At 36.8% G+C, this 121,896-nt stretch overlaps 1 protein-coding gene across 1 annotated transcript; it reads right to left on the minus strand.

The window, feature by feature from the left end:
* Nucleotides 1-48,867: 48,867 nt before the first annotated feature.
* GRB14 (growth factor receptor bound protein 14) lies at nucleotides 48,868-111,298 on the minus strand (the record flags this gene model as incomplete). The annotated part of the gene is made up of 17 exons (XM_079539177.1): nucleotides 48,868-49,014; nucleotides 52,191-52,284; nucleotides 55,297-55,384; nucleotides 55,473-55,530; nucleotides 55,630-55,746; nucleotides 57,344-57,424; nucleotides 57,934-58,029; nucleotides 58,224-58,334; nucleotides 59,431-59,568; nucleotides 66,092-66,166; nucleotides 68,021-68,142; nucleotides 74,106-74,262; nucleotides 91,167-91,255; nucleotides 91,445-91,516; nucleotides 94,797-94,854; nucleotides 110,512-110,644; nucleotides 111,150-111,298. The coding sequence occupies 17 exons, from the start codon at nucleotides 111,296-111,298 to the stop codon at nucleotides 48,868-48,870; spliced, it is 1,785 nt and encodes a 594-aa protein (XP_079395303.1).
* Nucleotides 111,299-121,896: the final 10,598 nt, after the last annotated feature.

The following is a 121,896-nucleotide window of genomic DNA, read 5'->3' on the forward strand; positions in this document are numbered from 1 at the left end:
TTTTCAAGCATGATCTTGACCTTGGTTTTGGTTTTGGTTTTTTTTTGTTTGTTTGTTTGCTTTTGGTTTTTTTTTTTTTTTTTTTTTTTTTTTTTTTTTTTTTTTTTTTAATAGCTGCCTTCAGAACACATTTACTTAGTCTGCTTTACAATAGTCATTGGCTTATTTCTCCATCAGTGTAGTAACAAGGCAAAATTTTTAGTCTCAACCACTCTTGACAGCTGCCCATACAAGCACCTCATTTAAGTATGTGCCATATAAGTAATGGCACATAAGTACCTCATTTTCAAGGGTCATTGCTATGCAGCACACCAAAAGTCAGGTATCCCTGTTTTAGCTCTTTCCTACCATCCACTGATTCAAGACACACGTACAAAGATATGAAAATATCAATAGTCTTGTGTGTACACTAAAACACACTACTCTCTTTGTTCTCTTAAAAAGGAATTTCACCCTAAACACTTTGTCCATAACAGCAGTAAAACCACTACAAAGCAACAACAAAATCCATACCTATAGTCTACATTTCATCTGACTGTACTGGTACACAAGCTTCAAACCATTAGCAGTAACTGAGTTCACCGGTTTTTTTCTCTTAACAAAAAAAAGCGCCTTTTTTCCCCCTCTAAAATGAATGTATTAATTCTAAAATCATCTCCTTCTTTCACTTGTTCTAATAAATATTGTTTTCTTTACCCCTATATTCTTCTCCTATACTGTTGTATAAGGGGCAGTTGCTTTTTTTTTTTTTTTTTTTTTTTAATAAATAAATGCATGACATCTAACAAAATTTTAATTAATAAATGAGATTGACAGATACACAACATATACTACAGGTACAGACAACTATCGATCCACAAAACAATCTGTTGGTAATAGTAATATTTAATGCCATTAAGTATGAGAAGAAGAAATCTAAATAAGCATTTTATTTAAGCATATTTAAGATGGCTAAACCTCATTTAGCTAAACAACCATCTGTCTTCCACGACATGAGTAGCTTTAAAAAACCATTGTTTAGGACTTCAGCCCCCCAACCCAGTGCACAAGTCAGGATGAATTTTGCTGAATCAGGGTCTTAGATCTAAATGATACCAATTTTTCTTTTCACACTTCAGATTTCCTCTCTTTAAGAAGAAGAACAACAAAAAAATCCTCTATTTGTTTACCTGTTCGCAATCTCTGAACTAGTAACAGAATTCCTGCCAGTGAATACAACAGGGATTAAAATCAAGCTTTATCAGAAATTTCCGCTGGAGCTGCTTTGCTTAAGAGTCTCTATTAGCCCACTGTCTTAAAGATAAAAAGGAAACAATTTCCATTGCAAAGACTGCCACCTATTTCTTAGATAGTACCATATGTATATTTATTTCCATATGCAAGAAAATATTTACAGCATCATACTGTCAGTTTTCACCGATAGGATAACAGAAAATTATCTGAGAGAAGGCAAAAATTCATTTATATCACTTTTCACACTGTAGAAAAGTACATTAGAGTAACCACATCAAACAGCTACGATTTTCTATAATGAAAAATATCATTTTGAAATACGCTAGGACACAGAAACTGACAAAGTATGGCAACTTTAAATCATCTTTATTTTCTTAATAAATCCTACAGTAGTGTTGGTATTTGTCTTTCCCAATTTATATAAGAATACTTTTTTATCATGTTTAAAAGTAGTATTTCGCAAAACAAAACAACAGTGATGGTATCGGTACATTTCATAAACTGCTAACTTTATGCAGTATGCATTATTACTAAGGAAATTTATTGCCACTTAAGTAAATTATTGCTCCCATTTCCTTTTAGTTAACGTTACGGTGACATTAGAAAGCCAGGTTATGTGTATTAATGTGTCACTGGTGATACAGGTAGCTCCTCCTGCAAGGTATACATACACTTTCACATATGCACTGTATTCCAGCTACAGCTAAACATAAATACATTCGTATTCTATTCTTTTATCCTTTCCATCCTCATTTTCCTCAGTAGTCCAAACAATTGAGAATTGCACATTTCATCTGTTGCCAGTGCTTCAATAATTATGATGGAGATGTAAAGGAAATGATACACTCTGCAGATGATTAAATCAGCCTAAACATTCTCCTCATGATTCATTGTGGCATGAATGAAGACACCATATTTTTAGCCTTATATCTGTCCTGCTAATTTTCCTTAGCTTCATTATTTTTTTTTTTGTCTGGTATCTTTGACCCTTCTTTTGCTTCCCCCCATCATCTGTCTCTCTCTTTTTTCTTCTAATTAGGTCACTTTTTTTTTTTTTCCTTCTTGCTCCAGGTATACTTCTGTCCCTGCTCTCACCTCTTTTCCACATTATCTCTTTCTAAGCACAATACCAATGCCACATTTTTTTCCCCTTTCTGATTTGTGAAAGTCTTTCTTTCCTCTGTCCCTGCCCAGGCTTCCTACCCCCTGCCTAAGCTTTTCCTTTCTCCTCTATTATGAGGTATGGTCTCTTATATTTCTAGCTCTAAAGTTCACTGAGCTTTTGGGAAGAGAAAACTACAGCAGTGGTGAAACAACATAGGTTTGTCCAAAACTACTGCTGGCAATTCAGTTCAGTTATCATCGGCTTTGTTCTCAAGTAATAGTATAATCACCCTAATTACAGGAAGTGTAAAAACAAAACAAAATATAGTAAAGTAAAAAATGCCAAGACAAATCTCTTGGGGAAAATACACTTGCAGAAATTCTTTTCCCAGGAGTTTCACAGACTGCCTATGCTGTGTGGTTGCTTTTTAGAGGATTATAACACAGAAAAGCTTGACAGAAATTGCTGGATTTAAGTGGAGAGATTGAAGCATCTCTACAGGCAACAAAACTGCACTAACTAAATCCAGATGAGAAACTAGTTAAGGTTTTTTTTTAATTGTTATAACTCTCATATCTAATATACAGTGGATCCTATGCACCTCTTCAGTTCTGCACTTGTGCAGCCAAATGATTCAAATCAAAGAGAGTTTTGTTGTGTTATTTATTTATTTTTTTTTGCAGCACTACCTAAAAGGTAGAAAGACTGAGGAAAGCAATGATCATTTGGCAATCATTATCAGAGAGGAACTCAGATAAAGGCACACCTGGGATGATGGTATATTCACACTCATACTTCATCTCTCGAAGTACACTGAATTAAAGCTACTTAATATAACATTATTAATACTTATATTCTTATATTGTTTTGTAAACCTAAGATCTGCACCTGTGCAATGCTCCTGTCAAAACAGCCTCTTTTTCAAGATGATTCCTGAAAACAACTGGAGGCATTTCTATAAATCTCTCCCAAACTGCATCCTACATTTTAATTTTCTCATACCCTTCTCATTTATAAAGAGATTCATTCTACTGCACCTGTATTGAAAATATTCTTCTGAATCTATACCATCCAATTTTTTCCCCCCTTTGCTACAACATCATGCACTGCTTTATATTTTGCAACAAAACAAAAGGGTAGGGAGTTTATTCTGGCAAATCAAATAACTGTAAATTAATTTTGGATTTATGGATTGCTTTTAAATGTCGCCTTTAACTTTGACTTCAAAAATAAGTTAGAAATCTATAAAGTCAAACAGAGTTTTGTTGGATTAACAAAACTTTACAGTGTAGTATCTTTGCCTTCTTTTCTCTCTTAAAAACACATTTCTGGGCAATGTTTCCAGAACTAGGCAGAATTGGCTGATTCTTAGGACTATTAAAAACTGAAGGAAATCTAAGTGACCACAAGGCACAATTTGAAAAGATGCCATCAGTCAGTAAAGTACAAAAGCTTTGTTTGGTTATCTAATTTTAGGCATCCAGTATGAGAAGTCTTGAATTGCATAACTTCAGGGGAAGTTTACACAGAACAAAAACCTGTGCTGAAATATATGAAATGCTGTCCAGAAAATGTTGCAGTCAGTTTCTGTTTTTATTTTACAGTCTGTCATTGCTCACATTCAGAAGAGATGTACTTGAATATAATTCATAAGAGCTAAACTGAGACATGTGATGAACTGTGAAGAATCGAGACTATATTGGAAAAAAAAAAAAAAAAAAAAAAGGCAGAGAACAGCTAACAAAGAAACTTCTAACATTAACTCTGAAACTCAGATTTCTAAAATCTGAGAAGCAAATAGATGGCTTCTTAGTTTGTGAATGCTACTCATTGGAAAAAATTTTGTATTCACCCATAAGTTATAAGGAGAATTTGTAATCTTACATTGCAGTAGTGTAGTTGAGGCAGTTTTGCCATCCCCCTTTGGAAAAAACTGTTAGCATAAGCTCAAAAAAAAAAAAAAGTTATATTCCATTCACTGCCCCTGTATATTTTACAGAGTCACTTCAAGATAAATAGTGCTGCGATAAGAGGAAAAAAAGCATTAGCTCTTGCATTTCAGCAAAACTGTTTTATCCTGAAAAGTTCTGCAGAAATTACACGATGCAAGTGATATTTAATTGTAACATAAAAATTAAACACCATTTACTTGATGTAAAATTGGGATAGTATGTAAATTAAGTAAGTTTCAATTCATGTCTTCTTAGTCACATCTGTTGGCAGTTTAAATAGTTTTAGTGTCATTAATTGTTATAAAAGTGCAAGATTTGCTGTATGCTTGCCACTTAGGACCAAAGGCACAAAAGTCTAATTGAACTAAGTAATTAGTAATTTGTCATTTCCTATTGTCAGCAATTACTTTCCATTAGAAATCCTCACTGAAAATTCTAATTTGAAGTGAGGTTTGCATTTTATTGCTGTCCATCCAAATTAGTTTAAAACTGACAGCTACATTTTAATTTAAAAATTTAAAGATATTAAATATGCTTGAAGACACTGAGGCATATTTTACCCCGTGAGTAGTTGTGATAATTTATCTGGACTCATAATCTGGAAGCATAATCCAAAATATTTCTTTCTTCAATTACAAAGTATGCATCAGCGTTACATAGCAGGCCACATCACACTCTTGCTCATACAAGTAGCCCCTTTAATTGGCAATTTATATGAGTAATACAAACAGAGTATGACACACAAAAATATAACGAGATTTCTGTGATTTCTTATTTATTCCTATGCAGAGAACCAGAAATACATATTGAAAGCAGAGGTGTAACGAGAAGGAAACTGTGTACTTCCGTAGCACATCCTAGAGGATTTCCTTGTGGTTTTGCTTCAAGAACAATTTTTCTTTTGTTATTTTTCAGACTTGTTAAAGCAATCAGAAGTAACTAGCTGCAAATGCGGCACGTGCAGTGCAAAGCAGCACTTGGGAGGGCAAGAGTGCTGCAGGTTTGCCAGAAATGCACAGGAATGATTGGCCATAAGAAGGCAGCGATTTACAGTTAAGATGTGTCAAACTGATAGTTATCATTTCAGGGCTCACAATACAGAACAGCCAAGAAAGTGGCAACTTGGTGCCTGGTGATACACTTCTGCTCTCCAGTATGATCCAATCCTGAAAGCAGAAGAGAGATGGATGTCCCAAGGGGCCAAGAAGCCCACTTTACTTGGTTGTCAGCAAGGACAGTATAGAAAGGCTGTAAGTCTACCACAATTCTAGAGCTCTTTTGCAAGCAACTTGTGTGAAAGCAACATGTGGGGTTTTTTTTGTTTTAAAAATGCTCAGTCTGAAACAGGATCATGCTCTGTGTTTACTTTGCAACAGAGTTTAACAAACGCTCATATTAAATGTGCTCAGAAGGTACCAGATGGATATCAATTGCTATCCACTTGCAAGCAAGACTCATAAAAATACAAAAGATAAAAGGCATGTGATAAAGTTTTTCACCATAATAAAATGAGGAGAGCAAACTGATGTATAAAGACTTGGCCAAGTGCATAGTGATATTTCAATGTTTTAATCTTCAAAATTGCTAATCTATTAAGGTCAGAAGACAGAATTGCACAGTTATGCATCTAGTAATGGAACTGCTACAGGTAGTATCAAGCATATTCTTCAACTGCAGCTCTGTAGTACACTGGTGTCTTTCTTTTTTCTTAATTTATGTGATATGATAATTAACCTTTAAATCTAGCAACAGTGATGAATTTCTCTTAAATAGTTATTATACATTCATATTTCCTGAAAGTACACATCTTTCAGTGAAACTCTCTCTGATATCTAGTTAATCTGTACAGAAATCACTAGCACCCTATATTAAGAGGCTATTAATTAATACTACTTTAGAACTTAATTCCTATAAAGAAGCATACTATATCCACATGCTTACAGAAGGCTCATCACAATTAAGGCTACAAAAAAAAAAAAAAAAAAAAAAAAAAAAACAAACAAACCAAAACAAAAAAAAAAAACCTATCAAAAAAACAAAGAATCCTACTGATCCACTAACAAATAACAGACGTTTACCATATTACTTTCATTCCTGGAGAGAGAACCTCTCAGACAGAGAATATCATAGGACTCCTTCCTTAAAATGATTTAAGCACCACTTTTTCAGTTGCAAGTTTTATTCCTTCTTCAGTGAAAAAATAAAAAGAAACAAAAATAGAGCTAAAATAAAAGAAGAAAAACATCAACAGAACTTTCAGCACAAGTCTACTGGACTGGCAACAACCTTACCTGCAGCCCCTATTCCATCACCTTCCACTGCAACCAGTTTTACTTTGTAGTGTGCTGGTAGAAGATTACAATCATTGGATGTTTGATAAGTGTTAAAGGACAGTCTGATCTCCACATGTGTAGAACGCTTCCTAATTACGCACTTCCTAATTCCACGTAGCCCTCATAGCTAATGTTTGGATGCGTTTTTCAGAATAATAGAGATAGTAAATGCATCACAAATGGTTATTCTGCCATTTCTGCAGCTATGTTTAATTGCCAGTAAGGCACTGAACAAAGCAGAGAATTAAATTAAAAGTTCAATAAACACTGATCAATATTCTTGTAAATACCAAGTCTATAAAATGATCTTCTCTTTAAATGTAGTTATACTACAGGTACCGCATAGACAAGCTGCATTTGAATTTCATACATTGCTTGAAAGCCCCGTTACATTTCTTCCCAGCAAAATTATTTTGAAACTAGGAACTTTGTTTCTTTGTTTTGTTTTGTTTTTTTTTTTAATAAATTATAAATCTGCTTTTATTCTTAAACTGATGCTGTCTTCTGATTTTGCATTAGCTCATGATCAGCTGAATAAAGAAGTCATCTTCTGTCTAACATGTAAATAAATCATCAGCTTCAGTTACTTTACCACTAGCTGTTTGTCATTCAGGAAAATAATGGTTAATCAATGACTAATCAATGAAGATGTGTAACGTATTAGTTTGCAGTCCTTCATCATCCTATTTTCCTCAATTGCCAGGGGGTTTGTGTTCAGTACTTACAGAATCGATTACAATTGTGAGTGATCATTCAGCTCATGTTGAGAGCTGTCAGCTGTGCTTTCTGCTAGGAGTTTTTACCCTCCTGTTTAATACAAGATGCTAATATTTAGCTGCATCTGACAAGCTTTCTACTACATACAAGTAGTAGAAAATTTTATAAGGAGTGCTTAAGTAACTAATTGCAACACTACATGTCACTTGATGAAACTAAACTTTTCCTGACTTCACAATAATCATAAGCATTACTGGCTTGCTGTGGAAAATTAAAGGAAAATAGCTGTCTGCTTGAGTCTGATCATGCCTGCAGGGAAGGTCTAAGAAAGGCAACTGACAATGATGCCTTTGTGCATAACTGCAGGGGGAAAACAGATAATTCTTCAATTTTCATATAAACTGACATTCTTCACCATATGACATTCATGTGTGTGCTCAATTCCTTACCAGAGCCACGAGAAAAGTTGGACCCACAGACTTTTGATACAGAACAACATAAACGAGTAACAAAGGTGTTTTATAATGAAAGTTACATTTCACTGCTTGACAAGACTGTTTTCTTTAAAGCAGATTTAAGCTTGTCGCCAACAAGGAGAAAAGATTGGCTGCTGTTCTCACACACACGCCAAGTATATTACCACCAATGTATAGGCTTATTCACGTTAATTATTGTTTTCATACCTCTCTTGGAAAATGTATGTCAGTGGTAGTCATAGGGTGTGATGGTGGAAACTAATAATTGTTAATGTATTTCATTAAATATTTAGAACGGAGCAGTATTGATCAAAACGGCGATGTGTAAGCGCCCATTTCTGTAGTTTTAGCTCCAACAGCTCCCTCTTGTGATTGAAGAGGCAAAGCTCACTCGCCAGAGCCCAGCTAATTTGTATGTCAAGCTAAACTTGCCGACATTCTACACAGCCCATACAACAAGAAAAAAGGGATAAAGTAGTTGACTTACCAGAAAATCAGGCTAACGTATCTTTTTTACTTTAAACATGTAGTCATGTAGTTCAAAATAATCAAGGTATGTAAGTAATGTAGAAATTTGATTTCCTAAAGATTCATTTGAAAATTACCATTGGTAGAGAGACATTTCTCCATCTATTTAGGAAATTTAACTATTTGAAGTGTTACCTGAATATTTTAGGCTCTGTTCTGTTGCCATATTCTGAGCTGATGTGATAAATAGGAAAAATAGCAACAGATTACAGGAAACAAACATTTTCCTGCCATAGAGACGTAAGGCTGCACGAATGACCACAGCACTGAAAATAATCTGAGCCCGCTTTTCACATAAACAGCTGAAACCTCCCCTAATTCAAAACAATAAGTGCCCCATTAAAAACAGCTACAAAGCAAAATTATTTACTTGCTATAGAGAACATTTTCAGTTTAAATCCTTTTTTTTTTTTTATTTTTTTAAAATCCACCATCTATACTGGAATCCAAACAACCATTTGTAACACATAGTTACAGAAAACTTTTTGTTTAGAGACAGACTGACATAAACCACTTATTTGTAAAGCTATCAGAGTAACTACTGGCATACATAGCATTGCTGCACAGAACAAAACCAAAAGTGATTAACAATTGGTTATGAGACAAGTACTACACAAAAACATAACGCCTAAAAATGGCCATGATCTTCCTACAATCAAACAAGAAACAAATATCGTAAAGAAGCAAAGCTTCACATAGCTATGTAGTCATGTCACCCACCACAAGCATCTTTTTATTTGGCCTCCATTTTGGAAGAGCCCAGTGTTTTAATCTGCTTAGGACTGCTTGGCTAAGCTGCCTCTGAGGATACGAATAAAATTCCTACTCAGAGCTTCGTTATTTCTCCCCATAAAGATTTTTATTTACAGAAACGTTTAGCCAATAGCAAACTCTTCAAAACATCATGAACATCAACCCCAGCTCCAAGCCCTTCAAAATGACAACGCAAATAATTCCTCTGAAATCACAAAGTAAAGGAAACAACACTTTAAATCACATATGCCATTTTTGGTATTAACTCCTATTATTTCTCATTTCTCAAATTCATGCCAAACGCTCAAGGCACACGAACAGGCCAAACAGATCCATTCTTTCTTAACATTTGGTGTTCACAGAGCATGCATGTACAGCTAAGACAAGAACAAAATGTGTCTGCTTATATTAAGTTCAAACTCCGAATTTCTTTACTTTGCCACTTGACACCTTTTTTTTGGTCTTGAAGCTCCCAACAATACTGATGCTATTAACAATAACAGTCAGAAAGTACGGTGTCTCTGACAAAAACCTTCTCATTTATACCTTTACAAGCCAGAATATATTCTCACATGTCATGAAGGTACATTTTCTAGCCTACTTTCCTTGGGTGAAATTGCTAATCTTTCTGTTTAAAAAAAAAAGTACTTATTTACATCAAAACGTCTAAGCAATGATATTACATGAGAAAGACAAGAGTGCTAATTTCATCAAGGCAACTGATAAGCCTTATGAACTATGATATGATTCCTGATGCAGAGAACATTTTTCTTTTTTTTTTTTTCCCCTAAGATATAATCATCAAAACAATGACAAATGAAAGACTCAGAAAAGGTTATGACTTGACAAAGTAACATTTTTAAAACTTGGACACCAATCAAATTGATGTAAGTATCAGTGATGCAACACTTTCTGACACTAAAGTCTTTACCACTGTCTAAAATATATAGAATAGCCTATTGTGATTGCTTAATGTCAACTTTTGTTCATAAGCTCTTTCATAAAAGTGAAACAGGGAAAAATGATTTAAAGCAGTTCAATTTGTCTATTTACCTTAATCTTTAACTATTCCCATATGTCTTAGCTACATGATGTATGACTCGCCATAAACCAATTTTTCAAAGATATACAAGACAGAAAAAAAGTCAGGCTCCTAACCTTTTATGCACTGAACTTCCATAGACAGCTGGCAAAACAAAACACTTCTAAGCATCAGAAAAAGCTGAAAGGTTATTCTGCTTCCTTGCTTTTAGGAAGCATTTGCATCTGCTAAATAGAATACAGTTGAAATGTTTCATTATAACAAAAAAAAAAAGAGGAAAATTAAAGAATAAAGGCCTATGCTAGTATTCGAATCAAACCAATAAATTTATGTTAGCTATTGTAATAAAACAATTGGACTTTCCCCATGACAAGCAAAATCTGAAGTTGTGCACTCTTTTCAGAAAACCAGCAACACCATACAAATCTTTCCATAAAAAAAATTGCACGATCTTTTTTATCGCAAAATGTTTATCGGCAATTTAGAAAACAAGAATCATGCTCAAAAGAAAAATATCTGACTTACTTAGAGCATCCGGCAGGTTGGGGCAAAGCAGACATTAGTCAGCAGGAAGTTCTTGTTTTGTCCAAGAAGTCACAGCATTGGATGTACTTGGGCATTGGCAGTAAGTAGGTTATCAGGCAGGATTATTCAGAACTGCCTATCCTAAAAACAAAAATAAAACAATAACATAAATAAAAACAACAGAATAAAAATATGCATAGATGGAAACAGCTTTAGTTTTCTGGTACAAAATAGACAACATCTTAAATTCTGTGTACTCTAGTAAACTGGTGAAGAAGTATAACATAATTTCAATTTATCTTTTAAAACTGCATTCAGATATTTATTTAAATATTTTGAATTGAAGCAAGCTTCTACATTATTAATGGACAGAATTGTGAAGCTGATATTTTAAGACACCTTTTCATATCAAAAGGAGCAAAAGCTTTTCAGCAAGTCTAGCAATATCTGTATTGCCTGTAATTTGGCATCACTATGCATTTCAAAAAACATTTAGTGTCAGAGACAGACAAGATAGAGATATCTGACAATGTGTAGGGGGGAATAAATGTTCTGAGAGTGTATTTTCAGAAACATGTCATAATATCTGCTTGTGGTAAAATAAAACAATAGGAAGGTGCATGCATAGAAAGGAAAAAAAATCTCTTAAATTTACGATTAAAAAAAAGAAAAATAGTTTTAATTCAGAATACATTTTTTTAATATATTTTGAACGACAGAATTAAAATGGCTGTCTTTTAAACTTCAAGTAAGCTTGAGAAACTGACTGCAGATCATGTATACAATGTAGGGTCAATGCTGTATTGAATTTCTAGACCATTTTCAGACTACCTTCTGGCAATGGAAGCATTTTGACCACTGACACTCCCTATGGGTATATCTGACTATCCTGGTACAATGCACCATTCCCTATTATTGAATCTACAACAAACTGCTGTAGGTTATTCATTGATTGAGTGTTTAAGTGTATTCTTCGGGAGCAAATGGAGAACGAAATCTGTAAACAATCACACACACAAAATCAGCAGAATTCTTCGCTCTGAGATGGTTCTCAGTTTCAACACTTAATTATCTATATGCTTTGATAATAATTCTGTCAGTTTAAATAAAGATGCACAGGAATTTTCCTTTTGCTTTTAAAAGATGCACCAAGCTACAGCGTGGAGCTGCACATTTTATCTTGAGGAAAAATTAAGTCATCATTGGCCAACACAACTACATAGGGACATAAGGTTTAAGCACATCTGCCATACTTTATGCTAACATCTTTATCTAGATCAATTACAGTATGCACTATCACTGTTAAATAACCAATATAGATGCAGACTGCAGCTCTATAATATTCCTAATGGAGGTTAGAACAGATATTAAGAGCTACATTTTCATAAGCTTAAGCAGTAATTTTATGTGCTTATATGTCTGCGCATATATTCAATCAAGCTGTATTTTGATATCACAGGAAAATGTTCCTTTTTTCCATTTTAACCAGTGAAAAAATCTCTTTCCTTCTCATTTATATAGCTTTGAGCTAATTTGTACTGTTTATCTGCCACTATGTATTTATAGCTATTGCCTGAGTGAGTGGTTCATATAGTATTAGGAAGCTTAAAAACAAAGACAGTTGTATCATGTTTTATCATAATTCCTCCTTGAATCTAACAAATAAATAATAAATAATAAATAAACAAACAAATGGAAGAGGTCATCCTCAGAATATATATGAATTGTATGATTTCAGTTTATATGATTTCATCTTGAGAAAACTGTTTTTGTGAATGTCACTACAATGCAAAACCATAATAAAACATTTACATTTCTTAGAATTAAATTTTTAAAGTTATGTTTACCATAAATCTATAATACAGGTCCCCCGATACTCACTGCAAATGAAAATACAATATTATCTCATTCAATATCAAAACAGCATCCAAATGCCAGGACCATAGGAGTGCTCATCATGTGAAGTCCTTTCTAGACATGCAGCAGAGAATTGACTGTGCTCCAAAGAGCTCAAAGATGAGCTGTTTTGGAGCAAAGCACACCACAACAACACAATGTTGAAAATAACTTTTTGCTCTATGAACTGAACTTCAGACTACTTTACAGTTCTCTTACACTAAGGTATTGAAGAAGGAGAACCTTCATTCTCTGTGCAGACACACACTGCAGCATAAACTAAGCATGGATCACATTAGAAAGCCGAGTGGCCAATTTGTGTATAACCCACATAGATAAAACAATATTACAGTGTACACGAAACCAAAGCTGGGGCATTTAACTGCACACACAATGCAGGACAACACTCCACACATTTGCTGACACCTAGGGGCACGTCGGCATAGTCAGAATGCAGGTTGGATCGAGGTCTTCAGCAGGGTTCGCTAAAGGATGTTCCCTCAGACAAAAACTTATGTTCACAGTTAATTCAGAAAGACCTGAGTTTAGACAACCAGTGAGGAAGACTGCAAGTTGCACCACAGTGAGCATCTGTAGTGCAGCACAGACTCTCCCAGTGGGCGCTGCTGAGGGGATGCTGAAGTGCGCTATTAACTTGAGGGAAGGTATTGAGTTCCTCTGCTGTCTGATGAGGTTCAAATCCATACACCTTCAACTTCCCCAGAGAGCAGCTCAGCCATCTGCCAGAAACCCCAGCCATGCTTTCCTTTTCACTAATGTCAAATCATGTAGAAAAGAAAAAAAGCTCTATAAGCTTCTGTGGAATTGGGTATATCATCTAATTGCTTACCTAATAACACAAGTGTCCAAAACTGTGCGCAGGAATGGAATTCATCTGTATCATATACTTCTATAGCAATCCTGAGCATTTTGTCAGGACTTCAGCTGCCACTTCAGAAAGAGGCAGGCTTCCCCAAATACATCTTATGATCACAAGAATATGTAAAGATACCACTGAATACTTTAGACTGTCTAAAGCAGCATGAAGTATATAATTTTTGACACAGCCTACAACTAAACCAGTAGCCTGTAAGGTTCCCCAGGCATCTCAGATACCAGAAACAACTAACATTTGCTTTCTTTAGAAGCAATGAATAGCACAGGGAAGTCATAACGCTAACATACTTTCTGTATTTTTGTCTCTAGTTCAGATATTTTTTCATAACAGTCTCCAGTCTAAGGAGACTTGCTCACCTGTTCAGGTTCTAAATAAGCTCAGAAGCATCTTACTCTTGATCACTCAACAACTCTGTATTCATGTGTCCCTTTGGGAAGCTGTTTTTATGAATTAGATTCCATGCAGTTTGTATAAGAGTTAATTGAGAAGGTGCCTAAATAATCACTGGATCAGAAAGCACAGCGGGGATTTTCCGTTCCTAGTTGAGTGGCCATATCAGGAGTCCTGGCTTGTTGCCTCCAGGCTAACACATCTTTACTGCAACAGAGGAAGAAGAGAAGAGAAACATAGGTACTCTACAGGATAGCAAGACCTCTCCCTGGGAAAGCAGTACAGATCTGAACCTGATACAAATTTGGGTCTCCACCAATCTGACTGATGCTCCTTCTGCTGAACCCTCGATATCAGTCAAAAAATTCCTTTCAGGAAAACAATACCTTCTCTTTTGGTGTTATTTTACAGGGTTTTTTGTTGTTGTTGTTGTTGTTGTTGTTCATTTTTGCAAAGAAACAGCCCTCAGGATCAAATACCAAGAGATAACTTAGGATTATAAATATGGAGGTTGACGCTCTGAAAAATTAATGCAGGTTTCATATATTGATCATAATCATGATTTCCTATTGGCTATTTTGTATGGTTGCCTAATCAGTGTATTTGCATAAAACAGATCAGCAAATCTGATCATTACTGTTATCAGTATATCTCTCTCAATCAGAGAAGCCTAAGTAAAGGTTGCATCCTGCACATGAGGCACCAAAATATCAAGTATTGATACATACTCGCATAACAGTGACATCACTGTTGTATTGTGACCTTTAGGAGCATGTGCATGTCCAGGTCCAAATACAAAACTAACTATAAGCTTTACAGAAGGTTTGGAAGTATTTTAAACATTTCCTTGAATCTCCTGCAAACAACCAACTTCATGTTAATTCTGTAATGCTATAGGGCTTCCTTTAGGAACCTTTGGAAGTGAGGTTTTATATCATGGGAATTTTCAGCATTCTTCAAAGCAAGCCAATAACAAAAAACAGACAGAGCAACAAGAAAAGCAGGTTGTTTTTTTTATAATCAGTAAAATTCTATAGCACTTGCAGTACACTTTCCCTGTAAGCTCATCTTGTAAGATTGTGCAAAACTAGTAAGAGCAGTATTTAAACAATCACCACCACACCACATTCCAGTTTTCTTGTATTCTAACTGATAGGTGAAGGAGAGAAACAAAATTCTTCCTCTGCATACTGAGTAAGTACAATAAAGCAAACTCTGTCTTCATAAAGAGCTTTTCCTTAGGGACAGTTTTCTCTGCACATACCCATTTTTATATTAACATTGAAAGCGCAGGGCATAGAGTACCTTTTTACACACAGATCTACTACATTGAATTTCTCACCCTTAGAAAGACATCACAACTGCATGTTGTCATCTTGTCACTGATCCAGTTTAAGTGAATCCAGAACTTGTGCTTTAAACTATGAAAAGTGAAACTTAGTCATTTTGCAGAGATATTTCACTCTCCAAGTCAAATCTGTTAATTTGTCTGAAGAAATTGGCTCTGCAGCAATATTCATTTTGAAGTTGATTTATTTTAAACATCTTATGCATGATTACACAAAAAAGAATGCTGAACTTGTTTAGTTGAACAAGCTGCAATTACTAGATTTTCTGGGTAAAACGTATTATCTTAATAAACTAAGACTCTTTTCAATGAGAAAAATGTGTTGGTCTTGCAGTTTGACAGATTCAAAGGGCCTGAAGTAGAAGCAATACAAGCATGTCTTTATATATGTACTATACAGTACTAAAGGAGTAAGTAATTTATGAAGCTAGAATGCAAAAACCAAACACAGTAACATGACTTTTATAGATAGATGCTACATTTGGCTTGCATAGAGCATAAGAAGGTGAGTGAATATATCTTTTTTTTACATTTCAGCTCAAAAAATAACTGTTGATCTAGACCAGCTGGAAAAAATCTGTAATTGACACATCAGTTTAAAAAAGGCTTAATACAGAAGGACAATGAAAGGGTTGCATGTTTAACATTAGCATAACAGAGCGACACTTACTGCAAATTTAATCACCTAATATACATATTTCAGAGTTGTCTGAAAATATTCACTGATGAATTACTGCAGTTATTGAAAAATTAGCAGCTCCAATTGCTATGGATGTTTGAGGCTGGCAGAGGCAAACTCTGCTGCTGTTAGAATGGAAAGAGAAGCCAGATGGAAAACTTTGAAGGAAGAATTACCAGTGTGTCAGGTCCAGACAATTGGTAAATCATAGAAAGACTTAAGTTGGAAGCGACCATAAAGATTGCCTAGCTCCAACTCCCCTGCCATGGGTAGGGCTGCCATTCACTAAGTCATGCTGCCCAGGGCTCCATCCAACTGGTCTTGAACACTTCCAGGAAGAATGGGGCATCCACAGCATCTCTGAGTAATCTGCTCAGTGCCTCACCAGTCTGAGCAAAAAAATTCTGCCTAATAACTAACCTAAATCTCCCATCTTTTATTTAAAGGCCTTCCACCTTACCTATCACTATCAAACTATAAAAGTCAGTCTCCCTCCTGCTTATAAGCTCCCTTCGAGTACTGGAAGGCTGCAATGAGATCTCTCTGAAGCCTTTTGTTCTCCAAAGAAACAAGCCCAGTTCCCTCAACCTTTCCTCATAAGAGAGGTGTTCCAGCCCTCTGATCATCCATGGCCCTTCTGTGGACCCACTCCAACAGTGCCACATCCACATGAGGCCTGTATTTCCCCTGATCTTTATTTTTCCCTTTCTTGTAAGTGATAGTGACCTTTCTCTTTTTCCAGTCACCAGGGACTTCATCTGACAGTCATGACTTTTCCAATAAGTTGGAGAGTAGCTTTTCTAGTCAGTTCCTTCAGGACCCTGGAACTCATGTTGTCTTGACCCATAGATTTATGCACATGCAGCCTCACGGGGCAGAATCAGACTTCCTCCTCTCTTACAATAGGAGGGACTTTCCTCCCCTGACTTCCATCTAGAAGTTCAGGGACACAAGAGATGTGGGAAGCCTAACTGAAAGCCAAGACCAAGGTAAAGAACTCATTGAGTACCACAGCTTTCTCCACCACTGTTGAATCCAGTTCTCCCTTCTCATTTATCAGAGGGGAACACCACCCTCCTTTGCCTCTCTCTTCTGACTAATATCCCATCTTGTTATTTTTCACATCTCTCTCCAAGTTTACCAACATTTGCACCTTGGCTTTCCTGATCCTGATTTCCTGTTCTAAAGGGGGATAAAGCCTACAAATATTATTTGGTGGACCATGAATTTTCTTTTCTTCTTTCTCCTAATACTTCTGCTGCCTCCAAGTTAAAAAGAAAAAGCCAAGCACATATAACACGGTGGAGAATCCAGGCAAAAAATACAAGGCTAATTGCTGGTCGCAAACCAGCCCAACATTACCACTATAAAAGAGTAAAGATATGAAGAGACTATACTGAACAAGCAAAGTTTGCCTTACATCATTCTAAGAGAAACTAAACAGAATAAACACGTTGTCAGTATCCAGCTGAAAGTACCAGGTGAGCAAGGATATCCAAGACTGATGAAGTGCAACACCTGGAAGAACTGGAGCAGACTAACCCGTTAATACAAATATGAAGAGGGGATGAGGGAAAGGGGGGGAGGGGGGTATAGAAAGCTTCCCCAAAGAATGAGATCTGTGTAATTTTTTACCCCCTTCCTTCTCATGATAAATAGCTCTGTGTTGTCACAGAGGTACCTGCCACACAGGGAGCACCAGCCACCAAAATAGCTTGGGCAAGAACAAAGAGTAACATAAATCTCAGCAAGAGCTATTTTAGACTATCCTCGAAATACTGAGCACTTCTGCATCAATGTCAGCTAAAAATCACTGAAAGTTAAACATAAATATGAAATTATGTACCTGCTAAAAATAAAATTTAATTATGTTTAGCTGCTTGATTCAAATATTACTTCCTGACATCAGGTAATCCAATTCAGAGATTGAGAAGTTTAAATTGTGAAACTACTATTCTATTTAAGTAATTACAAAGATCTCACTTCTAGTGAGATTTCATTTAAACAATTCTATCATTCAAATGAAAAAGTAATTGCTGTAATAGTAATTCATTCTTTACTCGTGCTTTCCGTTACCTAGATCTTCAAATGCCAAGCTATAAGATGCCTGCAGTCATGCATCAGAATTGTTTCACTTTCTGTTCTTAGTAGGATATGTATTTACCCATGTTAGGATTGCAGAAGTGAACAAGGATTGCCTGGTAGTCCTACCTTGCCTTAATTTTTCCAATTGTTGCACAGATTAATAAAGTCATATCCTCTCTAACATGGAGAATGGAGATAGAGAAGTGCCATTCAGCAGTTTCCCTTAAATTCAGGAAATTTAAGTAGAGCCTTTCCCATACCAGTGTTCTCCTGCAGTAGGGATCTCAGAAGAGAAGAATAACGGTAAATTTGCAAAACAGATTAAAAGTATGTTTAATTTCTTAATACTCTAAGCTAAGGAGAAAAAAAATCCTTGAGTGATCTGTTGCACAACAGAACTGGGGTTGAGGTTACTTGCTACCTGCTCCCTGACAGCTATTAATCCATTCTCCACTCAGCAAGTCTCAGAGCATAAAGAAATGCTGTCCAGAGCGTTTGCTGTTGAAATTTAACTTCTTTTAGCAGAACAGACATCAAGTACACAGATTGCTCTTTAAAGTATAGTGAGTTTCTGAACAACGAAGATTGTTTTTTCTTCATATAGGAAGAATTGCAAAGGGAGCATTTGTTTGAAAGTAAAACTTGCACTGGGGAGATCGATGTGTTGTTAAACTCAGCCATTTAAGCCAGAACCAGCAAAATAGAACTCTGATGACTCTGAAGTTCTTTAAGATTAACACAGGAGGAAATTACCTTGCCTAGTCATGCTACTTTTATTAGTACCCAGCAGTTGTGTTTCATTTTGGATGCAGCAAAAGTATGATTTGAAAGTCAAGAAGGAAACCCCTTGGCATTTTGCATTTAATTATTGAACAGAATACTATGCTAAAATTGCATTTCCAGAGTTGTGGCGGTATGTTTTGCAAGTTTTACAGTAACAGTACTGCAGTCACGTAAACGAGAAGTTATATCTTCCCATGACTGTGCTGAAAACTGGCAGGTACATCCAATAATCACAATACCAGCAACGCAGAATTCAAAAAGATTTTGGTGTTTCTGTTGTTCCTGTCCTGTTTAAATTAGATTATTTATTTATTCATATGGTGAAATTGATGCAGTCATCAAACATTTCAGCAGATTCCAGTGATTCTACGCATGAGGTACAAACTCTGAGATTATTCCTGGTGTATTACTTCCAATTGTCAGTGTAGTGATTAGAAGCAAAGAGCTAGTTTCAGTTCATGGTGTAGCTGGTTTTATTTATAAGGCTACAGCGTACAGGGAATTCATTAGCAAAGCGGCAAAACAAACTAGACCAACCAGGTTAGAGAAGTTCTGAAACATTTATCAAGCTCTTCAGATGAACTGCACTTCCCCTGGTATGTCACAGAACACCATGTGGACTCTCCCACCTCTCTACTCAAGAGAGCTACATAGATATATTTCGTACAATCGTTTCAGTGCCTAATATTAGCATCATAGGCCAAAACAGATTCAATGTATAAATTAAGCTTCCTTTTGTTTAGGTAGCCCTGACTACAAATGCAAAACTGAAACAAATGGAGCAATTCACTTTATGCTTTCCTTAAAAAACACCTAACAAAAATACCTGTATATTAAATAGCAGCAGGGTGGTAGAAGGAAATTCAGTGGTGAGAAGCACTTAAAAACAACGATTTCTATTCCATCATTGATAAATTCAACAGCAAAGCAAGAATGACATTTGATGTGATTACATTTGATGGTTGCTTATGCAGCCAAGGAGTGGAAGATGCATACCAAGTAACAGTGTTAGATTACTCTTACTCCTTTTCTGGCCATCACAAAAAGGAAGAGATAGAAAGGAGACTAGACCAATAGTAAAAGCCCACACAGCTTCTACCAAGAGGAAAGCACTTCACATCTATTGTAACATGATGGAAAGCACAGCAACAACAGCAGAGAAGCATGATCCCAGGTTTCAGTGAGTGAGAATTTGCTCAAATACAACAGCCACAGAAATAAAGGAAAGAATCTGCCTCTGGTAGGTAGGGATCTCCAGCAAGATACCCTTACCTCCACTGCCAACCCTTAAATGAGGTCTGGAAAGGGGTGGATCCTGGCTCCTCCCCCTCCAGTCATTCAGGTGCATTGTATGCAACTGAGCTAGTTTGGCCCTACCCTTCCATCAGGTGCTCAATCTCTATTTTAAGCCCTGACTTAGCATTTCCACTACACTAATACATGAAATTCAAATTTCTGCTGTAAGTTACCTAGAATTCCTTTCAGCTATTTGTGTGTGTGTGCATGCACAAGCGTTCAGCACAAGAGGGTGCACAGGTCACCAGGAAGTCAAGGAACCAGTGAGTAGCCAGGTCTGTGCTGGCACCAGCCCAGACAATGCTTGAAGGTCTGAACAGCACTCAGGACTGCCAGGAAGAGGTTTTGGAATCTGAAAACAGCAAAGAGATTTTTAAGAAGGCAGGATGTAATTACTGAAGCTGGAATTTGGCCAGTCATTAGTATTAACATTCCTCCTCTCACTAAAAGGATACCATGAAGGTTTTAATGACAATAGGCAGTCATGACCTTGAACATGCAATTTGTCTGAACGACCTGAAGTGCATTACACAAACACGCACAGAAAAAGTATTGAGCTACCAAAAGGGTAATTCTAGTCAAATTTCATTCTAAGACTTAAAAACCCAACATCTAAACTAACAAGCAATGCTCATTAGGACAAAAAGAATAAACTTCTGCAGTTTGTTTCTGTTTTACTCTGACATCCTAGGAATTTTATATGCCTTCATGGCACACTGGAAAGGAAGCAAGGAACAAATCTATTAAAAACAGAATCTTTGTGGAGAGTAGGGGGCGTTCAAGGACAGAGGGAGCAAAACAGAGAATGCTGCAACACTTAAGCAAATACTGTGGTGGTAGAAGAGGATGACAGTTGATAGTACTGGTAGTAATTTATTTTGAATTGTCAGAGCCATTCAGTTGGGTGCAGAGGAAGGGAGAAGCTGTGGAATTTTTCAAGCCTTTATTTAAGAAATTGAATGCATAACTGAGCAGACACACTGTTGCACTGAGACCAGTAAGGCCACTACAGCTGTGCAGACCAGCAGCTAGGGACTTATGCCAGAACTGCCCAAAGCATTGGAGCTATGATGCAGTTTGCCACCACAATCAGCTCTCATCTTCTTTACACCAAAGATGACAACATCATCATTTCCAAGTCATTCCAAAAGTCACAGCCACTTGCTCACACCAAGAGAGGTGAGTAAAGAGGCAGCTGTCATGCACCAAAGTGCTTGGTATCCCCCTTAACTCCAGTAGCAGTTAGAAAATGTATAGGTTCTTGAAAATGGATCTACCTTCTGAAGAAATTTAGTCATATATTTAATCTACAATTGTCAGGTTTATTACACCAAATATAATCCCCATCTCTCCAAACACAGTAGGAAAAGCTGAATAGAAAAGTTTATTTCTTCATACTTTCTCATCACAGCTAAATTAAAAAAGTGCTCCTGTTTTGCTGATAGGAACAAGTTAAACTGTTGCATCTACAACTTTTTTCTCGTGCATTTCCTCTCTAATGCATTTAGCTACAATTAAACTGAATATTCACTGCTTACTTATGGCCTGAGAGAAAACCCACTTTAATGTATATCATGTGCAGTCTTGGGCAGCTAATTAGCTTGGACAAAACAGACACTGACAAACAATCACCGAATCATTCCCTGCTGCAGGCAGTCAGAATGCAGCCTGCACAACCAATCTGAAAGGAAATGTTGAGATTGTACTGCTGAGGGTTGGGCAACACCTAGTGATGTACAACTGCACTAAAATTCAAAAAAAGGAAGAAGGGAAGAAAGTCTGTTTCTGCTCATCTGCATACTAAATAGGTATTTCTTGTGTTCCTGCCATTGCAACATGTAAGCTTACCTCAAAAGAAAACTTATTCATAACTTTATGTTCTGCTTTTAGCCTTTGAACCATTTAAGTCTAAATCAAAATCCATCACTGAAAGTAAATCCCTAACACTCTACATTCTTTCTGAAATGGAAGCAGACTAATCACCAGTTAAGATGGAAGCTGGCAATTCTTTGCTATGACTTGAATATAAAATATTTTGTGCCTCATATAAAGCTATTTGTGGTTGCAGCTATCTAGTTCCCAACAACTGCTGTGAACTAGAGTGTGAACAAGGAACTGATGAAAAGGACAAATTATTACTACAGAGTATTTTTCAAAATATTTTTCATCTAACGTCACAACCCTGACAGTAAGGAGTAGCTGAGAAATAAGGGACAAGACATGAATTACCATTCATAGTTACGCAGTGACAGCTGCAGAGACAATGTAGCAATGATTTTGTGGCATGGATGGGTTTACTCACCAAACTTCTATCCCCAAACGTTGCCTTAATATTCCACAAATGATAATTATCTGTGTCTTCCTCTCTGCCACAAAGGTTATTGAGCTTGTCACCCCTCTCCTTGCTAATACTTCCCCTTTGCTCCACAGGTCCAATCACCTTTTCTTTCAAATTGCCTAATTAATTAACACAATCAAGTTAAGCTGAGAGCAATTGTTCTTAACCTGTATTTAACTTTTTAGGGTGGGTTGTTTGTTTGGGGTTTTTTTTTTTTTGTATTTATGACAATTTTTTTTTTTTTTTTTCAGTTTTCTACATATCTTAACAGAGTTTGAAGATATTTTACTCCTTACCAAAACCTGAAAAACATACTGTTATTGTCTTATTTAAGCTTTCAAATTTGAGGAAACTTCACTAAAGAATCAATTTGTATCTGTAATATGAACTTCTGTAAAATTGTAGAGTACCAGGCAGTTTTCTGCCATTGTTTCCAGATCAAGAATAATGCAAGACTAGTGCAAGATATATTCAATAACTTCATTCTAATTCCCCCATGTCCTGTATTAAGACAATTCTTTCTCTCAATCTGAAGATCAGGCTTCACAGTTCTATGCAGAACACTGAATTCTCCACATATCAGTGGTAAATAAAGAAAAATCTTAAGCTTTCTTCCATCTTATTTCCAACAAATCTTTGGCTCCTAAGATACCTCAGCTCACTAAATAGTGCAGTGACACTTTCCACTGATGTCATGAAATTCCACTTCCCTGAATGCAGCGAACAAATGCCAGCTCATGTTAAGAGTTCTTCAGCTGCACTTGGTTCTACTCTTGGGCCATTAGGCACAATGGGACAGGATAACTCAGTGATGGGTTCCAACGAGTCATACTGGATTATGCAAGTGCTAATATGCACTGTGATGTGCTGGACAGATTTGTGCTCTATAGTAGCAGTGGCTCATAGGTAACAAAAACAACTAGGAATAATTAATTTCAAAATGATTCTTATAGCTTATAACTCTAAAGATTTATTTTCATTTAAAGTTATGCAGCTACTATGTTTTATAGTTGCGTATCTTCAGAATATATATTTTTAAACTTAGTCTAATACCACTACCAAACCAATTCAAATCACTTACGTGGCTTTCAATTTTAAATACCTTGGAAAGAAAAAAAAAAAAAAAAAAAAAAAAGCTATTTTGTACCCAAGGCAAGCCTAATATTTTTCTTTCTTCTCCCTCAAATATTCAGGGTTATTTTATTTCTGCTGGAAGCAACCATCAATTTACACATGCCAACTTGCTTGTCAATGAGAGGCATCTGCACACCAACCTTTCTCAGAACTGTAGCATTCCTGCTTTCCAATTCTCAGCATGCTTTATAGTTGAAGCTGCCAACTGTACTGAATTTTTTGGTGGTTTCCAATGGCATTTATACTGCCAAGAGAGAAACCACCAAACTCTATTCAGCACCTGTGCTATCAATAAAATCTGAACTTGGGTCTCGTGAGGTGAAAGGAGAGTGTATCAAACCCAATGTGCCACCCAGCCCTCAGAGTATTAGGATATTAATTAGTCACTTTCCTTATTATTCAGTCAAAATAAGCTGGATTGAAACAAATTAGATTCTTAGCACATATTTTACACATTGGATCAAGTCTTGCAAGGGTTTTCTTTTATTATTTATAAGATCATGTGCTGTCTTCCTGCTGAAAATGAGATGGTCTGCATGAGGAAAAAGGTAAAAGAAAAGCAGTGAAATGAAAATCAGATATTCCCTAATGATATTTAAAAATAGAAATTTTGCTACTGTTACATACAGCATGTTCCATCTTTTGAGATTTAATGGCTCTCTTGTGGTTTAATGGAGAATTACTTTCAGTAATTGATTATTAAAATTTAAAATTGCTAACCATCTTCATTATTAGATGAGCGAACATGTTATCCTTGTAATTAAAAAAGCTTGAGATTCACTTTCATCCTGTTGACAGAACGGGCAGATAGTCTCAGCACTCCAGCATGATGGTTTCAGGGTTCTTGTTTGACAAAAATAGCCAGCAAGTTATTTGATGATGAAAATACAGAACATCCACAGAGACTGAGCAAAAAATAATGAACAAAGATAAAATAATAATAAAAAGTCCTACAAACCAATTAAAGTTCTCAGTCGAAGCTCTCAGAGGCAGAACACACAAAGTATCTTTCTATGAATTCAGTTTAGGATAACAAAAATAAACACATTTTTTGTTAGAAATGCCACACATAGGAAACTTTGTTTTCCTGGATTTAGAGCTATTTTCAGCTTTTGGAATTCAGTTCTCCTTGCAGTAATACAGATTCTTTTGGGATGAATCTGAAGACTACCACCTCCCTTCTTAAAACACCTTCCAGCTGACTGAAAGGAAATAGGCAGGCCTGATAACTTCAGTCATCCCAGAAGGTAGGGTAAGAGCACCAATTTTAATATAAACTCCCAATTACAATCTGAAGGACTGAAGGTTTGCACAAGAAATCTAATTTATTGGCCTTTCTGTTGACGCTAACACTTCGCACCTAACTTCAATACCATAAGCAGAACATAAGAAAAAACTGGAAAAAGTACTTAAAGGTTTTTTTTTTTTTCTTTTCAGTAAGAAAGTAACACAAAGCCATCAGAATTTCAATACTGCTACACAATAGTAATGTTTCAATCAGCTTGAATCTTTTAATTGTATACATTTAATTGCACTTTCTTTGCCAGAGACGTCACTTGCAAGAATCTCTTGGTACATTTTCTCTGGTTTCCACCAAGATGAGAAAATTAATACCCACATCACTTATCCTGAAAAGCACAGAGAAGTTTCCACAAGATATTGCAAATTACTTTCAAAAGCAATTTTCCTATTGCACTAAAAGAGTATTTTCTACTCTAATTACAATTACACTGTGTGATCTCTCTTACCACTCATATCAGCATCAAGCCTCTGTAGGTTACATCTGCAGTAAAGTATTTACAACACATTCTCCTACTGATTCTTGCTCAGGACATTTTTCATCTCATTCCAAAGCCTAGAAGACCTACTTAGTGTATTGACACAGGTGGCACCATTTCAGCACAAAGCAATCATAGGTTGAGAATAACAAACTGCAGGCATAAAGGCACTGATACATCATTTCCCTGTAACACCCTGGGATGTAATATCAGTAATACTTCCAATATATGCCATACTGGGGATTCCCAGGTCCTCAGAAGAATATGCTCCAGTACATACCAAATATTGGTTTTAATCCATATAACTAGAACACTAATTATATTAACTGTAAATTAAATACAATTTTACTTTCCAGTGTTAAATGTGTGTTCATTTTCATTACTATATCCTGGAGTGGCTTACCTACAAGTAGTCTTTATGAGCATTACTACTGACTCAACATCAGTTCTTAAAGAGGCACTATACCACATTCCCACTAAAACTCCACAAGAATTGTGCTACAAGGGCATTACTACAGTTTGAACTATCGAGGAGGATCAAATAAGCAGATGTCTTGGTGAGAGAGCCTCAAAACCCAAATATTCATGATCTACAGTCACACCAAAGAAGTGCAAACATCCATACTATCATAAGATGATGGACACCACATGTAAAAGCAAATGCTTGTGCTTTCCCTTCCCTAAGTAACTCATTAGATTTTCCTGTATCAAAACCTGAAATCTCTCCAACTTCAAAGGAAGCATCTCCATATAATACTTATTAAAACATGAGTTGCTCTAATTCAATATGTCATTAGCTAATGTTGGATTACAAACCTATTGTCACTCTTTCATGCGATGCTCTGGATATTATTTGGATATTTGGCACTGTGCCTAGTTGCAGCATTGGAGAACCGAATCTTCAAAGCTGGCCTCGCGTCCTTCTTCCCTCCTGAGAGCATTTCTCCTTGTCCTTACATGGCACTTTTGTGCTCTCATTATTAGCAACAGAATACTTAAAAACCTAGTGCAAAGACAAACATCTATTAGCAAGACAACAGAAATGAAATAATCATGCAATCTATCTTTCTCAGAAGCCTGTTAATAATCTTCCTGCACTTAAATTATGCTACGTAAGCATATTGCTTATGCATTTAGGAAACTTCTTTTCCACTCCTTGTTTTGACAGCTGCTCAGTGCTGGGTCCAAGACACATCATCCTGCCCTTGCTGCTTTCCATTCCACTAGTATTCTAAATTAACTAGCTTAAGGATTTTTGGATTTTATAGATTTACATATAGTGCAAGAGTGAAGAGAACTGATTTCCTTTCAATGAAACAGCTGTAATTATTTATAATTAAATATGGAAATTTCTTTAATCAACATGCAACTAAAACCAACAATAATCAGATCCTTAGACTAGCTTAGAAGCAGTGCCAGGAGCCTAGCTGCATTGACTACAAATAGATGTTTACATGTTTTAAAGAAGCCCAATTTTGGAACAACACAGAAGTATTTACAATGGAAAATTCTTTGTAATTCTATGTCTATTTCTATGTTAGAAATGTATAAAATGAGCGAATTTACTTTCAATTCTAATTAGAATCTCTAATCTAATTAATCTAATTTGAATTGAGAGAATATAAAAATAAAGAGAAAACACAAAACCCTGTACAGCTTCTTTTTTCTTTTTCTGGATATAGATGAAATCTGGGGCTGATGAAACTTTACTATTATGTACTATTAAAGATTACCATCATAATTTCTCATTCATATCTACATTAACTCAGGTAATGAAAGAATCTATCAGATAATGATTAATACTCGCAGAAGGATTCACAAGTCCTTGGATTCTACATTTGAAAGAGGTGAATTTAAGAGGAGTATGTTTTCCATTGGCTTACCTATCTTCTAAGGCCTACCAGATTTACACCTTTACAACCGCAGCACCAGTCTGAATATCAGCCGAAAGGAGAAAGTTGGAGCACCTTCAAGAGTTTTGTCAGACAGTGCCAGAAACATAACCAGATATGATGCAAACTTGTTCTACTGACACCTCACAAATAAGCCCAGAAAATAATCTTCCAACTAAATATACACATTTGTTTAGAGCTCATAACTTCAGCTGATAGTTAGAATAAGCTACCACAGAATTTCTCCACTTTATGCCATAGTCTATGTATTCTTTAACTTTAGAAGGCTATACGACAACCTGTGCAAGTACAGTAATGCAGAGTACCACCAACTGAAAATAAGAATTCTTTGTTATAATACTAAAGCATAATATTTAAACTATTAGGTGATTGAGAGTTTACACTGTTATCTTCACCAAGATGGTTTCCGTTAGGATTTTCATTCTATTCTTGTAACCATGACAATTGCTAACTATAATATAGCTATCCACTTAAAAATATCTTCATTAACATAAACTGTATCAAATTCAGTCAGTTTTGATCTTGCTGCAGGGAGTACAACCTTCAAAGTCTGATAACTATCTCACCTAACTATTTTTATGCCATTGCAAACCTAGCAATTGGTTTACTGATGCATTCAGCAAACAGGATTTGTGAAATTCCCTCAGTCATGTTTTTCCATCTCTTTAAATCTATACCTGGTCGACTTGCAGAGTTTTCTTTAGTTTGCTAAATTCCTGCAAATCCAATTCTATTACAGTACCAGAGGAATTTGTATGTGGTTTCGTTTTAGAAAACAGAGGCTGAATAGAAGCAATGTTTGACACCTCTGAGAAAGCGACCCAGTCTGGCACGCCGATGGCTGAGAGGCAGAAGTGGGCAGATTTGCCGACAGACACGGGAGCCTCCTGGGGTACATGCAGCTGCTGGCAGCTGCCCCACCACCTCCAGGCACTTGAAGCTTTGCACAGGTCCCTCAGCACACATATGCCGTAGGGCAGGGGACAATTCAAGCTTCTAAATCCAGAATTTTGCTCTGAAAGCTCCCGGCATCTGCTGGCTCCCTGTTTTCTTGTTCCTGCTGCACAAGTAGCTGAGCTTGACCTCCCCAGGAGACATCAGGTCCTCTTCCAAATGAATGCTGAGCTGCAAAAAGGAGTCTCTGGGGTCTTGGATCCAAAACCATACATGTTCTGTACCCTAAATACACCCCCCCTTTTTTACCTCCTTTCCCAGTGGTGGAGAATAGTCAGTGGTTCTTAGCAGCAGATTGACAGTCAGTCTCTCTTTAAGTTATTCATGAGTTAGAAAAATAATATACCTGAACTCTGTGAAACTACAGTAAAGGGCCTCAAAATGGCCAATTTTGGTTTTACAGTGAGTTCTTCTATCAGAGGTTAGAGGAAAATAATTCCACCAACTTCACACTATTAACGAAGTCTTACAGCCCAGATGATACAAACAAAAAACTATTATGTTATAGTATGTACAACAGAATTAACAGTTCTTATTTACCCTCTCTTCTGAAAATATTTTTTCCCTCTTTGCAATGCTTTTTGAATCTTGTACTATGTCCATTTGCACACAGGATTGATGAATGACAGTTTTTTGGGGGGCAGAGCAATCATACACACACTAGCTCACTACTTCAGTGGCCAAACAACGTGCTCAGGCTAACAGAATAAGTGCACGGCAGTCCTCATTCAGAGCCAGAGGAAAGAGTATATGGAATCATAGAATGGCTTTGGCTAGAGGAGACCTTAATGATCATTTAGTTCCAACCCCCTCCCCATGGGCAGGATTGCCAATCACTGAAGTAGTTAGATTAGTTTTATATTAACTGAGAACACAGCACACTGAAACCAATTCCTTCTCTGTACCTTTCTCAATTCATTTTTTTTCCATTCCATACATTTTCATGGATACCGTAATCCAAACTGTTACATATAGTTTAGCACTCAAAGCTTGTAATTCAAGGAAAATGATAAATCACAAATAGCACACACGGAACACTGAAAATTATATCAACCATCACTATAAAAATCAAGCTACAAAAGTATACTCATCACATGGATAGCTCACTCAACAAGTCTTTTGCCATTGCTTTATAACACAAAAGATAGCTTAGGTTAAAAACGTTTGGTTTCCCAGTTCCACCTTTTACAAGAAGAGTGCTGAAAGCCTAGAGCCAGTCTCAGACTGCAGACCAGCAGCAGAGTATGTTACAGTTCCCTGCTGTGCTCAACCCACTGATGTGAGAAGTGTGAGAGAACAAGGACAAAGCTTTGCCTCTCCAGCTCTACCAGTTCTGGAGTGTCCTGTGTAGCAACTGAAGCAGCCATGCTTTTATTTAGCTAGACCAGCCTAGAACCTAGAGTGCCAACTGGCCAAACAAAGGACAGCAACCGAAAAAAATGTTATCATGTTGTGCTTGGAGTCAAACCAATACAGAATAGCAACACTTTTCTGCTGGGAAAATAAAAATAATAATGAGCACACCTTACAAAACTGATTAAGTAACAAACTGCAATTTTAACAGTTGTCTTTTAAGGTAAAGAAGATAGACTTTTTTTAGCAATATAACCATCTTTCCACAAATACTTACTGAAAGCTGCAACTCAAACAGGATGTTTTACCCTTTACTAAGGATTTTAATAGAGCTACTATTTTGATTAAGACCCAGGGAAAATCTGAAGTCACAGAGCAGAGAGAACAGCTCCTGCTTAGAACAGTGAAAAACAAATATCCTGTTGTTCATAACTGCTCTGATCAGAGGCCACATTAGCTTTTGTGGTATTAGGCAACAGCTGCTTAAAAACTGCCTTCCTGCAGTCCAGGGGACAAAAACACAGTGTTGTAGATCATTGCTTTTCTGATAAAACTAAAAAAACCTAGGGTGCATTTTAGCTGTTAATAAAGCCTGCAAAAGCCACTTTCTCACACTCCACATACTCTTCTGCTGTGTCTTCAAGGCACGTTATTTCTTTTTAATCGTACATTACCTGTTAGCAGCTCTTTGTCAGGAGATTTCCAGACCCTCTGCCTTTGCTGTGTAGGAGGTAGTTGTCACCCACACTTTTAACTGCCTCCCTCAAATGCTGCAGAAAAATCTCACCCTCCACTCACAATTGTCCCTCTCTGCTCAGGAACCATCACCACTTATCTTCTGTCACCTGGGTGCTCAGTTTATTTGTTTTTATCCTAAAGTACTGCTGAGCAGCCTTTTACAACTGCCTGCCTAGTGCATGCAGACACTTTTCAACCAACCTGAAGGCATCCTGGACCTCTTCTGCTCCACAAAAAGCAAGTCGCTACAACACGCCTGCTTGAATATTACCAAAGCTCATGATCCTTTGGATCTTCACATCTCTTTTACAGATTTTCATCTGCAAACCAAGTACAGATCTGTGACCTTCCTCCAGTCGCTCTTGCAAAGGAATTTTGAGAGCAATAATTGCCACATTTTGTTTCAATAGGATTTTTACTGCTATTAAATTTAAACCAAGTATGAGTTGCAAATTGCTTCTAGCCTAGGGCAGACACATCTTACTCCAGGGCTTAATACTTTATTTGACCCTAGTTTGACTTCATATCACGATCTACAAGACTAATCAGATAGGTGGCTTCAAAGAGGCTTCGGGCATTAGCTTTTTAGGCCCCTTTCTCAGAAATTGTTCCTCTCAGAACAATCACAAAATAAATAGCAGACAGCATAGAAACAACATTGCAACTGTTTCCAGAGGCTTTTTTTTTTTTTTTTTTTTAACCTCCAAACATGAGTGCACCATATAAGGACTTGCAAATCCTTTATACACAGCAGTGACCTTCCCTAAGAAATGTTAGGCATAACGCAGTAACACAGGTGCTACCAGGTATAAAACCAACGTGGATGAGCAACTTAGATGGGTGCAACACTCGTATCTCCCTTTCAGAAATTCTGACTTCTCACAGAATTGAAAACAAACGTCTATAAAATATAAGCCTACACAAGCAAAAGTCATATTTTGCATTTACGGCAACTTTGAGAAATACAAATGCACAAGGGTCTGAAAGCCTCAGGTCTTCCTGATCAATAATGATAGTTAGCATCTGGGAGGGCTATAGGAAGCCTCCCTACTACGTTTCTGACCCATTTGCCAACATTCACGCTCTTAAGTATCTCATGGATGGTGATAGATGAAGCTGCTTTTCCATCCCCGCTTGTGTGCTATCCCTAAAACTCATGAGGTTATTAACTTCTGTTTTTCAGCAATAGATGTCACCAGAATAAAACAGTCTTAATAAACACATCCTTGAACATTTCATTTGGAAATGAGGTACCATATGTAAAAAGGAAAAATAATGATAAGTGATAAACGGGATAAAGATTTTAAGGATATTTTATTGTATTTAATTAATGTACCATTTTTACTAAGTTGCTTTCAAGTGAAATGGCTTTTTACCAACTCCTTTTGAAAAGGTTAGAAGGGTATTCCCTGAGCTACAATCATTAGCATATAGATGTCTCTAAGTGTTAATTTCTGTTTTCAGTGAATGAATGTAATTTAAAATGAGGTCCTTTCAAATCAGTTAAATTTGGACATTCTGAGAAAGATAAGAAAAACAGACTCAAGCATGAACCCCAGCAAAACCTGCTTCTTAAGAATAAATATTTCACAGTTTAAGAATGTCCATTGCCACATGCTGCAAATGATAGATTTCAGGAGAATTACAGGAAAGGGTAGAAGATGGGATTAGAGTCCTACCAGCAGGTGATAGAATCCATTAATAGGGTTAACAGTAACAAAACAAAAAAGGGCTTATTTTTATATTTCTGTTTTTAGAAGAGAGTTGAAAACCAACCTAGAAATTGGAGTTGTGGCAACTAGTTTTATACCTAAAGTGAACTTGTCTTGTTTCTTCTTTTTCGGTTTTATGCAACTAAGGAAAAATAATTTAGAAATGGATGCAGGTCACAGTGAAATGAGTGACATACCAGCCATCGCCTCCAGTTGGATCAGGCTCGGGAGTAATTTCAAAGTTTTCATTTTAAAATACCGTAATACAGATCCAGTACAGTGTACAACAAATGTGACACAGTTGTCCATCTGGGCATGCCATTTTCCCTAATAAGAGGGTCTCCAGCATGCACACGCTCCCTAACATAGTTAATACAGACAAGGAACGTTCATAATTAAACATCTCACTCTCCATCTTAAAACCATATTCCCACCAGATCACAAAATCGCTGAAATTATATTTTTCCAGAGTGATCAATTCCAGTTTGGATATCTTGTGAATCGGGGGGACTGGAGGGAGGAAGGAAACACTTTCATCTTTGGCATGTTTTCTCTTGATAAAAGTCTTCAATTATGTTATCAGAGTGCTCCAGTCCTTCTATACTTTGGAAAACAGCTGTGTGGTGCTGAGCTGCTGCAGGGTTAAACCACAACAATTTCTCCAAACAGAAGTCAATATTATTCCTTCAGTACAAGATTCCTATATCCCCCTATTTTATATTCAAAACCAAGCAATTGTACTGAAATAGCATTTAGGTTGCAGAGTCAACATTCAACAGACAGGAAACGCTACATTAAACAAGCACTAGCAACTAAATTTGTACCCAACATACTGTTTTGATTTCAAGTTGTCTTCCTGGAAAAGTTCATACCATCACAAGCTTCCCTCTCTAAATACACTGGTTAATGTGCCTCAGCCTCTCTCAAGATCTGTTCTCTTGCCTTCCCCCTCCCCTACAACAGCCAAAAGGCAGCTGATGTCAGCTGCAGTATGGATACAAGTCTATTTGGATTTGGACAAAGACCAGCAACATGATATATGGAATAAATTGAGCAGATGGAAAGAACACACAGCTTTGATACTCCTTTTTACCCCAGTTACTTTTCTGCATAAGACTTGCTTGAAATATGCTGATTATGCAAACCCTGAAAATTAGCTTTACATTCTTCAAATAAAAAAACCCACATACATTATCTGATCTAGTATTAGTAACATATAAGCAGAACAGCACCTAGATGGCATTGCTATGAATCACTGCTAATAAGTTCAGCTTGAGTCCATCAGTCATGCAGGGCACTGCAGGTACCCTCAGCCTCCATACCCAAATTGGCCACAGAAGGAAGGAGGAAGGGAGAGAGGCAATACAAAGAGGGGAGTGAGTAGAAGAGCAAGATCGGCCACATAAAGACACCTTCATAAGGTTTTCCAAACTTACATTATGTGTAAACATTTTCTGAACGGTCTATTGGATTCAACAGTGCACTTAAAAACATTTACTTGTAAAATTTTGAGTGGAAGTTCGTAAGTAATCCTCCACTGTTACAAGGAAGTCTATGTCCTCCTTTTTCAAGCACTTTCAATGAATTCTGATTTATAATTCTATTTTGCAATTCCTCTTGAAAGATATTCAGGAAAAGGATGGTGTACTTTTTTCCCCCCTTACTAAGATCCTTAAAGTTCTGTTATATTGGGTTTTCTTTCCTGCATATACACGCAGCACAGTTTAAATTTAAACATAAATTTAAAAAATATCAAGCTATATTTCCTCACATTAACACTCCCACACCAAAAATGTAAGAGTGTTCTTAGCAAAGTTGCAAATAAAAAAAAAGGCATTTTTTATTTTTTTGCAAACCCTTCATGTAAGCAGAACCCTTGACTGCTCTTAGTGTGTATGAAATGTGCACAGTCTTTAGAAATGCAGATAATCAAAAAAAGAGCCACTAGGGACACAAAGTAATAACATTAGCTAATGCCACACAGTAATGTTTATTTAACAAATCTGTGTTGCATGCCTGACATTTCCCCTGGCATCAATTTATTTTGTTTTGCTTTTCTCTGATAGCAGCACAAATGCATTTAAAATGTAAACTTATTTTACACCTACCAAAGTGTATACACAATATAATAAAAACATATACATCTTTTTTAATATCTTATGGGAATACATACTTGAGATGTGCAGAAAACCCGACAGCCAAAGTAAACGATCTAGATTATGGAAAATGTTCATTTTTAGCTTTCCCAATTGCTACTAAAACTGCAATTGTCAATGCACTGTACATCACTGCATTATGTTATTTATAAAGTGCCACAATGTGACAAAATGATGCTATCCATCAGGATCTAATCTTAACTGAAAGTGGCAGGGAAAGCAGAGCAGACAGAAAAATATCTTAGCCATCCATTCAAACCAGCAGTTTAGAATGGTTAGAAGAAGCCATTTTTAAAAGTTTAATTTACCAATTATGCGTAAAAGTGTACACAAATGATTGATGAACCAGATTAGGATGAGATGTTTCCACTTCATACTTCTCAGTAGCTGAGCTATCTCACACTCCACTTCCATCCCACCACCTACCACATGGCTTCATTCAGGCCACACTTCCTTCTTGAAGGCCTAGATTTATCATCCTTCCACCTCAGGATCACTATCTTTTTTCCATTTGGAAAGCCCACAGAAAACTGGCAGCTCAGCACTCAGCAGAGGTCAGAACAGCAAATGGAGGAGCATTATGAATTATAAAGAGAGAAAATGAGAACAACAACAAAACAATCATAATATTTGGATTTGTAAATCCAAATTTACTCAGATATTCCACTCCAAGCACAGCTCTGATACCCTCATTATAGGAAAGCAAAGCTCAGAAATGCTCAAGAATAATCAGGAGTATAGAAAACTTACAAAAGGAAGAGAGCTCAACCTGTTCGCTTGTCTCTCTCCCAAGGGAGGAGAGTTACACCAATGTCTGGAAAGTAACAAACAAAGAGGAAAAAGTGACCACAAATCACCTTCTCTCTGCTTCTTCCTCACAACATCTACAGACTGAAACTATGAAACATGTCAGGCAGCACTTTTTTAAAAAACAAACAACAAAAACAAACCAACACTTCTTCCACATAACAAGAAACAAAACTTTTCCTGAGAGGTGGTGAAAACCAAGTGTATTAACAGGTCCAAACTAAGCTGACAACAATTAATGGTCCAGTAACTAATTAAGAGCTGATCAGCTACAGCCTCCCATAAGGAAGCTCTCCAGTGACAGACTAATGACACAGGGGAGGGTACCTCTATGCAACTCCTGTTTCCCATTCCTTTTATTTAGCATTAGCAATTAACACTGGCAGAAAGAAAATACGGAGTGAATTTCACTTGATAGAATTTTGAGACTCTACCAGAAGTAGGTAATAATGACCAACTCAAAGTTATTTCCACACTGCCCAATATTTTGCAGATGAAGGGAAGATCCTCCCTCTCTCATGGTAGCTGTTGCTATAGGCAAAGGACTATTTGTCTGTTCAATTTTATTTAATTTCTCTGATGCCCTACTTTGCTTTCTACATCACTCATACAGAGTGAGTCAGTCTGTGTTTCTACCTCCTGCAAGCATTAGAAAACTTTCAGGTGCAGGAGCTTGGGGCAGAAGGTTGCACATGAGAGAGGATACAAGAAAATCATTCTTTGAACCCCAAGGAAATTCTGACCTTCAAATAACCAAAACGGGCTCATACCTCCTGTTACAGGCCAGAGTATTTAAGAATGGAAGAATTAAATTACAGTGACAGGAGGAGGTTTAATAAGGAACAGTATTCACATGGATGATTTGGACTGTAATGTGAAATTAATACTGTGGGGTTTTGTTTTGCAATTTAGACTGTTGTTAGGAAAAAGACCTGGATATAGAAGCTATTTTATAACATGGGATTCTTACTGCTTTTGCTGCTACATCAGAATCTGGAAGAACACACTAGGACATGCTGCCATATGGTCGTATTTGCTCAGTTGCCCAGCTCCATCTATTTTCTTCCCCAGCATGAGTGCATCTTACATCGTGCAAAAACAACATTAAAGAAAAAGGTATTCTTCTGGGTATAATGTATCATTTAAAAGCCTGTTATCCCAGATATAAATAACACTGTTCACTTATTTGACTGATAACTCCTTTGCATAGCACAGAAACAGAACTTGGATGCTTATCCAAAGACATAAGGTTTTTTTGCATTACAAAAACACTCTGTAGGTAGGAATTGTTGCAATGAAATACCAAGGGTTTTTTTTTTTAAAAAAAAGATACTGATTTTTTGGTACACTGGTAAACACTGTTGGTATGTATGCTGTACATAGGTTACACTTCAGAAATTTCCATAGTTTTCCATGCTGGTCACCAGTAATCTATCTAACACTTGTTCAAGTTTTGTGCAATTCTTACAAGTTCACCATCTTAGAATCAGTTTAGCTGATGTTCAGCATGAAGCAAACAAGTCAAAATAGACCTCCTTACTTGATCCTTGTGTGTCTCACACACACACACTTCTTTTCCTTCTGGAGATCAATAGCAAATAAATTGGCAGAAGATACTTCCACAAACCATATACACAGATTTTTGGTCCTTCCTCACACAGATTTACATGCTCTTAGCTCTTGCTCATGACTACCTCTGAAGAAAACTAACACCAGTCAGTTAGCAGAGGAAATTTTACGTGCTATATTTTTTCCATATTTGTGACGTGTGAGCTCTTATCTCTCATTCTCCTTCTCCCTTCTCCTGAAGATGTTTTCCAACAAATATATACAAGTGCTTATGTCAGAGTAAGGTAGTTAAAGACTGTAGTCTGTGCTGTTCTCATTCCCTTCTTCAACACCCACATTGTTTATCCTTATAGCACCACTCCGGTCCTTTCCCTGCCACAACCATTTCTCCTAACCTGCCAGATGCCCTTTTCTGCATCTGTTGTTGGCTCTAGTTCAAGTTCAAAAACCTTGAAAAGATACAGGCAAGATTCCTATTGAAAATCCATGATGCAGGTCATTATTTTGGATTTTGGAAGTTTCAGCTGTAGAGAAAGTGCCAAACCCACTACTTCTCTAAGTCTCACATTTTTCTACTATATATGAAGCATCTCAGAGGCATATAAGAATCCTTTGGATTGTATGCACATGTTGTTTTTAATATTGTTATCTTAAAAAAAAAAAAAAATTATTTTTATGCACTTCTATTGCAGATTGTTTCCATGCCCCTTCTTAAAGGGAAGATACAGAGCAGAATGTGGTACAAAATGTGAAACTGAAACAGGAGTCTAATTCCAAAGCATTCATGTCTTCCCATGTTTTGGACTGACAGAAGTGCTGCTGACTAACGCATTTGATTTAGATAAGGAATTTATTCTTGCTCCTCTTCCCACAGATAACATATATATTTATTATCAGAGATGAAAATCTGTTTGAGAACACTAATTAGAAATAAAGTAGTGCTTTGCACAAACAGATTCTCCTTTACCAGATGGTTCCACTAATACTCACTAATAAAAAGCCCATTTAAGGAGCTTACGTCCTGTTAGATTGAAAGAGGCCAGAAACAGCACAATTATGTCAGCAATTAATCTCATTAGAAAGATTCTGTGTCAGTTTTGTCTGGGAACTCCGTACCTTTTACAACTTTGCTCTGTACAGATTTCATTTCTGCAGTGCAACGTGCCTGACAGCCCTTCAGAAGCAAAGCTGTATATCTGGCTGTTAAGACAAGGTCTTAACTGGAATCTCATCAATATTTGAGCATGCATGTATTAATGCGAATCCTTGAGGATTTACCTTACAGTTCTACCTCAGTCTTCCATTTATTATCAAAGTAAACATACTGCCTACCGATCAAAAATTTTGAACTGCTATATGATGACAGAGTTCGGTCCACATATCAAAATCTTTATCCTAAGTACTGCTTCTATTGGCGAGTTACTGATCTATTTCAAATGACAAAGCTCCATCGTCTTTGTCTATTCCTACTACAACATCACTCAGACAGGAAGTCAGAGGAATATTTTTTTCTATGTGAAATATTTTAATTCAAGGTTATCTTCACATTGTTTCATGCAGTAGTGAAAACAACACATTAGCAATTGTGAGAAGAAGGTAACACACACGTGTAAGCTGAAACACAATACCTTCTCAAGTAAACACAAAATAGGACCACAGAACACTTACTAGCTACCTGCTAAATATGACAAAAATTAGTAATCAGATCATATAAAAAACAAAAAACAAACAAACAAAAAAAAAACCAAACAGATATGAGCAGTAAGAAAAAAATTCTACTCAAATTTGGAAAAATGAAAAGTCATATTTTATGTTTCTTTCCAAGAACTATTCCAACTCCAAGTCTAGTCCTTGCTCAGTTCCTTTCAGTCAGCTAAAGAGTTTTTGTTATCTTCCCATACTCTTTGAGGTGGGATTTCTCATTACCAATCTTCATTTAAAATTCTTCTAGCTTCTGAATATCATCTTCTTTCCACCTACACAGAGTGGACCAAAAGAACCTTCCCTCCTCCTTCCTCCCACACTGATGAGAAAACAGGCCTAAGGTCACAACTGGCTGCACCTTATTCCTCAGTGAAGTCTGTGTCCATAGGCAAAATGCTTTGTCTTCCTGTGCCAGCTACACTTTCTCCAAGCTGGGATAATGCAAGTCTCTATTTTCCTGAAACCAACTCAAAAATGCCCACACCATGGATGTGCCTTGACACACAGGTAATGAAAGAAGTGCCTCATGCTCATGGTGAACATTTCGTGTGTTCAGACACAGCATTAATAGAACAAGAGAACCTATTCCCCAAGACAAATGCTGCAGTCAAGATATTTAAACTAACATTCCTGCTCCTGGGAAACAGAGACTCCTTGTAAGAGGTACAGCCTAAGGACAGTTCATTTTATTTCTTTAGAAAAGAATGGTGTTATTGAGCTTATTTAACACTTCAAATGTACATGCTTTTAAAAATAATCATCTGCATTATGAAGCTTGTGACATCATGAAAGATTCTGCAAAGTATTTTTTAAACTGTCCCAGTTATATATGTGAAGAGAAACTATAAAGATCAGAATGAAAGAACAATTCTTAAATTAGTACAAGGGCAGAGCAACAGCTTTTTTCAAAAATGGCTTTTATGCTGAACATGTTTGCAGTTTTCAAATTTATGGGTGTAGCTGTCAACATGTATATTCACTTTTAGAATATCGTCCTGGCTTAATGAGGTCTCCTGGAATGATTTCTTTTTAATAAAATCAACACACTTACGTATGGTTTCCACCTTTCTACTTTTTTAATTTTAAACATCCGTACTACTCTTTTGTGGAGAGATCACAGTGAAGTTTAGTTTAAAACTTTACAGTATTTAACTGCTTCAACACTTCCGAGTCACTCAACTCTCAGTGAAACTTTCAAGTAATGATTGTTGCCATAAATTCTTCCTCAACACAAGAAATAACCCAGAAGAAGTCACAAAACAACATTTTAGTTACAACTGCATACCATCACCAAATGGTGACATGTTGCAAAACAAATAAGATTTCTCACTAGTCACTCCACCCAATCCTCATAGTTCTCACACATACCATGCCTCCACCCCACTTCTTCCTGGCTCACCCTTTCTGCACATCTCTGGTTTATGCTGACATTTGTTAAGCAAGGCAGAACATGAGAGTCAAACACACGCTCCTCAGAACAAAAAGTTTCCCTGCAGCATCTATCTGCTGAGTGATGCGTCCAGAGTTGTTCCACTAAACCACTGATGTTTCATGAGCTCAAAACTGCTCCACAAGTGACTGACAGTGACAATTCTTAAATTCATACACAACCCTGCAAGCATGCCTCCTAATCGTGGGTCAAACAGATTAAGACTTTTTCCCCCTCATAAGCAGCTGAAGTTCTTCTCTCACCTCTATTTCACTTTCTCATCCAGTCTTCTAGTTTTTAGGGTTTTTCAGAGTTGAAACTGCCACAGCCTGATTGACTAAGCCACTCTAGTTCGCTATGCTTTCTGTTAGGGCTCCTTTTCTGAAGTCTCTTCAGGAGCTCTCTCTGTTTGTTTCATTTTTCTTCTCTTGAACTACCCACACATAGTCTGATACCCGATAAAGGCAACTCACCCCTCTGTAAAGGTGCTCAGTTACCTCAATCCCAGCTTCTTGGGATTCTGAGCAGTACATGTTCATTAATCCACTCCGTAGCATGTTTTTGCATTAATTAACTGCATATACAGAACCCATGCTTCTTCCAGATGACATAAAAAGTTTGCTAAAAACTACAAACCAACAACACTTTTAATGGAACAGTGAAGGCATTTTTGTCTCTTCTGTGCTATAAGTTATAGGGAAGGTACACAACTGACCAAAGGAATATTTCAAAGTGAAAAAGATGAATTTATGCATAGAGACTATGAAATAAATACAGAGGGAAGGAGATGAAAATCTAGTAGAAAGTTCTTGAAATTCCTTGAATCAATGTGATGGTGAAAGCATGCTCATTCCTCCTTGTGTTTCTAAAGTCATCTGAGCAACATTACTTCTAAATGGAAGGAAGAACTGAAGCAGAACACATTTTCCACAGATTAAGGATTATTTCACTTCATCATATAACAACAACATCTAGAATTTATTTATTTACTGCACCTTAGCAGTAAATTACTCCTAAGCAAAGGGGTAATGCAATTCAGCTGTACATCTTTGCCATGGGGCAATGGCCATGTGTACTTCCGGTGCTGTTTGAAGTTTTCTGCTAGTTTTATTTCTAGCAGAGACAAAGAGACAATCAGATCACTCCCACAATGCCTTTCAGTTCCTAACTCTACAGTGCTGAGGAATGAAGAACTTCTTATTCAGAAGTATCATACATATTATATTTTCACAAGGCCAAGGGCATTTCAAATATAGATTCCTACTGCAAATCTGTTCCTGTAAAGACTTTGGTGCTGTTTCCTTCTCTCCCCAACCCCTCCCTCTACCATGCAAGTTGGGTTTTGTTGTTGGTGGTGGCTTTTTTTTTTACTATTCTCTTGGAAGAGGGATGGTTTGTTCTTTAAAATGTTGGGAAGGTGACTGGTTTGTGTGTGTGCACGCGCATTTTTTTCCCCTCTTAATCACACAATACAGGATAATAGGTGCAAATCGTAATATCAGTGTACAAGTACAGAAGAGGAAAAGCACCCCTAACTTTTAGTTCAACTCTTCATTTTAGTTCAACAATTCTCTTCATTTACCACGAAATATTGGTATTATTCAGTCATAGTGAACCTGGTGACCACAGTCCATCATTAAATGTAATATCAGCTACAATTTCTACTTCAGAACCAAGTGAAGCATCACCTTATTACACTTCCTGAATTTCCTGAAGCCCTCCAAGTTCTTTTTGACATCTTTGACTCTGATCCTGACAACACTTACACATTATCTTGAGCATACTGAAATCCTTTACATTATATACAGCACACAAACAAGCACATGCATCCTTTCAGGAGTAAAGACTTCATTAATTGTTCAGCACACAAGTGAACCCCTTTGTATGTTACATGCACAGATTAGGGAAAAAGAAAAAAAAAAAATCACTCTGATGACGTATATCTTGTTCCAAATGTTAATATCTCTTAAAATTAACTTACTCTTCCACTCTCCTACACACATCACCTCCTTTACATTTTCCTTAAATGCCTAAAAATAGCTAATTGTGCATATGGTCTGAGCACCGCAGCCCTATATCATGTAACTGAGGAGAGAGTATTTTAGTTTGAATAGCTGACCTCACATCCATCATCAGAAGATATGTTTCCATGATTTCTCTCATAACATAAATATATAGCATACACTGCAGATATTGTGGCAATTGCAGAATTCTCTAAAATTTAACAAATACATTTTTTCAGGAAATAAATAAAGTCTGAAATCTTTGTGTATGTTCTCCCAACTGCATCCTATAGCGTGGTAAGAGCCATTTGAAATAATTAGTTCCTTTTCTTCATTTTAAGATTTTTTTCCACATCAGAAATTTCCTATTAGCACTAAAAACAACAACAAAAAAAAACAGTCCGAACCCCTGATCCTATTTGGGAGCACTTCAACCTACCCCATATTCAGGAAAGTCACAATAAGGACTCATTCACATACTCAGCTTCAGCAAAAAAAAAAAAAAAGAGAGAAGGAAGAATAGGAAGAATCTCATTCACTGTCCTCTCAGTTTTTTTCTACCAACTTGCTTACTCTAAAGAATGTTGTTTGCTGTGCCCTTTCTCTTTCCCCAACTAGGTAGCTGGCATAAAAGGGAAGGCTGAACAAAATTTGTGTAAAGTGGCACTTCAACTTAGCTCAGAGCAAGAAAAAAGCAAAAAAAAGAAAGCTGTATATCTGACTTGACACATCTTCTCTAGGACTAGAGAAATGCCTCCAGGACTGTGATCTGATAAGGAAGTTCCTAGGTCACAGTCTAGTTTCAAGCCACCAAAAGGCACGACATTTGGATAAAAAAATTAGTGTTTTTACTTGGACATATTCTCTGCTGCAAGATCCTAGCTATACAAATTCAATGGTGACAGCAATACAAATATCTGCCTTGAGTCCCTCCTACAAAAGGCCCTGCTCCAGTTCTGCTGCCTACTTCAGTCAGGTCTGGGAACATTAGTTGCCATAATGGAAGCCTAAATCACACTAACCATAGCTTAATACTTGAAAATAAAGACACTATAATTTATAAACAGAACAAGGGAAAAAAAAAAAAAAGCATGGCACAGAAGGTGTGTTATCATCCTCTCTTCATAATTTCCACAAACACACCCTAAAGCCAACCAACCTTTGTGAGAGAAAAAAAAAAAAAAAAAAAAAAAAAAAAAAAAAAAAAAAAAAAAAAAAAAAAAAAAAAACCATCACTTACTGTTTATGCTGCTCCAGTTGACACACACCACCTTCACATCTCCTTTCCACCCCAATCAGAGACCCCTATTAGAGGCAGACTTTCCAGTTCTGCTAGCCTCCAGCACCTGCAGCTCATCAATGCCAGCTGATGGGTCACTCCATGATTTCCAGGAGAAAACAGGTGCCACTAGCAGCTCCTAGGCTTTTCAGAGCCCCTTTTCCTCAAGGCCCACCAAAAGAGGGATCCCCAGAAAATGCTGGAGACAAAGCCTTACCTTAGATCACACCTCATCCACAGCAGCATCCCTCAGACACACTCTTCAGTAGGGCTGTGCTAGTCAGTGAATAAGCAGAGCTGAAAGGAAAGAGGGAGAAAAACATGAGGCTACCAGCAGTTTCAGCGCTCCCTCCCCCTAGCCAAGAGCCCCACTTGCTCCCCTAGGAATGGGACTAAGGGCCCACAGGGCTGCTCTTACCTATCGCACATGTAGCAGTCCACAAGGGCCACAGCTCACAGCCCTGGCCTGTAGAGAGGTCTTGTCACATTCCATCCTGTCTCACAAGGTTATCATAATCCAATATATTGCATGTGACCACAGACTAGCACGTGCTGGCAGGCCTCACAAAGCCAGCAGCACTGTCTGGCTCCCGCCATGAGGCTCCCTCAAAGCCCACAGCTGGGCAAATCCACCACAGCTGCTGTGCTACTGGGGCTCTTTTCCCTCAGGAAAGAAAAAAACAGTCCCCGAGGGCCACCACCTCACTTCTCTAGTTACTCCCTTAATGGGAAATAAAGTGATTGATTTTATTTTCACCACAAGAGGGGATTAAACGTGTCCTCCACCACTAGTCTAGCCAGCCTGTTGGCCACATCTCCCTCACACAGGCTCCGGAAGGACCCTCCTGCTACCCACCCCAAATGTGCCTAACGTGCAAAATGTTCCTAACATGCAAAATGTGCCCTGAGCACAGCTGTAACAGCCTCTTCTCACAGCCCTCTCTGGCTAACTTTGCCTCATGCTGCTGCCCATCAGCTTGCTGCTTCTGTGCCCTGAGCTCCCACACCTTAGGCCTCACCTGAGCACCTGAGCGGTTCCCATGGCAACTCCAGTGCCACACACATGCCTAAATTGAGCATATGCCTAAATGCACTGGAAGCTCCATTTGGGTACAGAAACTGCATTTTTTAACTCTAAAGCATAGAGGAATGGTGATTATTATCAGTGTTAGTCACAAAATTCTGTTTTGAAAATACAGCTCATTAGTGGATCGAATTTTCCCAAAATGCTTGAAAGATTAATAAAATAATCAACTTAGCAGAGGGGGAAAAAAGCACAAACTATCCCTGTAAGGAAATCACTTTATTGCCTATACGTGTGAATGAGCTGTTTTAATACCCAGGTTCACTGCCTCCTCTGCGTTTAATCTCTTTCCTTTTATGTCCTAAAAGACTTTCAGGCTTTTTTAAAATTAATTATACAAATCATTAGTATTAAAAAGGTAATGGTTTCAAGAACAAGCTTCACAGACTATCTGCATATTTAATCATCTCTGCTAATAAATTTTTAATCACTCATTGAGTTCAGGTTCTTGTCTTGGAGCTTAACTTGATAACAAACCTAGCAACTGGTAGAACTAATTGGTACAGAGAAAGTGAATAATTTATAAGAGGAAAAAGCACTGGGTGTTCTGGAGGTGTGCAGAGACCACAAGTCACAGATATTTCTGGGAGGCAGCAGGAAAACAGTGGCTGATGACAGGAATTTTGTGATACACTGCTGACATCCAGAGGCCAACAGTCAACAATGTTCATGTGTGTGAATGGGGCTGTAAAGCACAGTGTAAAGTCAGATTCATTAAGTTTTAAATATTCATGCACTTCATTAAAGTTAACATTAATTGCACTATCATACACATTGATTATGCATAGACCATAAGTGTTAAGCCTCTGAAAGCTTGCAAGTATGCTCAAGTAATCGGGCATATCCCATATTTGAGGATTTCAGTGAAATCTACAGCTACAAAATTGAAATTGGAAGCAAAATGCACTACTGTGGTAAAGAACAGCAGTTTCAAATATCAGTCATAAAATATTATTTTATTAACCAAGAAAAAATATATGTGAATTATATGCTGCTTTTATTCTTCTAAAATAAAGCGATATGTGAGATTTCTTAGTGACAAATGGTATACTGATTCGCAAGCTATGTGTATGAAACAGCTCTAAACAGTTAAGCGTTAAGGATTGGCTTTTATTTAGATGAAGACAACTAACCTTAAAAAACAACATAGCAAAATAAAATAAAAAAAAGTTTATTCATTTAAAATAACCTGATTTGTGCATTAAAATTAAGATGCTCCAAGCCCACATACACTGCAGAGAAATTCTACCCCCAGGGAAACACAAAAAACTACAATTCCGTAACCAGGATGTAACAGACAACATTTGACAGAAATTCAATTATCCTTGAAAGGCCCCACTTGTAGTTAGTTACATATGTAATCCTCTTTTATTTAACGGGTTAAAGCTCTCTTTCAAAACGTTTGGTTTGATGAACTGAAGGCTTGTTATACGTCTAAAAAGTCATTAAGTGACTTAATAAGATTGTTAAGTAAAAACATTCAGAAGTTAAAAAATGTCATTTAATGCAGCCCATGGAACCTTAATTCTGGCTGTATGTGTATATACATTATGAAACACCAGTGAATTAACTTTTAATCTCCTTCAAGCCAAAAAGATTTTAAGATTGGAAGCTAAAGCACAAAGGGCATGCCAACAAATACAACGCCGTGCTTTAGAGCAATCTCTGAACTAGCTCACATCTTCCAGAACGCACCGCTGCAGGGCTAATTACCCCACACAGAAAGATGTGCAGGCAGTTACACTGTTTCTGGTACTTCTGCATGGCAGCCGCTACCCTCCTGACACTGCTCTACACAGATACACGCAGAAGTCTAAATTTTGAAATCTGAAGAAATTATGAAGTGTTTTTTCAAATATGATGCTTCAAACCTAGTTTGACATTGATTTTTCTCTAATTAGTTTAAGCCTGTAGACTTTGACCTCCCCAGAGTAAAGACAAAAACATATATCTTTCTTGTATATTAAAATAAAACTTTCCAAACAATATCAATTGCAATTATATATATATATATATATATATATATATATATATATATATATATATATATATATATATATTTTTTTTTTTAAAGGTCTTTAAATCCTTTGGGAGGTAGACATAAAATTGCCCATACTTACAGAGAAGTTAGCTGGTGGAGACAGACAGACCAGTCTGCCCAAAATAGTACTGATTTCACCCTGCTGTTAACAACTCCTGATTAGCCAATTTTCTTTGTGAAGGTGGGCACCAAAGAAGTGTGTACTCTTCCTAATTAGAAGCCACAGTACCACACTGAAATTCTATTTCAACAGCGTTGCCCACACCCTCAAAGAACTTTATGGTCAAACATATACTGAGTGATATAATAAAAAACTTGCCATTTTTCTGACAAGAAAATAGTGCTTGCTAGCAAAGATCTTGTAAGTCATACATCAACCACCTGTACCATTTAGCACGTTTTCAAGTACTGCAGGATATCAGTGTGGGTTTTTTTTTGTTTGTTGCTTTTTCAATAAGACTACTTCTTCCATGCTGCTTTCACCAGTAATACTGAAACGTAGAGGTAACCTGTTAACTCATTTATACACCAACCTAGATTTCATTAGTTTTACTATTTCAGTATAGTCATAAACAACCACACATTTCAGAAAATGTATGCGGATTTTTTTTTGGTGAAAAAAAAAAAAAAAGATTTTATATTATTCTTAGCAAGATTTCAGTTTAGACTTTAATTAAAAGACCTGCCAGAATGCAGGAGGCAACACTTTATAGGATAACAGTGCTTTGAATATTTGCCAGCTAAAAACTCTTTCAAATGTCCAAAACCCATGCTCATTAAGCAATACTGCATTTTAAGTGTTGACTTGTCTTGTTTTTTTTCACTCATGAAAACAGAAGAAAGCAGACAAGGATTCTTGATGGTTGATGTCTCTCAATAGTCCTCACATTCACTTTTCTAAAGGTGAAAAGATACATACTTACTGAGTGGTTAACTTCTCTACCAGTTGTACAGGCAAATACGAAAATACAAATGGAAATGATGGCAAAGCTTTCACGTGTCCAGACAGACCACAGAACACATTTCATTTGTCAGATGATAAGAAAAATGGGAATGCAACAATTCTCTTTATTCTATGCCAATTTCTGAAAGAATACAAGGCCTCAGAAGAAATCCCATTGCTAAAATAAATCTGAAAAGGTTTTAATTATAACTACATTTTTGTAATTACAATTTGAAATTATATTCAAGGTTTAAGAGTTAAATTTATTAGTCTGTGAAGAGTTTTACAAGGCATTTCTAATGTAATGAGCTCAGACACCACATATGTTGCATCTTTGGTACACATTATGAAGAGTTGCTTTTTTAATGAGCTTTAAAAACTCTATTTGCATATCAGAGGAAAAGGTCAGTGATGTGTGGATCAAGTCAGTAAATTAAGTATCACAGCATTATGTTATTATGATTGCCTTCCACAGGCACACAGTAACTAAACCATAGACTGTAGCTATCATATTCTAATGCAACCATTTACACAACCCTACCAGCTGATGTGCACTGGCACTGCTGTATCTTGTGTCCATCTGCTCTGTCCCTCGGCCAGGCCTCCTTCACTTTCCCTCCCCACTAACTCCTTCAGCAGAATACCTGGCGTGCCTGACGATAGGAGAACAAAAGCAGGAATGGGCACAGGGCCAGGATTCAGCATGATGGTCCACCTCTAAGCACTACTTTCCATTACAGGCTTTACTTCAGGGCCACGTCTTGGACCCTCATAATGAGATCAAACCTATAGGATAACAAAGCATCAGGACAGGGAAACATCTTTCAATTCAAGCTCCACTCCACTTAAGCCTTTGTGCAAGGATGCAGAAGTATGGCATCTTTTTCAAAATACAGATACCAAAAATATTTTTACTGCTATGGTTCAAAATTTCACTCCACCTTAACAGATCTTTATAACTGGAACACCTGGCAAGATTGGTTGACTTGTAGCTATACTGAAATGTGTAATTTCGTGATGAATAATAAATAAGCAAGGAACCAACTGCAAATACATTCTTGACAGTTTTTCAGCAAAAAGAAAAAAAAAGTATTCACCTTTATTTGTTCATTTTAAGGGCCAGTGAAGTCGATTCCCTTCTCAGCTCTGAAACAAGCCACAGTAATTAACAGGGGTATATGTGTTAGAGACTGTAGGTGTACCTCTTTATGTATATTTATACACGTCACCACCAAGGAAAAAAATGCTCCATCTTTGTATAAAGGTGTCAATCTAGTCATTAGGTTGGACAAAAATAATTTTTAAATAATAGCACAATTGAATACAGCCAACCAGTTATAAGTAATTTTAATGATTTTTTTTGCTTTTTGAATGATAATCCTCAAAGTAGAATTCAAAAATATAATGCAAAATATTTACTCATTTTATTTACAAGTAAAATGTGCAGTTCAGCTTATCCTTACCACAGTAAATTTTCTTTTTCTATGTGATGAATAGAAACTATAAGAAACATTTGAAAAGACAAAAAAAAACCCTAAGAACAAAGAACTTCTCTTCAGTTATATTTCGGTAGAAGGTACACAATATAATTTTAAAAAAAAAAGAAAGAACAAAAAAAACAAAAAAAAACTTTTACATTGGGAAAAAAGAAAAAAGTCCGAGAAAACACTAAAGAATTACATAGGAAATAATATATTTTAAAACCGTGGAGTTATTTTGCTTTGACAATCACAAAGTTCTTATCTATATTGAATGTACTTTACACTTTTTGGTAGCTAAAACTTTGAATCTTTAAATGTAACATTTTTACCCTTCTGACTACACAAACTGCCTTGAGGAGAAAAAGTATTCTGGTATCTTCCCTTTCCTTTGATGAAGCAACAGATGCTTTGGTTAAAGAGGAATTCGCGCACAATAGTGTTTTAACTTGCAAGGTAGCACTCCTTTATTAAGTTGGTAGAATTCCACTAGCTGGATGAGATCTGTAAATCTGGTATGACCATCATCAAGGGTATAGAACAGCTTCCCATCATCTTCCAACTGTAAAAATGGAAAAACAAAATGGAATCAAATCCTCTTTTGATATGGTATTTCTTCATGATTAAAGTACTTGTTTGAGAAGTCTTCTTGTAGACCAATTCATAATTTTACAGCTATGGAAAGAAGGAAAAATGAAAGAGATCACTGACAAAAAGATCAAGAGCAACAAAAATAATGTATTCTTTAACTTTTCTTCTAAGATAGAGCCACGCCTAAAAGCAAAGAATAGTTTAATAAGCATCAGAATACTCGCTTTGAATTGATAATATTATTTTATGCCTTTGCTTTGGAGTGATAGAATTAATATACATACAGTTTTCACAACAAACCAAGTTTCAACTTCCTAATACTTTTCAACCTTATCCCCATTCAGGAAGAATACTATTGACATTCAAAATCTTCAACGTTTAAAATCTGTATTTCCCTATACCAGCTAACTGAACGTTAGCTCTCGCAAAATTTGCATTGCACTGCTGAATGTATAAATATAAATATAATTGTGGAGGTTGGTGGTCCTGCCTGTGGGGGGAGGGTTGGAGATTCATGATCCTTGAGGTCCCTTCCAACCCTGGCCATTCTGTGATTCTGTGATATATTTTCTCAATGTTTCCTCATAAGCTGATATATCCAATATCAAGAAGCTTCAGTGTGATAGTGACTAATTAGCATTAACGTAAATAAGGAAGAGAGTAAAGAAGATTTTTAAAAGGGAAAGTAATATTTTACAAGATTGAGAGAGTAATGGAAAGAGCTTTCTGAACTACAGCTAGTGCAGAGCAATATTTGCCGTACTATAGAAAGATGCAACTATCCTACTTGAGAACAGTGGGAGAAAACTTACTTATCTCTTACCTGCAACTAAGATTTCTCATTTGAAGCAGCTGTTGAGCTGTTTTGCGATTCCTGATTATTCTACTCCTTTCTACCAAATCTGGAAGTAGTTTGCAATTTCTCTATTCTCAAACTTTGATCAATTTAGTTCAGACTCTGCTAGTTAAGAAATTATGACTGTGCGCATATATATAAATTCCTGTGTTCCAGGCAAAACCATAAAATGGATTATCATACACTGAACTTCCCTTATCGTGGTATTTTTCTGCCAACACACTGAAGACAAGGAAGAGTTGACATTTCAGATATGTGTTGTCCAGGACGTCATTTTTAGGCTTTTTTTCCCTCCTCCAAATTATACCCCAAACCTAAAGTTAATTTCTACATCTCTGAAGAAAGCAATCAGCATTTTTTCAAAATAAAAGCTCATACTGAATTTATATTGCCCAGGAACCTAACATTTTCTGCAAGCTAGGAAGGCTGCAATGAGAGAGTATTTATTAGAAAAGGACACTCCTGGAAATAGATACAAATCTTCCTCAACATGGACTACAGAATAGCTCATTTCAGGTTAAACTAAACTGAAATGAATTTCTATCATCTTGGAGTATTAGGACTGAGGAATACATTGAACATATCAAATACTCTAATTTTCACAGTATTCGATTCCAAACATTTCCCCAAAAAATTCATTTTGAACTATTTACAATCAATTCCCTGCCACCCTCCTGCAATACTTGTTGCACATTACTAATGTTAATATGATGTAGATGTTAATGTAGGGAAAACCTGAACTCATGGGATATACGTCCTATCCAGGATAATTTTAGTCTTAATTAAGCTAAAATCTAAGAAAAAAAATACATTTAGAGACTGCTGTTTGTGGTAGCTTCCTGCCACATCTGCTCTTCGAGAAAAGAATATCTGTTTCCTGATAAGAAAAAGTGGTATCTTGAACTTGAGAGTTAAATGACATCTCAATGTAGTAGTGTCATACAGTATTTGTACAGAGTTCAGAAGGGTTTTTAAACCACACAACAGTTATCCTAAAGTAAATACTAGAAGCAATCATAGTCAATAGAAACAGAGACCTTAAACCTAGGATTCTGATCACTGAGTATATGCTGATGCTCACACAGGAACCAGGATATAGATATCATCTTTGGAGGAAGGGTTCTTGCACTATTTGTAGTTAACACAACAAAAATCCCAATCAACTACATTTTACCAGATACTGATTCCCTCCTTTTCTCTTTCAAATAATGCTTCAGTCTTATTTTACAGGATTTCTTTTTTTTGGGGGGAGGAGGTGGATATCAGGTACAATCCCTAGGTAAGGCATACAGAAATTTTCTGAATGATCATATTTGATCACCAGATCAGGAGAAAAAAAAAAAAAAACAAACAACAATACAACTCAAAACACTACACCGATTTCCACTGAGAAAAAGCAGAATCTTCCAGAAATTAGTTTAGTTTAGAAGGAGGAAATGTGTAAGCTAGAATATTATTTGGTCTGGAAGAAAGGCTCTTGCCAAGATAGAAGAAAAGCTGCAAGTATTCTCAATTATGTCAAGCATCTGTGGCTAAAATAGATAATGTTAAAAGGCTTCTCATCCTAACAGACACAGTCTGAAAAAAAAAAAAAAAAAAGGAAAAAAAAAAAAAGAAACCTCCATTATAAACCTCCTCAAGATGAAGTGGGATGAAGTGGAAAGGATGGGGAAGACTGTCCATTCAGACAGAATTGGATATCCTCAGTGAAAACTGATGGAAATATGACTTTAACTGAAGAAATTTCAGGTTACCTGTAAGTAATTGGACTAAGTAAGCAACATTTTTGTTAAAATTGTCCTACCTAAGAGTACATGGATGTAATTATACTACAATAACATGAATCATGAAAAGAGGAGATTAGAAAAATTTTTTTCGTAATAATCAAATATTTAGACAGATGAGGCAGCAATACACATATAGGCCAAAGGAATCTACCTAAATGAATGACCGAGAAGAAAAGTCATTATGATCTTTATTAAAATACAGTCTTCATGCAATCACAGTTGCTTCTAATACAGCTCAAATAGATTTGTGCATTTTTCTAAGATATTTATTAGGTAAACCAAAATGTAGGATTACATAATAATAGTCATGATTTATAACAAATCAACTGCAAAGGCCATAAATTTTCAACTCTAGAATATTTATGATTCAGGTGATACAGCTGTTATGTTTAGAATATTCAATATCTACTTTAAAGCAGCAAAATGGAGGAAAAAAAAAAAGTAGCACAATTATTTGATTGCATTGGTTTATAATTGTAAATAGAAACTGAAAATTTTACTTACTGGTACAATTTGAAAATGCTTTATTTTTAATCCATGACTCAGTGACAGTACAAACGTTCTGGGATTACTTTGGCTATCACGTACCAAGAACACCCTAAAAAAGATTGAAAATTTTCAGATTAAGATTACTCTGAAGCTTTGTTAAACATCCTCTAAAATTGTTGTAGTTTTGAAACAGCAAACACCGTGAGAAGCAGAAATAATCTTAATTACAAAAATGCTTTTAATCAGTATTCCTTTGAAAAAGTGTCACTGAAAATACTTTTTTCTTAAATTCTTTTTCACCTTGAATATTATGTGCATGAATAATATGCATGAATGACACTGCAGGCATTTGTTTTTACACTGCATAGAATTACGGTGCAACTCTGCAGACAGAAAAACACCCTCAAAGTTAGTGCTTTGAACAAAATTTTTCCTTGGACCGTGACAGTTACCTAAATCTCAAACTTTAAAAGGAAAATGTGAAAGGTTACTATTCAACAGGAAGTCTATGGAAAAGGTAATGCAAGACTTACTAAAATGATTTTCACCTTACCCATACTCATAAATGCACACTCATATCTGTACACTGTCAAAATTCCCAATTCACAGTCTATTTTATAGCACCGCTGTTGAAATCACAACACTCTCAATGGCCAACAGTGTCACTGCAACTAGTTATTTGATTTCAGACAGATTGTATACATAGTTTTGTCATAACCTTGTAGAGTAATCTGGTGCAGATAAAGGATGAATATAATCTCACTGGACTGAAGAGTTTGCACTACCAGTAGAGACAAACAGTTTGGTGGGCAGAGGGAAATACCTGGGTTCACAGCTTTGTAGCAAAGAGTTTGAACTGCCTGTATTATGCAGGTCTGGAGTGAATATTAGCTAACAAATGTACCAAAGAAGAGAAATGAAGAGACAGTCACAGGAGCAAGCATTCTCATTTTTCAGGAGGCAAAAGAAACAGGCAATGTAGACCTGCAGATGTCAAACAAGTGAGAGCTAGCCACCCACTTTTTCCCAACCATGTATCAGAAAGGGGAACATAACTGTATGAAAAGAAGAGATTTCAGAAGAAAAAAGCAGACAGCAAAAACTTTCAGTAGACTTTCACAGGATAACAACTTGTATCCAAATTTCTGAGTACTACTATTTTAATTCTAAATATTTTATGACTTCTGTTTTTACAACAAAGGTAAGAAAATACATGAAATTAAGAAATTTTGAGTTCATAATGATTAACATTTCTATCAAATTCAGACTAATTCAGAACGCAGATACTAATTCAGTTATGAAAAAGAGATAATTGCCAACCCACCATACAAAGGTAAGATAACGATTAATATTTCTCAATACTTTCAGGCTCTCCTAATAAGCTCTTTCTCACCATCTAGTGGCTTTTCACCCCTTTCCAGGACATCAATTTTATTTACTTAGTTATTTTTACAAAGCATAATTTCAATCTTCCACGTGTTTGTCACTAATAATTGGCTTTGTTTTTAATTCAGAAAAAAAAAATAATGATAAGCATGTGCCATTTTCCGAATATCCAAATTGAGTTCTCTATATTAAAATACCATGATTCACATCAAACGCTATCCAAAGTAATCGCGAAACGTATGAAAAAATGCAGGTGGATTAGGATTTTTGCTGTCATTTTGTTTGTTGGAATAGGAAAGATGTGCAACATTTTTCCCCTTCACATAAAAAGGTCTTTACTCTTTCCTAACTCTACAAAAACTAACCTATTTTAATTGAAGAAACTTTTAATAAGATCACTTTATTATGAAGAAAGGGCTGCAGTTCACATAAGCTTAAAAATACTGGTTGGAGTTTTTGAAATGTGCTGGATGACTCCAAAAACATTCTCAAAAATATAAAAGGAATTTTCTGAATGACCAATTGCATTTTGTCATGGGCCTTTTGGAAATGCTATTATCCCACTCATCTATTGAGGGCTGATCAGTTTGCAATCCTGTCAACCACTTATCACTGAAAAGACTTTAAATGTAAAGGGGTAAAGTTCAAAATCTGCAATGCTGCTAAATAAATGCCTTAAGGAATGTTTCTTCTACATCTGAAGAGTAGGTCCAAAAGAATTCAGGTGGGCTATAAAGGAATATGATTTTTGCAGTCTGTAACTGTCATTTATTTATTTCAAATACTGAAATCTTTATTCCTTTCTATAATAGTCCTTTCACCTTCTCTTAGCCACATAAACAGTCTATTTGTTGGTATATATGGTATATGTCACATACATAGGAGATCCCTGCTTGGAATCAGTTTCATCTTCTAAGCACCTTAAAAGGTTCAACTTGAATACTTTTTTCCAGCATACACTGCAGCGCATTTATGTCTTCACTGTAGTTCATGAGTCTGTACGCCAGGTTAGGACCGCTCACACCACTATGTTATAATCAGTTCTAAACAGACCACTCAGGAATATCACTCTCACCAAAATCACAGGGCTTATCTGCAAATAGCTCCAAGAATGTTTCATTCACTCACTGAATGAATAAGGCCCGATTTTACACGGGAGTGCAAAATGTACACAGGAGTAGGAATAAAAATACAGAAATGAAAAATATCAGGATTTAATAATGAAATATATATTCTGTCATTTTTCTCTGAATGAATATTTAAATGAGAGAAAAATAGAAGTGATTAGCCCTACCCTAATATTTATTATTTACTATTAAGAGATAGCAGGATCTTTACTCAATGGCTATCCCTACATAGTTCATTTTGGAATAACGTTAGGCAGTTTTCTGAGTTTCCTTCACTCTTTCATCACTAATAAGAGATACGAAAGACACCAGTGCCAAAGTTGATAGGTCACATAGAATATTGTGTAAATACACAGCTCAGATGCTTGGCTCTGAGAGAACACAAGTAATCTGTCAGTGACAGAACTGAAGTGTTAGATCACCACTTTAATGCTTCCAAAAGACATAAAATAGAAACCAACTGATCCCCAGATAGCCCTATATAAAAGAATTTTTATTTCTATTAGGTAAGTGCAAAATCTTTCTTCCTCCATCTCCCTCCTACAATAAAAAGTAGAATTGTTGGCTAGAAATATGTCTCAGAAGAGTTATTTAAAGAATTAGCTTACCCATCTACAAGCCCATGCTGTAAAATAAGTCTCTGAGCTTCATCTCTAGAGATTTTGTGATGAAACCATGACTGAGATCTGTGAATAGCTGTAGAAATAAAGATATTTTTAAAATATATGTTGCCTTTATTGAAACAACTGCTGCATTTTTTTCTGTAATGAAATAATTCACATACCCATGTTAGACATGGCAATAGGACTACAATGTGAGTTCAGTCGTAGGCACCCTCTTCTCTGTGTGAGAGAGAATTAAAAATGATTTCAATATCTTCTTGTTAAAAAAATAAATTAAAATCAGAAACAGTATTCTGATTAAAACAAAGATGTTTATACCCGCCAGGCTAATCCTTCTTCAACTGCAACTGAAAGTGCTTCTGTTGGATTTTCTATAATTCTGCTTCTGTGTCCTGAGAAATCCATTGCAACTAAAGAATTTTCAGAAATACTTCTCTGCAAAAGAGAAAAATAGATTTAGTTTGTTTCCCTATTTTATTATTTTAATTAATGATCCATGTTTTAAGACAGCTTCTGAATAAGTGTTGTGTTTTATAAACAGCGTTTCAAGTATCTGCAATGTTTCCCACAACAGCAGAACTCATTATACTCCAGGTACACCCCTGTACGCTGCCACAAAACTAGATTTCACAGTCTGGCAGGACAAACCATCTTATTTGCAGTACTGGGATAAATGATGAATACATACTTTTAACATAAATTCTACTTACACGTGTTAAGTAACTATTATTAAGTTGTCAAAAACACGCAAGGAACTCAGCAAAAGTAAAATAACAGGGCAAAATAACAGAGTGCCTGACTGTGGGAGAGAAAAGGGAACTTCTTGCTGCTGGCATGGGTACAAATTAATGAGGACTGTGAAACCTGAAAATACTTTCTTTATGAAATATGTCCATCAGCTTGATCACTTAATTCTTGAGTTTATCAAATTTTCTCTTTAATTCACAAATTATAGTCAAGTATAAAAATTGTACCATGCTTGCTCCCGTTTATATATTTGGTTTTAAAATCTACATGAGCTATATTGCATGTGGCTGTGCAAGAGGAGACCAATCAGTAATGGCTTCCAGACCCATTATGAAAGCAGTAGCTGGCTATCATTAGCTTTTTGTAACAGACAGTATAAATACAGTCAGTATACTAAGTGTAATTTTGAAGCCATGCTTATCAGCAGTATTAGAAAACAGTATTTTTGTGAATCCCCATAAAGGCAAATATACATCTTAGGTGTTTTAACACCAAGAACTACGTTAAAAGCTTCAAAAACAAACAAACAAAAAAACCACACCAACAAAATTGTCATAATGGACCCTGGCAACAAGCAATTTTTACACAATTTAAGCAATAAAAAGCACAAAGTGCCACACATCGCTCAAAAATAAATAAATAAATAAATAAATAAATAAATGAAGTGACTGGGATAAGTAAGACAAGGTTTTAAAAGGACAATCCAATCCCAAATTATCTGGCTGGGGAGACAGACAGATCACCAGCCTACAGACTACTATTCCTCCAAAATCCAGTTTTGCCATATTATGGTACTCCTCTGAGCTCCAGGCAGTATTACATCAGTTTAAATCCAATTTAAATAAATAACCACTTGGGGAAAAAAAAAAGAAAAAAAAAAGACAGAAGTATTACCACATACTGAAAAAGTTTCTAAAGCTTTCTTATTCATCGTTTACAGTATGTGTAACCTTAAACACTTTATTCATTTTTAATGCATTTACAGTTCTGCTACTTTTTTAAAATCCTCTTCGACAGTGATAATAAGCCAATAAACTCCCCAAATACTGAATATTCTACAAAAGAGAAAAGCCTGCTAACTGATCTGAACTGTCCAACTTGTATGAAATAAGTAAATTAATTAATTAGCTCTCTCATCTACCCTGATGCCCCTAAAGATTTCACACACTCAAAACACATTTAAAATTTGCAGGATCAGGTCACTAGTACAACTGACAACAGTCACTTGAAAATAGCATGATTACAGAAACAATGTATTTACTCATGGAGCTACTGTGGGACATACCATAGGTGTCATACTCAAAGGGCTGCAGCCACTTCTACCCTGATATGGTTGTGTGTAATTCTGATACAGCTGCATCCCATACTAAAAACAGAAAACGATATGGTTAGCATTTTAAACCATAAACTGTGTAAACTTTCTTCCAGACGTAAAAGGCAATGCTATGATTCCATGATTTTTTATCATTATAAAATAGGCACAAATGCTGTTAAGATAACGAAAAACACAACACTGTTTTTGCTTTAGTTTTTCTAAATGCACATTCTACATGAAATTCTGCTTATTTAATACACCAATTGACCTGTGCCTATTTTTCCCACAACAAACACATTTTAAAAACATCTCATGTATTCTTCTGGCTTTGTCTGCCATTACCAACAGTGTCTTTAAATTCAGCCAGGTTACAAGCGATATCATTCCCTCCCTTCAGTGATTCCAGTAATTTTGTCTGTCTGTTGAAAGTTCAGCTTTTGTTGTACAAAATTGATACTGCTATTGCATAGGAACCTATAATTGTTATTTCTCTACTTCACAGTATCAAAGTTTCACATAGTAAACTTAAGTAAGAAGTTAACTCCACACAGAAAAGTTACCTTAAACAACCTTATTGCTGTCATCCAGCAGGTCCTACTTTGTTCATCATCCGCACAGAGTTGTTTCAGGTCTCTGGTTCCTCCTGATTTGTTAGGCTAGAAGGCCACAGCACATTTTTTTTTTTAGCATTAATGCATATCTTGAAGATAATACCTGTTGAAATAAAAGCCACTAATTCTCCTATTTTATAATAGACAGCTGAACATTGTTTTCAAAAGCCTTAAAGAAACTTAAGCTTACCGAAAAACTGTGGCTTGCTTTAATATGTATCAGAATGATAAGCTTGTACCTTAAAGCAGAATCCATAGCTTGTTGGTGCTCCAGAAATCTTTTTGCCTGTCAAAGACATGTATATATCACTATTGCTGAATTCACAGAAAAACTGCAGATGCCTTGGTTCCTATAAAGAAGAGCAATGTAATACAGTTAGACTATTTTCATCTAACCTCTCCAGGTAAGAAACTCAGAATAGTATAGTAGTTATCTTGTTCCAAAATAAGGACTTATATCTCAGTTTTAACGTGACACTGTCTCATGAAATCTAGAAAGACGCAACTCAAAATTCACTTCCTAATGCAGAGAACAAATACCTTAAACTAATCAAAAAGTTCATTCTTCCAGAGAGAAAGAAAGCACAAAGTGTAAAAGTTACTAGATATCTGGGAAAACATCTACTAGATTCAAGTCTAAGAGTAGAAGTTGGAAATTTTGAGAACAGCATTCATTTCAAGCACCAAAATAAAACCTACTTTCAGAATTTGAAATAACAGCACACTGTAGTAATTACCATTCAGTATTAGTTGTAGCTATTACCTCCATCATCCAAGATAAGTGTAATTAAGTCAAGCAAAAAAAAAAAAAAAAAACCAAAAAAAAAAAAAACCAAAAAAAGAATGAAAAAGACATTGTTGAGGGATGCAAAAGTAGCTGAATTAATACTCTCTGGTGGATAACAGAAAATTCAGAACGGTGAAAAGCATGTGCTTTAAGTGGTCTGCACTAAAAGTGTCCCTCATCCTGTTTGACATAATCAGGCTTAATTTCTGCCATCAAAAGTTTGAACTAGCAAATGAAAACTGAACAATGATAAAAAAATTTCACAACTCTAAAAATCTTCCCTTAAAATCCTTCTAAACATAGGTTTTTGTTTAATTTACACATTGAAGTATTGTGCTCAGCTTTCAGAGCATCTCTACTTACAGTCCAGAATTTTAACTATTATAAAACGATTTCACTGATTGGAAAAATGTTACCAGAACAAAATAAATTTAATAGAAAAAAAAAAAACAACTACGTTTTCCTGATACAAAGCTTTTCCAATTCTGTATCTCAATCTCTCTTTCAAATTACAACAGATAAAATATAAAATGATTTCCTTTTTAATCACATTAAGTTAAAATTTAAATTTGAATAAATACTGCATTAAATGACAAATATATATAGATGTGCTCTAAATTGAGAGTTCTTCCCTCTGTTGTTTTTTTTCCTTGCCTTACCTTAGATGTACCTTTAGTGGAAAAATAAAGGCCAGATCTTCTCAAAACAAAGTATAATTTTTTCCATGATTTTTTTCCCTGCTCTTTTGCATGTAAATAGCCGTGAATCTCAGGATATGTGCTGGAGCTTAAGAACATCTGAAAGAAAATATCAGGCATGCATTTCTCTTTTTATCTGAAGTCTTCTTGCTATTTCATTAACATATTCAGGCAAGACTAAGAGGAATATATCACTGAAGCCACTATTACACCATGGTAATTCAGTTATTGGATCTAACCTCATTAAGTGTACCTCTCATTTAAGACATACAGGCTGTTACATAATTCCAAGGTATGAAAGGCAAGCTACATATTTATATGGAACATATGGTTTGAAATGAGAACATTAGTTACACAATATGTTAACTTCAGCAGCAAAACTAGTGTAAGAAGTTCTGATCCCATATCTCAGACCCTATTTTTATAAAACTGCAAATCAATGCTACCAACAGAAGGAAAAAATATGACAGCTCTCCTCACCCTCCCCTGCCTGTTACAGACCAGAAAAGGGAACTGATGTAAATTAGAATTAATTCAGCAAACAAAATATCTATATCACAAATCCACACATGTTGGGAGGATACTACTGTTTTCAAAAGAGGAGGAAACATAAAGTCTCTGGAACATGTGTGATGCTGAAGTGGGTGCTTTAGTTGTACCAAGAGCCATACCAGGTATTTACTGCATTCAAGGCCATGTGGTGGAGAGTTTTTGGCTGAAAAAATCTGCATCAGGAACAAGATAGGAAGGGTTTAAAGTCTCAGGGGGATCAGCCCTTTTGCCTCCGAAACCACAGGTTTGCACCCTCACACATCCTTGGAAAGTCAGAATGATATGGATAGACAGGAGTTAACTGATTCACCGAGAGCAGCTAATTCATGCACTGTCTCTGCTCAAGACATTCACTGACTTCTGCTTAGCCATTTTAGCCAGACACTGTCAGAGAGCAATACAGGTGTCACATTGTGAAGACCAAGCATAGAATTCTATTCAATCTGCAAAAACACTTACTAAATTTGTCAACAGTGTTAACTGTATTCTAATTCCATTTAACATATTCAATTCTGTTCCTCTTTAGTCATTAAAACTAACCAAAATTATGACTCACACCCAAACATACTAACCTAGAACTTTTCAAATTCTATGTATGCAAAGGAATTCATATTATTACTACTCTCTTCAAGGAATTTTGACCCAAGCTGGCCTGTAGTAACATAAACAATATCTAGGTTTCAAGGACAAGGGGCTTTCCTGCTGATATCTGCAGCTTTCCTTGTTGTGAGCTCCTCCTATCTGCTGCCACCTCCAGAAAATCTAAGCTGATGACACGAAGCAACAGATTTCCAGGCAAGAGCCTGGCTGGCACCAAACTGCAGCAAAATTATGAAGCAAATGTGATTTTGGAAGTACACCAAGTTTTTCACCACTGAATAATGGCATCCAAATCAAATAAACAAAGCTACTTTCATTTTTATTGTTTTCCTACCTTGCAGTAGATGCATGTCAGTACAACATGTACAACATCCCAAACTGATTAAATTCAGCTGTTATGAATGCAGTAATAAGGGCAGGTTGCATGTGACCGGGGAGAACCCAGAATATCTAGCCCACAACTGAGAATGCATTATGAGAGTTTCACCACTATTTGTATGAATAGTAAATTACAAGACTAGGTACATCCATCTACATGTGCTGCTGTCACATAGCCATCTACAAATATAGTTTAAGCTATTTCATCCATACTGACAAGTAGGTCCTTCTCAGTGCTCCAACCTGTTAGTTTTCCCAATTTCCCCATTTGCCATGTATTAACAAATTCAATAATTGTGAATACAAAACACTTTTTCAGAACAGCCTTTAACTCCATAACAAAATTCAAACTGAAATTTTAGGATATTCTAAGATGGTCAATATATATAACATCAAAAGAGCATCTCTTTAGGTTGTAGTATCTTTGCAGAAGAGAAAATGAGTGCTTTGCTCTCAGTCTGCATGAGCATCTTCCCCACAATTCCGGTCATAAGAGCTTCCAAACAGAAGCACCATCAGGAAAAACACATTTCTTATGCAGCAGGCCAAGAGTGCAGGAATAATACAAATCTCAGCTTCAACATTCACTTCTGTACCTGTGCTATCAGTGCTATCAAAGGTAGCAATATCGCTAGGAAAAAGGCAATTCTATATCCATCTTTCTTTCTAAGACAGTTGAAAACTGAGACAGAAAATGCCATTAACTGTAACAAGAAATGAGCGGAAAATTTATTTCAGAGTGAGAACTGAATATATTTGATAAATACGTAAAACTAAACACAGTAGAAATCAAAGTCTTTTGATTTTTTTAATGGAAGCACATACAAGATTAAAGCCTATTATGAGAGAAATAGATTGCTGTTTATGCAGAAAAAAGAAAATCAAAATAGGCCAAAAATCTGGGAAGTCTTTCATGTAGGTAGAAGTTGTTAGGAGAGTTAAATGATGTTATGTTGCAGGCAAGTATTACTGGTTACACAACACGCTGAAATAAGTTTGTGCCCGGACTCTCATGCAGTGAAATATATAGTGTGATATGTGGGGTGTGTCAAATGTCGCCATGTCTTTCAGATACTAATATATGATAGCACCAAGGATTGGATTATTATTTGATTTGCTCTACGACCAACAAACTTAAAACCAACCTGAATAACAAACAAAACAAAATAAAGAAAAAAGAAAGCAAAAAGAACAAAAACTAGTGGAACAGGAAAAACATTCCACTATCTTAAACAAATGCAGTAGCAAAAAATGCAAAAAATACTAGATGTCACTTGAATAGAATAAAGATCAAAAGCTGCATTCTTAATGACACAGCCTGTTTGTCTGCTTTCGGACACTGAATAATAATGCCTTCAACTTTGTCAATGGAAGAATGGCTGCACTGGGGGAAGAGAACAATATTTACAGAAGTCTATGCTTCTCAAGCAGATACACACAATTTTGAGAGTTAAACAGAGAAGCTGTTATTTTCCTAAGGCTCTGTGAATTGTGATTTAATTTGATGACTGATTTCTTCAAAAATGCAATGACTGTTGTCCATGACCTAGTCCAAGGCTATTGGGAAGGCACAGGATTTTCCTCTGAGCATGCTAATAAATGTGAGGGTCGCTAAGTAAGGAACTGATACTGATGTGCATTATTGCCTCCTTTAAACTTCAGTCATTCTGAGGGGTTTAGACTGGGAGAAAGGCCAGCAAAGCATAGTGTGGAAGATGGCGAAAGGGAATGTGCAGATTAGAATATGTCTGGAAACTGATAAAAGACTGTAATTCATTGCAGAGGTCTTCCAGTGTGAAAAATGTACCAGAGTCAGAAAAAAAATGATCAGGAAAAGAGGGACATGCTGCAGGAAAGGGCTTAAAAAAAAAAAAAATGCTTGGATCTTAAACCCATGAAGACAAAGAAACAACTAAGAATATGGAGAATGAGATGGAAATAGAGAAAGAATAAGAGGAAAGGGCAAAAGGGGAAGACCGGATTGGTAATTCTAACTTTCGCGAAATTCTGAGCATTTGCTTTTGTAATTCTGTTCTGTGTTTAATTTAATTTTTCCATATGTAACATTCATGTTTTACATTTGTTCAGGAAACATATATGCTACTTTCTCTAATATATTCTACACCATGTGAAAGTTTTTTTTTTTCATTGCCCTGGAAGATGGCTTGGACAGCTGCTATCTACAATAACTCTCTAATGTACTTACATTATGCACAAAAAGCTATTAGAAAGAAGTAATGAAATTGGTCAATATGAGTCTTGAACTCCGAACTTCAAGTCTAACTACAGAACTTGAATAACAATCACACGTATTCAACAACCAAGAAGGAAGGAATAGGTCTATTCTTAAAGTAAAAGTAGAAGAAAAGCCACAAATGCCCCAGTAACTACAACCTTCCATAATGAAGTTGTGTCATCACTGCATTTAAATGCGACTGACATCCTGCATGGCGAAAAAAATGGTAAAAATTGAAGATATTTAAAAGTACAAAATTGGAGAAATTTTACTCTCAAAAGAAATGTATAATTTTGGTCCCATAAAATAATTTCAGGAGAAATTTATTTACTTCAGTGAGGTTAGAATTTCAGCTAAGAATGAAGAACTCAGTTCTGTCAACACTATCTATGTTCTGTTGTCTATTCATTAGGAATTCTGTCTTGAATAAGAATCCGAAAGGATCTAATGTATATCTCAATGCACATCCAAGAGCTGCTCCAAGAAGCAGACCACATTTTAAACAAGCCACAAGTCCTATTTAAAATTACATGCAACAAGTTTCACATCTAATTAAACCAAGTGAATGAATTTATTGCCCACTTACGAGAGTTACTAATTCTCACACAAAACAAAAAAATCTCAACACATAAAAATAACAGAATATTCCATTGTCAGTGAAGCCTCCGATTAACATCTACATATTGCTCTGATTTTTATTTTAAGGCATCCTACTTGCAAAAATAACTTAATATGTATTCCAAAGAACCCAAAGCGACTACAACTAGACACATGCATATGGAACGGTCACACACTAAGCAATATAATCACATACTTCTTTTCTTTTTAAGGCTAAAGATCTTTATAGCCAAGATTAAAACCTCGCCTTGTTTCACATAGATATTTGGCATACTTCGGAACTAGTGATCTTATTTAGCACATGCTAAATAGAGAGGAGGCAGGTAGACATTTGGCTTTTTTTTTTTTTAATGCCATTTAGATATTCTGATTTAAAGTCATGAGACAAAAATACTTCCACTTTTGCTTTCAACGAAAGTCAAGAAAATCATACTTGAAAAACATTTTACTTGCTTACAGGTCAATCCACAAAAAGCTATAAAAGTATCAGAAGTGATTTTTTAATCATTTGTAAGCATTGATTTGTTAAGATTAATGTCTCTCTTGATACCTGACCAAGCACATCACAAATAATAATGCAGGACCATTAACTTGTCTTAATGAAAGTTTCCAAGGAAATAGCAACCCACTGTAAACTATCAACTGAAGAGCTCTGCTTAAACCAGCATGGCAGCTACAAATCTGAGTATTTATGTCTACTAAGTTTTGTTAGCCCAAATGCAATTAAACACGCAATACAACATAAAATAGCAACAGATAATGGATCACAAGAAATTTGTCAAACTTAACAAAATTGGATATATGTATTCAGAACAATTCTCAATCTGATCCACAAGCCTTGCACATTTTCCATGTATCACATATGTTGTGTGCTGAGGGCTGAAAGAGGTTCTGTGCAAGGGTATAAATGGCAAACAGTTTCATCTTAAAATACTCAAATATGAGGTTGTTTGCAAGCAAAAAAAATAAAAATAAAAATTCTCACAATAAAGGGGACAAGATTTGATGACTAAATTAAATACTTGCCTTACACTACATCATCCATTTGCTGTGTAAACAGTAAAAGTGAATCGGTTTTTATCAGATAAGCAGCATCTTTTGATGTTATAAAATTTGTATTTAAGTTCATAAAAATGATTTATGTAACAGTATGCATCAATTACATTTTATGTGGAACTCTTTAAACTACATTTGGGTATCTATTTGTTAGCATTCTCTTTTTATATATTAGTATATATAACATATATATAAATACAAAATATTTTGTACTAAATACATACATGCATACATTAATACATAAATAAGAGAATGCTAGCAAATAGATATATCTTAACAAACATATATATAAGGATATAACTACTTAGTATAGAAGAATGCCTTGAAATTTAGTTCTTTAATGCTTTTCATTTACTGGTAGAATGTATTGTATAGATGCACAAAAATATCTATTTCCATATTACTTTTAGTTCTACCTTAAAATATCTCTTCTTATGTTGCCTTTCCAATCATTCTTTATCCCCAAAACTCACACACAGGGTTGTTGTCTTAAGACCAGTGAAAGTTCTTCTATTAATTAAATTTCCTAGTGACAAGCAAACAAGAGTGATGTGTATGTTTCCACCTTTATTACTCATTTTTCCCCTCTTTCAGAAGTAAGATGATGATCCCTGATATGGTCATTCTGTGAAATTATTCCCACTGTAAATTAAAATCTTGTGTCCACTTAAAAGATGACTAACACTGAGTGACCTACCATTTTTTTTTGTAAGGTTACAGTAGCCTTCAAGCTAACAAATCATACTAGTCAGTCTAAATTTTCTACTCATTAAGTTCAACCATTTAACTCTTTTTTTGTATCCATTTGTGTCACACTGCCAATTCCTCAGTATTCTAGTGTTGTGCTGCTGTACATGATAATTATTTCAGCACTATAATCTTTCAAGAAAACTGTTTTACCTGAAAAACTCAACACAGGTACTAACCATTTTTCTTTAACGCATTTTAGCCATTTTTGTGCTATCTGGTTCTGAAAGAAGGTGCCAATTCTCAAGTATAGTCATATAATAACTGTCTGGAACATATACTACATATTTCATAAGGAAAATAAGTCATTAACTATGTTTTGAGTTACACAAAAGCTACCAACAGATCTTACAGTGACAAAGAGATATGCTCACCCAATATAGACAACTGTGAATTCCAAAATATAATTGTTCATCTCCTGTAAAGGTTACATACCTGTAATATCCCAGAGTGTTTTACAGCTGCATTGGTCTCACTTGAAAAAGATATCATATGATCAGGAAAAAAGCTCTGCAATGACAATAATTTGTATCAAAGTTTTGTAAAAATAAATCAGTATTAAACTTTGTTTCTCTTATGGATGTTAAAAAAAAAAAAAAAAAGCTTACTTTAGTATCCTTCCTAAATTTGTGACAGCCTATGTATTATTTGCTGAGTAACTTAGAAATATGAGAAAAAGCAAGAGGGTTTCACACAGCAGTACAAGTCATATTGCAGTACCTAGCCTTCAGTGTTCTTCTAGTAGTAACTTCTACTGCTGTTGAAAAGTAAGACTCACCAGGGGCTTTAATATGCTACAAAGTAGTGATACACACACCAACATACTAGAAAACACTGTTTTCTATTACTTTTATTATACTAGAATCTTAGTAAAATATGTTATAACTCCTGAGAACAAGTCCTTTCATGTTTTTTGGGTTTTGTTTTGAATTATCTATTTGGAATTATATGAATAAGAATCAATACTGAAATGTGACTACACTAATATGGAAAGGTTAGAAATTCCACATTTAAGGAAGTGCCAATTTCATTATCAATGGAAGCACCAGTGGCAATTTATGGCACAGACCTACAGGTGCTGAGGTTCAATATAACCATGTAGGTACGAACCTGAAGAGACTGACCATTACTAGTAGAGTTTTCTTGGACGGTTTTGAAGCTAACACTCCCTTGACCTCCCAACGTGCATTGATTTTCACTTTTAATAAAGCTGAACAACTGCTAGGGTTAACTCACATTAACTCACTTCTAATAAATGCTACACTAGGTACCACAGCACTCAGAACAACTCAACAAGAATAATAAAGGCTTCCATTAGGCACAGCTGCTGGACGTATTCACAGCTGCATGCTTGCCATGCTTCACAGCAGGTTCTGTTCACTGGTACACACATATTTACTCTTTGAAAGCTTCTCTAACTGTACACTAACTCAAGCTTAGAATTTTTCACTAGTACAGTGGTATCTGTTTGACATGGAAATACATGATTTGTCCAGAGAAACACCCATGGAACAAGAAAATACCCTCAAATCTCTTCTACATTTTGCCACATCAACATTTATCTTTTCAGTTACATAATTTAGCTTCCCTTCAACTTTTCACCTTTTAGCTCCTCATTCTTGTTCGCTATTTCTCCCTTTGATATCTGAAACAAGCTGGTTGTGCAAGAGGTAGCATTAGGAGTGATACAAATATACTGTGCATATGAGTAACCAGATGGCGAGTTTCTCCTTCTATGCCAGAACTGCTTCCACGGCCTTTGCCATCAAGCAAGGAATGAATCAACAGTATTAACCTTTGCCACATCTTTGAGTTACAAGTTGTCTCTGCTCCTTTTCCATTCCTAACAAACGCTAACTTTCACTTCACTTTCACTTACTCCTAATAGGTTATGGCTGCTCGTGGCCTTTTGTGTCAGCTGCCATTTAGCAGCAGTTCAGAAAAGCTGCCATTGGGCGGTGCTGGGCCATAATGTTCAATTTTCGCTTTAAAAATAAAATAATCTTTTCAACAGATGCCCCTCCTTGTTTTGCTTCATTTTATACTTTATATTTTGTTGCCACATGATGGAAACTTCAAAAAATTCTCACTTTGTCATAGGTCTGTCTGCAAATCTCAAGCAAGTCCATGTCTCTGCTTCGCACCTCCCTCAAAAAAATAAATCATATTTTACAATTGCAATAATGTTATTGGCCAACAGCTACATACACCGCAATATATTCTTATGCTTTTTATACATCTTCCATATCACTCCTTTAGATTCACATTACACTAACAGCTTTACAGTCTACCTGAGCATAACAGAAACTGCGATTTTGCAGCAACATCAAGTAATCACTTCACATACAAGATGTTATGGCTTACCACGGGATTTTTAAAAAATTCATATTTGACATAATTTTTTCTAAAATAAAATTTGCTTTCCTCTTCCATCCCCCAGCTTGACTGGACTTCCATCACTAATTCATGGTCTTCTATAGCTCTTTCTATTTAAAAAAAAAAAAAAAAAAAAAAAAAGATATTAATCCAACACATAATCTGCACCTAAGAGCACAACAGCACAACATGAAAACATAGAGGTCAGATAATTAAAATAATGTATGTTACAAAACATTAAACAAGTAATCTGAACACAGTCCATTAATTAGGTCCGTATTACACCAAGTTATTGTTCCACTCCCACTGAATTGGGCCCAGCTTCAATGTTTGAGGTAGTTCACGTTGGGGTTGTTTTTCTTGTTTGTTTGTGTTGGTTTGTTGCTCTTTTACATGGGGTCAGTACAATTATGCTAACCAATCCACGTGTTCCATGCAACAGAACCCAAGCAGCTCCTGCCACATGCTGTCCAGGGCAGCAGGAAGTGGATCATCTCAACAACTCATCTCTGTCCACCCTGCCTGGGGCATCAAGAATGTCTTTCTGACACCTTCCTCTAACGCAGCATTCATAAGTTGAAAACTGTGCATAACATGGAAAAGATCCCTTCTTCCTTGGACCATGCAATGTTTTGAAGCATTTCTAAAATTGCACATGCACACAGGGCATTTCAACATTTTAATGCTTTTGCACAAAACAAGGATACTTTAAGAACTTCAGCAGGTGTAGCACTAGCATTCAAGAAGCAAAGGGTAAAAGCCATGAAAAACTAAAAGGAAAACAAAACAGACATCTAAAGTTTACAAAGTGAGTCCTAAAATGTGCAGTTTGGTTTAGCAGAAGATAAAAGGGAATGGAAGAAAAGACAATTCAGTTATTTGTACTTTATGAGCATATTGGAGAAGCATAGGAGGTCAGAATCAGTATTCTCACTATTTTAGACTGCTCCTGCAGCACATATTCTTGATGGAATTTTTCAATTGTAAAGCAGTATCATATGCATTTAAGGGAAGACACAGCCTAAGAACTTTCCTGTAGATGTGCTGTGCAAGTTTAAGGGCTGCATACTCTGAGTAATGCAATGAGACTGCTCATAGTGTAGATCTAGGAACAAAACGTAGTCCTTCCTGCCAATTATGGAGTTTTGACAACCAATTCTGATCACACATTCAAAGGGAAAAGGCAATTAAAATATATTATAAAAATCATGCAACTCACGCAGTTTTCTGATCACATTTCCCAGACTTCATTTCATTATCATAAGAGATTTATGATACACTTTAAGTGAATTCTGATCTCTGTTGCTCCAAACTTTCTAAAAATTGTGAAAGAAAACTTAGGGTAGGAGGCAAACTAGTGCTGTTGGTTGTTTGTTTGTTTTTAAGCATAATTAGGCATAACATGAAATTAACATAATAATAAAGGCTAAACAAAAAAGTCAAAATGAGTTTGACTTTCATTAAATGCAGCATGCGCAACCTTAAAAAAAAAAAAAGAATCAAACCTCAAATTTGAAATATCAAAAATTAATTAAAAAAAATACAGCAAAACAAAACACAACGAAGTCTCTTTGAATTACAGCATCCTTTTACTATCTTCTCTTGCCTTCTCCTTCATCAGTCACTGCTTCATGCTTCCACACTGAGGAGCCTGGTAAGTAGCAGCCTGCTGTAGCCTGCAAATCTGTAAGTTTCTTCAGGAGGTTTAGAGACAATATGCTCATAAAGGTAAATTTTACCTCAATACGAAAGTATGAAGCTCACTACTAGCAGAAGACAAAGTACACATTTGATTTACATAGCAAACAGAAAAGTTAAACTTCCACTGAATTTAACTCATTCTTTAAGCCCATAAAGATGGAGTTTAAAAATCCTATACGAAACTTACATTTTGTAAAAAGATCAAACGAAGCAAATAAATCATGCAGCAATTCAGAAAACACAAAAATCCCCCCCCCCCCCCCCCCCAAATACCGAAATTAAGCAGAGTATTTTAAAAGTTTGGACAGGCTGTTCTATTCCAAAACACATTCTTCAATTGCAAGGGGGAAGAGACGCTAAAGAATTGAAGACCTTACATAAAAAGCACATTTTTTTCTTTTCAGAGAAAGCTCTCATCTAGGATGACATTTAAAACTCTTGAATGCTTGGCACTGTGACATTTAAGAAAATACCATTTCCTCAAGAGTTACTTCTTGGTACAAAAATAAGACATTCTGCATCACCTCAATGGATGGGTAAAGATGCTGTTGGTTTTTTTTTTTATTTTTAAGGTATAACATTACAGAATATTTTACAATTTATTGAACTCATTTTGATAAAAGCAGCAAAACACTAAGCTAGTACACCCCAAAACACAGTCCCACAATCAAATTACTAAACATTGCCATGAGGAAGCTGCACTTTGGCTCAGTTAGATCATTTTTTTCTCTTCCAGCTGACACAAGGGATGTTCTCCTTTCTCTCTGCTATCTCTTCATTATCACTATCTGTAATACAACAACCACCTGCTACAAAGATCCTTCTTAACTGTGTTAAGTAAATAAAGCAAGGAACGAAGATTTGATACTGAGGTGCACAACATAACAAATTTCAAGCAGTCCCCTCTCTAGCTACCCAGCTGAAGGGAGAAGGTGGTGAGAGAAGCAAAATAAAGCAGGAAATGCATTTGCTCCACACTACTGCATAGGTAACGCTTTGTGTGATTTCCCATCTGGGGAAACCAAAAGCCTTCCCACAAGCTGCCTACATGAATGCAGACAGTGAACACAAACGAGAGAGCAGAAGTGAAAGGCAGTTAGGTGCCCAGCCAAGGGACTCTGGTCTACCCAGGGGAACCTCAGAAGACGTCTGTTGAAAAAGCAGCAAGAAAATTGCTCACTTTCACAACATTCTCACTGGAAAAAGAAAAAAATATATCAGGGTAAAGAGGATTCTCTTTACAGAAAGAAACAGCTATGGAAACAGAGCTTTCTTTTTTCACAGCCTGCCCTGTGGCAATGGAGGCGGGATTCGGAGTTTCTAGCTACGACACGGCTCATCTAAGGCTCGCCCCAGCTGCTTCCAGCAGTCCCAGGTGAGGTGGAGACAGCACCTTTGAATTCCATCGCCTGGACTACCAGGCCACCTCCCCGAGCGCCGCGCCCGAATCACGCGATGTACAGCGCTACAGCAACGGCCGCTCCCCGGGCACCGAACCCCCAGCCCGGCTGCCGCCCACCCTGGAGCGGCGGTGCGCGGAGCGCGGGCGCCACCCGGCGGCCAGAAGAGGCGCGGCAGCGGAGGGCGGCACCGCAACGCCCCGGGGCTGCGGAGGCCCCGGCTCCACGAGAGCGGCGGGGCGGTGGTCCCTGCTGCGAGTAACTTTCTTCCTTCTAACCTTCACACGCAGATATCTCTGCGCACAGATGAGGACGGGCTGCAGTAATGTAATTAATGCTTGTCTTGATTAAAAGCAGAACGCTGTGCTGAGCTCGCAATCCTATCTAATTCAACAGCATTCAGACAGACGTTATACGTTAAAGAAAATGTTTGCTAATTGATGAATTAATTATTAATCTCTTCATACTGGAATTTACACTGACACACTTGCTCACGGTATTTCTCTTTTCCAAACCCAAACACATACATTTAACTTGGGAGCAGAAAAGGTCTGTCCACATTTCCACAGATCAAACTTACCATAGAACAATAAATAGCAGACAGTTCAAAACTAAACCACCATTTGATAAATATTTGTTCACACTATTCATCCAGTACTTAAGGATATGCTTAATGGAAATCAAGATCAACACAAAAAACCCTTCAAACAAAAATCAGTGTCATTAATATAATTCCATTATTATTCAGTATTATAAAAAGCAGCAAAGGTATCTCAGGTTTTCCTCTCCTTGGCCAATAGTGTTAAATTCCCATTCTCACCATCTAGGAAAAAAAATTTCTTCAGAAATGAGCACTTCACTTCTTTGTAAACCTACGCCCAAAGCAGCTGGACTGCCCGGTGAATGCAGGTCTGCACACCTGCTTGCCAGCTATCACAAGAGCTCCACAAATAACAATTTGATACTGAAAGCTCCCAGCAAATAATTCAGATTGAACAAATCATGCTATCTGATGGAAAGCGTACTCTGCAATTAAACAAACCTCAAGAAACAATGCCACTATTACTCTGGCATACTTTGCCAAAAACAAATTCTTCAATAGTTCTACACACTACTTAGACAGCAGTCACACTATAAATTACAAAAAACACTTCTAGTATTTATATAGCAGTGCTGTCTAAAGCCATTTTTATACTCCCTCTTCTGTACCAGTCAGTCATTTGCAGTCTCGATTCAGATTTAACTCTGACCCTACTGTGAGCTGGAAGCATCTCACAACTGATGCATTCCGTGCAAAAGGTTATAAATATCTTTGAAATGTTACAAAGCACGAAAAAAAAAAAGAAAAAGGAAAGCGTTTGTGCCTGTCTTGATAGGATAAAGGAGCAGAAAAGGGCAAAAAACACTTTCAGCTTTTATGGTTCATCTTTAAAATATGACTGTTAAACATAATACAGTTTGAGATTCACAGCCAAGTTTATTTTACACAAATGCATGAGTGCAGACTCATGCAGATTCCGTTAGATACATACACAGTGAGAGAGTTTAATAATATGTTTAAAACTTATCTTTAATGTTTATTTATTTGTTTTTATTTTGAATTGACAGTACTGTGGTTACCAGGTATCAGTGCTCTCTTCAGAGAATTAAAACATCCAAGGAGTTTCTCTACATATTTTAAAATGCAGAAAGTCCCCATAGACTTGTTTCTCAAACCTCTCTTTGCTCTAGTATTTGCTGAGTCTGCCTATGAGGTTGCAGAAAAAGCTTTGGTAACTCTGGCACAGTGGTAGAGCTTCAAACTAGTATGAAAATGTTGACTGATAGGAAATTCAAAATATGCGTTTTTATGGCATGAATCTTGCTAGATTTTTCTGATGTAATTTCCAATCAAAAACCAAACACAACAGAATCCCAAACAGTAGGACTGTGAAAGGAAGTACAACCATCTGATTAGAGTATCAATTTAATAATACATTTTTTAGCAGGCTTTTTAATTCATCTTTTGCTGAGCACAGGCTTTCCTGTGTCCTGTATTTTTCACATCTTTGCAATCATTCTTATTCTCTCTGTATTTAACTTGACTTAACGTGCTTTATACTGCAAAATTATTCCATATATATTCTATATGAGAAGGAACAGAAACCAGAAGTTAAAATTATAGTCATAAACTGAAACCACGTATTAAATCTTTAAATTGTATGTCTGCACAATACACATAGAGGTTGGTTGTTTTTTTATTTTCCTCTCTAGGAAAGCACTGGTGATGTGGAAGGAATTTAAGGAGTTTCTTTTCTAGCAATTTAGAATATTAAGCATAAAAGCACTTCAGCACAGTTCTCTGGTCTGCAACTGTAAATTAAGAAGAGTGGTTTTGTTTTGCTTTTTCCCTGGACCCTCTCAAAGTCAGAATAAACCTAGCAAAACTGGTTACACTGAAAAATAGATAGCCTTCTCTGATGTTGTTTGTGAAGACTTGAGTTCAGCTGTCCAAAAGGGATAGCACAGAGTGACCACTTTCTGTCCTTGATGTCAGAGATTTCACTCAGACATGCTGGGAATAACAAATATTTTATTTGCAATAAAAATATCCCAACTCCTGCTAGAGATAAGCAGTAAATACCAGTGAAAGGGGAAGAACTGCCAAAGAAAAGCAAGGAAGAACAAGGAAGAATTTCCAAAGAGAATCTTAATGGCCACTGTCTTCCAAATCTCTCTTACCGATGCAGATGAAGCAGTGTGAGACAAGATTACTGTCACAAAACTCACTTTAAACTCACTGAAATGCTATCAAAAATAAGGGAAACAGAAACAACATCCCCTCCTCAAGAACAAATTCACACATGCTCTTTCATCTCTTTTTCTAACCAAGCTTATTACAATTACAACTCTATGTGACAAAAAAAACCCAAAAAACAACAAAACAACAAAACAACTTTATTTACTGTCATACTGTTGTACAGATGTCTTACCTAAGCCTGTATGAGTAAGTTCTTCAAACAGTGTCCAGTTGTGGTCATCAATATAGTGGTTCTTCAATATCAACAGCTGACATACATCCCTGGCTGTTATATCACTCGGGATTTCCAGAGTTTTGCTACTGTCATCTTCGCTGTACACTTTAATTACCTGCAATAAATAAAAAAAGCTGAAATATCCATAAATTTAATCTTCAGTTTAGAATCTACAGAATAGATCGGTCCATCCATTTTAAACGAGTTGTAATGGACTGATAAATAATCATTTATCAATGACACAGATGATGGCATTGAGTGAACCCTCGGCATGTTTGCAGGCGACACCGAGCTGAGCGGTGCAGTCAATACACTGGAGGGAAGAGAAGCCATCCAGAGGGACTTGGACAGGCTGGAGAGGTGGGCACATGAGAACCTAATGAGGCTCAATAAGGCCAAGTGCAAGGTATTGCTCTTGGGCTAGTCAATCCCAGGTGTTTATACAGACTGGGCAAAGAACCCCTTGAGAGCAGCCCTGAGGAGAAGGACTTGGGGGTCTTGGTGGACGAGAAGCTGGACATGAGCCAGCAGTGTCCGCCTGCAGCCCAGAAAGCCAACTGTGCTCTGGGCTGCATTAAAAAAGGGGTGGCCAGCAGGGAGAGGGAGGTGATTGTCCTCCTCTACTTGGCTCTTGTAAGGCTCCATCTGCAGTACTGCATCCAGGTCTGGGGCCCCCAGTACATGAAGAATGTGGAGCTCTTGGAGCAGGTGCAGAGGAGGGCGACTAAGATGATCAGAGGGCTAGAGAACCTCTCCTGTGAGGAAAGGTTGATGGAACTGAGCTTGTTTAGCTTGGAGAAGAGAAGGCTCTGCATGACCTCATTGTGGCCTTCCAGTACTTGAAGGGAGCATATAAGCAAGAAGGGGAACAGCTGTTTACGAGAGTGGACAGTGATAGGACAAGGGGGAACGGTCTTAAACTGAGACAGAGGAGGTTTAGGTTAGATATTAAGAGGAAGTTTTCCACACAGAGGGTGGTGACACACTGGATCAGGTTGCCCAAGGAGGCTTTGGATGCCCCATCCCTGGAGGCATTCAAGGCCAGGCTGGATGTGGCTCTGGGCAGCCTGGTCTGGTGGTTGGTGACCCTGCACATAGCAGGGAGGTTGAAACTAGGTGATCACTGTGGTCCTTTTCAACCCAGGCAATTCCATGATTCTGTGATAAACAGCATACTCTTACAAAAACTAAAGAAGAAACCACAGAGGACAAGCAATGAAACTGAAGGACTCTACAAATGCAGAACTATGGAAGTTCAGAGCTAGTTAAGAGAATAGCAATTCGATTCAAGATACTCACAGCTCTGTAGACAACAGAAATAGGAGATGCTACAGAATTTCAAGTTGTCACTACAAGAACTGGAGCTATGAAGTTGGGTTTGTTTTTTTTTTTTTAAATTGCACATATGCACAGGTATAGAACCAAAAACATCGACATGGGGAACAACCACCACATGGAAACCAGGAAAACAAAATGTTCTGTAAGATGTACATGCAAAAAACATAGTACAAGGTAGACAAAGTTATTGTTGTTTTTTTTTTTTTTAATCTCAGTAAGATTAGCAGTTTCTTTATTCTATTATGAATGTTTGATGGGAGAGGAGGGAAGGAGACAATACAAATTTTCATGACATATCTTTGTCATTCTGACTACTAAATTTCAGTAAGAATTCAACATATGTTACTGTTTCATAGTCCTGAAGAGTTGGGTATCCACTAAGTTCCTGAAAAGGTGAATCTTGAGCTGAACCTGCTTATGCCTAGTTTCAAACCAAAAGGATGAGGAAATCTTACTGCATACTGACTGCTGGAAAGAAGGCATGTCAATTTAGATGTTGTTTTGTTTTGTTTCTCTGAAGGAAACTGAATCAGTCAATCAGATTAAGCACTTTATTCACTTTATCATGGAATGCATATCTACTGAAATATGCTACATGTCCTACCTGTCTCCACTCAAAAAAATTAAGAACATTTGAAAACCTCTCATTAAGTCATAAATTCATTTTTTAAAGAAAAATGTTGCAGGTCAGGATTGAATTCGTTTCTTACTAAACTAATGCTTACTTCAAGTATCGAAGGAACACTGAGCCACAAAATGTTGTCCTAACTTGCTACTGTAACTCCTTATTTGTTTTATGCCAAAGTTGGTAGAAAAATCAGCTGGGAGTTGTAATAGTACTTCCTGCCACTTGATTTCCTCCAACTAGTGACAAAAATACCCCCACCAAAAATTAATTCTAAAAAATCAAATATCAAAAAAACAGACCTGTTCACATATGCTGTCCTAACATCTGAACAAGAAAAGTGGACTCCATTTGAAAATCACTTACACATCAAAGCATGTTTACTAACTCTCTTCATTTTACTGTTCTCCAAAAAATGGCTTTTCTTTATGTAATTATATATACAACAGTTCTGTTCAAACTTTGGCCCAGCACAGCAAATCAGCATGAAGTCCACGATGTTTTTCTTTAATACTTCAGCTAACAAATAGCTAACAGCTTAGGATTTCCACATGGAATTCAGCCATCCATGTTATGACACTACGAAGTGGTGAAAATCTCTCTGATTGTGAATTGACATCCTCAAAGCAGAGTCCTCTACAGAAAAGTCAGGCTTCAGAGAAAGTCAATCCAAAGTCATCACCAGCCTAAGCTACAGCCAAGTACTTACATTTAATAGAAAAGGCAAAAAGACCACATCAATATTAAATTAAGCATTAATACTGGCAAAACTACTGTGGCTGATGGCTATGATTGGTTTTATTCGTTTATTCATTTTTATTCGTTTGTAGGCTTTGGCAGCATTCCTTCCACTAAACAAGTTGGACTGGTAACAACGCAGCGTGCTGGCAGCATGGTCTTAACCCATACACAACAACTTAAACCTCTATGCCAGATAAACAAAAATTGTGGTCTGCTGATAAGGATAAATCGGCACGAAGTACATAAATTCCTGCAGTATTTACAAGAATTCAGAAGTGTGGCTGACTACACTGTGAATGGGGTGGTGGGCTGTACAGTTGAGTAGACAGAACAGCCTCCCAGACTAAAGCATGTCCTACTCTGGAGAATACGAATGGGCAGGGACAGCTTCATCAGTCTCTCTAATAAATGTGGGTCAGGATGAATCTAAAGAAATTTATAGTCTAAAGCACCAGAAAGGAATGACACTATGGAAGAGGAAAATAAGACCAAAGTGACTTTCTGTATATTTCTCCACATGCTTTCATTTATGCCAGGATGAGAAACCATGCTGGTACACTGGTTAAGGAAACTGCCAGTACACACCAGCAACTACAGTTTTCTCCAAGTACTCATCAAGTTAGGTGTTGGGCATGTTTTACAGCAAGAGCACGTACAGCCCATGCTGAGGCCCTTGATGGATGAGTTTTAGAGAAACTCTTTCTAAGAGGGTTAAGAGCAGCAGTGCAGACGACTAGATTCTTACTGCTGGAGAAATAGAAAAAGACTTTTTAAAATGCTGAAGACAGCAACACAAGTCATGATAATGAGGTGCCTGCAGCCATTCAGCTTGGGGAAAGGAAAGCCTTGGAGGTGGCCTTGGACTACAGCAGCACAGCTAAAACAAAACAAAATAACAAAATAGAAGAGTTTGTATTCTCTGACAGTTTTCTCACTTAAGTTTCTCAGTATAGGGATATAAATCCTGTGCACATCTTGGACAACTGATCATCTCAGCTCATAGCTATGACACGTGCTACACTGTAAAATACATGCTTTGCAATTTTTCCTTTCCTTGCAAAGGATTCGAATGCAGCAGGAGACAACAGACAGGCAGTTACCTAAAAGACCCATTTGAACATTTTTTACATTTTTAGTTTAATGAATTGAATGTGATGTGTCAATCTCATTATTTAGAGAAACCTTCGAGGGATTTTAACTAGAAAAAGTAGCTCAGTCCACATTTTCTGCTGTGTCAAGTGTAAGATTTGCTGGGAATATACTTGTTCCAAAGGGAGTGAAACACATGAAAAAGGACCAAATCAACTTCCCATTTTTCCTTGCAAATGTGTTGCAATAAATACTTCTCTTCCTAAAAGTAGATGATTCAAGTCTTAAAAGACTATGCTAGAGATGCAATTATGTTAACATCCTATAAAAATTAGAATGCTTGAATGGGTACTTCTTCATTTTTATTAGCAGTTATCATTATACATTAGGTTAGCCAGTCATCCTCTTTTTTTTCCGTAAATTTTTTCTCAGAAAGTAGCACACAGGAAAAGAGCTGCTATTTGAGAGCAAGCTAATATTACCATTGTCATTACCATGCACTCTAAAGCTTACTCCTAATACCAGCTATCTAATTTGCTTTGACTACAACTATTAGTAGACTGCAAGAAAAAAATAGGCTGCCTCAGTCATGCTCAAATTGCCTTTCCTGTCTGATTTATAAACACAGGGATTTTAGTTCTTCCCAGAGGCCAGAAAAAAAAAAAAAGAAAAAAAAAAACCCTAACCTGAATACTTTCCATTTAAGCCACTAACAGTAAGAAACTAGCAGCCCCAAGATCTTAAAAAAAGCAAAAATCTGGGCAGGACAAGCATCAATAATTTTCACTGCCTGCAGAACTAGACAAGGGGGTACAACTTTCCTATGCATCTTCTTTCCATTTTTCAGTATTTTAAAAGTCAGTCAAATTCCCAGAAGTATGTGCAATTCATATTTCATTTCTCCAAATATTCTATTGCTAAGAAATCTTGCTTCAAAATAAAATATATTATTCTATTTTACTCATCATCTTAACTCAGAATGTAGAATAAATGTTTCAAAATTGAACTTACGATTTAACAAAGAAGAGGGAAAGAAACACTGTTGTAGAAGAAAATCAGAAGAAAAAAAAAATCAGAAATTGCTTAAAAGAAAGAGGTGTAATTGAAAAGGCATATAGAGCAATACGTGTAGAATAACCAAAAAAAGGCTGGACTTTAATCTCTCAAGTTTTCTTGCACACTGAACCAACTTTCTCACTACAATAATTAAATAATGCATTTCATAGACTTTTAAGACAGAGTGTCCAAGTCTGATTCTTCAAAATTTTCAAGCCATCTGTTCTGGAAGTTCCAATCTGCAGAAATGACATAAACATATGGAAAGACCATACCCTACACTGAGCAGTTTCAAATTTCAAACTCTGTGTCCTGACGTGTGAAAAAGGCCAGGTAGATCCAACAGAAAAAGAAATGTAGAACACATGGAGTCTGCATTGGGGTGCCTTCATCAAATGACCTGACAGTTACAGGACTCGGACTACTCCTCGATAGCCATTAAGACAATGGATGGTCAAATATTGAGCCACTTTTATAAATAAAGACACAAGTATCTAATTTGAGCTTGTAATTTTTACATTTTTCCCCCATAAATAAGTAATTGCATATTTTATACTTACATAAAAAATTTCACTCAAATTTATATCAAATATTGTATGCAAAATCAGGGATTTTATCATCCAGAGTGCTGGACTTCCCCAGTGTTCCTACTACCTTCTGTCAGGCTATTTGCCTGAAACATTTGTTTTCCATCCGCTAACCTTGCCCCCTGCTAGATAATATTTTTGTTTGGTTTGGTTTGTTTGTTTCTCTCACTTATTTATCTTGGCAGAGGGCAGGGGAATTTGAAGTTCATCTAAACAACAAAGGAAGCACAGGAAATTTCTAACATCTTAAACTGTTTGATGACTTCTAGCAGCAGGTTTTTAGAGACCCTCCTTTTAAGACAACCAAGAAATTTTGAATTCATTAAAGTACTTAAGGACAGATTAACTCATAACTAGCTAGAAAAAAAGAGAAAAAAAGTTTGTGGAAAAGTTAACTACATGAAAGCAAGGCTTTCCTCTCAAAATATCCCAGCATGCAGTCAAAAAGCCAGTGTCCAGCATTCATCCAAAAGGAGAATTTCTAGGCTAAAAGGATTCGTACAGTTTGCAGAAATCTACATCTGCCATTTAAAAAAAATTATGAAAAAATGCACAGCTATAAGATGTAGCTGCCTGCTGCAAAGCAACTATTTTCTCTCTTACTGCAAAAGCCTTCAAAAATTTGTCCTGTAAGTGTCCCTGTGAGAAAGAGACGCAGAGAAATGAAGCACAGACAAAACATACAGAGAATTCATTAGTATTTTAGGCATGCAAACCCAAAATTATGGTCTTCAAGCTTGTGATCTCTCTTCTGAAGGATGGTTCACAATGCATTGCGTGATTTCTGTGCAGACCAATAACTGTGTGGGAAGGCAGAAATTGTCACTCAGTGACTAGGCATAATTACGTGCAAGACTGTACGCAGGAGAAGACACATCTGAGTTCTAGTATATTACCCACAAATTCCTGTGAAACACTGGTCACATGGAATCCGGACTTCTTACTTGAAGCAGATTATAGCTTCAAAAGGCAGAAAAACATACAGACAGTAGCACAGATGATACAAACATAAGATTTATATCTCTATCATGCATAGACTCCCTATATTTCCACTGACTTTAAGGAGGAAAATTTTAAGATACTGCCAGCAACATTTCCTATTCTGTAGCTCTGAAGTTCTGAAATGCCTTGCTTTCTTCCTGAAATATATAACAGAAATAAGATAAAAAAACAGACAAGGCAGAAAGATTGGACGCTTTACAAGAAATATGAAATGAAAATGCCACCTTTTACAATACCACTATCAAAAGTTCTAAAGGGAAGTTGAGCACTTTGTACAACATAAGACATACAGTGTAGGCTTGGGAGTAGTGTAGATGTGTGGATGCGTAAATACGTTGTATTATTAAAAAAAAAAAAGGTTAAATTACGCAGATCTTCAAATTATAATAAGCTATGTACAGAAATATGCTAGCAAAGTTTTTTTGAACAAAGGTTATGACAACTACATTACGATGTTAGAAAAAATAGCGGAATGAGGACAATGCTGACTTGCAGTCATTTAAAGACAACGTCAGTAAAACTGAAGAGAAACAAGGTTTGAAAGGCAACAAGTGAGTCAAAATGATAATATAATTATTTAATCCTGAAGTTTATACATACACTTATTCAGAAGCAAAAACAGCTATAAATAGCAATAAAGCTACAAAATATTTGAGATTTCCATATAAAATTGATCAAAAGGGAAGATCTAGAGAAAGCAGCTTCCACACTTTGGACAATTAACTCATAGTACAACTATTTTTAGAGCAAACAAGGGATATTATTAAACTACGGTTGGATGGTGCTTCACTCAGTTGCTATAATTAGATCATTAAATACCAAAAATTACATTGCAAAGTTCATCATACTTTAAATAGGATCTACAGTAATAAATAACATACAGATTAAACATTGAAAGTGAAACCATAATCAGCTATCACCACAACAAATCAAGAGTAGCAAATGCCAATGAACCTACTAAAAAAAAATGCAATAAAGTCCTTAAAAATGCATAAATGTATATGGAAAGTGGGCAAGGCACATAGGAAGATTTATTTAAATAAGGAGTCTCAAATTATCAGGTTTTCACACTATGGATACCCCAAAGAAAAGCAGCTAAAAAAGCATTTCAAGTACAACTTGTAAAGTGCATATGAATAACTAGGAGTTGTGAGGGAATTTAAACAACATGGTCAAAAATAATAATAAGTAATAAAGTTCCATGGAATAGCATTACACTATTGAACAATGCTAAACGTGTATGTTAACATTTAACACGGAAGCATCTGAAAATACTCCTAGCCATGAGAAAGGCAAAAGTTTCCTTGCTCCTGTCCTCTATGTACCACTTATTTACAATCAGCTAATAAAACGTGTATCACTTTTCAACCTCAGTGAGTGGTACATACGGATCCCTGGCTATTTTAAACCTAGCACATAGATATGTAGATCCTGATTATGGAGTTTTACCTCTTATCCACTAAAAACACGAGGGCCACTCCAAAAGTAACATCTCCTGTTTCATTATGGTGGCCCACAATCCAAGAGGTAAATGTTGGTAGTATGGCAATAGAGGTTGAACTTTTCCACCAACATTCTGTTACACTTTGTTGCCATGTGACAGATGGCAGCGGAGACGTAGTTTGACAAAATGGTGTCTAACATGGAAGTGCCTATGAAACAAAGGTGTGTCACTGAATTGTTCCGTGTGGAATAAATGGCACCCACTAACATTCATTAACGCTTGCCAAATGTTTATGGAGACCAAACAGTGAATGTGAGTGTAGTGAACTGCTGAGTGGTACATTTCAGCAGTGGAAACTGATGGTCACCTCAACTGGTGCACATTTTTATGACTCTTGCACTCTTGCTCTTGATGAAAATACATATCTAATGGAGATGACTATGCTGAAAAAGAATGTTTTGTAGCTGAGAATTTGCTCTATTAAATGGTGTTATTGAGCACTTTCAATTTGTTTTAGTTTCCACAGAAATAAATAGGAGGCATTACTTTTGGATTGACCTACATAAGCAAATGATGAAGACAGTGAAGTGAAACTTGAGCAGAATTCTCTAACCAAGGTGAACTAATTTTAAAATTCAGTGGAGAACATGACATAATCTAGCCTTAGAACACGTACATTTGCAAGCAAGCTAAGGTCCCCTAAACTTATATGTCAAAATGTAATAAACTTATGTGTCAACTTCAGTGTCAAAATCCCCATGCTCCTTTATATGGTTGAGTTATGTCCAAACAACACAGTTCACAATACAAACGTTAAGTTCTGTAGGCCAAATGTACATGTTCCATGCCCTGTTATCCTCCTCGGGAGCTACCAACAGTTTTCACAAAACACATAGACAAGTGCTAAACTAACTGGCAAGGCACAAAACTCATCTTGGTAGTAGCTATGAGTTTCATATTTTTCCCTGGAAATCAAGTCCTTCATCACAAACGTTGAAAAGCTCTATGGGTCAATTTAAAGAGCAATATTCATACTGGGCTTGATTATTGCATAGAGGTTAATAAGAGTGTACTTTCAAGTGTATTTTTCTTCATTAAAACTTAACTTAGTGCTAATAAAATATGTCAGACAAGCGGAGATGAACAGCTTATGAGTCCTATTAGTAAACTTGTGCTATTCAACATCTTCAGTCCTTTCTTTCCACATTGACTCCTAAGATTTAACTTTATATATTATAGTAATTCACAGATTTATATTTTACTGTTACTTTACAATATCAAATCTTAGAATACAGTAATCATATGCTGATAGACAAATACCCAGTTATACAAACAGAAATACTAAAAGAGCAGTTAGATGAAGGGTGGACTATTTGATGGATAAACAATTGGTTCGACTGTCACAGCTAGGGCTGTGGCCAATGGCTCTGTATCTAGGTGAAGGTCAGTGATGAGATGCCACCAGGAGTCCATCTTCAGACAGGTGCTACTCAACATCTTTATATTTAGTAACATAAATCATGGGATCAAGTGCACTCTCAGTAAGAAGTGATGAAGTTAGTACCACAGAAGGAACGGGCATCATCCAAAGGGACCTGACAAGCTTGAGAAGTAGGCCCACACGAACTTAATGAGGTTCAACAAGGTTAAGTGCAAGGTGTTGCACTTGAGCTATGGCAAAACCAGATATATGTATGGACTGAGAGAAGAATTCATTAAGAGGAGCCCTCTGGAAAAGGGCCTCATGGATGAAAAGCACTACATTAGCAAGCAGTGTGCACTCACAGCTCAGAAGGCCAAATGCATTCTGGGTTGCATCAAAAGAGAGGTGGCCTGCAAGCTGAGGGAAGTGCTTGTCCCCATCTACTCTGTCCTTCTGAGGTCCTATTCGGAGTACTGCATCCAGTTTTGGGTTCTCCAAAACAAGAAAAATGTGGAACTGTTGGAGCAGGTCTAGAGAAGCGCCATTAAGATTATGAGAGGGTTGGAGCACTTGTCTTATGAAGAAAGGCTGATGGAGCTAGGCTTGTTCATCCTGGAGAAAAGAGTCCCTTTATGGAGCTTATAATCAGGAGCAAGATAGACTTTTTACATAGTCTAATAGTGAGAGGACAAAGAGAATGGTTAAAAACTAAAATAAGGGAGATTTAGATTAGATATAAGGAGGAAATTAGAGTGTGGTGAGGTGCTAAAACAGTTTGCCCAGAGAAGTTGTAGATGCCGCATTCCTGGAGGTGTTCAAGACCAAGCTGCATGAGACCCTGGGGAACCTGATCTAGCATCTGATTTAGAGGATGGCAAATCCGTCCATGATATGGGAGCTGGAACGAGATGATCTTTAAGGTCTCTTCCAGTGTAAGCCATTTTGTGATTCTATTACTTAGAAAAAGCGATGGAAAATCACACTACAGGATTCAAAGAATCTGACTTGAAGGAGGAACTTCAGTAATTCATTTTATTTTTTTTAAGTCTTAGAAATGGTGAATGAGCAGAAAATAAAAATGGTTCTCAGTACACCAGTGTGCATTATTCCCCAAATTAGAAACATGATGTAAGTTATCTACAAACTACTACATTTTCCAAAGAAGTCATGTATGAAGATTGAAGGAGAAAGGATTTTTAATGTACAGCCACTAAACTATACTCATGGATTTTGTTTTCTGTGCACTACGAAGTTAAGGGCAGAAATTTATCAGTCTTATGTTTGAATAGCTTGTCCCTTTTTGCGTCAAAGTGTTAACATTATTTAAAAGAGGCTTTCTGTATTTAATAGTGCAGTTTGTCTAACATATCCTTCACTTGTCAGAGATAAATAGAATGTTGTGTCCCAGCACAAGAGAAAGAAAATCTGTTACTGCCACGTTCTGGCTGCACTGTGTGTTTCTGAAGAGATACAAGCTATAAAAAGAAGTACCTATTGTTTCTAGCAGGATTTTCATCCTATGTTGCTGGTTTCTTAGCAGAACACTTCTCTTGACGAAGGAGAGAAAGACTAAGTCTCCAAATAACACCAAGTTTTACCAACTAACCCAAGTTACTACAGGAACACAGACAAGACAGGGAGCACCCTGGGCATGGAATTTAGGCTCTGTAGTTATAGGTAGCAAATTAATAGTAGTCTAGTGCAAAAGCAAGTCACTAAAATGAGTGGAACAGAAAGATTTTTTTAAGTGGATGATGTAGTAATAGAGACTAATCATTTCATAAATTCTGTGTATTTTGATAATATTTACCTCTAGCAACTTGTTCTGAAAGGAAAATGAGGTGTACAGATTGAACATTCTTCACTCACACAAGAAAACTGTGAATGCCCTATAAATTTCTCATCTCTTCATATGCTGTGATAATCTAGATCCAGAGGTTTTCTGGACTGTCTAGCTGTTTTTATTCTTCACTATTCATAAGCCACATTCCTATCATCATAAACGTATGTAGTTTATTTGTGTTACAACCTTTCCAAAAGTCTTATCAAATAGGATATTCAAAAGTTTGGTGTCAGACACCAACCCAACAAGAGTCAGAAATCAGTATGACCACAAGAAGAAAAACATCAAGAGTTTGTATATGCAGTTCGTGGATAATTTGAGATGTCGCTATGTCTGGCTGTTAAGCTGGTACAAGACAAGCAAAGGGCTCCAACTGATATTCAAGTCCAGTCACTGTTCAATTGCTAATCTCTTGGAGAAGGAAACTGTTCAAACAAAAAGCAGAGTAAGTTGTCTAAGAAGAAAGCATGATGTTATGTTAGGGTAAAGGTTGGAGGTGGTAACAATACAACATGAAAAAAAATGCTGAAAAAGACTGCAAAGAAAGCACAGTATGCTGAGCACTAGAAAAAGAGGATTCTAGTAGGAAATAAAGGAGAAGCACTGAGGATGTCGGTTGAATGCTTCTCAGTTTTTCATAAGAATTTTAGGGGTGACAAAAGGAAAAGGTATCAGCAATTAAGCAAACACTACATATGGGAAAGGCACCACAGATGATTCCCAAAGTTATTTATGATGTCCAAGCAGATTATTCGAGAGCTGCAAGTCAGCAGTCCAAGATCTGCTAGAGAATATGACCTACCAGAGAGAGGAGATAAATAAGTTACTAGGCAGAATGTAAATGAGGAGTAAGACACCTCATCTGTCTAAGCCTTCATGAATTCAGAGCCCCAGGTCCAGCAAAACATCCACTTCTTAAGCAAACAAACAAAAAAACTTAGCAAGTCAGGCTCAAGAAGCTGGGTACGTATTCTCGAAAAGTCGGACTTGCCTTGCTTTGTGTTGTTCCTTAGGCACCCATTATGCACTGTACTGTACCAGAATAAATCTCTTCTCATGCAACAACTGCAAGCTATGGAAAACAAGCTGCCCTGAAATATATAATCATAAATAAAAGATTGAAAGCAACTTACTAAGCGCAACAATGAAAAAAAAGATTTTGGAATACAATACCAAGTGTTAGAGACTAAGATGGATTGGAGCCAAGATAAAATCTTCAGTATTACAATAGATTTATATTGGTTAAAAAGCTTTGATCATATAATCATACTGTTTTAAGTCATGGCATTTCGTCAGAATGAGTCTTGCCTCTGTTCCTGACCCAAACAAGAAGTGAGGTTTAGTGGGGCATGGCAGTACGCATAGTAACACCATGGAAATGACAAAGGGGTTTGCATCTGAGTAACTCCCTAATGAAAGGTGATACATTTTCTTGTATGTATGAAACTATAATGGTTTCATGTTTGTAGAAGCATTTACTGTGACAGGCCAAGTGGTATATAGTTGCCATACCAGAATCCATTTTTAGATGACTGAGTATAAAGAGTAGAGTACTGGATCAAGAGGATTTTGGCTAAAATCCTCCTTATGGAGGAAAAAATATCCTGCATTATCTTCCTCCTAAGAAGGTCCTGTCAGTAGCTCTTTCCTAAACATTTCCTAGACCTAACAAGACCTTTCCCACAAAGTGTAAATGCAAATCTGCCGCCCTCCTTCTTCCATATCATCCACAAACAATCTCTATAGTCATGCCAACCTCCACCATGAGGAGATAACTTAAAATCTGCAAGTGCAGTAAGAAAGATGACTGAATTCTAGGCAATTCATCCATTCATATCTAACACGACATTTGTATACTCCATCAAACAAGTTTCTGAGGAAAGAAGTTTCCCTGGAGACTTTCAAGACAAGGCTGGATAAGGCCCTGAGCAGCCTGATGTAGCTGTGGTGTCCCTGTTCACTGCAGGGGAGTTGGACTAGATGGCTCTCAGAGATCCCCTCCAGCTCTAAGGATTCTATGATTCTATGATTCTAAGTAGACACCTTGAAAACAGTTTCACCAAGTATTTAATATTATCAAGAGGAAGCAGGAATTCCAGATCTCCCTAAATAAAATGCAGCCTATTTCTCATATTTCTCATGGGATTTCAAATCATTGCAGGATATTGCTCTTCATCTTATTATATTGTACAAAAGGCAAAAGAGGGCATGGTTGGTGTTTATATATCTTTAAATGACTATTTTTCAAACTATCCTTATAAAGAGATGCTTCATACGTGAATGCTTTGTCTGTTTCCAGGTATCTGTAAAAGCTATCCATTTAATGACACCATTATCATGTCACTTAAATTGCCTTTAGTAAGATCTCCAGATTAGCACATTGGCCTTTCATCTAGAGGAACCCAAATGCAAAACTGAAAAACTATTCTCGCACTCTCAGCCTTGCAGACAGACATTGCTAATTCTCAATACAATTTGGATTAAGTGACCGTTCATACTTGATGGGAGGTGTGCATGTTGATTACAGAGGTATACAAATTCAGTCCAGAAAAAAACAGCTGGAATAAAGATCCAAAAGCATCTTGAAAATTGCTCAAATCCAGCATGCAATCTAAAATATATTTTTCTTTTCTAATCATTCTTTTAATACTCAATTTATTCTTCTAATCACTCAATCTAATATTTCTTTCAAAAGAAACATTTCTTCCATTTAAGAGAAACAATGTAATCTCTTCAAGGATCACTGGAAAATATTCATCCTGAGTACACAGTACCTGTTTCACATTTGTGTACTACAAAGTTCCCAGCTGCTGTGAAAAACAACCTGTAACTCTGTTCTTACACTTTGCATCCAACATCAGGTGCATAAGTACTCTTCTACTTACCAACATATATAGCACTTCTGCAGATGTTTGTCTTTAATAAATAACTGGTTTGTAACAGGCTGTAAAACAATGTGCTGAAAACATTATGATCTTTCAAATGTAATGTCTTAAAAACATTTTTGGAGGAGTATAACGTTATTCACAAAACAAAAAAAAAAGATTAAAGAAAACTTTTAGCTGTATTGGATTAATTATATGTGTAGTATATATACTCACTATAAATCTGATTATAATAATATTCAATATGCATAATTCCCCATGCTTTCTAATCAAGTCATTTTTCTGTCTGCGCTAAAGGATTCTTGGAATCTAAATGAGGCTCTGTAGCTTTAGTTAAAAATATATTATTCGAGAAAAAAAAAAAACATACCAACTGTGATAAGTACTTCCTATCAAATTTTAAAACAGAAAGCATGAAAAAAAAAAATTGGACAAAGGATATTACTTATTTGGAATGAAAATGAGGAAAAAACATTTATTCAGCGAAGTGGTGGAGCAGCCATACTGTCATATTAATAATGAAAAATATCACCTTTTGTGGAGGAGAAAAAAAAATAATTTCCAGTACCATAATTAAACAAGAGTTCTTACACAAACATTAATGCCTAAATTAAAGTAATAATAATTTTGAATGATCAGTAGCCTAAAATAGTATTTTATGAATTAATGCTGAAGTTTCTCACAACTATGCAGTGCTAACATAACATTTCGAGACTGGCAATTACCAGGTACTTTCACATCATAAAAAACAGAAGTTGTAGTACTTTCTGTAAAAGGTGACCAATTTCAGTTAATAGAAATACTATTTAAAGGGAGAGTTCAGCACAGTCAACATGAAGATCCTGTGTATTAGGATAAGAGATTATGACTGAATTAGATCTCTACGTTTCTCATGCCCATGATAAATGTATCTGCACACATACACACATATTACCCTTACAAGCAAGACTCTGTTGCCTGCTGCCTGCCTTCCTTTCTTCCCTGTAGTATTTCTTCTCCAGAAATTAAGTTAGTGCTATAGAAATAACAAAAAATGATCTTCTGAATAGAGAGAAGAGACACATTTAGGAAGAATTCTATAGACAAAGATATAAACATCACAGCAAATCAGGTCACAAATTTGGCATACAATGAGCTCTCAGTGAGCACACAGATCTCTCAGAACTTTTGCAGCTGTGCAATCCAATAGCTACCCACCTAATGCAACATCCTCTGCTGCTTCCTCCTCCCACCTCCATAATCTTTATTTTGGGCTTGACAAGTGCACAGAAAGAGAGAAGTAAAGTCAATAATTACTGACTGCTAATTTAACAACAGTGTGAAAATATTTGTTTTAAAATCAGAGAGAATGCACAGAAAGCTTAGTCACTGTGCCTTAGTAAAGAAAAAAATTTAATATTGCTCAGAGAATGATGCTCAGCTCTCAAAAGCAAAAGAATGAAAATATACAATACAGTTACAACTGAGTTTCCTAGCCTTCCAAATGTTAAATTGAACAAAAGTTACACACCTCTTCCCTCCCACACAGCACCATATGCATCTCTAAGCATTCCAGAGGAGTCCAATACAACCTTCCAGTACAACACTTCAACAACAAAAACCTTCAGCTCCTAACATACTGATAACCCTATAACAGCTGGAAATAAAAAAATTAAGACAACTGAAGATTTGAGACAGGGACAGGAGCACTGGGAGGCAGGGAAAAAGGAAGTGAAGGGAACCACACGACTGGGAGAATGAGTGCTGGAAAGTCAAACTTCAAATAACTTTAATTTTTTTTTTTTTTTTTGTAGAGTCTAAGAGATACACATCTTGCACATGTCTGAACTTGAAAAGTAGTTTATGATCACATAATTAAGCTAGCAGTATAACCTAATCTTTACAAAACAAATATGCTAAGACTGTGTTTCCACAGATTTCCCTTGCAACCCAAACAATAAACTAATCAGACAGACTAACATAAACCCTAAATCAGTAAGAGCTATGCATTCATATACTGCTCTAGACTCACTAGACTCAAGCCATAAGAAATATATGCTGCATCCTGTGTGAACTGCTTAAGAGTACCATTTAATACCATAGCAATATTTCAGTGAAATTTCATTCCTCACACCACTGGTATATCAAATGCCTCCGCATAACAGAAGAGTCTATTAACAGTGATCCGGGCACATTATGCAGCAATGAACTTATGAAAGGTATCTACACTTTAACAAAATAAATCAAACTAACAAATGACTTACAGTTAATCTGAACTAACTTTCTATAAGTTAATATAACTGGCTTAGTGGTGACATATATTTCCATAGTTCACATGTATTTTTACCTTTACAGTTATTGTCAATGTACTGAATTACTCTGGGCAAACCTAGTGCACACAGCCAAAAAGACTTTATATTGTTTCCACACTTGAGTAAGATTAAAACAAAACAAAAACAAACAAACAAACAAAAAAAACACACACACACAAAAACAGTGGCTACTACAAAACACTGTGCAGTGTTACCTTGATTCCCAGAGTACACGATGAACCACACACCAGTAAGATGCTAGCCAGAAACGGTGAAAAAAAAAAGCATGTTGCATTTAAAGCTGATTCGAAGCCTATATAAGTAGACTCCAATCAGCTTTTATTGAGATAACTACTGCATCATATTAAAGAGGCTTGTTTCAATATTCTGAAATGCAGTTGACACATTATATTTAAAAATTTTAAAAGGATGTGATCAAAATAAATTTCTTTCATAAAGAAATTATAATTGTAACAGCAAAAAAAGCACAGTAACAAATATACATAAATATGTCTGTGTGCACACAAAAATATTAAGTAACGAAATTAACTGCATTTATCAGAAAACAAAAATTTTTACTACACAAGGAAAATAACATAAAAATTAAATGTAAGCATATTTATTTAATTTACTCTAAGCAAATGCAATATCAACCCACACTAAAGAGAGTTACAAGATTGACTTAAATGCCATACCCGTTTCTGCAGAGTTATTGGCATTACTGCAGGCAACGTCACTCTTCTTGAAGACAAACTCATGTCTGCTTTTCTTAGAACTTGACAACCTTCACTCAGGTGATAACATGAAACAGAACAAAATACTTTGCAATATTCCTTGAAGTCTAAATTCTCATCACCCCAATCCTGTAGAGTCAGTGCAAAGAACAGAGTAAGGATGCAGTTAATGCCCCTCCGTTTATGCAAATCTAGTCCTACACAAAGGCACTTATGTAAGGCCCTGGGGTAGGACTAACCAGAAATCAACCAACCAAAGAGCTTGAAAACTTGTCTTCTGTCCTTGGGAATGCTCGCACTGATATCTCTGTCTATGAAAACAAGCAGAACAGCACACATTTCTATCACTCAGAACCCTGTTTTTATTGCCCTAATAATAACAGCAACAAAAATACTCAAAACTACACCATTAATAATAATAATTAAAAAAAAAAAAAAAACAAAAAAAAAAACGCCTGTTAAAGATTTCATTCTGGTAGCGGTTATTGAGTGGTCATAGCAGTGATGTTTTTTTTCCTGCCCTTTTCCAGGAAATAAAATGTGTTTCTCAACCAGTGCTCCTGGTTGTAGGGTGTCAGGAAAGTAACTGAGCATAAGAATAAGAGCATTGAATCCATTCCATGATTCTTTATCAAAGAATCACTTTCTTCAAAGCAAATTGCTTTTCACTTAAAGTAACGCTGTTTTTATCTCTGTAACACAACAAAGCTGTGCAGCTGAAAAAGTGGTAGGTAAAATATTATGTGACCAAATATTTTATGGATTCAAGTTGTTGATCACCCCTACTCACATATTTATTTATGCATCAAATATCTCCTTAACAATTAATTAATTAAGCCTGAGGTTGCTCTTTCTATGTCAAAAAATGAAATTTTTCATTCCTTACATGATGAGGCAATATAGAGCTCTTTCCAAGGTCTCTTAAAATGCTTAATAGCAGAAATAACTTTCCTATTCTGTTGTTACACAGCATGAATACGGCAAGGATTCTGTGGTAAACCAAACCATTAAATATGTTTTAGAACAGTGTCATTGGATATTTGGATTACAACTCTTGATTAAGCTGTTCATATCAAAAACATCATAACCACTGAAGGCTGCAAACATTTTGCAAAATTATTTCTATCATTCATATATTTATAATATCTCAACCAATAACATACCAGATGTGCAGAGAACTATCATTTCATAGAAAGTTACTCCAGATAAATTCTTTAATACACATCTCATTATTTTGATGTACTAGAGGTGTTCAAAACTGACCTGGCAAATATTAGAACAATCCATGCCAAAATTCACCTTATCATATTGATACCATTTTTTCCTAACTGGAAACGAACACATCCTTTTGTTACCCCAAAATGTCTAGAGAAAAATATGAGCTACAAGACATATAAAATTATATACTTGCAATTTAAAGATTAACCATGTGTTTAATGTATGAGGACTGTTCCAACAGTAATACCTCCTATTTTATTACATCAGCCAGCAACATCAGAGGCAGATGATGTTGGTGTGATGGCAGAAGAGGTTGAACCTTCCCACTAATATCTCATTCCATGTTGTTGCCATGCAACAGAGGGCAGTGGAGGAGCAGTTTGACATAATGGATCCTGACATGGAAGATGCCTATGAAGTAAAGGAGTGCCACTGAACTCTTCCATGCAGAAAAAATGGCACCCACTGACAATCATGGATGCTCGCTGAACATTTCCAGAGACCCACCAGGGGAGATGAGCACAGTGAGGCAGAGGGTGGTGCATTTCAGTAGTGGCAGCGGTGACCATGCATTACCTCTGCTGATGCAGATTTTCATAAGTGTAGTGTGCAGGCTCTTGACCATCACTGATGAATACATATCTAATGGTGGTGACTATGTTGAAAAACAGTGCTTTGCAGCTGAGAATTTGCTCTATTAAATGGTGCTATTGTGCTTTTTATAACTGTTGCAGTTTCCATGGAAATAAATAGGAAGCATTAATTTCGGAGTGACCTATGTAATTTGCTATTGTGGAGTTTTGCAAATAGCAAAACGTACACAACAATTTACTGGCACCAGCAAGCTTATTTAGATTTCAGGATTTCAAAACATCTATTCTTGTGCTAGGTTACCTTCCTGAAATCCTAAAGTCAGTATACATCAGGTAAGTTCTGTTGATGAACAATGTAAACAAACATTGTAAAAACAGCAGAAAACAACAACAAAACATACATTTCCAAAACAACAACCTGCCATTAATTGACAGTTCTACCTGTAGCTCTCAAACAGTAAAAAGTCAACACCAAAGAATAGGATGTGAAGATAAATATCTGCATAGAGTTTTAAAACCTGTTGTCCTTGACTATGACACACAGATAGAAAAGGCAAAAAAAAAAAAAAAAGACAAGAAACTGATGTCAATTAATAAAGAGATTTCGATTGGAGACAGACATTTGATTCTTGCGCAGTCAACTTTAAACAAAGGATTTAACAAAGCCATCACATTAGTTCAAAATATTACAGATCTTTGCCATTTTCACAACTCAATAATAAATGCTCAGTTTTAACTTTGAGCATATAGCAACAAATCCATAGTACATAGCCTTCTCAATATAGTATAACATATTATACATATTTACTTCTATTTTTCTCTCAAGCTCCAGTCCAAAATTCTTATGACTGTTTTGAGGAAACAATGAAATACAAAATTATTCTGGAGATCATGTTTAAGTGTTAATTCTGTAATATTCTTTTCCAGTAGAGATAGCTATGATAAATGTCAAGTGTTTGCAATTAGGTTTTTACATTTCAGGCGCACAGTTTTTTATTTCCTATGAGAGCATTTTATAGCATGATTTTAAAACTTTGTTGTAAGACTAAGAAAACAACTTGTGGTACTAGAGCTTGATCCTCCAGGAATTTTACTCCCAGGAATATTATATATACACATCTGCAGCACCAGAGCTACAAAGTCCCTCTGCAATCTTTTTTCCTTGGATCTTATGGAAAAAATATTTAGGAAGCAATAACTGTAAATCTCAGCGCACTGCATTAGTGGCTTCCATTGGGAAAGAAACAAAAATAGTCCAAGCCATTTTTCCCTAAACCTGAGTACCGAAGGTCCTTGTCTTTCCAAAGCACATGCAGCTTTTCATTCTATGAATAATACTGACCTATTTGTCTGCAAAACAAAACAGGGGATCATTTTGTTTAGTAATACTATTTCTTTGTTATCTTCTCCAGCCACATACATAGGCCAGATCTGTTTAGAAAGAAGCAAACACCTAACGTTGTGTTTGATTTCTGTTACAAATGTCAATATTCAGATCTCATTTGACTTTTAACAAAAAATATACTCCAGTCATGTACTTCTACTAATGAAAGCACACATCAATTGCACCAAAAAATGCACCACGGAATACTTTCACCTCTTAAATTTCCCAAGCACCGGGTTAGAAAAAAAAAAAAAAAAAAAAAGCCATCTCAACTTCTGAGGGCATACCTGGTAGAGTCAGTTCACCATATGAAAGCTAAAATGAATACTGTTGATAAATGTGAGATTAAAAAGAGGTTTTGAAAGTCAATACACCTTAAGGCAAATATGTAATCACCTTGTTTTATGCAAGTAAAGGATTTGACTTGTCCACGGCAGGTCTGCAAGCAATTCTGCTGGTGGACAAGAAGAAAATCAGATCCAGCTCACTTTCCAGAGAGCTCTGTGAGATTAATTTATTTATGCAGCTTTTTATTCCCATTTTGGCTTCCAGATACAGTTCTGAAAACACTGAGCACTGAATAGTGAATACACTTCTTATCAGATACTGCAAAACATAAACCATTTCTACTTCTTGCTACTAAAGAAAGCATAACTAAATTGACTGGGTAAGAATTGAAAAGCTCTTGGTAAGCATTAGTAGCTCCAATGCTTTATAATACGTGAAAGTGAGATATCCTGCTAGTAGAAGAAGGTCAGTGTTGTACTTAAGGTACTGGTTATGGAGTCACAACAGCTGATTTTATTCCTGGTTATGCCAGACATAACAGGAATGTGAGCATGTATAGGTAACAAGCAAATCAGACACAGCTTTTGCCCTGGTAGATAAAAAATATCCAGAGAATAGAATTCCATTAAAGTTTACAAAAAACTTTGACACTACTTTTTTGTACTTGTTTTTTCTTAAACCTAGGTAGTACTTTTTTACACTAGAGCTAATTACACTAATTTTACTGATGTAAAATTAGGTAAGTTATTTAAGTTATTTGTTATGCAGCCTGCATTTGTTGACAAAGTACTTCTATCTACTTGGCACCGGTCAATTCTGTCTCTCCACTGTAGGAAGAAACACTTATTCAATTGGCATGACTGCGGCAACATATACAGGCTGTTTTTGGAAAAGGTTTGTCAAATAACTATTTCCTTACAGCTTAAATAAGGTTACCCAACAGGAAAAAAAACCCTTTAACGTGATGCGAGCCTTTCTATTCCTACAGCCCATTATACAAAGAAAGATAAGGTCTTATTCTTCAAACAGAATATGCAATATACTGTCTTAGAGCGCTGACAATGTCTGATTCTTATGCAAAAACAGTTGCATTAAAGTAGAATATATTACCTGTAAAGCAATGTGCATATAACTTACCTAGTAACTTCTAGTAACTTGCAACATTATGATGTTTACTCTTCTGCCTCTTCAGACAATTATCTACTATTAAATGCTTCTAACTGAAGAGATTAATGTGCAAACAAAGAAAAAAAAAAAAAAAAAAAAAAAAAAAAAAGAACCAGCACAACTCACAGATTCAGCTCTTCCACATACAAGGTAGGCATTACAAAGAACATACCACGATAGAGCAGTGCAATGGAAAAGCAAGAAAACTCTACATCCTAAACTGTGCACTGGAAAGACACCTCCAAATTTGTCATTTTGTAGCTCTCAGCAGACAGGCTTTTTTGCTGGCAAAGAAGAATGTACTGCACAAACTCTGATCTCCTGATCACTGAATTAATAACCCATTTGTCAACTTTCTCCTTCCCCCTAGTTATAGCTACGATATAACCGGGTCAAATTGACCCTTACTCATACATAAAAAAAGATTCTTGGATAAAAATTCTCAGAAACTACTGTCTGAAAGTCAAGATTACAAACTGGTTTTATTAAAAAACACTTCTTTTTACCAAGTCTTTTTCTCAAAAGAAAGTATGTTTAGCAATATACACATACAGAATTAAAGCAAAAAGAAATATGGGTTAGAGGAAGAAAGCGAGAAGATACATGCTGAAAAGCTGGCTTTGTATGTCCCTCTTCAGAAGGAGCTGCTTTCATTTCAGAAGCAGAAGCCTTGTTAGTATTTTAGTATTTGTGACACAGAAATCAACGAACAACAGCAGTCAGTCAAGCATGTGAGAGAGCTCCACAAACAATGTATTTCCCTCACTGTATGCTCAGACTGCTTGGACTGAATTGGAAATGTGTTTTATCTCAGTCACAACAGAAGATATCCTCTTAAATCTCATTTAGAAGAGTCCGTAAGAATAATTTTACACGTGCTGATTTTCATATTTATGAAATATAATAAGTATTATTATTATTATATTATTATTATTTTATATTATATTATTATTATAATAATATAAATATAAATATAATCCCTAGTTCAAAATTGCAATTCAAATGAAAGAGCTTAACAGATAACAGATAAGGTTTGTATCAATACATAAGCCCAAAATACAAAGACTTGGGGTACTTTTTTCATCATTTCTGCACAGTAGCTCTCTAGAAAAAGCCTAAACCTTTCCTCTCCAGTAATTTATGCACTACTCATTTTCAGCTATTCTACAGATGATGCTCAGCTGAACATGAGCCAACAGTGTGCACAGGTGGCCAAGAGAGCCAATGCCATCCTGGCCTGCATTAGAAATAGTGTGGCCAGCAGGAGCAGGGAAGTGATCATCCCCCTGTACTCAGCACTGGTGAGGCCGCACCTCAAGTACTGTGCTCATTTTTGGGCCCCTCAGTACAAAAAAAGACATCGAGACCCTGGAATGTGTCCAGAGAAGGGCAGTGAAACTGGTGAGGGGTCTGGAGCACAAGTCTTATGAGGAGCAGCTGAGGGAGCTGGGATTGTTCAGTCTGGAAAAGCAGAGGGTCAGAAGAGACCTCATTGCACTCTACAACTTCCTGAAGGGAGGTTGTGGTGAGGAGGAGTTTGGCTTCTTCTCCCAGGCAACAAACAGGACCCGAGAAAATGGACACAAGTTGTACCAGAGGAGATTTAGGTTAGACATAAGGAAAAGCTTTTTCTCTCAGACAGTGGTCAGACACTGAAATGGCTGCCCAGGGAGGTGGTGGAGTCGCCGTCCCCGGCAGTGTTCAAGAGGTGTCTGGATGAGGAGCTACGAGACATGGTTTAGAGGCTTGTTGTAGCAATGGTAATGGGAAGACTAGATGATCTGGTAGGTCCTTTCCAAGCTTGTGATTCTATGATTCTACGATTGAAATACCCCTTGTTGGGCCTGAAATGCTGAGTCATTTCTGTTTAAAAATTCATTCAAGATTGGGAAAAGTAGCATCCAACTTTAGTCCATCCTTCAGCAGTTCCAATGATTTATTGCTTTAGAATACCTTACGTCTTCCATACACCTTGATTAAGACAGCAGTTACAAATTCCAGCTTCACATCAATTCTATTCCTGGCATCCACTTTTGCCAGTTACTGTTGAAGAATAATGGGAATCTGGCATTGTCTTTCATACATTGAAACCTTCTATGTGTTTGCCCAATGATTGCTAGAAAAGAACTAAGTTATAATGCTTGACTTCCTTCAAGAATGTATTAATGTTTAATCTTGTGTGTTATTAAATAAAGCTCATTGTCTCACGGGCGGAAGTACAAAGGACAAAGTATAAAATTGTATTAGAAGTAATCGAAAAGGAGCACTTCTCCAAAATCCATCTCGCTTCTGATCTTATTTTAAGAAATATGGGAAATACACAAAACAAAAAAAGCCTATCCACACAACGTATTTTCTTGGTTATTCCCAATTTCCATGAATGAGGAAGCTATTGTCTTAAGATCGTAATAACGGGTAGTTTTGTGGACACCTGGGTAGAAATGAATCCCACTGTCCAGTTGCCCAAAGACGTCTTCAGAGGACACAAGACAGAAACTTCCTTTGAAAGTTTCATGTTCTCAAGTTATCTGAATATGATAAGCTCAAAGTGATTTACCATTATCTATCAGAATAATAATTATACAAATTATACAAAAATTATAAATTATTTTTTAAGCTGTGAAATTCAGGTTTTACCTGGAAAATGAACATTTCAACACAAATGTTAATATAACACTACAGAAGAAACAAAACAGCCTACCAGGACAATCTGAAATTAGATATCCGTTACCTCTTGTCACACACATACGCACACAAAAACCCAATACTCTGAAAGAAAATCTAGATTAAAAAAAGAAGCACTTCAAAAATATAATGAAAACAATCAGATATAAATATTTAAGTGCAACTAGATAAAAATTACACATAATGCTACAACACGCTAATCCAAGAGGGGTTCTACTATGCTAGAGAAAGCTACTGTTATTATTAATAACAATCACACAAGCCTGGAAAAAAAAAATCTTCCCTTACATTATTTATCTTCATAATTTGTGATTATGGAAGTGTTCACATTGTAAGAACAATAGTAAAAAGCAGAACACTATCCATTAATGCTGCTCTAAATTTGTAAGCACCAAAGAGCACAGAGGAGTTCTGCATGTTCTCCAATTCTCCATACCAACCTGTGGAATCTGAAATCCTTGTTATACAAATAGCCCATGCAAAGGTTTTTAGCTGCCTACTTCTGCAATCAATAGGTTCAAAACAAATTGAAACATATACTGCTAACAATGTTCTATCTATCAAGTCATAAGAAAACCTTCATACTGTAAGAGGGCTACATAGCAGTGAATTCTAATGATTACAAGATATTCTTGTAAACTTCTAGCCTGTTTTCTTAACATTTGATACCATTACTGTGTCATTATCAAATGCCTGCAGCTGTTCACAAGCTCAAGGCCTTAATGTAATCAGTAACAGGAGTTATCATAACAGAACTCATATAAAAAGGCTATTTATAGCCCAAGAATGCACCACTGAAAAATCCAATTTTGACTGCAAGGCAATCTACTATATCTTGTTTTTCTGTGGATCTAATACCAAGTTGAAAAGCAAACAGACAGAAATACCAGTGTGCAGCATATACATACCCACCAAAAATAGGCAGGAACAATCCATTTGTACACAAATTGGAAGCACAGGCACATCTCTAAGATAACCAATATACATTTCTCTCTCAAGATTTGAGTATTAAATATCATGAATGCTATTGGGCTAAATACGAGCTTCTTAAATGTAAATGAATGTTCTGTGACTGAAGCTGGAGAAAAGAAAGTTCATGCTGTTATCAGAGCAGAGGTCTAATTTCTTCTCCCATTTAATTCCTCCTCCCACAGCTGTCCTTCTTGCAAAATTTTCTTTGGCCTGATTAGCATTTTTTTTTAATCTTCCTATTTGAGGTGACTCCTATCAGTACTTTAACATGAGAGGCTTACTTAATTAAGTATGCTGTCCTGAAGATTTCCCTTTATCTTTATTCCCTAATTGAAGGCATTCATAAAGGAATTAATTCCCTTAGAAGTAATCGTTTTAAACATTCTCAAGACAAAAAGGAGAATATGAGCAATGGTCAACAGCCACCTCCTGCTTATGATTACGAGATTTTACCACTTGCTGGAGAAACATCCCATCTTGTTAATAAAATGATCAGCTGCTAGAAAACTTTGGAATCCCTAAGACCCAAAAAATCCCATTGAAAGATGTATCTCATCTTATATGAAATCTTATATATCTTATATATATCTTACATAAGATATCTTATATATCTTATATAAATCTTATATATTATATGAAATCATATATTTCAATATTTGTAAAAAAATCCCAAACCCTCAAATACATATTTGATTTTAAGCAGATCAGTCTGAAAGTAATGCCTTCTACTTATTTCCATGAAAACTATAACACATACAAAGAGCACAACTACACACTGTCTGATAGAGCAAATTCTCAGCTATGAAACCCTACTTTTCAACATAGTTGCCACCACTAGTTTTGCATTTTCACCAGTGATGAACAAGAGACTACCTACCAGCTCATAAAAATCTGCAGTAGTTTATGGAAAACCACTGTTGCTGCCGCTGCTACTGAAAAGCATCACCTGCCACCTCACTGTACTCACATCCACTGTTGGGTCTCCATAAATACACAGCAAGCATCACTGAATGCCAATGGCTGCCATTTTTCCCCATATGGAGGAATTCAATGATACCTCTTTGCCTCATAAGCCCTTCCATGTCAGATGCCATTTTGCCAGACCACCCATCTGCTGGCATCTGTTACACATCAATAAAATGTAATGGGATACTGGTGGGAAGGTTCAGCCTCTACTGCCATACTGCCTCTGACGCCTCTGATAACAAAATGGGAGGCATTACTTTTGGAGCAGCCCTTGTAGCATAAAGATTACCTCTGTAAAGAGCAAAAAGACCATGAAGCAAAAATTAGGGGAGAAAAAAAACCCAGACAAACACTGTACTAGTGGCTCTGGAGTTATCACTCCAGATACTTACACAAGTAAGTTCCCATCTATTTCTTGTAACCAGCATGCACATCTAGAACTTCACTTTCAAAACACTGCTGTTTAAGTCTTTTCAGATTGTAAATTAAAAAAAAAAAAAAACAAAAAAAAACCAGTAACTGGGGGAGGAGAAAATTCTCAATACTTTAAGAATAGTACAGCTTCAAGAGTCAGGACTTTAAACAGCAATCCACAAAATTTTTCAATATCCATCTTAATGATAACCTAGAGTGAGTGATACAAAATTATGAATGTTATTAAGCACTGTTCTAATAACCCAAACTGTGCATCCTTTGAAGTCAGATAGGAATGTTAATCTGTTTGGAACAAAAGACAGCTCAGACAGCATTCCATAAAGAGAAGATATCATTAGCTTTCTGGTGCTGTAATACTGTCGTTTGGCATCCCCTTCCCAAGAGTATCACTCACTCACTGACAATACCACCAATGAGGAGCTGCCTCAAAAAATATCTGCTTCATGGATCTGTCAATGAAAGGTGCAGAGCTGCAACAGAATGGACTAACCATCTCAGTTCTCCTGTCTTCATACAAATGTAGCCGTTCCTGGCTTCACTTATGAGTAAGAACAATGTTAGTACCTACCACATCTTCCTTCTGAAAACTATGAGGATTCAGGCTCCATTGGTCAGAGGTTAATCTTTTAAAGCTAAAGTGAATAAAGCTGAGTTATCGGTAGAAACTCGGCAACATTAAAGTGGAAGTTCCCTGCAGCTTTAGTGGGCTTCAACTGTCAAGTCTTTTGTATATTTGAAGAAATTGAGAGCGTTTTTACCATTGTCTGCTTCAATGACCACATACTTGTATCGCACTTTGGAGAGATCATGGAACCAAAATCTCAGGTGATCAGGTCAGAATTCAGGAGATGAATACCAAAGCACAGATTTCTGGAGAATCAGAGTTTATATATTTACAGAGGTTTTCTTCACAAAGAAGCTATTGCAGTGTACCAGGTTTCTTACTCCAAATATACCTTCTCAAATGATTCAGAGGAGGCAATTTATTGTACTGAGAAAATGTCCTAATAGAGAAGATATGAAACTTCAGTTTTGAATTTCAAGTTGATGAAGCCTAAAATAATCAAATACCAAAAAAAATGACCAAAATCATTCAAATTTGACAAACATTGGCAAAAATAAGACCAGAATCTTTGACAGTACTGATGATTTTTTTTGTTTGTTTTTTTAATGCTACAAATACAAAATAATAATAATAAAAAATAATAATTCTGACAAAAGTGAATTAGAACAAGATTACAGAAGCAATACCTTAGAAACCAGTAGAGTTTGACCTTGTTTGTTTGTACATTACAATGGGGAAAAAAATAAACAAACAAACAAAAATAGCTTGTCTTTTTACCAGCTAGAACGTTTGCTTGGGTTGTTTTTGGACAGTAACAAAGGAACAAAGTACAAGGTTAATTTGTAATAACATTAAGAGTTGATCCCAAGTTTCACAGAAAGAAGTTTCTTTTCTGCATTAAAAAAAAAAAAATGCAATAATGAATGAACCAATGTAAAAAACTGCAAAAACACAGGACATAAACACAGGATTATTATGAAGGTGATGCTTCAGCCAGGCCACTTGAATATAAGCCAGGCAATATCCTTTATTGCTAAACTCTGAAATTGTTCAGCTCTGCCTCCTTATTTTTGTCTAAATAAACCTGTAACTTTATTCCAGTTTCAAGATGACTAGTCAAAGCACATAGGTGTGTGCCTTAAAATGACAAGTTGTAATAGTACTCTAAATAACTTTAATCTAATGTAACAGCAACAAACCTCTCCTTGATGGGAGGAAACAGCCCTTTAAACAAAGAACAGAGCATGGAAACTAGAGCAAAAACCACCAGCTGAGTCACTGCAAAAGGGAGACCAACTGAATCTGGTCTCATATTAGAGACTTCAAATAAAAATCTTGAGCTCTCTAAGTCAGCTCTTTGTAGGATGTTTTTTCTGTTAGTCTGTAAACTGGTTGGAAAGACTTTTCCCCTTCTGCATCTCAAACTGTCTTTTTTGTGTAATTTAAGACTTGTTTAGGAGCTGGAATGAAAAAAGACTAAGAACTGATAAAAGAGAATGTGTGCAATGCTCTCCAGCCTGGAAAGAAATCTGGCAAGAAACAGACGGACTGGAATTACAGAGTAAATTTAACTAATGCATCTTTTGGTTGGAAAAGATATTTCAACCCTCAGGCAGTTAAAAATAGTGCAAACCCTGGAGCAACGCTATTTAAACCGCAGTTTCCAGACCTCCTTACATCTAATACAGACAGAGAAAGTAAATACACAAAAAATAATGATGGGTACCTCTGGCATAATCTTCCAGAACTAATCAATTTAGGGTGTTCAGGCACAATTTTGTGCACAGATAACACAGGTAGAATAGACTAAGAGGAGATGGAAGTGCCTCACCACTCTGCATCTGTGTCCTACAAGGTTGGAATTTTTTCCCTTCAAGTGTCCAAAATGCACATTAGATGCCATAACATACTGTTCATTGTAAGAACAAACAACAGAATTATTCACTTGACAGCCCTACTAAGAGTATAGGAAACAAACATGAGAAAAGAGTTCTTATCCTTCAAAGCTTGAAAATAGAAGAAAAAGGCTACTGTGAGGAAACAGGGGCACAAACTAGCCCTTGTCTACACGAAGACTGTACACACTAACACAGTTACACTAACGAGCAGTCATTTACATACCCAGAATAAAGCTTGACATAGCACTAAATAAATAGATAAATAAATAAATATTTCCAGTTTTCAAAGTAAGCTCTAAAAGCATTAAAGCAACAGCAAAGTTAGTCAATATTGTAAGCCACGTACTCTATATTAGCATACCAAAGACTACTTGCTTGAAAATCTGTCAATTATTACAGGTCAATAAAAGTGCTTGTGCTTTTGCTTGGTTTAAAAGTCAAGAGAATACAAGAGTATTTCAGCCAAAAACATCTATCACTAAAAGTTTAAGTATCATCTCCTTAGCAATTTATGTCTGTTAACAGAATTATCTGTAAAACTTTCAAGAATGAGGTTTCAAGAGGGTACACTAGAAGACCCTGAATTATAACAGTAAAAAAATAGAAATTTGACTTCAATTACAACAGTCAAAGCTCACTATAAAATGTAAAATTAGAAGAGGAAACATTTAAAGAAACATCCACTTTTTGCCATAAAGTTGCTCTCAGTTCTTTGCCAAAGAGCTTTATGTGAAAATCTGTTAACACAAAAAAGGGAAGTGACATTCAACTGCAAGCTCCAAAAGTAACATCTCTTGTTTTATTATGTTGGGCCAAGATCTCAGAGGTGTACATTGGAAATATGGCAGCAGAGGCTGAACCTTCCCACCAATATTCCATTACATTTTGTTGCTGTGCAACAGATGGCAGCAGAGGGGCAGTCTGACAAAATGGTGTCTGACATGGAAGGGTGCATGAAGCAAAGAGCTATCACTGAATTACTCCATGTGGAAAAAATGGCACCCATTGACATTCATCAGTGCTTGCTGAATGTTTATGGAGACCCAACAGTGGATGTGAGCACAGTGCGGTGGTGGTGCATCTCAGCAATGGCAAAAGCGAGGTGAAACACAAGCCAGGTTCCAGTCAGACACACACATTTTTTACAAGCTTATCATGTGGTCTCTTGTTCATTACAGGTGAAAATGCACAGCTAATGGTGGCGACTATGTTGAAAAACAGTGTTCTGTAGATGACAATTTGCTCCATCAAACAGTGTTATTGTGCTCTCCTGATGAATTAGTTTCCTTGGAAATAAATACGAAGCATTACTTTTGGATTGATCCACATACAATCAAATATGTATGTGAGGTTTTTTTTTTTTATACAAATGATTTCCTGGAAATAACAGTGTGAGAGTATCTGGATTTGGATTCTAAACGATAACAATATCTACTTGTTTAGAATATCAATGAAGACAAAAGAGGCAAGAAAACATCCAAAAAAAAAAAAAATTGAGTGTTCTTCCCCTTGAGATTCTCTTCAGATTTATTTTTGCACTTCTAATTGAATTTAAAGAAACAAGGCACTAATTACCTTGAACTACTTTTGTGATGAAATACCTCTTTGGCTTATCCTTGAACAGGGGAAGAACTGGCACTCCAATGCAAGTTATTCAGGTTTTGCTTTCAGGAAGACTTAAAAATTAATATTAAATATACAGCAAGTTAGTTTTAGTTCATTTGACCAAAGAAAGCTGAAAGTATACTAATGAATGGAAAGTTATCATTTCCTACAAGAAACATTTTCCCCCACTTATATCCATTTTGATCTTTATTGGAGGCAATAGTACTAGTTACTAATTTTGAAAATTAAAACAGGAAATGCACAACTGTTTTACATGTTCAGTTCCTTGACAGTTCTTACAGAACATGAACTCCAAGACACAATTAGGTTTCCATACGTGAGCTCACTGGTTTCATCTAACAACAGCCAACACTTAAAATATTGTCAAAAAAGGCAACATTTCCCACTATGCTCTTAGCATAGAATCATAGGGGTTGGAAAGGACTTCTGGAGGTTATCTAGTCCAAAACCACTTCCAAACCAACTTCTCTACATTGGGTTTCAGAGGAAAGTGTCCAGAAAGGTTTTGAGTATCTCCAGACAACAAGACTCCACCATCTCTCTGCACAGTTTGTTTCAGGGCTCTGTCATCCTCAAAATAAAAAAGCCTTTCCTCATGCTCATATGGAACTCCTATGTTCCAAGTTGTGCCTGCTGCTCTTTGTACTACTGCTGAGCACCACTTAAAAGAACCTGGCCCCATTCTCTTGACACCTGGCCTTTAGATGTTTGTAAATATTGATAAGATCTGTCCTCAGTCTTCTCCAGGCTGAACAGTTCCATGTCTTTGTCTTTTCTCATAAGTGAGATGCTCCAGGTCCCTCATTATCTTTGCAGCCCTCCACTGGACTCTCTCCAGAACATAACTGTCTTTTTTGACAATTCTCCAGATGTGTTGTCACCAGGACAGAGTAGAGGGGGAGGATCACCTCCCTCGACCTGCTCACCACGTTCTTTTTAGTGCACCCCACTGGCCTTTTAACGCACACCACTGACCTTTTAATATACCCCACGATGTCAGTGTCATTGCTCTTCTTGGCCACATGAGCACACTGCTGGCCCATGGTCAACCTGTTCTCCAACACGACACACAGGTCCCTCTCTGCACAGCTCCCTTCTAGCAGCTCAGCCCCTAACTTGTACTGACACATGCACTCATTCCTGTCCAGGTGTAGGACTCTGAATTTATCCCTGTTGAACATCAAAAGGTTCCCATCCGCCCAAGTCTCGAGCCTGTCCAGGTCTTGCTGAATGGCAGCACAGCCTTCTGGTGTGTGTCAGCCACACACCAGCTTTGCATCCTCAGCAAACTTGCTGAGAGTGCATTCTATCCCTTCATTCAGGTCACTGATGATGTTGTACAACACAGGATCCTGGGGAACATCATTAGCTACAGCCTCCAACTAGATTCTGCACTACTGCACACAACACTCTGAGCTCTGCTAGTCAGACAGTTCTCAGACCACCTCACTGACCATTGGCCTATCCCACACTTCCTGAGCTTGCTTAAGAGGATGTTATGGGAGACAGTGTCAAAAGCCTTGCAGAAGTCAAAGTACACAGCATCCACTGCTCTCCTCCCGTCTACTGAGCCATTCACAGTATCATACAAGGCTACCAGATTGGTCAAGCATGATTTCCCCTTGGCAAATCCATGTAGACTACTTCCACAGCTTCTGATAATCTTCTTCTCATGCACTTGCTTAGAGATGACATCCAGAATAAGCTGCTCCATCAAGTAAAATCCTATTTATATCAAAAGCACTCAATCCCCTTCTATTTTTCTTCTAAGGACACCAAATTTGATGATTTCATACATAGTAAATTATATAATCCACAAAATGGTTTTACTATCCATACATTCAGCTGTTGATTTCATCTCCATATTACCCTCTTAAGGGTGAGGATATTAAAAAGTCACTCACTTTTTGGTGAAAAGGTAGGGAGATGAACCTGGATGAAAGAAAACAGTAGCAATGAGACAAGGGAAAAAAACTTAGTTTACTAAATATAGTGGTGTAATGTGAGATAACACAGTATAATACAATGTGATTGGAACTGAAACTAATAAATCAAATAAGATGAGGAAGAATTTCCAAAACTGAAGTCCTTACTCTAATGTTGTAGGTAAAGCAGACAGACAGCAAAGAGGGAAGTCTTGTGACTATCAGATCATTTTATCTTTCCCTCCAAACAGAAAACTGAAAAATGAAGTCTTCTGGGAGTTGCAGTTCACACTTTTCTTCTGAGACCAAGAGACCAGAAATATTGACAATCCATGGAAAGAGATGGAAAGCGAGGGGAAAAGGAAGAAAGACAATAAATAATCAAGTTTGCCTCTGAAAGTAAGCTTGTTTTAATTACTGTTAACATGTTGGGATTATAAATCTGAGAATATAAAACAAAACACTTCCCAAACAGAGGAGAAACAAGGAGACCAACAGCTGTGTTGATGAGACAGATTGAACAACGTTCAGACACACAGATGTCCCACTTTCCAAGCACAGAGGCAACCCACTATTCTGCTATGTGGCTTTTACTATTTTGCTTTTACAAACTTATTTCCAGTAAGTCAGCCCCACAAACAGACATGCTGTTCAAGCAGCACGTTCAATGCTTTAAAAGCTTTAAAAGGCTCGTGGTAATGGACCGTGAAAAGACAGTAAGAACTTCAGCTTAGGAAAATAAGAGTTCAAAATAACGTTAGTAATATATTTTGAAAAAGAAAGATATTTAAGTATCCCACCCCTTCAAATGTCATAGATGTTATGAGAGTGGTAATGGCACCAATAGATATTTCTGAAAACTTCTTTTATTCCTTAGAAATAGAATATATCTTCTGGAGATAAAAGTAAGACAAAAGAGTTGCACATTCATTTTTTTTAGTATTTTAGAAACACGTATTTTGGTAATAGTTATCTATTAGATATAAGGAGAAACCCACTCTGTAATTTTTCTTTATTATTCCTGAAATTAAAAGCATAGCACAAACTAAATCAAAGAGAAAGCAATCTAAAATAAGAATAATTGAAAACATATGTAGATCATCACAGAGGCAGCAGAAAATATTCAAATATTCTGGCAGCTGTCAACACTGTATACAAAGAACAAAAAAGTAGTAGAAGAACAAGAAAAAAGAGTGCTTAAGTTTTAGCTCACTTATCTTAAAAGTTAGGAAACTGCAACAGTAATAAGCGTGACCTTGGGGCTACATTCAGTTAGAGGCTTCAATGCACACTGATTAGGTGCGTGCAGACAGAGTTTTTGCAAAGTAGACAAAACCCGAACATGGTATGGAAATACCACGCTTCCAAGCACGGCCTCCACAGCCAACTGTTGGAAGTCAAAGCCAAAGCCGGTATGCTCCTCCTATTTGCAGATGCACTTAGCATTCATTCCCTCTCCTTTTCACAGTTAAGTAATTTCACAAAGATATTAGAAGACTTCAACTTGAATTTCAGATATATGAGTTTAACTCAATAGCTGCCATTCACACTTAGACTTTAATAACATTAGATTAATAACAAAAGACCAGTCATGCTGAGTCTGCCTAATGCTCTACCTCGCCCAACACAGTTTCTCCACACCTAGGTAAAAGGCCTGTGGACAGTAACTTGTGGTCATGTAAGAATGCCTCCAGAAAACATAAAGACTCTAAATTTTTCAGCACTCTGGAAAATGGATCAGGCTTTCCATGCATGCTATTATTGTTTTAACTCACCTTGTTAAGTAACCAGCTGTTTTCATTTCTCCTTCTACCAGAGAGTACTATATTCTTTAGTGAAAAACCAGGAGAAATGGAAGGACTGCAAGGAGAAACGGTCATAAAATGTATAACAAGAGTGCTTAAGAAACAGAAGTGAAATCTGTCAAGAGAGGAACTTCAGCTTCTGAGAACCTGAAGCTCACATTTAGCTGGCTTAACTGATTGTACCAGTCAGTAATTTTAACCATGACAGGCCACAAAAGCAGACAGCTGACCTTTGCATATTAATTCATGCTTGGGAAATCCATACCTTTCAGTTGCAAGCAAAAAGATCACCACAATGGGCACAATTTAAGCTAGCAACATGAGTATTTTGAACAAATTTTTTTAAATGTGGCTTCCAGTCCTTCTATTCTTGAAAGACGGCGTTTTTCCTGCCTCTGTGAAAAGACTATGAATACTTCAGCCTTGCCCAGGCATGAAACTAGCATGATTCTACACTACTGTATCAGCCATGCTTACATATAAACTGACCAGAAATACTTCACATTAGTACTCTGTTGGTGGAAAGAAAAAAAAGCAGTGCAAACAGTCTAGAAAGCCGCTACAGTTATTTTTAGAGAATATGTAATACATGGCAAGAAAGAATCTGTGGAGTTTACCAAACATAAGAGAGGGAAAAAAGAAAGAAAGGAGGAAAAGAAAGGGATCTCATTAATGCATCAACCCAAAATTTGCTAGGTGAGTCTCTAGCATCTGTTCTTTATAGCAGATACACAGAAACAACCATGGCTGGTCACTTTCAGAGAAGTCAACAAAGACAGTACAACTACAAGAAACCTTAACTTCCATACAAATTCGTGATGGAAAAAGAAAAAAAAAAAAAAAAAAAAAAAAGCCTGAATAAATATCAGCAGTGTAAGCTTTTACACCTTCATTATTGCCCCTAAAATTATTAGAACAGAGATCTCACAGACCACCGAAACACGCAATGTGAAAGAGGTAGCACCTTTAATCTCATGAATGTTCCATGTCAGAATTCTTTCCAGTCTCAAAAAAAAGAACAGAGAAATGAGACAGGTAAATTTTTAAAGAGTAAGATAAATCTTCAACATCAGCAACCCCCATTAATTGGAAGCTCCTCCTCTTTATCCTCTATCCCTGCCTGGGACAAGGAATATGCTGCACTAGGAGCACAGCAGGGCTGTCAGTCTGCCCCCTCGCAACTCCCCTTTGCTTACATTTTAGGGTATTTATAGAAGCATAGTAACAAGACATATGTCATATACATGCTTAACAATAATTGTAAACATGCGTACAAAATATACACAGATACACACTTATATATAATATCAACTATGCACACACAGATAAAACACAGCCATGCCCAGCGTTTATTCCTTTCCTGGCAGTTACTTTTTCATTCAATTACTCTAGCAAAATTAGACCTCCAGATAAAAAGAGCTGTTGAGTGATTGTTAAAACCCTCCATGCTATAGCACTAATGACAATAATTGAAGGTAGAGAGGAAGAAAGAAATCAACTTCTTATTTAAGGATGTAAAATTTTGTCTGCTCCTTGTCCCACTTTATAAAAAAAAAAAAAAAAAAAATTGCAGAGTCACATTTTCGGTCTGTGAAAGAACTGTCAGATTCTGAAACCTCATTTTCTATAACCAGTAATGGTCTACTTAGAAAATTACACCAAATTACAGAAATATGGAACATCCTTATTAAAAAAATATTGTAATAGGCAACTTGGGTTTTCTTCAAGCCTTCATGAAAACGGTTTAGTATTCGTCAAGTAATAATTTATGAATCTTACCTGTTTAGTTCTTGAAGTTGCCTTGGGCAACAGACTTGCTGACAAAACTGATGCAAATGGAGAACAACATAGCTCAGGAAAAGGATTTGGAATTGATGGGATTTCCAAAATCTTGCCGTCTGTCTTTTTTCTCCTGTTCAATAAAATACAGAATAAGAACTATCACAAAAACTGCCATTAAAATTGCAGTAATCAACTACATTGCATGCCATGCTAAGGCACCAGTACCCCGATAGTTGCTGGTTGCAGCAATTAGCTTCTTGTACGGTTATTTTTTAATCAGTAGGCTGAATCTATTAACATACAGTGCTTAATTCTACTTGAAAGCAATCCAAGTATTCAGCTCTGAATATAAAGTTGTTTGAATACGGGTAAGTCTTTGCAGAGTAAGAGCATGGATATATTTACATTGGCTCCTAAGGACATTGGTAAATATTTTGTTGTTCCTGTATTCATGCCATTCCCTATGTACAAATATTACAACAGCGGATGCATGTAACTTCTCAGTAATACTTCCCAAGCACATCACAACTACATATTCATCAAATAGAAACTTTTTTTCCTCCAGAACCAGGAGTCAAAGTGATTGACAAGACAGAACAGTGCAGAACAATACACTCATTTCTGTCTCCAATTACTTTTGTGTTTGAATCTCCATAACCCCACCACAATACAAATGGCTCAGTAGTTTCTGGCGACTTAAATCTAATTGCGTCACAAATATCAGCAAGCAGCACTTGCAAGAGTTGGGAAGATAATCACTACTATACTTGCAGAAGAGTTCCATTAGGCACTGGCTCAAAATATTACATTAATAAGACGGTGAAATAAGACGCTGCTGCATTACAGGACATGGCCGTCTTATACAGAAAATATCAAGGAGCACTTTTTCTGCTTGATTTCATTTGGGGAGCAGGACCCAAAACACCCCAGGTATTTTAACCTGCCAACAGATAACTAGACCCTTCTGCATGTGTGAGCTGATAGCTCCAAGCTTAGTATTTATTACATTCATCGGTGTTATTCTAGATGTTGCATACTGATTGGTACAAAAGTGTAGGAAACCATCAGAGTACAGTAACTGTGGAACAGCAATGGATCTCTTAATGGAAACCCACGCAGAACCTTCACTTAAAGTGGTACTGAGCACTAAAAAAAAAAGAGTAGAAACTATCTGTCGTATGCGGTCTTTTGATACATCCTGAACTCCAGTCTACCAAAACCGATCAGATGCGTCATAAAAAGCCCAGTCACACGTTCCTCGCCCAAAACCAGAGCTCCATGGCTTGAATGGTCAGCCCTAGCGGCTCCAGCCCGGCGGCACGAAGAGGGCTCGCTCTGCCCGGCGCTGCCTGTTGAGGAGGAGCGGCTCCCTTCGCCCCGAGCGGGCAACGCCACCTTTCTTCACCTCAAACTGAGAAACCTCTTTTAAGAAAAGGGAACAGTGGGAGATGCTCCGCATCAACTGCATTTCGTATAACCTCACCTCACAACTTTTCAGCGCGTTCTGGGGCCAGGAGCTGGGACTGGGAGCCCTCCCGCCCGCCTTTACCTCTCCCCTCAGCGCCAGCCCCTCCCGCAGCGGAGCCGAGCGCTTGCAGCACCGCGAGGCAACTTCGCACCCCGCGCAAGTCGTGCCCGGCCGTCCGTCCTTCCACAGCGCCCTCCCGGCGTCCCAAAGCCTCACCTGTTGGGGGGCGGCGGCGGCTCCCCGCTCGGAGCCCGGGGCGGCGGCCTGGGGCAGCGTACCGTGCCGCGAGAGCCGCTGCCCGCGAGCTCTGCAGCCCGTCCGGCGCCGGGCGGTGCACCGGGCCACGGGGCGGCCATCGGCGGCGGGGACGTCCCGGCTGCGCGCGGGCGGCACGTCGGCCGGCGGCCCCGGCGCCGCCGGGCGGAGGCTGCTCTGCCGCGGAGGAGGAAGGAGGTGGAGGAGAGGGGGGTAAGCGCCGCCCGGGCGGCGAGCCGCACCGAGCGCCTTCCCCGGCACACACGTGCGCGGGCGGCGGCGGGGGCGGGCGGCCGCCGGCTCCGCGCCGCGGCGGGCAGGGGGAGGAGGCGGCGACCCGCGCCCTCCCGGCCGCCTCCTCTTTGGCGGCGGGACCGGGCGGCGCGGGCAGGTGCGCGGCCCTCGCGTCAGCTGCCCCCCTCAGGGCATCGGGACGGGCCGTCGCTGCTGGAGGGGGCGGCGTGGTGCCGAGCGGCGCCCGACGGCGGCGACGGCGCGGGGTACCGCCCGCCGCGGGGCTCGGCCTCCGCGCCTGGTCGCTGAGTAAGGCTTCCTTCATCGGTGTCTGTGGCACCTCGGCCGCCCCTCGTGCCGCGGTGGGACCCGCCGCTGCTGCCGTCTGCGGGCAGCCTGCCCCGGCAGCGTTCTCAGCGCCTTGCAGCTGCCCGATCCCTCTGTGAGGTCGGGAATTCACGATTACGCCTCGCAGAAATGCGGAGTGAGCAAAGCTGGGAAATAAAGCCGTTTCCTTAAAGCCGAGCAGGCAGCTTGGGGAAGAGCTGCATTCCCAGCTGGGCCGAGGGCGCGCGTTCGGCCTCAGCTTCCCCGGAGCAGAGCGGGAAGGTTTGCTCCTCGTGAGGAAGCTCCGGCTCTGCTTCAGCTACACGCGATGCCAACCATGTGGCAGCTCCACGGCTGTTCTTATCAGCGTTCATCCTATTACTCAATAAAAATACCCCCTCGCTGCGTGGAGAACAGTTTCACAGCATGAAGCGGAATGTGTAAAATCACGTAAGCCATTGAATAGGATAGAGAGGTAAAATAATTCAGAGGTTGCGCTCAAGCCCTGGCAGAAACAGCTGTATGTAGAAACCTGATTTTCCTTAACACGCTCAGAAGCAGAGCTGACATCTGACTGATGAGAATAGAGAGTGCTTTGGGATAAACATGTTTTTCTGTTTTCCTGAGCCCACTGAAGAAATTCTCCCACAGAAGCCAAAATTTTGAATTGGAGAAAGATATCTTTTTTTTTTTCCCTGAAATAGAAGCAATAATCACAGTTTTCATTTTAGCTGAGTTGCAGATGATTTTGCAGGATATTTTTTTTTCAATGAAACTAAGGATCCCTTGTCTTGAGAACAGTTCATTCTGTGTTCTGCTGACAGCAGAAGTGCAAGTGTGAGATGATTGAGAATTCTTATATACAGAGACTGGCAAACAGATCCGGAATTTTACACTGTCAGATGATTGATTTGATTTGTTTGTTGCTTCCAAAGGGCTATCCTTTTATACATTTGCACAGGCCAGACTAATTCTGTCTAACTGATTCACTTGTAAATATGTATGTGGCATACAAAGCTTCACTTTCTTCAGAAGATTAGGAGGAAGGACAACTGTGTGTGTGTTCTGGTTGGAAAACTGGGCTCAGGAAGAGATAAGAGCCCTTCAAGCAGCTATCAGGTTTTAAAAAGCTCAACCATGGAAGGAAAGTATGTTTTGAGGTTTTCGGCCTATTTGGACAATTTATTTTGTAGCTACAAATTGAGGTACATGGTAGATTTTTGTGCTTTAGGCTTCATCTCGTAACTGTTTTTAAATGGAAAGCAAATAGAACAACACAATTAGAATATTATCAAATAAATATTTACTTGCTTCAAAATAACTTTGCTAGGTTTCTAATGAGTCACGGCAGCAAAAGAGCCCCTTGTATAAAAAGATTTTTTAAAAAATGAAATGCTGTTATAATTTCACTTGAATGTAGTAATTTAAGAATTCTTAAATTCTTCTTGTAGACCATCCTTCTGCCTTCTGCTTTCTGTGCACAAACTAGACAATGCAGTCATCACAAAGCTGAGGCACAGGAAGACCTAAGGGATTGCTTCAGCGTAGCATAGGAAGCATTGTGTAGATGAGAATGTGGGACTAGTTTTTTCTGACTTTCTCCTTTCGAACAACTGTAAGAATAAGAGATATTGCCAGAGTTTGACTGAAAAGATCTGAGAGCATTTGACCTGCACTCTGTTCGAGAGTAACATTTTAATTCTCTCTTTGAACAAGAACAAACCCAGTAATTGATGAACAATTACTAGTGCTGGTAATAAAAGGCTAGCAGATTTCTGCTAAGTCCTAGCACCAGAATACTTCTTGAACTGTGTGAATTGGCTTCATTTTTGTCATGAACATACCTAAGCTGCCTAGTCTACTTTTTCATACTTAGAATGAGGGCTATTCTACTGGAGAAGCTAAGACTTACATTTCCTCAAAGCCTAATTTCTGGGCATTCTTCAATCTTCAACTCAGTAGGTTTGTTTTCTCTCTAAAAAAATGTCAGTTTTTTATTATCCTGGTGAGATCCAGGTGTTTCTCAAGTAAAATTAAAAATACATCCTGAAAAACAGATTCAAGCTATTCAGTATGCACCCCACTTTCAGAAAATCAAGCTCTTCAGTTCTCAAAAGCCCATATGCTATTTAGAACCACAGCACTTGATTAATGTGATAAAATTACACCTTTAATTAGAGTAAGCTTTCACAGGTATTACTGACAAAGTTTAAAAAATCCAAACTATCTGGTGATTATCTCTAAAAATTGTGAAGGATTTTTTTACTTCCCCCTTCCACATGTTATCCCTTGTTTTAATCAAAGTATTTTGTCTGCTTTTTTTTAAACTTGTCTAAAAAACATGTCTATAGTGTCTTAAACATGGTTCTGCATAGAAAAACAGTACCACAACTTTACACCATCTTCTGTCACAGTACCAATAGCAAAGAATTGTTTCTACTGAACCTACTAGGTTGAACCAACGTATTTTTATTTTCCCAATACAAGGCTATAACCATGCTCAAGTCTTATCTCCCAGTGTAGCGTTTCCTCTACAAGCTCCATCTGTAATTTTTGTGACTTCATTGTATCAATGCACTCAGAATATGCTGAATACACATTAAGTTTTCTTCCTTGTGGTCCTGATATCAGCAACTGTGGTGGTGTCATTGCGCCTTCTTGAGCACTTTGGAAGCTCATTTTTAGCTTTGACAACTGGCCCATCTGTTTGGGCAGTACTTCAAGAGAGCCAAATTTATCCCGTAAACACTTGGAGATATCAGTAGTCAACTTTTTGGCAGTCATGCATAACTCTTTGAAAGTTTATCTGTGGTTGAATGTTTTGTAGGAGTTTTGCCTGTTGTTATAGCTGACATCGAATGTTAGGTTTAGAATTACTGCTAAAATGTGTATCTTTCATTGCAGATAAGGAAAAGGTTCCAAGGTATTAAATCAGTAATGCCGAGCCCAGTAGTTTCCAGAAGCTGCTATTCAAACTAATCTGAAACCTCCCTCCTCTATGCATGCTTGCACAAACCACAGCACAGTAATGCTTCCCCTGACTTAATGTTCTCCTTCTACACTTCTATCTAGAAGCAGATTTGTGCTGTGTCTTGTTACTTAGTTTGGGCTTGGGATTTTTCTCTATTGAAAAGTATGAATACTTAAGAGTACTTTCTTAAGAAACTTGAGCTTATGGGTGGATTTTACCTCTAGCTTTGACAACAGTGTTTGCTTTTTCAATAGCAAGTTTTGTGATTTCCTGTGACAGCTTTGTCCTCAGACCAGAACATCTCCCTTCTGGAATGTCACCTTAAACTGCAACACATGAACAGAATTAAATTCATTGCAGGGTTTTGAGGATGATCAATCAAAACGAAATGAGATCTCATGATTTTAGAAATAGATCTTTGTAGCTAAATGCAAAAAATGAGGTTTGATATAGGTATGACTGGGTGTTATGCAGGGGCTGTCAGATGCAGGTCAGACAAAATGATATACCGGCTTCTGCTCCCTCAGTCTAAAGTTGTATGAAAACAATAATTCAGCAGCATCTATAATAGACTGTACACTAGCTGATGTGATTTGCACTGGCCAACCTTGAAAATCTTTAGGGCACAAAATTCCATTCCAATTAGAACCGTGAAAGATCCAGGTGAATGTTACATGTGGATGGATTATGTTGACTAAACCTTCATCTAATGGGTCTGAACCCAGTAGGCTACGTGTAGTCTTTTGGGTAGTTATGAATGGATGAACTGCATAATATACTGCCACGGTTATTTGTGGAAGAGAATTGTCAAGTGTCAGGGAACTAATGACACTGCCAAATGCTCGTAATTACAGTATTGCAGTGGAAGAAACAGTTTTATTTGAATACATTTCTCTGCTCCTATTAATCCCTTATATATATCCGTGGGATAACTAATGTTTTCTTAGTGCCTCTGGAATAAATACAGTGAACAGTGAACAACTTTAAGTATCGCATAGCTGAGAAAATATGTAGTTAAATTTTAAAAGTAGTATTTCACATCAGTAGAGTATTACTGATACTTTTTGTATCCTCTTTTCTAGAATACCTTATACAAAGAGAGAACCCAATTTCTGGCCATGTGTATCTTCAGAATGTTGTACGCAAACATATTCACTACGGAAGGAAGGCTGCGTGTTACTATGCTATCTGAGACCATTTGTGTTGATCTGGAGCACAGAAATTCAGGTGAGGTGACATGTTGGGAGATCAGATTAGAGATCCTTTAACAGTAGTCATTTTGTAGATGGGGAAACAAAATGCAAGCATTAAGTAAAACAAACAAAACAAAACCAAACCACCAAGGAATGTAGTGCTAAAAGGAGACCTTTTTACATACAACCACACCACTCCTAAATCCCAGCCATTTGTGAGTTGCTGTCAAGGACTCTGAAGCAATAGTACAAAAGCTTACCTTCTGATACGCATGAGGGGAAAGGGAGATGAGAAGCTATTTGGGGCAAAATAATATATATATATGGTCAGACTCACATAGGTTAGTATTTAAATTCTGCTATCAAAGTACAAGTTTGGTACAAGAAATTTATAGTCAAAATGAATTATGTATTTTTGAAAAAAAAATGATGTACAGTGACTCATCTACCTAAATGCAAACTTCTACTAATTTAAATACCTATTCTACCTTGTCCTAGGGAGAGATGGGTTTCGTGTTCATCTGCTGTCATATGTGACAGCCCAGTATGTGTTTTAGCTATTCTTGGACGCTAAATATGGCAGCAGACACTTGTGTTTAGGTGCCTAAATTTTACTTACATTGTTTCTTCTCTGCTTCTCCAACATGCAGCTTACAATATAGATTGTCTATGAACTTATGAAACGAAATGAAATTCTACTGATTTTTTTCTTCAAAATTTTTTTCTTCAAGTCATTAGAATGACATAGCCCAGATTTGCACCCACAAATTTGCACTAGTCCTAACACAGCAAAAGCAATATTAAATCAACATACCTGTGCTTGTGCAATTCAAAATGCTTTGAAAATGGGCTCTGGAATGGAAAGCTTGGCTGGACTTTAACTATGCAGAAATTACACCGCTCCCAAATAACAGAAAGTAAAACAAACAAACATTTATCTGACCAGCTGGGATTCCTGGTACTGCAAATATTGGATAGTATCTGCCACTATCTTAATACATCACCTGATAGGGCATTTAGGACTCTTTGTGATGAATAAATCCCCCAACATTAACACAAAGAAATGGTATTTGCTCTGTCTCAAAAGTTTTTCCAAGAAATCTATGTTCAGGGAGTATAGTATGGAATAAACCTTTAAAAAGAAACCTGCTGTTCATGTTTTAAAAGCATTGTGCTGAGTAATTGGAAGTTTTTACATTAAAAAGTTATTCATGCAAAATTTAGGAACACTATGTAACAACAACAATCTCATCACTTATTATGAACATAATTATAACAAAATCAGGACACCTAACATTTTAGTGCATTTTTTCCCTTCATTCAGGCGTGTAAGCATTTGCACCTTTATGTGCCCGAATGTCTTTAAAAACTAGCAGTAAGTAGGTATTTAGAGTATCTGACTTTATACATGATACCACAGCAGTGAGGTGATTTAACACAGGGAGAGAGACAGAACTCCAGAGTTCAACTAAAAGCAACTATGGCTCTTAGTGTTGACAGCCATTCCAGAAGAACTTTTTGTATCCTGTGACTACAATGGAAAACTAGGGAGAACTCCCTCCTGACTTAGGTAACTCAAATCTGACAGTGCAATTAATTTGCTAAGTGACTTTCAAAAGATCTAGTGGAATCTGTGGCTGAGCAAGGAATGCAAACTGCAAGTCCAAAATTAGTACTCAAGCAATCAGGCCATCCTCCTTTATAACTATAAAGGTTTCTTCTTTCTAAAAATAAAGAAGGCAAAATATATTAATACTTCAGTACTCCTGACAGTAATCTCTAAGGCTAGTCTAAAAGGTGATTCTGCACTGAGCTGCAGTGCTCTGGAGTTGTTCAGTAGCCACTCTATTTTAAAAGCCTTTTTCTTTTTTTTTTTATTATTATTTTTTTTAATAGTACTAATGTTAACATCGCAAATAGAAAAATTTCACAGGCCTCTGGCCAAGAAATCAGAAAAGCCAGATTGTGTCACTAAAATGTCCTAATCATTCAAACATATATACGTTACTCCGAAAGTAATGCCTCCTACTTATTTCCATGGAAACTAAAACAGTTACTAAGAGCACAATAACACTATTTGATAGTGCAAATTCTCAGCTACAAAACACTGTTTTCCAACATAGTCTCCCCTATTATCTGTGCATTTCCAGCAGTGATGAACAAGAGCCTGTGTTCTGTACTCATACAAATCTGCTTGCCCATCTGGAATGTGGTTTGTCTTTCATGTCACTGTCACTGCCGTTGAAACACACCGCACACCACCTCACTGTACTCACATTTACTGTTTGGTCTCCAGAAACGTACAGCAAGCATCAGTGAATGTCAGTGAGTGCCATTTTTTCTGCATGGAAGAATTCATTGACACACCTTTGCTTCATACATACTTCCATGTCAGATGCCATTTTGTCAGACTGCCCCTCTGTTACATGTGTCACATAAAATGTAATTGAGTATTGGTGGAAAGGTTCAACCTCTGTTGCCATACCACCATCAACATCTGCCAACATAATAAAACAGGAGATATTATGTTGTGAGCAAACATAGTAAAACAGGAGGCATTACTTTCAGAACAGTCCTCAAACGTGGTGCATGTTAGGTACCTTGCCTAGATTCTTATTTACATTCTGTGAGCCTGCATGATTTTAGTGGGAGAAGCTATTTCTCAGTATATCGGAAGTAGCCCATTGTTATTGCATTCAGCACAAATGTAATGCAATCAGTGAATAGGGTTAATTTTTGCACGGGCTGTTTTGCTTCATTGCAACTTAGATTCAGGCAAAAATGGGTGTACATTTTCCACAATATTTTGAGTTTCCATGAGCAACAAGAATTTACCATCTAAATATGACACCAGTCTTCTTTCAAAGTGGCTTTAAAAGAAACATATATTGCAATCTCTTTTATTAGGATAGCATTTACAGAACATTTCTCCTTTTGCTTATTTGAGAGGAAAATTTACCACTAAGTAATTTGTTAAGACATTAAAAACCCATTTTCTACAGATAGTTTGGCTGCCTCTCAAGCAAGGATGTAGGCTTCTATTGCAACATATTGGGAGCTTTTAAAACCAAAGCAATTCATAATAAATTTATTCAAATTGACACATTTCTGGTTACAATGCCTTCATTATTTCTTCAGAGTTACGAAACATGAATTATATCATTGTAACCACAACACCAGTCAAGGAAATCTAATTTGCTGTGAAGTATGTTTGTGAAGTCACCATGTAGTCAAAGGTATACATTCCATCATTTTCTTGTAACATTTTTTATATTAATGTTTTTCCAATGAATATGGTATTACACCCTCATTACGTTTTATTTTCAAATACATTCTTACACAGCAGTCTCTAAAATATATATAGCTGCATAACAAATCAGAAATAATTATACCATTAAAATCTATTAGATGTATATTGAAGTGTATTACGGATTTTTTTGTATATTTCAAACACTTTCTGTTTAAGCTGTATGTGTATTTTTTCATCATAGTTAGCTGATTAGCCAGCATTTTATTCAATTCAAATTAAAGCTGAATTAAATGAGCACAGCATAAAATTCCCAAATCATGAGAACAGAATCATTGAAGTGATCAACATAAATGAAAAAAAAAAAGACATTTTAAAGCAAAATGAAAAGGTTCTCCATAAGTATTTTTTCTCTCTTAGACTTAATTTATTAAATTCTTCCAACAAAATGAAGCGATCTTTTTTTTAAAGGAGCTGATAGCCTTTTTTACATCTTCCTGGACGGAAAGATTTTTTTTTCTCTTTCACTTTGCTGTCAGAAATGAAAGCTTGAACAGCGATTATTAAAGGTCTGAATTTGCATTTTTCAGCAATCCGGAGAAATGAGAACAGCTATTGTTACGATCGTTATCATTATGAAGTTTTGTCCACACTTCTTCTAACAAAGTTGTTGGTCAGCTGTTTGTTAGATGCCTTTCCAGTTATCAGATTATCTCATAATAAATCGAAAAGACCACCAGATTAAAATGATAGCTTCATGTATTCACAAATGATAAATTCTCTATAAATGAATCAACTGGATGCAGTGCCTAATACTAGCAGCTAGCGTAGGAAATTTGCAGAAGCTAAAAATACAGTGATGGACTTGTTTGTAAATAGCTGATAGGACTTTGTCTCCAAACCCTGTTCTTTTTCCACCAGTGCTCCTTGGTGAGGCAGCCTCTTAGAACTGAGAACTGACCTCTCAAGCTTAGTATTGAAGAGCTGAGTGAGGGAAAACGTTAAAAACACAATAGCTCTTAATAAAAACTTATTGGCCTGAAATACTTGTGAGGAGTAGCCTGGGAGAATAGAGTGCAAGATTCCTTCTGGAGCAGTGCGAGGCCTAGGCTACCTTTGCCAAAAATCAGACACATTCAGATCATTGTTCAACTGAGCTGAGTACAATAGGCAACCCCAGCCTTTCTCTGTAAATGAGTATCTACAGACCTGCCTTGGATCACCTGCAATGCCAGTTCAAGCATAGATCCACTAAAATGGTGTCTCAGAAGCTTCTCTTCTATATAAGTACCTGACAGGAAAATACGAAAGCCAAGCAGGGGTTTACGGTTCCTACGGAAGTTTGAAGCATGATTAGGTGATTATTTTTCTTACACTTTTCCCTTACAAAGATTATTTACTTGGTTGTCTTTTTGTTTGTTTCTTTGTTTTTCTCTTGGGGATTAGATGTCTGTACATCCCTTGTCTGTAAAGATGGAGCCTTGCATGGCATCCTCTGGTAAGTCTCAGCCCTGTGCAGCTGCAAAATCTGTTGCTTCAGCAGTACTGTGGAAGACTGCAGTGAAGGACTACAGCTGCTGACAGACTTTTTGCCACTGGCCTTTTACTGAACCTTCACTGCAGGGCCTGGGCAGCAACTGCCCATGTTCAGTCCATTGCAACGTAAAGCAGGAGAAATGAAGTGAGG

Source organism: Tetrao urogallus (genome assembly GCF_951394365.1).
Source record: "Tetrao urogallus genome assembly, chromosome: 8".
NCBI lineage: Eukaryota > Metazoa > Chordata > Aves > Galliformes > Phasianidae > Tetrao > Tetrao urogallus.